This window comes from Moschus berezovskii, chromosome 13, assembly GCF_049115385.1.
Source record: "Moschus berezovskii isolate FMDL1 chromosome 13, NW_MosBer_1.0, whole genome shotgun sequence".
In the NCBI taxonomy this organism is placed as follows: Eukaryota; Metazoa; Chordata; class Mammalia; order Artiodactyla; family Moschidae; genus Moschus; species Moschus berezovskii.
The window spans coordinates 32,892,007-33,036,185 of NC_142472.1; the positions used below are offsets into that span (position 1 = coordinate 32,892,007).

Here is a 144,179-nt window from a genome sequence, read left to right on the forward strand (position 1 = left end):
ATCTATAATAATACCAAGGAATGACTAGTATAGATGCAAATCAGTTCAGCACTATTCCAGTCTGCTTTAAGAGTGAAAAATCTATTTCTTACTATTGGGAGATAATTTGCTTTAAAGTCCACACTTTATAAAGTTGTAATATAAATTGAAAAATATGATTACTCAGAAATGGCCAGAAATAAGAGAGCTATTTCACATTAATAATTTCAGGAAAATTTGCATACTTCTTAATGTTAGTAAGTTATCACCAAGATTCCATAAGGCAGAAGATAGATTAACAACATTACCGCATAGAGGAGGGCCATGGTAATACTTATGTATAAGATGCTCTCTGAAAAGAACAATACCCTCTCCAGCAAGTCTTCCAGGATTAACTCTAGGTCTTGATTTTTCTAGCATCCCATTAACATTGATATATTGGTCTAGAAAAGCTGTTATCATGGCAAAATGTCTCCATGTATGCTTTATGTATTTCTAATAGAAAAGGCAAGGTTTTGATATAAGAGAGACCAGACTTTGAACCCTGGTTTAATACTAATAATCTGCACGATATTGAATGACTGACTTTTTCCATCTGTTAACAGGGATAATAACTGTTTCAGGAGCTTGTTGTGTGCTTTTTTTTTTTTTTTAATAACATGAAAATAAGCCTGTGGCTGGTGGAGAATGGGTGTGTGTGTGTGCTCAGCTGCTCAGTCATGTCCTACTCTTTGGAATCCCATGGACTTTAGCCCATGAGGCTCCTCTGTACAGGCAAGAATCCTGGAGTGGGTTGCCATGCCCTCCTCCAGGGGATCTTCTGACCCAGGGATCAAAACCGTTATCTCCTGTGTCTCCTGTCTTAGCAGACAAATTCTTTACCACTGAGCCACCTGGAAAGCCCAAAGAGTGGATACATAAATATAAACAGTAGTTTCCTCTGTTTTCTTCTCATGCTAGGAATCAAGGTTTCTATAACTTTTATGATTTCTTCAACTTAAAGAATTCTACATACGATGGATGCTTAATAATCGCTGAGTGATGACATCAAAATATCTCAGCAAGACTGTGAATGTGCAGGTTCTAACCACGGCTACCACTCTGTAAACCAGAATTCTACACTCTGATTATAATTCTAGATACCCAAAAAGGATTAATGATCAAATGAAAAAGCAATAGATATCTATGACTTATATTGAAATAAATTTTAATGGCTCTATGAAAAAAATCTTTGAATTGGCTGTATAAGATCAAGAACTCTCCTTCCTCACTTTATATCTAAGTTAAGTAGTGCCAAGTATACAAACATATAGTAGACTAACAGTAGAATTCAATATTGATTTGTTTAAAACACATAAAAAGTAAACCTTATGGAGAGCTTTGTTGTTCAGTTGCTAAGTCGTGTCTGACTCTTTGAGACCCCATGAACACTCCAGGCTTCCCTGTCCTTCACTATCTCCCCGAGTTTGCTCACACTCAGATCCACTGAGTCAGTGATGCCATTCAACCATCTCATCCTCTGTCCATCCCCTTCTCTTGCTGTCAGTCTTGCCCAGCACCAGGGTCTTTTCCAATGAGTTGGTTCTTCACATCAGGTGGTTTAAATGGAGAGCTTTACAATGTTAATAGTTTGCCTAATCACATCATTTGGCATACAACACTTTATTTTAAAATGAGTGTAAAAAAATCAATATTCTCTCCCAGCCCTATCTGTATGCTGCCCCTACAATGTACTCATAATATTCTAACAGTAATTTCAAATAGAAATTGCATCAAAGATCCACCTACATTGATTTCATTCGGACTTGCCATGAGATTATTGTCATTATAGAAACTACATTTGCATACATTAAAATACAGCAGAAAAGGTAGCCACTATGCAGGCTAAATAGCTGCTTTTCCTAAACTTAAATATCTCAGGTGGTTCGTTTTTATTCCCTAAGCCCTAAGGGCGTTATTCTACATTAAAAATTGCCTGTATTCCAGGAAACTATTTGCAACAACTCGAGTCAACAATACCTTAGCTGATTCATGATATTGTCTCTATTTTTCTATGTCTGTTTTCCAGCTACAAGACTACCAGGGAAGTTGAATCTTTACAAGTTCATATTCTCCTGCTGTTTCCCTCTCACCTTAAGTCAGCCTCCTCTGTTGGGAAGGGCATGTGCTAATGATCCAAGTCACGAGTGAGTATATAAAAGAAAAAATGAAAAGGCTATAATCACGTTAATGAAATGAACAGGAGAGGTTTCAGGTCGAAAGTCTCCAAGGTTTTGAGTAGTGCCCTGTTATCATTCACACAACCTCTTCTATGAATACTTAGTCCTAACTAAAGGCAGTCTCCTACCTACTGCCTGGCTGAGCCAGGGCCACAAGCTTGTAGATGCTGCTCACATGAGATAGCACCAAGAGCCCTCCATGGAAATTGCTATTCATTAAATACACAGTTCTATTTTAAGCCACACCTCTGACTGCAGGCAGGTGCTTGCCTGAAGGTAGGTCATTGAGAGTCAATGCAAATGAAGGCAGTTCCCCAGCAGGGAAAAAAAAAATTAACTTAGGGAACTTTGTGGGCATAGGTCTTTCTCAAAGCAGCCACCAATGGTGCTCCTTAGGATGTAGCCCCATCACCCAAGTGTTGAGCCAAAGCCTCCAGATTGATTACTGAGAGTGAAGTTTCCCCTGGTAGACGGCTCCCATGGTGCCTTTCACTGACTCTGGGCTGCCATCACTATAAATGAAAATAGCAAGAGTTACAGTGAGAGACACAGGATACCCTGTACAGTATGGTAAGTACTTTGCTAGTCACTCTTCTACCCCAAGTAACACTCATTAGAGACTGTCAAACACAAATCACGTTAGAGAAGACGCTACCCCTAACTAACAGCATCTACGACCTTTTGAAAGTCACGTAGAATATGGAGTTGAAGGCTTGAGTCTCTGGGGAACCCATAGAGAATGCAACCTCCTTTCTCTAGTCTCAGAGGCTTCTAGCTCAGATGAAGACATTACTCTTGCTCCCAAACTCTAATTTGAAATTGGAGGCTTATAAAAAGCCACAGGGGTGGGGAAGGGATTCTCTCTGAAGATTTCTCCATTGGCTCTGGACCACTGGATCTCAAACTTGGCTGCACATTTGGAACCATATTTTCAAAAATGCTGAGACCTTGGGTGTGACCTTCATAGATTCTGGTTTACTTGGTATGGATCCCTGGGCAGACTTGCTAGACAACTCAGTTCCATAGAAAAGTTCAAGAGCTACTGCACTAGACCAGTGGTTCTTAAAGAGCAATGTGCATCTGAGTCATCTCGGGGGTCTTGTTAATCTGATTTGATTCAGAAAGTCTTGGTTGTGGCCTGAGATAATCACTTTCCTGGCCAGTCCCCAATAACTGCCAAAACTTTTGACCTGCAAACCAAGCTTTAAGTAGCAAGGCTTTAGACCCAATTGGTAATGCAGGCAATGAGACAATAAATCCCCTTCATCAACAATCTGAATCCTTACCTTTAATCACACTAGTAACCCATTCTGGTGAATGTACCATGACATGTGCAAGTGATACGTATTTACACTTGCATGTAGTTGAAAAGGTCCTGGATCACAATGGCCAACCATTAAATCTGGCACTGGGATATTATCTGACCTTGAATATCATTCTTTTCTACATCCAATTTAACATAAAAATATTTATCTTGATATCAGGCGGGTGTTTTGGTCTACTATGCCACAAATTTAGTCTGAATCTTAAAAAAAAAATGCTGCTAAGAATAGTCATACATGCAAAGGTATTAATTAGAGAGTGATAGATCCATTATAGTATCTTTTAAATTCCTAATGCTGTGTTTATATGAATGACAAATTAATAGAATTACCAAATCCATCTTATCTTTTATCCTCATTACTTTATCCCCACATCCCAAGATTGGAAGCAGCTCTTTAAATGACATCTGCCTATCAGAGTCTAATAGTCTCTCCTGTTTTAATACTAAAATACATCTAGAGTATTTTATATCCACTAAAAACAATATTTTTTAAAACATAAAAACTCACACCACCACTAAGATCTAAAAGTGACAGTTTATGCTAGTAATTGGGGCTATTTTTCTCCTAAAAGGTCCAAGGAGTTGGATTAAGAATAATAGAGGACTACCACACTTCACTTCAATAATGATAGTTTTCTATGTGCCATATGCTTGTTCTAAACACTGTGTATTTATATATCTACCTATCTAGATAGAGACAGATAGATACATTAGTGTGTGTGTGTGTGTGTGTGTGTGTGTGTGTGTGTGTGTGTGTTTACACTCATTAAGGCTCTTGAGAGTCCCTTGGACTGCAAGGAGATCCAACCAGTCCATTCTAAAGGAGGTCAGTCCTGGGTGTTCATTGGAAGGACTGATGCTAAAGCTGAAACTCCCAATACTTTGGCCACCTCATGCGACGAGTTGACTCACTGGAAAAGACTCTGATGCTGGGAGGGATTGGGGGCAGGAGGAGAAGGGGACAACAGAGAATGAGACGGCTGGATGGCATCACCGACTCGATGGACGTGAGTTTGAGTGAACTCCGGGAGTCAGTGATGGACAGGGAGGCCTGGCATGCTGCGATTTATGGGGTCGTGTAGAGTCGGACATGACTGAGCGACTGAACTGAACTGAACCCTCAAAGGAATCTTGCTGCTGCTGCTGCGAAGTCTCTTCAGCCGTTTCCGACTCTGCACGACCCCATAGATGGCAGCCTACCAGGCTCCTCCTTCCCTGGGATTCTCCAGGCAAAAACACTGGAGTGGGTTGCCATTTCCTTCTCCAGGGGATCTTCCCAACCCAGGGATCGAACCTGGGTCTCCTGCATTCCAGGCAGACTCTTTAACCTCTGAGCCACCAGGGAAGCTCCTACAAGATTTTTTTAATCCCCATTTTATACCTGGAAAAATGAGATCTAGAGAAGTTAAGTAACTTAAACAAGATCAAAGGGCTTCCCTCATAGCTCATTTGGTAAAAGAATCCTCCTGCAATGCAGGAGGCCCTGGTTCCATTCCTGGGTCGGGAAGATCAGCTGGAGAAGGGTAAAGCTACCCACTCCAGTATTCTTGGGCTTCCCTGGTGGCTCAGCTGCCTTCAGTGCGGGAGACCTGGGTTCAATCCTTGGGTTGGGAATCTCCCCTGGAGAAGGGAAAGGCTACCCACTCTAGTATTCTGGCCTAGAGAATTTCATCGACTGTATAGTCCATGGGGTCACAAAGAGTCAGACAGACGGCGTGACTTTCACCACTACCACCACAAGACCAGAGTTAAAAGTGGGAGCCAGGATTCAGATACGTATTTTCAGGATCCAGATCTCTGCTTTTACCCACTCTGTTATAATACCTTTCAAGAAAGAGAGCAAACCTCTTTAGCAGAAATGTTGGAAGCTATGCTGACCACTACTCCATGCCCACCCCTTGCTCAGTAAAGCAATTTCTGTAATTCCATAATTCTAAGGGGCTGTTCCTCCAGGCACAAGACATGATTATTGAGATATCAAAAGGCTTACCTGATTCCCCACCTTCAGTTTTTTCCAGTTCCTTTATAAAACTTCGATTCCAAGTGAATAAAAACCAGAGATTGGGGTAGAATGAATACATGTGTGGTTAAGTCCCTTCGCTGTTCACCTGAAACTGGCACAGCATTGTTCATTGGCTATACCCCAATACAAAATAAAGATTTACAGTTAAAAAAAAAAAAAGAATCAGAATTTAGCTGGCCACGGGACTTCTAAAAACAATTCATGTCAGCAGTTCCCAGGTAGACCAGGGATGAGGAGAAGGGTGGTACATGGAACCTGAAAAAGTAGCAAGGCTGGCCTGGGGGAGTCCTAATCCTAGGATGGAGATAAAAAACAAGAGTACTTGGTTTTTCCAGCTGATGGAAACAGTAGGAGCCTTTGATAACTGAGGGACTTGGCTTTCTCTGGAGCCTCTGGTCACAATAGAACTTTTAACAGTTAAAGTCTAGATTGATTTTTTTAGTCTGGATGCACTGCTGAGTACAAAATTATCAGAGAGAAACACCAAGGTAACAGCTGCTGTCAGGAAGAATTCTAAGACATGCTTAGAAAATTAAACTTTACAGTTTGAGGTCCCATTCTGATGTCAAGGTACTGAAAGTTATCAGAATTGAAGATCAGTGCTATTCCCACTGAAATCAGGAATCAGTTATTGCTAATAATAACTCACTGTGACCAAGAAATAGAAAAAAAAATTCTCGTGTTAAAAGTTTATTTTAGGAGCTAATGATAAAGATCATTCTAAATGGCAAACACTAGGCTCTTGATAATTAAAGACAGAAATAGGAGATGCTCACTGTCATTGCTATTTTTGGAAATTTTGGCTAGTGCGAAAAGACTAGATTAAGAAACAAGATGTATACACATATTGCAAAGGAAAGGAATAGGAAAGAGAAAACTGTCCTTGTTTGAAGACAACAGGATGAACACAAGGAATCTTTACAAATCAATAGAAAGACTATTGAAACTATTAAGAGATTTCAGTAAATTAATGTATTTAACAAAATAAGATTGTATTTATTTATAAGCCTTAATATACAAAAATCATTTATAAATAAATAAGAAAGTATGTTAATATCATGGGCAAAGTAAATAATCATAAACACACACAATAGAGTACATAAGAATCACCTACATAAAAACTGAACTGTAAATTTTAAAATATGAGATATCAATACCAATTTCATAAAAAATTTTTAAAGATGTTTTTAATAAATATAAAAAACATAAGATAACATTTTAAAAGATAATCTGTCCAAATTCATACAATGTACAGCACCAACAGTGAGCCCTAGGAGAAACCATGGACTTTGAGTAAAAATGATGTATTAATATATTGTCATATATTTTAGCATATGTACCACTGTGGTGCAAGATGTTTATAGGAGAAGATGTGTGGGGACAAGTGGTACATGGGAAAACTCTGCTTTTGGTCACTTTTTAGAATTGAAATATAGTAGATGGGGTCGCTAAGAGTCGGACACGACTGAGCGACTTCACTTTCACGCATTGGAGAAGAAAATGGCAACCCACTCCAGTGTTCTTGCCTGGAGAATCCCAGGGATGGGGCAGCCTGGTGGGCTGCCGTCTATGGGGTCACACAGAGTCGGACACGACTGAAGTGACTTAGCAGCAGCAGATGTTCAATATTATGTTATTTATTACAGTATTATTGAACATACTTTTATACTGTAATTATATCCTTATAGTTTATTGATTTTGTAATTGGAGTTTTGCACCTCTTGTTCCCTTTCCTTATTTATCCCCTGGCCTCTCCTGGCATCCATTTATTTGTTCTGTATATCTAGGAGTTTGTTTTCATTTTGTTTTATTTATTTATTGTTTATATCAATTCATGCCTAAAAAAGTATTTGACAAAATTCAACATCTCTTCACGATAAAAACTCTCAGGAAACTACGAGCAGAAAAGAACTTCCTTAACTTGGAAAAGACATTTACAGAAACCTGTAGCCAACGTGGTACTTCACGGTGAAAGACAGAATGAATACTTTCCCCTAAATTCAAGAAGAACACAACTTAAGCCTTCTGCCTATTTGTCAACAATGGGAATGTAATCCCTTACTACTCAAAGTGTGATCCAGGGACCAGGAGCAAGTGCAAAACCTGGGAGCATGTTGCTGCTGCTGCTGCTAAGTCACTTCAGTCGTGTCCGACTCTGTATGACCCCATAGACGGAAGCCCACCAGGCTCCCCCGTTCCTGGGATTCCCCGGGCAAGAACACTGGAGTGGGTTGCCATTTCCTTCTCCAATGTGTGAAAGTGAAAAGTGAAAGTGAAGTCGCTCAGTCGTGTCCGACCCTTAGCGACCCCACGGACTGCAGCCTACCAGGCTGCTCCATCCATAGGATTTTCTAGGCAAGAGTACTGGAGTGGCTTGCCATTGCCTGCTCTGGGGAGCATGTTAGAAGAGTAGAATTTCAGTCCAGGTCTAGGCCTACTGAACCAGAATCTGCAGTTTAACAAGGTCTCCAGGTAGCCCATATACACATTACAGTTGGAGTAGCCCTTGTGTAGGGTACAAGGCCTTGGTTTTCAGTTTCAACTCCACTACGGTATGGCTTTGGGTAAGTCAGCTAAGCTTTCTTGGTCTATGATTCCTCATTTATGAAATATATAAAATGATGTCTCCCTTGCCAGGTTGTCATAAAGATAGTGACTTCATAAAATCATGCTTCAAATTGTGCAAGAAGCCTGAGACATATCTGCCATTTCTTTTCTTATAACTATAGCTTGCTAGGATAACCAGATAAGTGCAAAGGTGTAAACAGAGAGAAAACTAACATTCCCAAAGCTGATTGGAGAAAAGCAAAAATAAGAACTGAAATCTCCTGAGTGCCAGACTATCTTTCACATACTGTGTTTGATTTTGATGGACCCTTATCACAAAGCTCATCCTCCCCCTCCCCCACAAGTTGCGCCCTGAATCACTGAGTTATAAACTCTTGGGCACAGTCATAGGTAGCACCAGTCTGTGTATACAAAAACATAGTATTGCTGTCATTTCTAAAGGCCAAAGACCTAAGTAGGACATCTCCCAATTCGATCTACCTTGTTTTTCCCAGCTTTAAAAAAGAAAGTCCCTTATTTTAATCTGGAGAGCTGTTGGTTTGCAAATTGGCCCCTGTACATAGAAGGCAAAGAGAGATTGGAGAAAGAGGGAAACCACTCCAGATGGGTGGGTGGCCATTAAAATAGGCAAGGAAACTTACTTATAAGGCTCATCTTGGGGGCTACAAGATAACTAGCTCACCACACCCAACTGCCAGCATCTTAAAAGTTCATAGAGAGGCCTTAACAGTGTTCAGTCATGGGCACAGCCCAGATGATCTCAACAACACCTTACTCTCTCAAGGTTGTGTCTCCACTATGGGAATGGCAGGCAGCATGTATATTCCAAGGACACAGGAGGAGTGAGGATTGTCTGACTGCCTGGGTTCAGCTCAAGGGTCAACTAGCAACTGTGCTGTCTTAGTAGCCTTCTCCAACAATAGCTCTGAAAGAGAAATGCAAAAATAATTAGAGTGAAAAAAGCACAATGGCAAATGGAAAAGACCCATCTTAGAACTCACTTCAGCTCTAAATAGAAATGAAAGGAACGGAAAAAGGAATCCCATCGTTCATATTGGTCAACAGAAAGAATTAATGTGGCTAAGGGTTGGAACCAAGTTTCGCACACATAATTCCAGTATTTTAGGAAACTTACAGTCATCATGTGCTTTTTCCATCTGATTTATTACCTTCCTGCTGCTGCTATTTTAACCAATGTCCCCTTTTTGTCCTTAATTAGGATGTAGGACATTTGGTCCCCTGGCATCTTTGCAAAAAGTTTCCGTGTTCTCAGTTCTTAGTCAATCATCCACACCTTTGGCCCCATCAGCCTTGCTAACTTTTGTCTTGAACACAATTTTTCCTATTGTTTTTCACGTAAACAAGATACCAGATCCATCCATTTCTCTTTGTAATTGCCTTAAATCTCCTGCATGCCTTGTCTGAGCTTCTGAAGGTGGTGTTTCTAGAAAGAGTTGTATGCTCTCATCTACCTCTCCAGCCTCATGCCCCCTTCACTACACTGGGGGATGCCCTCCTGCAGGGCTTGACAGCAAATCCTGAGCAGTTCCAGGGGCTACCACAGCTTCTGTACAGCTGGGTTGCCCTACACCAATCCCAGACCTGACCCATCAGATGCCATCCTTGGTAACAAGAGAACAATGAAGAAACTACAGTGTTTTCACAAAATTACACTTATTTCCATGGGAACATGTTCCTTGTATTCTGAGATTACATGTCTCTTCTGTTTTTTTTCTTTTGTTGGAATAGTCTAATAACAATGCCTCATTTTTTATGTGTATATATCTATTTATTTATTTCTGCTGTTTTAAATTCATTTATTTTGTTTTTTTTTTTACATTAAAGTTAGTTTAATGCTGTTGGCTTAATTAAAACAGGCATTTTTTTTAAGTTATCAACATTGAATATAAGGCAAATATACAACTTAGATTTACTAATACTACTTGTATTTACTAATCAAATAAAATACAAAATCTGTCAACAAGAAAAGTACCTTGGTATGAAAAAATTTTTGTTTTTTGTTTTTTTGTTTTAACTGAGGAGAATGGAATTGTAGCATGTATATTATCATAAGTAACCAGTCCAGGTTCGACGCATAAATTTTCCTCTGTTCATTTCTTTGCATTTGTGCTTTTTCAATAAAAATACTTTTAACTGAAAAAAAAAATAAATAAAAAGGATGAACCAGTAAATTCATTTATTTTGAGTTGGAGTATAATTGCTTTACAATACTGTGTTGGTTTCTGCCATACATCAGTATGGGCTTCCCTGTGGCTCAGATGGTAAAGAATCTGCTAGCAATGCAGGAGACCTGGATTCGATCCCTGGGTCAGGAAGATCCCCTAGAGAAAGGAATAGCAACCCACTCCAGTATTCTTGCCTGGAGAGTCCTATGGACACAGGAGCATGGCAGGCTACAGTCCATGGGATGGCAACAAGTCGGACATGACTGAACGACTAACACTTTCTTTTATTTCATACAACAACATGAATCAGCCATAGGTGTACATATGTCCCCTCCCTCTTGAACAGAGCCCTGGATTTGAGCTCCCTGAAGCATACAGCAAATTCCCACTGGCCATTGCCCCCATTTTTAAATGGTCTTGTTTTGCAAAGCTAAAATGCTGCCATACCTGTCAGGCTCTTCATCTCTGTTGCCATTTCTTGTTTACTGTCCTGTGAAATCTCAGAGTCTGGGTGTACAAACCTTAACCTCTGGGGTCTGAGTTGGATAAGAAGCCCTGTTCTGCTTTCTATTGATGAAGTAACTGTAGACAAGTTGCTAAGCCTCTCCAAACTTTTGGTTTATTCATATTACAATGGAGGAAATAGTACCTACATTGTCAGAAATAAATAATATATGCCAAGTGCATAACATAGTACCTGGCACAGAGTAACAGATCAATAGGTAGTAATTATGATTATTATTGATCAATGCAAAGAAATAGAGGAAAAAAACAGAATAGGAAAGACAAGAGATCTCTTCAACAAAATTAGAGATACTAAGGGAATATTTCATGCGAAGATGGGCTCAATAAAGGACAGAAATGGTATGGACCTAACAGAAACAGAAGATATTAAGAAGAGGTGGCAAGAATACACAGAAGAACTGCACAAAAAAGATCTTCACAACCCAGATAATCATGATAGTATGATCACTCACCTAGAGCCAGACACCCTGGAATGTGAAGTCAAGTGGGCCTTAGAAAACATCACGATGAACAAAGCTAGTGGAGGTGATGGAATTCCAGTTGAGCTATTTCAAATCCTGAAAGATGATGCTGTGAAAGTGCTGTACTCAGTATGCCAGCAAATTTGGAAAACTCAGCAGTGGCCACAGGACTGGAAAATGTCAGTTTTCATTACAATCCCAAAGAAAGGCAATGCCAAAGAATGCTCAAACTACTGTACAATTGCACTCATCTCACATGCTAGTAAAGTCATGCTCAAAATTCTCCAAGCCAGGCTTCAGCAATACGTGAACCGTGAACTTCCAGATGTTCAAGCAAGTTTTAGAAAAGGCAGAGGCACCAGAGATCAAATTGCCAACATCTGCTGGATCATGGAGAAAGCAAGAGAGTTCCAGAAAAACATCTATTTCTGCTTCATTGACTATGCCAAAGCCTTTGACTGTGTGGATCACAATAAACTGTGGGAAATTCTGAAAGAGATGGGAATATCAGACCACCTGACCTGCCTCTTGAGAAACCTGTATGCAGGTCAGGAAGCAACTGTTAGAACTGGACATGGAACAACAGACTGGTTCCAAATAGGAAAAGGAGTATATCAGGGTTGTATATTGTCACCCTGCTTATTTAACTTATATGCAGAATACATCATGAGGAACGCTGGGCTGGAAGAAGCACAAGCTGGAATCAAGATTGCCAGGAGAAATATCAATAACCTCAGATATGCAGATGACACCACCCTTATGGCAGAAAGTGAAGAGGAACTAAAAAGCCTCTTGATGAAAGTGAAAAAAGAGAGTGAAAAAGTTGGCTTGAAGCTCAACATTGAGAAAACAAAGATCATGGCATCTGGTCCCATCACTTCATGGGAAATAGATGGGGAAACAGTGGAAACAGTGTCAGATTTTATTTTGTTGGGCTCCAAAATCACTGCACATGCTGATTGCAGCCATGAAATTAAAAGACACTTACTCCTTGGAAGGAAAGTTATGACCAACCTAGATAGTATATTAAAAAGCAGAGATATTACTACTTTGCCAACAAAGGTACGTCTAGTCAAGGCTATGGTTTTTCCAGTGGTCAGGTATGGATGTGAGAGTTGTACTGTAAAGAAAGCTGATCGCCGAAGAATTGATGCTTTTGAACTGTGGTGCTGGAGAAGACGCTTGAGAGTCCCTTGGACTGCAAGGAGATCCAACCAGTCCATTCTAAAGGAGATCGGTCCTGGGTGTTCATTGGAAGGACTGATGCTAAAGCTGAAACTACAATACTTTGGCCACCTCATGCGACGAGTTGACTCACTGGAAAAGACTCTGATGCTGGGAGGGATTGGGGGCAGGAAGAAAAGGGGACGACAGAGAATGAGATGGCTGGATGGCATCACCGACTCGATAGACATGAGTTTGAGTGAACTCCAGGAGTTGGTGTTGGACAGGGAGGTCTGGCATGCTGTGATTCATGGGGTCGCGTAGAGTTGGACATGACTGAGCAACTGAACAGAACAGAACTGAATGCTTCCTTGAGGGTTATTTGGCCAAACATTTAAAATAAGTTCCCATCTGTTGTCATGGCTCCACTTTCCCTTTGGAGAGGAAGACCAATATCCCGTCAACCTCAAGATCTTGCCTTTGATTGCAGGTTAGTCCTACAGGACGGGGCTTTAGGACTGAAGTAGAGTCAATGAAGTAGAGTTAATAAAGTATGATTTTTTGTACGGTTTATGATGTTTTGGCATCTTGGGGACCATGTGGACCAGAAGAGGGCCTGCTCCTCTCAAGTTTAGCTAATTCCTAGAGATAGCAAGCAATTTGCCTGGGAGTGAGCCTCTGATATGCAAACCGACAGATCCAAAACCCATAACCTCAAACACTTCTTTTAACTAACTTTCAAACACCAAGTCAGTATTTCCTGTGTTCCAAATAAATCATGCCAGACAACTAGGGATCATCCCTATAGCCTAGGGATAGCCCACTGAAATTATTCAAACTAGCCAATCCTAAGGCGTTTACGCTGCCCTGCCTCGCCTTTCCCACAGTAACCAAAATACAGGCTTGTGGTCATGCTTTCCCTTCCCCTCTCTGCCTCCTGACTGACCCAGATGCTTCCCCATGTGGCCCTGTGTGCCGTGCCTCCTGTTTCTAGGGAACCGGAAGTATCCTTCATGGCAGGTGTCTCCTGATCTGTTGGCCTCATCACATCTGATTAAATCAAATCCAAGGGACATTTCACTGTAGTCAGCAAATCTGACCTGCCACAGATGAATTTTTTTGCCTGAATACCCCCTTAAACTTAAATATGCCAAAATGTCACCATAATGTCACCATAAGTGTAAATATATTCCTTAATGATAAACACCTCCCCCGCCCCCATTCCAAATCCACGTGATACTAGATGTGAATATCCTTGGTTTCCTGCTGGAAGGGATTGGGGGCAGGAGGGGAAGGGGATGACAGAGAATGAGATGGCTGGATGGCGTCACAGACTCGATGGAGGTGAGTTTGAGTGAACTCCGGGAGTTGGTGATGGACAGGGAGGTCTGGCGTGCTGTGATTCATGGGGTCGCAGAGAGTCGGACACGACTGAGCGACTGAACTGAACTGAAAGGTAACTTCCAAGATGTAGTATCATCCAAGTGGAAAGCTGGGGCAGGTGCAGACCCACCTCTGAATTGCAATGACAATTGCAATGACAGGGTAGCTATCCACTTCAGAGAATCTTTTGTTTGTTTTTGGCTTCACCATGTGGCTGGTGGAATCTTAGTTCCCTGACCAGGGATCAAACCCATGTCCCCTACAATGGAAGCACAGAGTCCTAACCACCAGACCACCAGGGAATTCCCCGCTTCAGAGAATTTTTGAAGGCAGGGTTTCAATTATCTAACAACTGTTCTTCCTTTTCCTGGCGTCAATAGCAATGCAGAACAAACCTACAAAGAATTAAGCAGCGTAGACACTATTTTAAATAGAAGCTAAAATGGGGCAAAAAGTGTATTTTGCTTGTTTCCTGGGAAGAAACTCATTTCTAATTAATTGCTTTTTGTACTTTGATGATGTTAAAGGTCCCTTTCAGTTCTTCAGTTATATGATTTTATGACTGTCACCATCATTTTATTTTCTCACCCTTTTGGATCCAGTTCACTGAGAGATCACCAAGGGGTATCAACTGTTTTGTTAACAGATAAAACTGAATACAATATGTATATTTGTCCCATACTAGATGCTGATTGCAGCCATGAAATTAAAAGACGCTTACTCCTTGGAAGGAAAGTTATGACCAGCCTAGATAGCATATTAAAAAGCAGAGACATTACTTTGCCAACCAAGGTCCATCTAGTCAAGGCTATGGTTTTTCCAGTGGTCATGTATGGATGTGAGAGTTGGACTGTGAAGAAAGCTGATCGCTGAAGAATTGATGCTTTTGAACTGTGGTGCTGGAGAAGACTCTTGAGAGTCCCTTGGACTGCAAGGAAATCCAACCAGTCTATTCTAAAGGAGATCAATCCTGGGTGTTCATTGGAAGGACTGATGCTAAAGCTGAAACTGCAATACTTTGGCCACCTCATGCGACGAGTTGACTCACTGGAAAAGAGTCTGATGCTGGGAGGGATTGGGGTTAGGAGGAGACGGGGACAGCAGAGAATGAGATGGCTGGATGGCATCACCGACTTGATGGACACGAGTTTGAGTGAACTCCGGGATTTGGTGATGGACAGGGAGGCCTGGCGTGCTTTGGTTCATGGGGTCGCAAATAGTCGGACACGACTAAGCGACTGAACTGAACTGAAGTAACAACTTAGTGAAAAGTTCAAAAACTTAGGGCTTCGTTTCTTCCTGTACCATAGACTCTCCTAGAAAAAGTCTTGGCCAAAATAAACGTTCTTCCTGATCACCCAATAAATTGTTCACTTCCTGAGTTTCTAATCCCCCATCCTCCACAGTCATTGAGGGTGGTAAAGGGAGCTCAGAATTTTAGTGACTCTGAATACCTGCATTCTTGATCCATTCTGGACAGTGACCAGAATCACCTGCTGGGAGACCCCACTAAAAAACTGCCTTGACAAACACTTTGCCTTTCCCTTCATTTATAACTGAGGTTGAACATGTCAATAAAGCGTTTCCAAAACCCTACACCACAACATTCTCAGAAAAGGATTTACATTCTTTTCTCCTCCCCTATCGAAAGCAAGATCATTTTTGTTACCTGAAAGAAATGAATAGGAGTAGAAAGCCATTGAAAGCAGACCTTAGCTTTTCTCTCCTGGTATGAGTTTGAAAGATGCCCGCTCTCATAGAAATACATCGTGGACAATGCAGACATGCCCTACTTTTTCCTCCTGCTGTAGCTCTTGTGATGTGGGTTAAAGGAATTTCTAAAATGGGTCCTGAAATCTTTTTGCTCCTTGCTTCTCCTGCTGTGGCTATCCTGCTGGGCTTTCCATACCTATCTTTCTTTCTTTCATTTTGTTGGTAACGAAATGAGAAACTATTGTACTTGGGCCCAATATTTTTCCCCAAACATCCATTGTTCTTGTTGGGTTCCTATGCTTATGTTGACATTTATGAAGATGAGCCTTTGTAGACTCCATTTTAAAAACTTAAGTAAAATAACTACACTAAGCAGTGCTTCTCTTGTCTCTATCTCATCAATGGCACTCACCGTTTCCCTCTGCACACACAATCACCAAATACTCTAGTAGCTCTCTTTTTCTCCTTGTAATATTTACTTTATTTTACCTCAAAACATATGCAAATAAAGATTAATTGTACCCAGACTACGTAGATCATTTTTTAATTAGCAGAGTTCACTGTACTTAGAGAATATGATGATTAAATAGGACAGCTAAATGACTAATCCATCATAAAATTTATGATTTCCTCACCCCCCCCAAAAAAATTTCAACTTAAGATGCTTTCACTCATCTGAACAATTCAGCCTGGCAGTAAGAGACAAGAAGGCAAGTAATGTGAGCTAAAGCCCCATATTTGCATTAGCATCCATCAACAGAAGAAAACATAACCTATTTTTAATTACATTCAAGGTGTTCATCCTATTAATCTGAAAATTAAATATGCAACAATGAATTCCACTGGTGAAATACTACTTTCTGGGACATTAGAAGAAGAAATAAAATCACCATGGATATAAAGCAATGTGTGGTGAACCCTTACAAAGTCTTGCATGCTGGTTTCCTGGGAAACCAAAACTCTATAGATGTACAAACTAAAATGCAGATGTGTGCCTTTCAAAGAACTAATTCCAGTTTGTATTCCTAAAGAAGCCAATTCGTTTTCTGAGTTTTCCACAAAATAACATGTCCCTCGAAATTGGAATAAAAATCTGATCTCCTACGCATGCACAATAATGTTGGAAAATTAACATGTATTCAATCAAATTTGATTTTTAAACCCATATAATATATGATCTCCATAGACTGGCAGCTAGTAAACCACTAGGTAACCTTGTTCTTTGGTATCTCACCAGGGGCTCTGCTGAATCATCGCCTTCCAGGTTGTGTGCCAACTCTGGAACAAACACAAATGTATATTTCCTTTCCAAATGCCCCACTTCTGCCAGGAACCTAGCAGATGCACCAACAAATGGTGCAAGTCTGCCTATTAAACGGGGAGCTCATTGAATTTCTATTGCATTTCTCCAGCACAAGTGCATTTGGGGCAAAGAAAGAAATTAAAATGAAGTCAGGTGTCATTCAAGAAAATTACAGTCCCACGGAGGATAGTTCTGAGTTGCAGCTTTGAGTTGCCATGCTGTGCCTTTCACAGCTGCCTACGGTTCTTGTCATTAATAATCAGTAAATAAGGTCTGCAGGTGGGCCTGGAAGGCACCCTGAGCCAAGAAGATGGTAGTTAGGGCTTCTGTCTCGAAGATGGGTGGCCAGGCTCATTTGCACAACCCAGCTTATGTTTCTACACAAAAGTGCAACCCTACTTAGCATAGCTTCAGGGAAGCTGCCACAATATAGGGAATGCTAATTACTGTAACCAACTGGCAACGATGCATCCAAAATTAAATGGCCTGTGACTGAGCAGATGAACAATTTTTATGGCCCAAAGATCAGGGAACAGGGATAGTTTGTTAAATTAACTGACAGCCTCTTTGGTCTAAGTAGGTGAGTGGAAGTCATTTGAAAGCTGTGTGTGCATGCAGCTACATACTACAATCTCTCCTGCGTAAGTACAGTTCCCCCTGCAGTTTTATGTGGGAGTATGGCTACAGTTAGTACATAAAATTCAAAAAGTTCCCCAGTTCAGTTCATAAATGACCAGCAGAAGCTATTCTGAATCCCTATGGGATTGATTTTTCACACACGAAGCTTTGATCATCTTTAAATTCACCTGAAACTAACTCAAATAATTGCATAGAGAGGTTTTTTAGGAAACCTCTAGAACCCTGCATGAAGAAAAGCTTTTAACTTCTAATTTCCAGCATGGATCATACTTAGAAACCAAGCCATTCCACTCTCATATCACAAGTTGCTGTGATTATAAGTTCATTCCCAACTGTTCATGAAAATCTAAAAGTCTCCCAGAAAAAAGAAATAATACAAAGATGACGGCATATCATCTAGAATTTCCAAAGCATTGATTTTAGCAAATACTTTTCACATCACAATTTAAGCCATTATTTCTGCCTCATCTGCTACAGGATTTCTCAGCTTCATCACCACTAACATTTTGAACTAGGTAATCATTTGGACAAACTTTGAGAGATAGTGAGGTACGAAGAGGCCTCGCATGCTGCAGTCCATGGGGTTGCAAAGAGCTGGACACAACTTAGCGACTGAACGCAATAATTGGGAAGGTAGAGGGTGGCTTTAGAAGGACTGGCCCATGCATTGTAAGATGTTTATCAGCATCCCCAACCTCTGCCACTAGATACCAGTTAGCAACACCTCCCCCAAAGATGTGACGATCAAAAATACCTCCAGGCACTGCTGTTAAATTCTGGAGAATAAAATCCTTCCCCCAGTTGAGCATCACTGGTCATCAGTCCAATAAATTGAATTATTATACCAGCCTCTGTGCGAGGTGAAGGATGGGGTTCCGGTTAGGCTGAGAAATAACCTGTGTCAAATCATTACACAGTGGTGACCTGGAGGAGGGTGTAGTTCAACAAAGAGATGGGCATGTGAACAGACCATTTCAACAATATATGATGAGGCTTGACAGAGTGTGTGGATAGGGTGTTCCGAAAATAGAGAAGTGAAGCCCTTCTGCAGGTTCCAGTGAGATTTCCTCAAGAAGAGTCTGACCTGGAGCTTGAAGAATGCATTAAGGTTGACCAAGTGAAGAAAGATGGAAGGAGTGTTCCAGAGGGCACAGCACAGGCAAAGACACAGAGGTGTGAACCAGCAGGGTATGTGTGAGGACTTCATCCATTTCTAAGCAATTCTATCCATGGATACTGCAGTTTTTAAAAGCACATTTTTAAAAAACGAAAGAACAGTGGGACGTAGGAGTGGTGTATGGTCTGTTTTTTGATGCCACAAGGAAGTTCTTTCTAATTATTAATTCAATAAATATTCATTTACTATCAACTGGGAATTCAAAAATACACATGAGACTCTTCGCCATTTAGATAACCACCATTTGGAGAGTTAGGAGAAGTACAGGTACAATTCATATATGCTTTAAATTGCAGATTAAATGACAATTCTGTGTTACTCCAGCCTCTAGAATCTCCTCTTTGTAAATTGAATTTCTCCAGGAAGTACCAAAATTGCCAGATTTCTGAGAATGGGAGAATGTGAAGAAGGTGAGGACAGACATACAGCCTAGAGGAAACTTACAATTTGCTTAAGAAGATAAAACTCATGAAAATGCAGTTTTATGTGGTTCATAGTGGTTCCCATAAATTGTGGAAAATGCCAAAGAGGTACAGACTCTTAGAGTAGCAGAAGAGACAGAAATAATGGTAGATTTCCACGGGCAGGTGAGAACTTGAGAAAGACATGGAATTTATTCTGATCTTAAATTTTCAGTGGTATTAAAATTGTAGAAAGGGAAAAACATTTTAGGCAAAGGGAAAAAATTGCAAGTACAATGAAACAGATGTTGATACATGTCTGGCACTGTGATGATAGTGAGGAAACATACCTAGATGAGCAAAGCAATGAGTTCCTGCAGAAAGGAAGAACTGAAAGGAGACAGTAGCAAGAAGTGGAGAACCTTCAAGCTAAAGAACAGGGGTGAAGGATAGGCATGAGTTTAGACGGTGCTTGGTTTTTATGCCTATCATTAAAAGATGGATCAGTTCAGTTCAGTTCAGTTCAGTCGCTCAGTCGTGTCCGACTCTCCGCGACCCCATGAATCTAGAATGATGATAATACTTGGGGGAGATACATACACAGGAGCAGGAGGAGGTGCGGGGGGAACAGTGTATATCCAATATGGGCAAAGTTCCATTGGCTTTAGATGGTCTCACGTAGTGAATGAAGGGATGTCTTATTTGCCCACAGTTTTTTTTTATTTCACGAATACCATTTCTGTTTCAGCATTGTATTAACACACCGATCACCATAAACAACTACAAGAAAGTTTGAGTTTTGTTGGAAGAAAAATTTTAAAATCATGCTTTTTAATATGTATCATACCTCTGCAAACAAATGCCAAACCTCTAGGAAATGACTTCTGCCATTCTTCTCCACTCGTGACTTCAATAAAATGACATCCACTTTTCTCAGCCCCACAGAACAGGCAGCAAATAATGCCTCCCAACCACAGAAGCCTCTGCCCCACACCCCTTAGGGACTTTGTTGCCTGCAGCCAATAGACTTAGGTACATTCCTGCCTAGAGCAGGTAATAATCAGTTAGCATCCTGCAAGTTAACTCCTTTTCTCCCAGAGGCAGGTATGGGAATCTCTTCCTATTTTCCTTACACTTTCTTTGGAAGCACATAATTTTGATTGTAAAAGACATGGATGGGATAAAAATTCTGCCTTCCTAGGATCATTTTGCTCCAACACAAAGCCTGGTATTCATGTAACATGACTGATCAAATATAAAAGAAAAGACATTTCTGCCCATGCTCTCAATGCCCTCAAATTGGGGTGTAAATGAAAATCACATGGAGACAAGCAGCCTAGAAACTCTGATTTAGTAGGCATAGGGATGGAAACAAATATCTGCTATGACTTAGCTGGTTCTGATATTTAGAAAGTTTTTAGAAGAACACGAAATACGCTTTTTACAGAATATTCCAGATGTCTTTCTGGAAATAAGGCCATTATTCTTAGTCTTGACTTGCTATCATCTCCAAAAAAACAAATATATTAGACAAAAAAAGCAATCTTGTCACCTCTGAAGTGTCTGGGTGATGATGAAAGTGTATCAGGAATAGTCAATACTGTAGTCACTCAAGGTGTCCTTCAAGGAAATCTACCAGCACAAGTCACAGGCTCAGAATCAAACCTTTCCTTCTCACAGAAATCATATTTATCAAGGGATGCAAGGAGCCCTGAGAAGCAACATGCCAAGGAATCTGCTTTCACTGAATAGAAGAGAAATTCCTTTGAAATCCTTAAGTATATTGAATGCCGGTCTTGGATGGATTTAAGATCTGTTGATAGTTCCCAGAAAACTTCCATCTCACCTGATCCTTTACTATTTGCCACAAAAACCATGGGATCACAATCAAATAGAAACAGGAATTTTTGGACTAAAGTTGGGACTGGAGTGGGCTGCCATTTCCTTCTCCAGGGGATTTTCCCAACCCAGGGATCGAACCCAGGTCTCCTGCATTGCAGACAGACGCTTTACTGTCTGAGCCACTAGGGAAGCCCACTATTTGCTACAGCCTGGCTCAAACAGCAGCCAAGGTCTGCCTCTTGCTTAGACTTGAAAGAATCAAAGAAATGGGGGGAAAGAAAGCAAGCCTTTATCAATATTAACAACTTTTGCTATTAAAAGATTAAGGAAATAAAAAGAGAAGCCACCAACTGGGAAAAAAATTATTTGCAAAGCATATATCTGACCACAGACTTGTATCCAGAATATGTAAGGGACTCTTTCAATCAGAAAAGAAAAAAAGCATCCAGATTTAAGCAGACATTTTTACCAAAGAAGACACGGGATGGCAAAGAAGTACATGAAAAGATCGTTTAGGGAAACACAAATTAATACCATAACAGACAACACTGCACACCTATTAGAGTGGCTAAACTTATAAAACCTAACTGTTGGAGAGGTTGTGGAGCAACTGGACTTCCCATGCACTGCTGGGAGGAGTGAATGATGAATGACCTTGGACAAAACTTTGCCAATATCTGAAACACACAGTCTGAAGTCTGACGATTGCAGGAAGGTTGCAATGTAGATAGTAATAGAGCATAAGACCTAAGACACTCAAAATGGAGCCTCCTGTCTCCATTTGAAACAAGGATAATTGGCTGGCATTTTTCCTGGGCAGGAGAAATAGGGTAAGTCAACCAGCAGAAAGAGGCCTGCCTTCCAATATATGTTTCAGGCCTGGCTTACGAGTCCTCTTGCCCCAGTGCTTAGCCTTGCAGATTTCATGTCACTTCTCCTGGCGCTGAGCATGCCTGTCGCTAGCAGCAGCTTGTCAGCGGGGGCTGTCAGTGGCAGCTGTTTCCCAGCTGTTTATAGCAGAGCTACATCGCTTCAGGCTGAGCTTCTGTGCTTTGTCCAGCCACCTGGTCTGATTTCTTCCATCTCACCTCTATAAATCTAATGATGATTGCTTAAGTTTTGATGCTATTGGGAATATCATAAAGGTTGATATTATCTCTAAGAGTCAAACTTACAGTTTTGTGACCCCAGAGAGGTGCTAGGGATTCCTCTTGGCCTAAGCTTGGTCATGCAGCCCAGAAGGCATTTCTGGCCCCTAACTCTGCATTTCTGAATCGATTTCAGAGCTTCCTGAACCCTTGGATTCACTCTGAAGGGCACTCTCCTGTTAAGTATTCACTTTGTTTCTCAAAGAGCATATGTCTTTTTATTCCCCAAAGGACCAGCAAGTGCCCTGATGAGAGTGAATGCTATAATCCTACAGCAAGTCATCTACTAAGACTTCCCTTAGCAAATCCGGCCATTCCTCTTAAGTCCAGACCAAGTCGTTCCTGCTCCAGAAATTCTTTCAATATTCTAGCCTGTGGAGCGTCATCTCTCTCACTCCAGGCTGCATTCAGCACATATAATATTCTGCTTTTTTATTCCACAATCCAATCCATTTTATACATTGGTTGATAGGTTGGATTCTCTGAAGAATAACTCTGATCACATACTTCCTTGCTCAGAAATTTCCATTGGCTCCCAAGAGCTTACAAAGCTAAGTCCTAAGTCCTGGGACCTTCTACCACTGGTCTCAGCCCATCCAACCAGTCTCTCTATAGCTGCCCTTCACGACTTACTTATGCGTCAGCTAAATTGAACTGTGGGTTTCTCCTCAGTGCTTTTCTATGGGGCTTCCCTGGTGGCTCAGCGGTAAAGAATCCGTCTGCAATGCAGGAGACACAGACTTGATCCCTGGGTCAGGAAGATCCCCTGGAGGAAGAAATGACAATCCACTCCAGTATTGTTGCCTGGAAAATTCCATGGACAGAGGAGCCTGGCAGGAGCCCATAGTCTATGGGGTAGCAAAAGAATTGAACACAACTTCATGACTAAACAACAACAATAGCAACATTCCCATAATTTAGTTTATGCTGTCACTCCCATCTTTCCCCTACTCCATATATCTGTATACAACAAACTCAAACGGCATCTTTCTAGGAAGTCTTCTCTTTCGTCAACTTAAATTAATCTTTCCCACCAATCAATTCCTATTGCTGCATATTTGTATCTCTCTTAAGACTCTTGCCATTTTATTCCTTTTTAGCAGTTATTTGTGTACAAGCATTCTTCCCAACTGCTGAACTACAGGTGCTTTAAGAATATGTAGGGACCGTATTCCATTTACCATTGTTTGTAGTGTCTTCAGTATAGTAAGAGGTTAAAGAACAATTCTTTCTTAGACAAGCTCAGTCTTGTCCTCCAAATGAAGATAGCTGGGCCAGAGTCTGTGCAAAGACAGGAATTTGACTGTTTGTCCCCATATTTTCTAGTTTTGTGCCCAAGGGAAAGCCACTTAGCCTCAGTTTCCACAAACGTAAAACTGAAGTGATAGCATCTTTCCAACCTGTTTGCTGGGCCATTATGCTGAGCTAATCAGATGAAGTATTTGAAAACTGCAAAACCCTCTGAGAGGCTTACAGGCTCCAAAGTCAGTATGGGGCATATGCTTTCAGAAAGTGTACATTTTTAAACATTGTATTTAACGTTTTAGATATATAGAACCATTAAAAATCAAGTTAATTTGGTGGCATCTCATCTACTACCATTAGAATGGACTGGTTGGATCTCCTTGCAGTATAAGGGACTCTCAAGAGTCTTTTCCAACACCACAGTTCAAAAGCATCGATGCTAAAGCTGAAACTGCAATACTTTGGCCACCTCATGCGACGAGTTGACTCACTGGAAAAGACTCTGATGCTGGGAAAGGTTGGGGGCGGGAGGAGAAGGGAACGACCGAGAATTAGATGGCTGGATGGCATCACCGACTCTGTGGACATGAGTTTGAGTGTACTCCGGGAGTTGGTGATGGACAGGGAGGCCTGGCGTGCTGTGATTCATGGGGTCGCGGAGAGTCGGACACGACTGAGCGACTGAACTGAACTGAACATCTACTACCTATAAGGCAAGAGAAGTTTGGAACTTTGTCCCTAAATAGTGTCAGAGACACAACTCTTAGTCTTATGTTATTTCCATTAAGGGGTTCCCTGGTGGCTCAGCTGATAAAGAATCTGCCTGCAATGTGGGAGACCTGGGTTCAGTCCCTGGGTTGGGAAGATCCCCTGGAGAAAGGAACAGCTATCCACTCCAATATTCTGTCCTGGAGAATTCCACGGACAGAGGAGCTTATGAATAGCAGGCACTCAGCAATACTTGCTGAACCAAATAGCTTCTGCAACATTTTTTTGAATTATTTACTTGGCTGTGTCAAGCCTTAGTTGTGATAGTCTGGGTCTTAGTTGTATCGTACAGGATCTTGTGGCTTGCAGACTCTCTAGTAATGGTGCACGGGCTTAGTAGTTGCAGTACGTGGGCTTAGTTGCCCCGTGGCAAGTGGGATCCTAGTTTCCTGGCCAGGAATCAAACCTGCATATCCTGCGTTGCCAGGTGGTTTCCTAACCACCAGACTCCCAGAGAACTCTCAGTTCTGTGACAAGTTGACTTAAAGTCCAAAGTCACCATAGATTGAGGTTCCCTGTGGAACTTACAAGGCTGAGAAAACAATATTGAAGCAGGGGTTAGAGTCCATGCTCTATGTCCCATAGTAACTGTCCTACCTTAAGCAGGGTTTCAAAATCTCTCTGAGCCTCTGCCAGAGTGTAATCTCTGAGAAGGCAGAGATTTTGTGTCTATTGTATTCATTGCTGTGGACCCAAACCTGGATGAGCTCCTGGTCCACAGTATGACTTCAATGTTCATTTTTTAAACAAATGAATGCACTTCAGTTTTTTCAAAAGTGAAATAGTAACAGTCTCATAGGGTTGTCCCCAGAATTAAATTAATAGAAGCACTTAAAACTCTTAACAGTGACTGGAATCCAGTAAGTGGAATCCTGTAAGCTGACCATTATTACCAGGATTCATGTTAATGTATGGCAAAACCAACCAACCTATATAATATTGTAAAATAATTAGCCTCCAATAAAAAAATAAATAAACCTCAGTAAAGCAGAAAAAAAAAATCATCCCTACTGATTGGGGCTGGGGGTGAGGAGAGGGCTTCAAAAGGATGGGTGCCCTAACCTGAATACCCAATCTCACTTACTCTGAATAGCAAATCTAGACAGAATTAGGGAGTGCATTCTGGTAAATGATGATTGCCCAGAGATGCCTCTTTCAAACCAAGCATTATCACTGAAGATCAGAACTTGGAACAAATTCAGACAAACAGAGTGAGAGAACAAAACTTGGGAACTAAGCCCTAAAGTGGAGGACGAAAAGAGCTCATTGTCAATTTTTTTTCATAAACCAATGAAACCCTTTTTTCCAACCAAATGTCTCAAAAATTTAATGTAGAAGCAGGCATATAAATAAGGCAGTAGTAGGGTGTCTTCACTTTCACACATTGGAGAAGGAAATGGCAACCCACTCCAGTGTTCTTGCCTGGAGAATCCCAGGGACAGGGGAGCCTGGTGGGCTGCTGTCTGTGGGGTCGCACAGAGTCGGACACGACTGAAGTGACTTAGCAGCAGCAGCAGCAGGGTGTCTAGGTTATAGTCTTTTTATATTAAAGGTATGTTTTACTGAGCACCACATTTGCAGCTACCACTGAAGACCAGTTATAAAATTAAATGTGCATGCTAGCACGTTTTTTTCACAAATATTCACACACAGCAAATTAAAACATAGTTAATTAACTATTTAGGTCAAATAAAAGCAACAATGTATAACATGGAAGGATAACCAATATTTAAATGATATAATAAAATATAATTAACAAGAATATCGACCTTGACATAATTTAATATACCCTTGAGGATCCCAGAGGCATCTCGGGATTCTTCAGAGTCACGGAGTCATCATAAAGAATTTCAATTATAATTGTGTAGTATTGACACTGATTATCTGAGTGTTCTGGTTATTTGAACTCACAATGAGAGATGTCAGTTACATAGGTATGTGAAGGGAGATGTGTGTGAGGTAGGGTGTGTATATAGTGTACACACAATATAAATATAGAATGTATACATTTCCTTCCTGCTTTGCTTTCTTCTTCTATAACACTGCCTCCACGTTCCCCTAAAAAGCATGGAATATTCTAATAAAACATTTTCACCAGCTTAAAAAAAGGCTTTAGGCAATAATTTAAAATTTTTCCACTTAGCACGTGCTTTGACTCCCAAAGACTTGTGATTTTGTACTTTAAAGAGTACGATGGTATTTCAGCTCTTGCACCGCTATCCAAATAATGGTAGAACTGCCAAAATAATGACATATCCCTTGAAACTTGGATAAACTTAAATTTTAACAGTATCCTGCTACCATTCAATAAGACTGGATCTTCTGGCGAAGACCTGTCCACTATCCACTGACTGCATTAGTTTCCCATATCTGTATAAACTTTCTAAAACTGAACTGTCCTAGTTCACTAATCTGGTTTTTGATCTTTTATGTATAGATTGGAAATCAAGACATAAGACTCCTTCAAGGAGAGATTTGCATATTGAAGTGTCCCAAGTTATACTCTGTTTTTCTAAAATAAATTCCTGCAACAATTTTTTAAAAACCTGATTTTCATTACATCAACTTTTCCCACAATTTATTTATGACAACATTAGTGATAAAGAACTTGCCTGCCAAGGCAGGAGATGTAAGAGACGTAGGTTGGATCCCTGGGTTGGGAAGATCCTCTGGAGGAGAAAATAGCAACCCACTCCAGTATTCTTGCCTGGAGAATTGCATGGACAGAGGAGCTTGGCAGGATACAGTCCATGGGGTCCCAAAGAGTTGGACATGACTGAAGTGACTTACTTAGCATGCACACAAACCTAGTAGTTTGGAAAGTGTTCATTCTTCCAGGCAGAGAGTACCAGTGCTGAAAACTGAGTAAATTATAAAATTCAGTCATAGCCCATATTCCACTGCTTACACCTTGTTGTGTAAGCTAGAAATTCTGTTACAATCCTTGTTACTGAAGACAAGTTCCTGAGCTCGATGAACAGTGAAGCCAAACAAACTGAGATGTTGGAGTTTGGAACAGAGAAAAGTTTATCACAGGGCCATCTGAGAAGAACGCAGGACTTATGCTCAAAAAACCCCCGAGACTCCTCTAAGGGTTTCAGGAAAGCATCTTCAAAGGCGAAATAAGGAGGGGGTGGTGTGGGGTACGTGATCAGCTCCTGGTCAATTCTCTGATTGGTTGATGGTGAGGCCACAGGCTCCCACGTGGCTCAGGGGTAAAGAATCAGCCAACCAATGCAGGAGATACTGGTTCAATCCCTGGGTTGGGAAGATCCCCTGGAGGAGAAAATGGCAACCCACTCCAGTTTTCTTGCCTGGGAAATCCCATGCACAGAGAAGCCTGGCAGACTACAGTCCCGGGGTTGCAAAGAATGGGATACGATTGATCATGCAAGCATGCATGAGGTCACAGGGTGCTGTCACAGAGGTCAATAGTGATAGTAATGACGAAATGCCAGACTGTCTGCGGGCTACGTACTCCTGATTGTCATGTAGTTGATTTCCTCCATTTGGGGGTTGTTTTTCAGCATCTGAAAAACTCCCGAAACATGCATGAGATATTTTTATCTGGGTACTTCAGAGAGGACCCACAGCAGGGGATGTGGACAGGGAAGGCCCCCCTGGGTTCTGATCGGTTGCACCCCGCTGCCCTTTTCCCCACATCCTGTTAACAAGAAGGCTCTCTCTTACAGAGAATTCCTCTGCACTCATGGTTCCCATCGTTCCGAGGGGCCTTGCTGTTCCCTATGACTGCTAGATATTCTAACTGTGCTTTCCTGGGGATGGAGAAACTTTCCTGATCCCTACACTGAAAAGACTTTCTCCTCAAGGTCCCCACAGGGGTGTGACCTCCCAATGGACTCAGAATAAATGCGCCATTATTCTGGCTATTACAGCTGTCTTATCCAACTACATTTGATCAAGTTTTAAACGTATCTTTAACCCCAGGGTGATTCAAGCTCCTAGAGGGCAGATCCCATGTCCCTTTCAATTTAATATCCTCCAAGTATAAGACATGTTTTCTGGAACACTGGACATCCTTGACAAATGATCGTCAAATGAACAGCCACTGAAACATGAGACAGAAAAACTATTTCAGCATTTAACAGCTGTGTAGTTTTGCTACCTCTCTGAACCTTGATTTTCTAGCTATAAAACAGGAAGAATGGAGGGCTGTCTATCACGGTTGTAAGGAATACATCGGACACTTTCCAGAAATGTCTGTTGGGCTGGACCACCATTCTCATTGGGTTACCTTTTGCAACTCTGTCAGAGTTACATGTCTGTGAAGGAAATGATGGTGAAAGTCAGACCTTTTCCTTTTAGTCCTCCTCAGTTTCTGCAAAATTAAAGCAATGCAATTGAGATGATATCTTATTTATTTAGAGATTGCTAAATTTGGAGGAGGGATAAGAGGAGGAGGGAATGAGAACAGGGAAAGAAAATTTCCATAAAAGCCCCTTTGGGTTGCAAATGACCTTCTTGCTTAGCAGGGCAAGGATGAGAAGATTCATTGATCAGATGACTCAAATTTTGACTTGCGGTGTTATCTCAGAATCTAAAGACTTCATCCTAGACACATTGATGATATTAAAAAGAAACATCCATCATTCAGCCTAAATTTATATATCAAGACAATAGTTCTCTCTCTAAACATTTTTAGTATAAACCACAGTTAGAACTATCACTTTGCATCACAACCCAGCACAAAATAATACCATTACCACAGGCAAAGTTTTGTGTATTTGTATTCTGCTCTCTTCTATTAAAAGTTTCTCAATGTGTTGGCTGCAACTAAGACAGATGGAGGTGAAGGTGACGGAATGGGAAAAGGGAAGAAAATCAGTATAAATTACCAAGAGGTTGCAGTCTAGAAATGGGACAAACACAAATTCCAGGTAAAATAATTCAGCAAATTCATCCTGGTTTGGGGGGAAAGAGGGTAAAGGAGATTTTTATACCTTGGTTTCCCTGCTTTTCACTCACTGATTTCATGGCCCACTAATAGGGATGAGACCCATGGATTGAAGACAAAAGCAAACCAAACTTTTACAAGTTAACACTGCCTTTAATGCCAAGAATTAAGATTATAGGATGAATCTTCTAGTTGTTTTGGTCAATGTGAAAGTAATTATACTGTATTTTATCACCATGAAGGATTGGTATATTTCATTCTAAAGGATGAACAATTGATGCCAGAGGATGAACAAATGATGCTTTCAAACTGTGGTGCTAGAGAAGACTTTTGAGAGCCCTTTGGACTGCAAGGAGATCAAACCACTCAATACTAATGGAAATAAATCTTGAATATTCATTGGAAGGAGTGGTGCTAAAGCTGAAGCTCCAATATTTTGGCTACCTGATATGAAGAGCCAGTTCATTAGAAAAGAACCTGGTGTTGGGAAAGACTGAGGGCAAGAGGAGAAGGGTAGACAGAGGATGTGATGGTTGGATGGCATCACTGACTCAATGGACATGAGTTTGAGCAAACTCCGGGAGATGGTGAAGGACAGGGAAGCCTGGCACGCTGCAGTCCATGGGGTTGCAAAGAGTTGGACATGACTTAGTAACTGAACAACAACAATACTAAAGGAACTAACTTGTTAAATTTCAATATTCAAAATACATGACAGTATTTATGATAACTATTTTGGACTTTTTTTTTCATTTTTTAATATACTGAGGAATCTTAAAAATAAATAAAAGACAAAAAGTTCAGTGGTCCAGCCTCTTGACCTCTAAAAGGCACTTCTTATACCTGTGGGTGATAAATTATCTGTCCCAAAGACCAGGCCACCCTCTGAAAGTTAAATGTGCGTCTCTGACATATCCACTTGCAGTAGGCAGAGGGCCTCAGAGGTGAATGGAAGCAGAAGTTGGCTGCAGATAATCAGTAGTAATCGGAGAAGGCAATGGCAACCCACTCCAATACTCTTGCCTGGAAAATCCCATGGACGGAGAAGCCTGGTGGGCTGCAGTCCATAGGATCGCTAAGAGTCAGACATGACTGAGCGACTTCACTTTCACTTTTCACTTTCACGCATTGGAGAAGGAAATGGCAACCCACTCCAGTGTTCTTGCCTGGAGAATCCCAGGGACGGGGGAGCCTGGTGGGCTGCTGTCTATGGGGTCGCACAGAGTCGGACATGACTGAAGCGACTTTGCAGCAGCAGCAGCAATCAGTAGTAATGGCAAATAAGTCACAAAAGGAGGACAGCAGTGCCAAGATTCCAAGGCGCAGAGACTCATACACAGCAGTATCTGTGTGTCCAACCCGGTCCAGTAAAGAGTGCCTCTGATTCCAAAGATCAGAGAAAGTTTTCAGGAGGGGGTATATAAATGTATAATTATGGCTGATTCGAGTTGTTATACAGCAGAAACCAATACAACATTGTAAAGCAATTCTCCTTCAATTAAAAAAACTTTTTTTTTTTTTAAAAAAGAGAGCTTTCTGGTGACTATCTCTCCAGGATTCCATAGCTGGGAACAAGGTCCCACCAGACTCTTCATCCTCCTGAAACAACGATCACTACATGAAAGATCCAAGTCATCGGAATGGGCTTTACCTGTGTAGTTTCATGACATTGTGTTCTTCTTCTTGTTTCAGTGTCCATGAAGTTGATTAAGGTGAGTCGGGTAAGTACAGACTGAACAGATACGTGAAAAAAAGACCACAATTTCAAAACTGTTTTGTGTATGTGATAGTTCTAAAGGGATCATAAAATTTCATGCTTTCTTTGAATGGTCATCAAACTAGCTACTAGGAATGAATCTACTGTCCCTTTGGAGGCCATGTCAAGCTTCTGAAAGTAGAGGACAGCACTCTCTAAGGGAAGGTAACGAAGACTGTGGAAGCAGTTGTTGAAGTAAGAATGACAGAAAGGCACTTTTATGCCATGATCCCCCAGCTGTTTGTGAGAAAATATCACCTATGACCTATTCTGTGAAGTGCATACGTGCTCAGTCACTTCAGTCATGTCCAACTCTTTCCGACATTATGGACCGTAGCCCTCCAGACTATGGGATTCTCCAGGCAAGAACACTGAAGTGGGTTGCCATTTCCTCCTCCAGGGGATCAAACTCACAGCTATTTGCATCCCCTGCATTGTCGGCAGATTCTTCTTCACCCACCGAGCCACCTGGGAAGCCCATTCTGTGATGTGGTTGCACCTTTCCTTCTAAATTGAATTTACATGCTGGGTAGCAGAACAGGCTGTTGCACTAGTTTACTGTGCAGCTATCCTACCCAGAGACTTGCCCTTCCAGACAGATCCTGCTGTTTAATTTGTATGACGATTTGAAAACACCCTTCTTGAGTAAGAATATATGCACACACAAACGCACACATACAATTGTTTTTTCGAATCCTGAGAACAACAGCTCAAATAAATTAACACACATTTTAAAAATGGTGATATATAAATATATAGAGAGACATAGAGCATAAAAGGGGATAGACAGCCAATTAGTAAACCATTATTTGCTGAGACCCACTGCACACTGTGTCGCATATGGATAATGCAGGATTCCTCTTGCTCAAGGGCCTCGGTTTAGTTATAAAGAGATTTTTCCAAACATGTAGAGCGCTACAGAGGTGTACATGCCTCTGCACATGGCTCAGCTGGGTGCTCTCCCTCTCAACTCCTGTAGGAATTAACTCAGTGTATAATTGACAACTTCCTGCACTTAGAAAGTAACTTTCACCAGGATAGTGCTGGTCTTGTCTTTCAGCTTTTTTAGCTTTAGCATCTGTCACTGTGCTTGATCCACTGTGCTGTGTGCTTAGTCGCTCAGTCATGTCCAATGCTTTGCAACCCCATGGACAGTAGCCTGGCAGGCTCTTCTGTTCATGGGGATTCTCCAGGCAAGAATACTGGAGTGGGTTGCCATGCCCCGCTCCAAGTGATCCACTATGGGTGTGAAGTAATAGTTGGCAGAATAAATGCATGAGGTACAAAAACTGGTGGATATAGATCATAAGTGATCAAACATCTGAAAGGCAAGAGGATTATAAGGAGGCTGAAACGACAAAAGAGGCATCACGAAAGAAGTGAGAGTTAAGACTTGGTCGTGGAGTTGGTCAGCTCCATGAATGGAGTGAGAGGAAAAAGAAAGAGAAGTCACAGATCAAAGAGTTGAGGGTGGTAATGTGGGGAAATGAAGCTATATTTTAAATAACATTTGTAATAAATGATTCCACTGCTAAAACAATGACTGGGAATGTTGAGTGTGTAAAGAGGGTGGTGACTCGGCAAGACACCAGCCAGCTGCTGAGGACTCTATGGCCAAGTGCAGGATGTATTTGTTAGAGAGGTACTTAGAGGTGGGATGCAGTTAATTGTAGGGCTTCAGTAAATAGGATGAACAGCATCCTGGCTTTGAGTTCCTATGGGAGACTCACCTTGGAAAGACTGCTCACACCTAAACTAAGGGCAAGAAGAATAGGATTGTTATCTGTCAGGCATCTTTTTGTAAAAAGTTTTTTAAAGTATTTTTTTAAATTTCTTTTTAAAAGTATTTATTTTTCAGCCATACCATATGGCATGTGGGATCTTAGTTCCCTGACTAGGGATGGAATCCATGCCCCCTGCAGTGCAAGTGAAACAGAGCAGGACCCTATAGTCCTTGCCCAACCCCCACCTCCACCCCACCGTATACTTTGCCTGCCTTTTATCTGTGGAAAACATTTAGTCAAAGAATAAATTTAATCAGAGGAATGAGAAATGCAAAAACAAAAGAAAACAGTCAAAGGAGACCAAATAATGATAATGTGGTCATTAAGCATAGTCAAGGATCTTTAAGTTCCTTCTCAAGGGCTATAGATAATATTCTGAGCCATATACTATGAACTATCTTATAGCTATTGAAAGGCCAGGTGGAAGAAGTTAACTACATGATGACCAAACCATACCCATGACATAAACTGCCACAATTCTGAGAACTGGCCTCAAAGAAATGGAAACAAACCGACCTTGGAACTGAAGATTAATTGTACCTAAAACAATCAAGATGATGCTGGTCAGACCACTGATGATCAATCTGAAGCTGTCAGAGGTGACTATATTGTTTCTGCATGTAGCCCCCTCCTTCCATCTATAAAAGCTCTTCCCCTCTAACTGTCAGTGGGGGGAGTCAGCCTTTGGACAGGCGTTCATCATCCCCCAACACCAGTTGCCCGCATCTGAAATAAAGTAAACTTTCCTTTCCACCAACCTGGACTGTTTATTGGCTTTTGAGTGGCAAGCAGTTGGACTCCACATTCTTTTGGTAACAGAAGCATGGAATCTTAACCATTGGACTGCCAGGGGAGTTCCTATGGGGCACCTTAAAGACAAACCAGCCAGGATCTTGGAGCAGGGGTCCTATTCTGCTTCTCTGGCAAGTCCTACAACCTCTCTGTCTTGTGATTCCTGTTATGATATTCCTGGAGGTAATATTTCTTACATTTATTCTTCAGTATTCAACAAACATTTGTGAAGTACCTCTTAGCCTTGCTGCTGCTGCTGCTGCTAAGTCACTTCAGTCGTGTCCGACTCTGTGCGACCCCATAGACGGCAGCCCACCAGGCTCCCCCGTCCCTGGGATTCTCCAGGCAAGAACACTGGAGTGGGTTGCCATTTCCTTCTCCAATGTGTGAAAGTAAAAAGTGAAAGTGAAGTCACTCAGTCGTGTCCGACTAGTAGTGACCCCATGGACTGCAGCCCACCAGGCTCCTCTGTCCATTGCCTTCTCCCCCTCTTAGCCTTAGGTGGAACTAAAATATTCTTTTAAAAATTACCTGATTTAAAACAACCACCCAATTTACAACATTTAAAAATATTAAAAATTATAACATGCTACATCATGATGCCACGGGCTAACCAACCATGAGAACACCCAGAAGAGAAATCACTGTCAAAACAGACATTTTTATGTTGGAATAGAAGACTTGGACTCAGTACTCCCATTTATAAAGTGACTCATTAATAGTACAGGGGCTGGCACATCACTGATAATCAATAATTTGTTGAATGAATAAATAAGGCAGGGACACTGTCTGATTTACAGCTGTCTACCCAGCTCTTACATCAGTGCCTGGCACATAAAAAATATTTAAATGTTGGTGGAATAACTACTAATTACATTTGTTTATTTATTCTGTGATCATTTATACTGTGATTACATACAAATTTGATGAGCAAATTCAGTATTAAAACCTCAAATGCTACTCAAGAGGCCAGGATTTGGTTCTAATCCAATGCAGTATAACTTTTCTATTAGAATGTAAGCTCCATGAGATGAACTTTGAATTAGCCTTCTGAAATGTTTTAAATAAAAATACATTAAATGAATGAATGCTAACTTCCAACATCTATTCTAAAAAGAAAAATGGCAAGAAGACAAGAGCAAAAAACCACTGTGGAAGAAAAACCTAAGTTCCTCTGTCTGCTGTAGTAATAAGCATCTTTCATGACACCATCTTGAGACATTTTAGCTCAGAATTTCCAGTCCTTGAGAAGATGGCACCATGCTTGACATCCACACAATTGGGCCAGCACCTTTGATTAATTTTTAATCCAACTTTTATGAGTTTTCTCAGTGTTAACCACAATCCAAGTGGGGGGTGTATAAATTTAAAACCAAGGGGGAAAAAAAGATCTTCTTCAGGAATGAAAAATAAACGTAATCTGAAATCAATATTTATGAAGTTGTGATTAATTGACTGATGACCAAATGATTACAAAACGTCTGTCTGAAACATCTACTCAAATTTATTAGCTTTGACCAAAAAAATTAAAAAACAATCTGAACTGGGTCAATGAAAGAATAATGCATTCCTAATCAATTTTTAATAGCACTTAAGATTTTATATTTTTTTAACTTGGTTTTAAATAATTTATCATAAAAATGAATCTGATTTAAACAAGGGGTAAAAGGTGTTCCATGGCTATTCGATGGTTTTCTTAGCAAAGAAATTCTATTATGACTGACTTTTTATTACTGAACTACTTTATTAATAATAATACATCTTGCAGTTACACTAAGGCATTTAGCCAAAAATCTCAAAGAGTCTAAGTGCAATCTAGGACTTAGTTTTTCTTCCACCGTTACCTGCTGATTTATTTTATCTAGGTCTTGATTTCCCCATTTGTAAAAGGAAAGGCCTGCATATAACCCCCTAAAGATCCTTCCAAGTTCTAAAAATTTATAATTCTAAGGATCTGGGGGGCTTTAGCCCATTCCAGGTGCTGTATCTGATCGAACTTCTCAGGTCACAGGATGCTTCATGAGGCTGTAAAGAAGTTGAGAAAGAAATTGAGCAGAAAGTTAATGAGCCATGTACACTTGCCTATTAACATAATAGCAATACTATTTAATGATTTGGGCCATACAATGTCTGTTTAGAATATGATTTGTCAAAAAAGAGAAATGCCTTTCATGGGGCAGAGGGAAGAATGAGTTCCTGGCCTTAAAGCATTTGCATTATTTAAAGCAAAGCCTGGGAATTGACCTGGAATCAATCTGGACCTAGAGAAAGTCCTAATCAGCCTATATTGCTAACAGTATTACTCAGATATGTGTGTGTGTGTGTGTGTGTGTTACTTATCTATGAAGCATTAGTGAGCAGAGCAGGTATGTTATGGTATGATTCTATCTGTGCTTATGCACACAGTAATGTATGAATGAACATGTAAATATATACTACAGAATGTTAATAGTGATTACCACACAGGATCGAGAGGTGAAGCATAAAGCTAGGGGAACTTCTGTTTATTATTTTATATATTTACCCATGGCATCATTTTCAAGATGATTCTCACGATGCTTATAATTAGCACAATGTAAAACAGTTTTCCATTTTGAAGTGAAAAACAGGTAAACACAATGCTTAAGGTCTCTCATAAAGTTAGTTTGCGGCTAATAAAAATATTATGGTTTGTGGACTAGTCACTCAGTACTAGATATGAGATAAATTGAATACAATCCCAGACTTCAAGAAACTGTTGTGGGGGCAAGCACATAAACAACTATAATAAAATGTAATCAAGTTAGCTTAGCACAGAAACAGCTACATGGGCAGAGCACTAGAAGAGCATTCAGAAGCTATGATGATGATAGCTAACGTGGGGAAGGCTATTGGAAATGGTCTAGGTTTAAACATTCTGGGGCTTCCCTAGTGGCTCACATGGTAAAGAATCTGCCTGCAATGTGGGAGGCCCAAGTTCAGTCTTGGGTCTTGGATTAGGAAGATTCCATGGAGAAGGGAATGGCTACCCACTCCAGTATTCTTGCCTGAAGAATTCCATTGACAGAGAAGCCTGGTGGGCTACAGTCCATGTGGTTGCAAAGAGTCGGACACAACTCAGTGACAAACACTTTCACTTTAATCATTCTACTTAAAATGCAGGTTTTTATTTTCTAAATATATTATTGTGAGAGTATTAACACCAATCATCAGGATGATTAATAAGAAATGAACTTTCCCTAGTAGCTTTGAAAAAGTCTTTTTTTGTTGTTTTAGATTATCTTCAATATATCTTCTTATTGCATAGTCTCCAGGGATCGGTGGGAGAGACAGAATATTCTCAGCCCTTAATCCCATTCAAGATTGTGGGAATGATAGGTACTAAAACACCATGATAGGTTTAAGCAAGGTGACAACAAGAACAAGGAAGAAGATAGTAAGATGGGGAAAAGGCAAACCTTGAATGACAGTAGGTAATGACCTGGATCTTTCTCATTCTTAAGCCTTAACCTACAGCCAGGAATAGGAAAGATGCATTAGCAAAACACGTGAAGCCTAGACCCCATTGAATATGACTTCAAACAGCCAGAAAATAGCCAAACCACACGACTTTTAGCCCAGGCTTTCTGGAAAAGTGGCCGTTAAACAGACAAACAATGTGACTGTTTTGCCCAGATTTCCAATTCCAAGCAAAGGGATGGTCTCCAGTTCTTAGGAAATTAAGTTACTGAGCTGTTTGGAAGAATTCTCACTGTCACTTGTGAGTCGATTTTGAACTAGAACTGGCTGGTTCAAGTGAATTGCTGGCTGCATACACACACACACACACACACACAAAAGTGGCTGTACACACACACACACAAAAGTGGCTGTACACACACACACACACACAAAAGTGGCTGTACACACACACACACACACACACGTCCTAAACTAGGAATTTGTTTAGGCTGAGATTTCTACCTTGCAGTTCAGGTGCAGAATCCCTTTCTTTTAACCATGAGATTGCTTCTTGTAATTATACTGCTCTCCCTAGCAAAAAGAGTACTAAAAATAGTTACAGTTTCGTTTCTAAATCTCCTTATTCACATATTGCATTTGTTTACATAAATCGATCACACTGGCTCTTCCTTACTTAAATTGAAATTAAACGCCAAATCTGTTATTTATGATTAAGATTCACTTAGGAACTTTTGGAGTTTTTTTGTTTTTTCCATCGGTAGGAAGTGCTAACGAATAGCCTCACATTCTTCTTCAGAGTTTAAGAGCCTAGGGGTACATTTCATTCACAGCCAGGAGCTTGAAATGAATTAAACTCTTGTGCGACTGCTGTAGGGGAGTGTGGATGGTTCACACTATTAGACGCTTTCTCACATGTGGGTGTAAAGCACAGTCCACGGCTCTGATGGTTAAGTCTCTTTCAGATAGAAACTACAGGAGAACCAACAGTGAAAGCATGTCTTCACGGAGAGCAGCGATTAATGTACCCAAAACGTTTCTGAAACAAATCACCGCGTGTCGTTTTTAAGGTGACATTACATCATTTAAGAATATAGAGAGCTGAGAGCGTAAAGTTGTTTGGAAAAATTTAAACGTAGAGACAATGTCTTTCCTCTTCGGTTTTGACTGCGCCGCGTTTGCAGACTCTCAGGTTTCATCTCTAGGCGGAAAACTCTCCCCCAACTCCCCATCTTCCGGGAAAGATCCTGGAATTTCAAATCGCCTTTCCGCATCCTTCCTCTCCTCTCGCTACCATTCAAACTTTCATTTAAACTTTCAAGATCCTCGACGCCCGTACTAACCCGCCTTCCTTCCCGTTCTCAGGAATCCTTGCAGTTCCCCAACCGAGGAAAGTTTGTTTTCGAACTAAAAAGGAAGGAGAGGAGGCAGGGACCAGACGCCCGCGACCGCGCGTTGGGAAAGCGCGATTTTCGTTTCCGTGGCCGGCGCGTCGTGGCCCTACCGGGCCGCCGTAGCCGACCTCGCACGGCCTCAGTCGCTGGGAGAAGCCGCGGTCGGCGGGACTTCCGTGTTGGCGGGATTCTGAACGCTGCCATGGCTCAGACCGTGCAGAACGTTACATTGTCGCTCACTCTGCCCATCACGTGTCACATCTGCTTGGGGAAGGTAACGGGTGATGCCTGACACGGCTCCTGATCGGGGTTGGGTGTGCAGGGGCCCTCCGGAGCCCAGGGCTGGCTGGGTGTGCGGCGGGGACGCGGCGCCAGGCGCCGGGCCAGGTGAGGACGCCGACCCCGCGTTCTCTTCTGGCCGGGGAGGCCGCGTCCCCGGCGGGCAGAGGGGACGCGTCGGGACTCACGCGGTCATCTGTGCGCCTTTCGGAGGAGGATGACAGCGGCCTGGGGTGGGGAAGTAGAGTGGCCTCAGCCGGGTGACCCCCGGCGTCGAAGGAGGCCTGGTCAGAAATGAATCCCCGCAATTCGCGCCCCCCGGTGCCACCCCGTCGCGGCTGAAATCACGTTTCCTGGGAGCCTCGCGGCGGTTCCTTCGTCCCCCTGCACGGACTGGAGTGTTTTGTTCTTGGGCCTTCGGTGCTGGCTGGAGAGGCTTTTCCATTTTCAAGATCATTTTACCTCACTCGGCCTTGAGAGTGGCCTTTGCTCTGGGTTCAAAATTTGAAAAAGTAAATAGTACGTTCCCCTGAATGACGTTTAGAATGGGAGATGTGGTCTTTAACTCCAAGAACGGATTAGCCACGAGGTAGAATACCCTCTCTTGTGATGCAAGAGGTGTCTATCGTGTTTGTAAAACCAGGTGGAGAAAGTTACGAGTTCTGAATTAGAAACGGAGTTTTGAAGGTTCTCATGCGTTTGTCTCCTCTTTCATTTCCATCTGTGCCTCCCGTTCGGTTTTTAAAAGAATGCATTGTTTTACTATGTAGGTCCAAAAGAAATTTACCCCACCCCTCACGGTGAATTGTTTATACATTTGTGGGGAATGTGTGAATGTGCTGTGTTTATGCCCCACACTGAAACTGCAGCCACCGGCCTAGCGTTAAGAAATACAGACTTCATGGAGCAAGCATTTGAGTGCCAGTCGGTATGATCGTCTAATCGTCTCTTTTAAGTCTATGTGAATTTTCGGAGTTCAGGAAGTAGTAGGAAGTCAGGCTTGGGAGAAACTGATAGCTCTTGATATGCATCAGAATGAAATGCCAAGGAAATAGCAAAGATGCTGTGAGAGGATATAGAGCTGGCTTCATCAATTCTGACTGGAGAGCTTAAGAATGCCTTTGGAGGGTGGTTATTTGAGCTTGGTGCTTGATACTACTGCCTACCTTTGTTGCTGGGAGGAGGAGGAGATGTTTCTGTTTGCTGCAGTCTGCATTTGTCTCCTGACTTGAAGTTCCCCAAGTTAACTTCTGAGTGACTTTACTCCCAACAGTCGCCTGTTAAAAGGCTGATAAAATATCCTTGGGAAATAATTTTCACTTGGTGGTAGTTCTGCACATTATATCTAGTTTCCATTAGTTAAAAGGCTGTGCTGAAGATGTCTTCTGCCTGGTTGATTTTCCATGCCTATGCTTTCTGTGTTTTAACACAAATGGTAACTAATAGAATATAGTGATTTGCAGATTACAAAATGCTTTTGTGTGCATTTTATTATTTCACTTACTACTCTCACCAGTGCTGTGAGATAGGTAGGGTTGGTTTCCCCATTTTTCAGATAAGGAAACTAAGACGTAGAGACTCCAGCATTTGAACCGCAGTTGCTAGCATTTGTGTCTTCAGTAAGTTACATCCAAAAACTCAGTTGAACTCATGCATAACAGCAGACACTTTTGGTGAATTTTTCCCTCCTATACTGGTCAGCTGTATTCTAAAATTCTAATAACAAAAGGTTAATGATTTGTAAATAGACATTTTCCTCTGTCTACTAGTACTGTATTCAGACTAAGTTCTAATCCAGGTCTTCCACTTAATTCTATACAAGTTACTTAACTTATACAGTTACTTAACTTGTCCTTAAGAGCAGTTTCCTTATCTGTGCAGTGGGAATGATAATAGTATTAGGGCTTCCCTGGTGGCTCAGACAGTAAAGAATCCACCTGCAGTGCGGGAGACCTGGGTTCAATCCCTAGGTTGGAAAGATCCCCTGGAGGAGGGCATAACAACCAGTATTCTTGCCTGGAGAATCTCCATGGACAGAGGAGCCCTTTCTGCAGTCCATGGGGTCGCAAAGAGTCAGACATGACTGAGTGACTAAGCACTTACATATATAGCGTGAATCTTGACACTTAAGAAATGTTAACCTTTGTTATGGGCACTGAGGCAAACAAACCCTCAAAAATGAGGAAACCAGCCTTTTCAGTCACTGCTTCTCCCAATTGCTTCCTGAGGCCAGTACACTCACCTGATGAAGATTTGCATTTCCAGAAGAGTAGGACCTGTTTGTTCTGGAAATTGCCACAGTACATCCAGTGATTTTTGTTGGTTCCATATTCCTGTTGCCTTTTGTGTAGTTAAAGCAAATCTGATCTGCTTGTGCTGCTTGGCCTCCCCCCACACACACCTATATTTATGGGTTACTGGAGACAGCCTTCCATCTCCCTGACACACACATTTCTGGCCACATCTGGAGTCTGCCTTCAAGTCCTTCCTGGCTAGGCCTCATCTTTTGCTGCTCTCGCCATTTGTCCCTTACAGAGTTAACAAGTCTTGATTTTTTATTTTTCAACAGAATCAGGGGCCATTATCCCTGAAGAGTTACTGTTTAAAAAAAAAAAAAAGAGCATGTTACTTAAGGAAAATAGGGATGGGAGAGACTTTGAATTTGAAGAGATAAAATAGTTGCTGCTTGGAATGGGGGTGAAGGTGAGGAAGAATGGCGGGGAGCAGTAGTCGAGATAGCCCAAATATGTATGTGGTTAATGCTTTGCCTTTTCAATACAAATGTACTTAGAATTGAAAAGTTTACACATTTTGCATTTGCCACCCCCAGCTCTACTGCAGTCTTAAAGGTGGATTATCTCTGTTTGGTGTTTAGCAACCTTGCCAATATTGTAAGTAAGAGCTCTGTGTGACCTGGAGAAGTGAAGTACACCCTGTGGGACAATTCATATATAACACTTTCTGGCCTATTCCGCTTTAATTTTTTCCCATGCCTTGGGCTAGTAGGCCAGCAAACGGAAATGATCCAGCCCAGGATATGTTAAGTGACATTTTGGTACTGCTGCCAGAATTCTACAGACTAGTTTATCTCTAGATAATTCCAGGCTTTTATCTCTTCAATTAGGATTCAAGCTGTGAAAAGAAATTGTTGCACGTATAGTTTTATTGACCGACTCTGCGTTTTGCCATGAGTGACAGCCAAATGTGGACTGCAGTTGGTTTGAATCAAAGGACAAAGGAGGTTCTCAAGAGAAGTGGCAAGCGACTAGACTTCTAATACCCTTTAACATTGATGTAGCATATCCAGTTATTTCTCACTTGAATCCAGATTCGGGCACCACCCTTTAAGATAAATATAGATAAACTAAAGTATTTGAAATTATTTGGGAAGGATTTGAAATTGAGGTTGGAATACAGATGGAACAGAATAGTGTTGGAGTGAACAGACATGATTGCGAATCATTAAATAATTAAAAGTATTTTCCTTTGGAAGGGAATCAAACTTTGTGTAGCTCTACAATATTAAGATTTATGCTTAATATAAATGGAAACTTTCTGGCTGAAATAATCAGAAATGAAATTAGTTTTCTTACAATGTGTCCAGTAGTAGGATAGACTATTTTCCACTGGGAATACTATGGGAAAGAACCCTTCTTTTCAGGGAGGACTTCTTGCTTTGCTTTCTACACATATCATTGATTTAAAAGGTTGAAAAGATAGGGCTAGAGGTAACACCTTAGCAACCTAGAGTCCTAACTCTCAGTTGACTAAATTCATCAATCACTGCTCATCAGGGGCTGTCGATTGGCCAGCGAGCCATCCTCCTCAGTACATTGAGTCCATGTTTGAGTCCTGATTGTCCCTCAGTTCCAAAGAGTGGATTTAAGAACCAGCCTTGTACATAATCATCACAAGTAGTTTGTTTTGAAAAAAAGTCATGTGGAGTATAAGTTTTGCTTTTTCTCCCTTATCTAGATTAAAATAAGCTTCAAGAATGCAGACCCTTTTAGAAAAGTATAACAATATTGTGTTTTCACATAGAGTATAATAAAAATTAATTCAAAAAAGTGTTGATATATTCTAGTAATTTTCAGGTTTGGCATATAATAGCTGGCATATAATTTACTTCACAAATAAGATTCCAGTTTATCCTTAAAGCCTTCTGCTGCTAAGTCACTTCAGTCGTGTCCGACTCTGTGCGACCCCATAGACGACAGCCCACCAGGCTCCCCCTTCCTTGGGATTCTCCAGGCAGGAACACTGGAGTGGGTTGCCATTTCCTTCTCCAAAGCATGAAAGTGAAAAGTGAAAGTGAAGTCGCTCAGTCGTGTCCGACTCTTAGCAACCCATGGACTGCAGCCTACCAGGCTCCTCCGTCCATGGGATTTTCCAGGCAGGAGTACTGGAGTGGGGTGCCATTGCCTTCTCTAGGTAGGGATAAAGGTGGGAGAGGGGAGGTGTATTATCATTCTTTCTAACCGAGACAGAAGTGGAGACCCAGATCAATAGGCATTAAGTAGCTTAGTTCTCAGGATCACACAGTTTTAAAGTTCTAGTCCTAAATTCTGGCCCAGAGCCAAAGATTTCTTGCAACATAGCAAGAGCAATCCAGGAATTTTGTTTTTAAAAATTGCCAAATTTGTAAGGTTGAGAAGGTAGGCTCTTCCTACAGTCATTTATCCCTCAGCTTTGTTCTTTAGTCTTTCTGTAATAGGTCTCCTCTAGTGAAACCCATGGAGAAGTCGATAGCACCCCACTCCAGTACTCTTGCCTGGAAAATCCCATGGGCGGAGGAGACTGGTAGGCTGCAGTCCATGGGGTCGCTAAGAGTTGGACACGACTGAGCTACTTCACTTTCACTTTTCACTTTCATGCACTGGAGAAGGAAATGGCAACCCACTCCAGTGTTCTTGCCTGGAGAATCCCAGGGACGGAGGAGCCTAGTGGGCTGCCATCTACGGGGTCGCACAGTCGGACACGACTGAAGTGACTTAGCAGTAGCAGTGAAACCCATAAAGTTTTGATATTGGTGCAAGAGAAGGGAGAAGAAAGGTTAACTCTCGTCTCTAGTAAAGGTGACTGAAGAGCGGAGAAATTTATTTTAAATGTATTTGCCAGACGAGTTGGTAAAGTTTATCTACAGCCTTTTCCCTTGCATCACCTCCATCAATATGGTATCTCTTTTCTGCAATCCCTGCTCATCCTAGTGTCTTGATTCTTTCAGGTGTATTTCCTCTATTTCTTACTCCCTGATTATTGTTTACTAAACTTGCTCTCAGGAAGAAAGAACTATTTCTTAATTGAAAGAGCACTCAATTTGCATGTTTAATGGTGGTCGAATGCTGGCTCTGCCACTTAGAACACGTATCATTATTTCTTTGAGTCTCAGTTTCCACTGGCTGCAAATTAATTTGATACTATTAACCCCATTACTTAGTTAGGGAAATTAGTGTACATTTCCCAGACCAGCAGTTCTCAATAGGATGGGAGCGCATTTTGTTCCACAAAGACATTTAGCAATGTCCAGAGACATTTCTGATTGTCTTCAGAGCGGTGCTACTCATATCTAATGGACAGAGCCTCAGGGTGCTGCTAGCTAAACATTCTATAATATATAGGACAGCCTTCTACAGCACAAAACTTTTTGTTCCAAAATGTCACTAGTGCCAAAATTGACAAGCCCTGCCCTAAACCAATGTGTAACTCCTGTTAGGGAAGTCTGGGATAGATTTTGGACTTCCCCGGTGGCTCAACCAGTGAAGAGTCTGCCTGCAGTGCAGAAGACCTGGGTTCAGTCCGTGGGTCGGGAATATCACCTGGAGGAGGGAATGGCAGCCCACTCCAGTATTCTTACCTGGAGAATTCCATGGACAGGGAGCCTCATGGACCACAGTCCATGGAGGCACAAAGAGTCAGACACAACTGAGTGGCTAAGCACAGGATGGATATTAATGGACAGCACCTTTAGGCATGACTCCTTCCAGATATTTGCTTTTTAAGAAAGGGATTTTGGCGGTAAAGTCTCTCAAAACTGAAACGTCTTCGGATAAAAGGCACTACACAGTAGAATTATATATTATTGGGCTAATATTTCTTGTACCTAGGACTGCCTCCTCAGGCTCATTCCAGTGAGAGAAGAGCCTTCTTTTCACACCTTCCTCCATCTTCTCTTCCTCCTCCTCACCAGCTGCACTGGGCATTTCCCTGGGATGTCACTTCAGCATGCTTGCTCCAGATGAGTTTGGAACTGTACATGCCATTTATCTCTGCCATTGTTGTCTTGTGTGTTTCTTTCATACGAGTGCTTGCTATGGTAATGCCACAGATCTCATTTGAGAGTAAATAGGATAAAAATCCTAATAATATAGGCAAATTATGACATTTTGTATCTTGAGAAGATCTTATTAAAGGAAATTATTTGTGTGTATGTGTTGCTGTTACATATAGCAGGATCTGAGTAGAGGAGATGGGTGGACAGGGATGGGGCCCTGGTGTCCTAACATGATGGTCACCACAGCCTGCGGCAAGGGGAGAGGCCAGAGCGTCACTCCTGGCTGTGCCTTGTGGCTCCTCCTCGGGGGGCATTTTCAGTCAAAAATAAAAGGGTGAAGCCTATACCAGAAAGGCCCTCGCCCGTCTGGAGTGGTGCTCGTCTTTACTGAGGAGATGGGTGGACAGGAGTTGAGGGAGGGCTACATTCTTTGTATTTTGTTTCTGTAGTTTATGGTCAAATAAATAACAAGTAATTTGTTCTAGTAGCTCCTTCCCATTTATCGCTTCCTGTTCTCCTAAGGAAATTTAAACCATTGCCTAGAAATCTTCATCTGATAAGTACATGGTCCAAAGAAATGAATCAGTCAACTGTTTCAAAATCCAACACAACGGTGGCGATAATACCAGGTATTGACAGTGCAAACGATTCTCCTTTGGGTGACATTGCCAGTGGCTTTCAGCTGACAGAGCCAAGTAGTCTGCCTGCGGTTGTTCTTCTGTATCATTTTGGCAAATTAAATGGAAAGGTTAAACTTTCACTTTTTCAAAATTTGGCAATGGCTGTTGACCTTTTGCTTCTTGAGATGCTTTTAGGAGCATTATCTCAGCTTTTCATTTTAATACATCAAAATTCACTTATATTAATATTAGAGTGTACATTGTATAAGTTGGTGGTGGTGGACACAAAGATGAGCAGGACAGTGCCCCTGCCCCCAGGGAGCCTAAAATCTAATAGGGAAAGCAGGATATAAACAATTTTCCAAGTCCAGTTCAGTTCAGTTCAGTCGCTCAGTCGTGTCCGACTCTCCGCGACCCCATGAATCACAGCACACCAGGCCTCCCTGTCCATCACCAACTCCTGGAGTACACTCAAACTCATGTCCACAGAGTCGGTGATGGCATCCAGCCATCTCATTCTCCGTCGTCCCCTTCTCCTCCCGCCCCCAACCTTTCCCAGCATCAGAGTCTTTTCCAGTGAGTCAACTCGTCGCATGAGGTGGCCAAAGTATTGCAGTTTCAGCTTTAGCATCAGTCCCTCCAATGAACACCCAGGATTGATCTCCTTTAGAATGGACTGGTTGGATCTCCTTGCAGTATAAGGGACTCTCAAGAGTCTTCTCCAACACCACAGTTCAGAAGCATCGATTCTTCGGCGATCAGCTTTCTTCACAGTCCAACTCTCACATCCATACATGACCACGGGAAAAACCATTGCCTTGACTAGACGGACCTTGGTTGGCAAAGTAATGTCTCTGCTTTTTAATATACTATCAAGGTTGGTCATAACTTTCCTTCCAAGGAGCAAGCGTCTTTTAATTTCATGGCTGCAGTCAGCATCTGCAGTGATTTTGGAGCCCAAAAAAATAAAGTCTGACACTGTTTCCACTGTTTTTCCATCTATTTCCCATGAAGTGATGGGACCAGATGCCATGATCTTTGTTTTCTGAATGTTGAGCTTCAAGCCAACCTTTTCACTCTCCTCTTTCACTTTCATCAAGAGGCTTTTGAGTTCCTCTTCACTTTCTGCCATAAGGGTGGTGTCATCTGCATATCTGAGGTTATTGATATTTCTCCCAGCAATCTTGATTCCAGCTTGTGCTTCTTCCAGCCCAGCGTTCCTCATGATGTACTCTGCATATAAGTTAAATAAGCAAGGTGACAATATACAACCTTGACGTACACCTTTTCCTACTTGGAACCAGTCTGTTGTTCCATGTCCAGTTCTAACTGTTGCTTCCTGACCTGCATACAGGTTTCTCAAGAGGCAGGTCAGGTGGTCTGGGATTCCCCTCTCTTTCAGAATGTTCCACAGTTTATTGTGATCCACACAGTCAAAGGCTTTGGCATAGTCAATGAAGCAGAAATAGATGTTTTTCTGGAACTCTCTTGCTTTCTCCATGATCCAGCGGATGTTGGCAATTTGATCTCTGGTGCCTCTGCCTTTTCTAAAACCTGCTTGAACATCTGGGAGTTCACGGTTTACATACTGCTGAAGCCTGGCTTGGAGAATTTTGAGCATGACTTTACTAGCGTGTGAGATGAGTGCAATTGTGCGGTAGTTTGAGCATTCTTTGGCATTGCCTTTCTTTGGGATTGGAATGAAGACTGACCTCTTCCAGTCCTGTGGCCAGCGCTGAGTTTTCCAAATCTGCTGGCATATTGAGTGCAGCACTTTCACAGCATCATCTTTCAAGACTTGAAATAGCTCAACTGGAATTCCATCACCTCCACTAGCTTTGCTAGTAGTGATGCTTTCTAAGGCCCACTTGACTTCACATTCCAAGATGTCTGGCTCTAGGTCAGTGATCACGTTATCATGACTATCTTGGTCGTGAAGATCTTTTTTGTACAGTTCTTCTGTGTATTCCTGCCACCTCTTCTTAATATCTTCTGCTTCTGTTAGGCCCATACCATTTCTGTCCTTTATTGAGCCCATCTTTGCATGAAATGTTCCCTTGGAATCTCTAATTTTCTTGAAGAGCTCTCTTGTTTTTCCTATTCTGTTGTTTTCCTCTATTTCTCTGCATTGATCACTGAGGAAGACTTTCTTATCTCTCCTTGCTATTCTTTGGAACTCTGCATTCAGATGCTTATATCTTTCCTTTTCTCCTTTGCTTTTCGCCTCTCTTCTTTTCACAGCTATTTGTAAGGCCTCCTCAGACAGCCATTTCGCTCTTCTGCATTTCTTTTCCATGGGGATGGTCTTGGTCCCTGTCTCCTGTACAATGTCACGAACCTCCGTCCAGAGTTCATCAGGCACTCTATCAATCAGATCTAGTCCCTTAAATCTATTTCTCGCTTCCACTGTATAATCATAAGGGATTTGATTGAGGTCATATCTGAATGGTCTAGTGGTTTTCCCTACTTTCTTCAATTTAAGTCTGAATTTGGCAATAAGGAGTTCATGATCTGAGCCACAGTCAGCTCCTGGTCTTGTTTTTGCTAACTGTATACAGCTTCTCCATCTTTGGTTGCAAAGAATATAATCAATCTGATTTCGGTGTTGACCAAGTCCAGTGAACATTAAATCAGTGCATAAGAAATGCCCTTATGAGAATTCAATAAGGATCCAATTAATTCTAAAAAAAAGATTAGTGAAGGCCTTACCGAAGAGGTAAACTTTGATTTTCATCTCAAAAGATGGGAAGGATTTTACTTTGATTGGGTAAGTTGCAGGCCAGCAGAACATATCAAGCTGAAAAATGAGAGCCCAGTAAATAATAGGTCTCTGTTCTTCATATTCTTTTGATGAACATCAGGTGTATATCTCTGTGGTTGAAGTATTGGGTTTGTCCAGTATTGAAATGGATCAAAGGAAATGGCCATTTAAGAAGCAGATTGCATTATTCTTTGGATGCTGTTCTCAATACTGTGAGTAGGGGAAAAAGTTGTTTTGCAGGAGAGCAGTGCTCCGTATTGCAGCTGGGTGGCTCTGGCATCAGTATGATGGACAGGAGTGAACATGTGGCAGCAAGGATGCTTGGAGGAGGTCATAGCAGTAGTTGGGGTAAGAGAAGGGGAACCTGAACTCATTGAGTTGAAGGTAGAAAAAGAAGGGATAGGTGGTAAGTAAAAGAACATTTAGTGGTAGGTTTGCCACGTTTCTTACAGGGCTTCCTTTGTAGCTCAGCTGGTAAAGAATCCATCTGCCATGCAGGAGACCTGGGTTTGATATCTGTGTTGGGAAGATCCCCTGGAGAAGGGAAAGGCTACCCACTCCAGTATCTTAGATTTTTCATCCTTTTTTCCTGGTGATACATAAGATATGGATATATCTTAAAATCCCTGGCTTTTTAGACTGATACATGATACCAGAATTTGGTGCCAGATTGGGTAGTGAAGGTGAGTAAAAAGGGTGAGTCAGAGACAGCTCTTGAGTATTCTAGACCAATGGATGAGGTGGAGATGCTATTAACTTAGACAAGAGGGAGTTCAGGAGTGGGGTGAATGTGTGCCGGCTCGGCTTGTCTTTGGGCATACTATGGTTGGGTCAGCTTTAAGATCCCTACATGGAGTTGGCTCCTGGGCATGTGAATATAGTCCTTGTCTCCCTCTCCCCACCCTTTTTTCTTTTCTTTTCCTTTTCTTTCTTTTCTCTTGAGGAATTGCTAAGTGGAAGTCTCTGTGCTTACATCTTTATATTATTAAATCTTAAACAACAGCTAAATGAAAAGTGTACTAGGTTAAACCATATATTTCAGAACAGGAAACTGATGCCATTGTTTAACTAATGGGCTAGTCCAAAGTCAAACAGCTCAATAAGTAGTAGAGCTGGAGTCTGCCCCAGGTTTCTTTTGAAGCTTAAGCTCTGCCACTTGCTGAGATCCAGTTACAGAGGCTTCTCAGGAGCTATTACTGTAGAAAGGATGTTAACATTATGTAATACATGAGATTGAAAGAAAATAGAACTTTGTCAGGTAAAATGTCCCAGGACAAAACTTTAGGGAAAGCAGCTGTACCACCTCCTGTAATTTGATTGTGAGCATCTCCCTTTCTGCTCCTCTTCTCATCACGCTGACTCCTCCAGTGTTACTTCAGCCTTTTCATGTCATCATTGCCACTCACAGACTCAACAGTGTTTGACCATCCTGCTCCATACATGACCCTAGTAAATGTACTTTCTTATCTTTCAAAATAATTGCTTTAATCTATTTTCCCCAGTTGATATTCCTCCCTGCTTCCCACTTGCAGCTGGTAACCTCACCTCCTATTTGATAGACAAAATATGAGTAGTTGGAACATGAGTTCTCTCATCTTTCTATCAACAGATCTTCCATCCTCTTTGTGTTTGTTCTTACAGCCTTGGTCTTTCTTCCCTTTTGTTAAATTGAAAGAGAGCTCCTCACTCCATATGAGCCACAATCTCCCTGCTTGTGCTTTGGATCTCATTCCCCTCCTGACTGCTTAGCAACGTTGCTATATTTGGCTCTGATCCCTCCTTGTCTTCCTCCATCAATAAGTAATATCTGCTTTTTTACTGTACCGCTCGCATCATCATTCCTTTCCGTGGCCACGTTTTGTGCTCTCTCCTTCACCGCGAAACACGGCAGACGGTCCGCCTGTAGCCTCTGCCTTCGCTTCACTTTTTCCTAGTCTTGCGCTCTCAAGTCAAGTTTCCATCCCCACTACTCACTGGAAACAGTGCTTGTCAATTACAGACCACACTGACTTCCGTGCAGTTAAATCCCGTAGTCACTTCACATTCCGTCTCTCTTCAACATTTGACATGCGTGACCACTCTTGGAAAACTTACTTGAGTGACACCATGTTCTCCTGTCCTCCAGCACAGGCCCCGCCTCCTCACTTCCCTTTGCTCCTCCTCTTCCCGTCTGTGCTGGAACGTATACTGTTCTGCCCATGCAGGGAATCTTCTCCAGTCCTATGACTTGAAACACCATCTTTTATGCCAGTGATTCTCAGACCTTGCCGTGTCCTTTTAAAAGCCAGGTTGGTGTCACGAACTTAACAGACCAAAGCAGAATTCTTGATTTCCACCACGTGTGAGGCCTTCTTTTTTGCAATGAAAGTTGCTCAGTTGTCTCTTGACTCTTTGCAACCCATGTACTGTGGCCTGCTAGGCTCCTCTGTCCATGGAATATTCCAGGCCAGCATACTGGAGTGGGTAGCTGTTCCCTTCTCTAGGGGATCGTCCCAATCCAGGGATGGAACCCAAGTCTCCCACACTGCAGGCGGATTCTTTACCAGCTGAACCACCAGGGAAGCCCAAGAATACTGGAATGGGTAGCCTATCCCTTCTCCAACATATCTTCCCTACCCAGGAATCAAACCAGAGTCTCCTGCATTACAGGTGGATTCTTTACCAGCTGAGCTACCAGGGAAGTTTTTAGTTTGGGGAGATATTTAATCTTTGTTATGAGAGCATTTACTTCAGTTCAGTTCAGTTCAGTCGCTCAGTCGTGTCCAACTCTCCGTGACCCCGTGAATCACAGCACGCCAGGCCTCCCTGTCCCTCACCAACTCTCGGAGTTCACTCAAACTCATGTCCACAGAGTCGGTGATGCCATCCAACCATCTCATTCTTTGTTGTCCCCTTCTCCTCCCGCTAAAGAGCATTTACTTAGAAAATGCCAATTAGATGTGTGCTTCTAATGAGGGAAGCCTATACGGACTGGAAGAGTGTTTTGAATCCCCTTAATATGCACAGTTTTATGTTTTGAGCATTGACTTTCATTCATTTTCAGATGAGTTAATGACTAAAAACAGAAATAAATTCACTGCCCTAAAAGCCCAAGGAGGTAACTATTAACCAGCCATCTTAATTTGGGGGTACACATCCTGCCAGGAGCCTTAAAGGAACATGGAGTATGTGCTTGTGTGTTTGTCTGTGTGCCTGTGTTTGGGGAGGCTACCGGATAGGCATAGTAGTATCTTCCTGGTACTTCCTTTGAGAATTTTTTATTCTGAAAACATTTCCTGACTTAGGGATAAGATTAAAACACCCGTGAATGTGTTGTGGTCTAGACTTCAGAAACAGATGAATTTTTAGAAAAAACTAACCTTCAGAGAGAGTTCAGGTTTGTCTGCCTCTTGAGACTCTGATCAGGAGTACCTCCCAGATGAGCATGCACTCCTTGTTGTTGGTAGGAGCACTTTGGAAGGAGTGCTGTGCTTCATGGTCTTCCTGTATTTGAAAGTCTGTCTGTCTGTCTGTGTTTTAATCAGCCCTATCAAATCAGTTGAACTCAATGAATTAGAATTGGTATTTCTCCACGAGAAAGTCTAAATCTGTGCAGAGTTATCTTCTCTGTTTAGTTTTCTTCTGTTAGTGTTCATAATCAAGGGAGCATCTGAATGTTTGGAAAGCCAAACTAAATCCAGAGAGCTCTTTGCAGGGAGACTTAAAATGACTGCCTGCCTGGCATGGATCGTTGTTACATTTGTGATTTCTTTGAGGGTTGGGACCGCTTTCAAATTAGTGAGCAAGGTACTCAGTATCCTTCTGAGGCAGACATAGAGCAGCATTGATGTTGTGAAAAGTGGTTTGTGGTGCTTTTGCCTTTCATTCTCCCTCTACTCATTCCACTTTTCCTTGATCTTCTAGTCCCTAATGCAGAAGGACTCGACAGTGCTAGTGTTTTTATTATTAGAACAAAATATTGAAAATGGCTATAACGTATTTTGAGTCCCACGGTAAAAATACCACATAAATAAAGTGAAACCCTAAGCGTTTCTGTGTCCTTTTCTATTTTTGTTTTTTCTTGTTACATTTGTGCTATTTGAAGAATATTCAGTCATTATTCCCCCCTGGCAAGTTCCCCAATATGTGGAATTTTAAATACTGTCTTAATAGCCATTACTTTATTCAGCAAACCTTTATTTAGTACCTACTGTGTACTAGGCTGTCGCTAGGTACCAGAGATTCAGAAGTGAATGAGATGAAGGAAGTTATTGCTCTTCCGGAGTTTCCATTCTAAAAGGGGAGATAAATACAAATTTATAAGAAATATGTAAACAAATGTATAAAGTCAGGTAGAAAACTAAATCAGCTTCTTTCTTCTATTTTCTCTCTGATACAACAGCTACACACAGCCAAAACAAAACACCTACCTCATTAACCCCGAGCAAGCCACCTGATCTCTTCACCTTGGTTTCCGTATTTGTAGAGTATATTCGCTGTTTATCTTTCAGGATTAGAGAGAGAGGATATGCACGGAAAACTCATTGTAAAATATAAGACAATATAAATGTAAAGTATGTACTTGATTACATTGAGTCAAAGATTTATTTATTTGATGTACGTCAGTATTTCTGTCAGCATTGTTTGCTATTTAGATTATAAACCACTCGAGTGTATGTCATGTCTTTTAGGGTTGTTTTAACTTTCGTGCCTCTGGTTTTGAGGGCATTCTTGTAAGACATCAGTGCTAAATTGTTGATCGCTATTGCTCTGTAATGTAGTGGAATGAATTGAGGGAAGGATTTCAAGCATCATATGGATGACTGGACTAAATAATCTTCAAAGAACCTTCTAGATCTGACATTTTATAATCCTTGACTAGAATAGCTGAAGAAAAATTGCCCCAGCCTTAATGGAACAAAATGCATTTTCTCTTTGGCAGTAAGTGTGATTTGGAACAAAGTAAAACCATTTCTTAATGTATCAAAAGTTTCCATCTCTATGACTGGATATCTAAGCTAGTTACTGTTACACGTGTGTAAGAAACAGTGTGGTAGCAGAAGCGGTGTTTTTATGAATACTAGATATGTCCTCTTAAAGCACCTACTGCTGTGCTCTAGAGAAGCGATTTGTTTGCTCTAAGCTAAACCTGTTGAGATTCTGATTATGACTGTTGCCCTGTACTAAAAGTAGTGTTTCTTTTTTCAAAGGTACGCCAACCTGTCATATGCATCAACAACCATGTATTTTGTTCAGTTTGTATCGACTTGTGGTTGAAGAATAATAGCCAATGTCCAGCCTGCAGAGTCCCCATCACTCCTGAAAATCCTTGCAAAGAAATTATTGGTAAGGGTCTATTGTAAAAACACATAGAAACTGATTTAAAACAGTGCTTAAATAGTGTCTGTTTGGAGGAAGACTGAAATAGACAACTTTTGGTGGTGTTATTTTGCCAGTGTCATACTGGGTGGATTGGTCATTTGACATGATCTCTATGAGCAGAGCAACTGAGGAGCATGAAGTACCGTGAGAAGTCACAGAGCCTTCCGGAACTTTGATTCTGGTAGAGGCTGTCCATGTGGATGAAGTTTTTTTTTTTTTTTTCTTAAATATTTATTTATTTGGGTGCACCAGTTCTTAACTGCAGCCAACAGCTTAAAAAGCAGACAAACAAAAAGGCCCACAGAGTTCAAACAAGCTAGTTCATCTAGGAACATGGAGAAGGGATTCATGAAGCAGTGGCCTCTAAGATTTAAGGATAGATAAATTTTCAGTTGGTAAAGGTGAGAGAGGCCATTTCTTGTAGAGGGAGCAGCATTCACTGCAGTTGGGAAACAGGAAAGTCTAGTTGGGTCTGATAGTTGAAATAAGACTGAAAAGGTAAATTAAGACTTTAGCACAGAGCATCTGGAGTGACAGACTAAATCAGGGAGTTGCTGCATGGGTGAGAAGGGTAAGGTGGGTATGATAGTTTTGAGCAGGGGAATGACATAATCCAATGTGTGTACTAGGAATATTACTCGGGTGATGATACATAGTTTGGGCTCCAGGGGAGAAACAGGACATGAATAGGTGAGACTCTTGCCCAGGTGAGGGAGAATGTGAGTCTGGATTAAGGTATGAAAAAGAACATTCAGTGCTACAGTCATGTAGGTAAAGCGGGGTGGGGGGGAACGTGGTAGGGATAAAACTTGAACTGGAAGATTCTTGGAAAATGAAACATTTAAAGAGCCTTTATAGTGTTACTTCTTTTAGATTGTTAAAATGATTTTTATTTGTTTCTGCTTTAGGAAAAATTGAAAGTGAATTGATGATAGCATGAATCATAGGGAAAAAACCTTTCATCTTTGTAATAGTCCCAACTTAGGGAAAATGGACTTACATAAAATTTTTATAATAGAAAGGAAGATATATATGCTAAAATGAAAGAAGAACCATTGGAACTTTGAAACTAAGCGATCTGAAAGGGAATCAGAGGTGGCTCCAAGGTTTCTCTCTTGGATATCTGGGTGAAGTCTTATAGAGGAATATTTCTCTGCTGTGCTGCAAACTGGAGTGTTAATCTCTCAGCCTCTACTTTTTTATCTGCACTGATCTTTACCAGGAGTCAGGTCTTTCCTTGCAGACTATGAGCTTTGTTGATTAAAATAATTTAAATGTTTTTTTCCCAGCTTCTTTTCACATCCCTTCTTTCTTCATTTGTGTCTAAGTGATAGTTCATAAGTTCTCTGAAGTAAAATGGTTCATCCATCCTTGCATTTGGATGGAGTCCCGTGAAAAAGAACATTTGTAAATGCCTTTGTTATCATGATGCTAAGAACTGCAAAGAAGGTAACCACAGAATAAGTGAAGAGCGCTCAGGAAGAATACATTTTGAATGTGTATATGTGAGTTATTGTGGGCATACAGTTAATGCTGTGATTTATAATCCATCGTAACTGGGTTGTTCGAGTCAGTGAAAAGACACATTCCTCTTTTCAGTTGTGTTACTAGTAGCTATATATATTTGAATACATTAGTTATACTAATATATATTATAATATGTGTATCATATATGTGACATATAAGATAATATATTTGATAATTATATAGATAATATTGATTTATACAACAAATAATATTTTAATTATACAGCTTATTGGTTACATATTATCTCTGATTTTATCATTAACAGTTGTCTGGTATTAAAAATTTGCAGTAGTCCAAATGAGTTAATAAAATATAGCCTTTGCCTTCATTGAGTTTAATAAGACAGGTAAGTAAACATAACATGATATTTTATTGAAGGTATTTCTGATGGTGTTCAGTTCAGTCACTCAGTCATGTCCGACTCTCTGCGACCCCATGAATCACAGCACGCCAGGCCTCCCTGTCCATCTCCAACTCCCGGAGTTCACTCAAACCCACCTCCATCGAGTCGGTGATGCCATCCAGCCATCTCATTCTCTGTCGTCCCCTTCTCCTCCTGCCCCCAATCCCTCCCAGCATCAGAGTCTTTTCCAGTGAGTCAACTCGTCGCATGAGGTGGCCAAAGTATTGGAGTTTCAGCTTTAGCATCAGTCCTTCCAATGAACACCCAGGACTGATCTCCTTTAGGATGGACTGGTTGGATCTCCTTGCAGCCCAAGGGACTTTCAAGAGTCTTCTCCAGCACCACAGTTCAAAAGCATCAATTCTTTGGCGATGAGCTTTCTTCACAGTCCAACTCTCACATCCGTACACGACCACTGGAAAAACCATAGCCTTGACTAGATGGACCTTTGTTGGCAAAATAATGTCTCTTTTTTTTAATATGCTATCTAGGTTGGTCATACCTTTCCTTCCAAGGAGTAAGCGTCTCAGTGATTTTTCTCAGAATTGAAGTACAGAAAAGGATGGCAGCACAAAGTGGATTTGAGAAAAGGGTAGGAATTAAGCTAGAGGCTACACAGAACAATAAGGAAAGGTTTCATTTTAATTTTCATTCTGCCCAAATCAGAATGAAAGGTTAGATTTTTTTTTTGTCCCTATAGGAGGAACAAGTGAAAGTGAACCTATGCTAAGCCATACAGTCAGGAAGCACCTTCGGAAAACTAGACTTGAATTACTCCACAAAGAATATGAGGTAAATACTAAGTAAAATGTTAAATGATGACAGCACTGAATTCTAGGTAAAACTGAGCTATCAGTCTGGACTTCTTAGAGTAAGTATCCAATGAAATCTTACGTTAAAGGCCAGTTTAAAAATATCTTATTTGATAAATTCTTTTTTCCTTTCCTGTTTCAAATAGGGAAACAGATGGAAACATTTCTTCTTTTTCTTGCTTTTAATTTTCCTCAACAGAAACATCATTTTTTAAGTTGCTCCCTCAAGAAGTTGGGAGATAAAGGAAACTCTCATGTAGAAGTCAGTCTTCCAACCCCATGAGGCGTTATGAATGCAAACAAGTACTATAACCTTCATTCTGTTTTTGTTTCTACCTGTAAATTCACTGCTAATTATAAGTCTGATAAGTTCTGGTAAAGAAAATATACTTAGGTCAGCTACAGACAAAGAGATTTTGGTTTGAGATATGCTATTGCTTAATTCTTTTTTTTGTTTTTTGGCATGTTTTAAAAAACATTTTTTAAATGTTTCTTGAATTTTTAAAACATGTTTTAAAAAATTATGTATATTTAAGGTTTACAACATGTTTTGATATACATGGTAAAGTGATGACTTCAGTCAAACTAATTAGCATAGCCATCTCCTCACATAGTTACTTTGTGTGTGTGTGTGTGTGTGTGTGTGTGGTGAGGGCACCTGAAATCTACTCAGCAGTGTCCGGTAGACAGTACAATATTATTACTTGTAGTCATCATGCTCTACAGTAGGTCTCTAGACTATCTCTAGCTGCAACTCTGTACCCCTTGATTCATCTCCCTATTTCTCCCACCTCCCCATTTCCCCCACCTTCCATGCTTGGTAACCACTGTTTAACTCTGCTTTTATGTGTTTGACTCTTTTAGATTCCACATATATGTGAGATCATGCAGTTGTTTTCTGCATGTGATTTGACATGCAGGTGACTTGACATGGTGATGGAATTTTTTTCTAAATTAGCTTCATGCTAAAATGGATATATATATACTTTTGAATAAACATTAAGTCCAGTTGTCATTTTATATTGACTAAATGGGGGATAATGTTGCTCTCTTCCTTTGACACAAAATATCTTTAAATTGCACTACATAAATGGAAACCAGTTCAGCTGCTTCAAAAACTTTTTGAAATAAAATCGGGCATAGATAAATGACTGAATAAATGTTCATTCATATGTGTTTTCTTGTTTATATTTATTTATTCATTAATTTATTCAAACAAGTAAAGCCCTTTTCTCTTTCATAATGCCATTTAACTCAAAACATACTGTAATTTAAAATAGTAAATAGTTCTATCTGTGTTAACTCTAAAATGTATTATTTATGTAATGAATATTTATCACACTTAGATACTAATCAAATTAATGCTTTAGGAGATTGCTGGCATGTTGAAGTTTATTTTCTGAGAACGGAATTCCTAACAATTTTAGTTTAAGCTGAAATATCCATATAGATGAATAAATGGTATCACAGAAGAGAGTTCTAGCCCCAAATGTTTCATTGCTGGATTCAAGGTGGTTCTACATGGGAAAACTAATATTTGAAATAGTCACAGCAGTAGTTAAAGAGCTAGAACGTAGAAGAGTTCAAAATTACAGGTATTATTCTGACATGGAAAGTGAAGGGACATGGTATATAGTTTTACTTCTGTATGAAGCAAAAGAGAGACATCAGCCGAAACTACAGATTTCCTTGATCAAAACTGTATTTTTAAATGCCCCTTCAGTTCAGTTCAGTCGCTCAGTCGTGTCCGACTCTTTGCGACCCCATGAACCACAGCACGCCAGGCCTCCCTGTCCATCACCAGCTCCCGGAGTTCACTCAAACTCATGTCCATCGAGTCAGTGATGCCATCCAGCCATCTCATTCTCTGTCGTCCCCTTCTCCTCCCACCCCCAATCCCTCCCAGCATCAGACTCTTTTCCAGTGAGTCAACTCGTCGCATGAGGTGGCCAAAGTATTGGAGTTTCAGTTTTAGCATCAGTCCTTCCAATGAACACCCAGGATTGATCTCCTCTAGAATGGAAGGAATTAAACATGGCTTAGAATTTTCTTCTGAGGAATCTACTTCCTTGTTGAATTCATGTGATTTTTCATATTTTCTGAATATTTAAAATGAAATCAAAGATTTGACATTTTCATTTTTTTTGAATCACGAACGATTTTTGAATTAAAAGCAATAGAGATGCCAATTTTTATCAGTCAGAATTCATTTTGAGAATTTCAGCTGTATGTGACTTGCTGTCTACAAAGTTATTCTGATGCATAAAGAATCTATGTATCTATAGGATTTTGAATGTAAATTTTAAAAACACGTTGACTTCACTCTAGCATGTGTATCTGTTTAGTGTCTGTGTCTACCTGATGGCCGTGCAATGCTTTTTCAGGATGAAATAGATTGTCTGCAGAAAGAGGTAGACGAGCTTAAGAGTAAAAACCTCAGCTTGGAGTCACAGATCAAGACTATTCTGGATCCTTTAACCTTGATGCAGGGCAACCAAAATGAAGATAAACTTCCAGTTGCAGATAATCCAAGTAAAATTGACCCAGAAACTGTCGCAGAGTGGAAGAAAAAGCTTAGAACAGCTAATGAAATCTATGAAAAAGTGAAAGATGATGTGGATAAGCTAAAAGAGGTAAGTTGTGGTTGTGTTTAAAATTCTGTAGTATGTTAAGTACCTTCAAAAGAATAAATAGCCATGCTATTTGGAGACATCCTTTAGACGATTTGGGGAGAAAGGACAAATCCCTAGATGAGCATTTATAAACAATAAGAAAACTTTTTCTCCTTAAATCTTATAGCTGCCAAGAAATATCAGGTGGTCCTATTTGTGACTGTAATTGGAGACTTTGTAGTGCCTCTGTATGAGTTTACAGCTTCTTGTGGAAGAACGACATCAGTTTAAAGGATGTGTTTCTATTTCCCCCCTTTGTGATTTGGCTTCCTTTTTTTAAAAAAGCTTATGTCAGTAACTTCCATCTATGCATAAAGACAGACCTGTCCATTTCCCTACCTATAAAATGGAAGGTTTGGACCATCTTTTTTCTAGCACTCCCTTTCTCTGATGTTTTAATATTGTAAATAGTTAAAGACTATTCCAAGAGAACTGTGAGTGATGGCTTTAGACTACTCCACGCAAAAGAATATTGTGGCTGAGAGGCAGTTTAATTTTTTCAGTTATTCTTCATCCACGCAAGAAGATAGTGAAAGCATAGGTGAAAAGGGCAAACCTCTAGGATTTTCCAATCTCGGAAAGGAGATGAAGTCCATGGCATCAGCATTAGAGGTAATGACGTGACCTAGAGCTGTGCTGGCCAGAGGGACTAGCCTTCTGTCTTGGCTTCAGGTTTATCCACAGTGGAGCCCTGTTGTGCTGAACAGTTGGGTTTGTGGGATCCAGGTTCACAGCCCCCTATTCAGCCTATCTGCATTCTCTCAAAATACTGTTACTGTGCTGAACTGCTGAATTCCACCTCCTGAAATCATTAATGCTCTACATATTTTAGAGATGTGCTGCCACATACCGGCTCCCTCATCCTCAGTGAGATTAAGTAGCAGAGAATTATCTGCAGCTTAGTGTGAGTACTAAGTCAAATTGCATACCCACGTATAAAATAAATGCCATTTGGGCTCAGAGAAGGCCAAGATGAGAGAAAGGTGGGAACATAGTGCTTTTAGAAAAAAAAGAAACTGTGGATGTAATTGCACTGAGTTTGCTACAAGTCTAGGGGAAGTGTTGTTTCTTGGTTTATAGTGGCCCCCATTACCATGTTAGTCTGAGAAGAGAAGAGGACAGGAAAAGGAAAGGTAGCTGAGAGGTCACAGTGTTTATCAGTCAGCCATGTCCGCATTAACTTTCCTTCTTGAACTATCAGTAAGTTCTGTATGGTCTCTTTTATATTATTGAATTTCATTAAAATATTTGGCAGTAAATGCTTCTTAGAACATGAAGATATGTATGAAAACTCTACTCTGAGCTTATAAGAGTGGTATAAGGAAAAAAATAAGAGTGATATAAGGGAAGTATGTAAAAGAAAAGTACATAGAATACAGTTTTTCTTTGTTCTTTTAAAGATCATGTGTTAAATTCAATACCCAAAGCTACCTTGAGACCTCACAATTATTTGGGATACTTGAAAAGCCCATTTTGGATACCTAGTGAAGGAATTAGGTAGAACTAGGCAATAAACTGGAACATAAACTAAAAAAATGGACTGCAGAGGCAAAACTTGAATGTAAAGTACAAAATAACAGCAAACTATAAAACAAATATAGGAATGCTGAAGATTCAGAATAAAGGACTACCTAGATTGAGTGAAATGGACTTTTTTCCTCATGTTTCCAAGACAAGTGAGTTTTGAACCATTATGAAGCCAGTGTTGAGATTGCAAAGTATAACAGTCAGCTGAAGTCTTTATTACTCTTTCAGGTGCAACAAATAGGCAGGACTCTCCCCTTTGTAACTTTACCCAGCCAGTTCTCCTGAACTTGAAAATACCTCTGATAATTGAGGGTTAGCCAGCCCATAAAGAGCATCTTAGAAAGCCTTGGGACTGGTGAGAGACCTTGTCAAGGGGGATGGGGAAAAGAAATCAAATGAGGTTCTAATTTAAGCTTGTCATTCATCATCAAAAAGCATTCACTAAGTACCTCTTCTTACAGTGCTGTGCTTGAGGGCTTAATTCATTGTGTGTGTGTGTGTGTGTATGAGGAAGTATATTACCTTTCCTATGTCTGCAGAAGGGCAGTAATGGTGTTTATCAGTCACTTAAAGAATTAACTCTCCACAGTCCTGGTTGGTTTGCATCCATGAAGATAAGCTGGTACTCAGAATCCAGAAGGAACCTGGATACATCTGAGAGTTAGGTTTGGTGTTCAAAAGAGTGTCCTCTGTCCTGCTTCTCTTGTCACCCTCTTGGGGCATTTGTGTGTGGATGGGCAAGTAATATAGTCAAGAATTCTAGAAACTATTGGTCAGATTTTTTAAATCTGTTTTCAGATTTTCTTAGTTTAAACCTTTTTGTTGACAGTTGTTCTGACACTTTAAATGTTAATAGTTAGACAATGAATTTCTCTTTCTAAGTTAGTGAGATTGGTTTCTAGCCTAGGGAGTTTTATTTTTTGTTGGAATTCAGAAACATAATGACTAGCAGATTTAAAAGAAGTCACTTTTAAGAAGATTGTACAATAGACACTCTACTTTTGGGGTTGCCCAGGATCAATATTGAGCCTCTAGATTTTCTAGCAATAAATATTTGTCAGGCAGCTTTTAGTTATCATGCAACTCAAAGAAGGAAATCATATTTGTGATTAAAAAAAAATCAAAAGAGAATCCATACAATTTATTAGAAAGTATCGATCCAAGAAGTTGTGAGCCAGAGCATTTGGGAAAGCCATTTTGAAGAAAGCAGGCAAGTAGTTTAACAATATTAGATATGTTATCACTAAAAACTTTTTAAATAGCAACCCAAAATCAATCTCATAGTGCAAGATACTTAACCATTAGTTTTGTGAATAATTGCATGTGGTATATTGTTACCATGCTTAGAGTATTCAGTTTTGTGAAAAAGGAAGAAAAAAAATTGACATTAGTTTAGTCCCTTAACGACTCTAAGCTAACTAACATAGCTCCGTTTATTTCCCTAGATAGAGATTTGCAAGTGCTTGGGGAATTTGGATTAAAAATGTGTGATCGTGTTCAGTTTCCCAAGTCATTCCCAATGGTGATTTTAAGTTTCTGAAGACATGTTTTAGTATTCAGTTTTCTCATACTGTTGCTCTAAAAAATACAGATGGCTCATGTCATAATTTTTACACATTTGTTTTTAACTTGTGCTTAATTATTTTCACCATTTTTTTTAAGGCAAATAAAAAATTGAAATTGGAAAATGGTGGCCTGGTGAGGGAGAATTTGCGACTGAAAGCTGAAGTTGATAACAGATCACCTCAGAAGTATGTATTTTGCTCATAGAGCAATGTTTCAGGTTTTGTCAGTGTTTTAGAATAAGCTGCTGTTACATTATGTTTTTCATTGGATTCTTTGTTGAAACATGTAAGTTTAAGTAGAATGTCTTACCTGTAAGTGTCAAGTGTATACATAGGTTATTGGTAAAATCTTAATTAATGCTATTATGTTGGAAGAAAGGATTTCCTTCTTATCCTTTTTCCTTACCTAATTATCAAGAGGTTTGTTTTATGTGACCCAAGACTGGTGAGCCTCCACTTGGTTTTACATATAACTAATGATCCTAACAAAGAATAGGGAGACTAACATGATGCTTTTTGGATATTTTTTGAAATAATCTTAATGATAGTTAAAATTCATCCATTGCTTTGTCTTTACCAGGTACAACAATTTGTGATATAGAACACTGTTATTCTCTATTTACAGATGCTAAAATGGAGGTATAGAGATCAGATTAATTTTTCTAAATCTTCACAGCTAGTAAGTGGTGGAAATAGGATTCAAACCCAGGTAGTCCGGCCCCAGAGCTGTGCTCTGTTACATTACATGAAAGCTGTTACACTACCCATTACCCTAAAAAGCCTATCTGAAATAGAATTTAAGGCTTCATTTGTTGAATTTTGTACTGATTTGAACTGTACAATTAAATGAATTGTTTTATGATGGGGATATTTTCACTCCATTCCAGAAAATACAAGATTGCAACATTTTGAACAGTTAGTTTAAAATGCTAAGAAACAGTTGAGAATTAAGACTTGAAGATTAAGAAAAGATGAGAGAGAGCACTTAAGGTTGTATTCTTCTAGGGAAAAAAACAAATGACAAGTGAAAAGAAAATGTGACCTCCATCCCTCTGAGGAGTGGCATATCAGAACTCCACACTTATGTCCTGTCCAGCCATTTTCTCCTAATGGAAAAAGACAAGAAAGGCATAAGCAAACATTGGGAATTTATCCTACCAGAGGTAGTTCTCTGCTTGTCATTTGAAAAGGAGAAAATATTGCCTTCAGTAAAACCAACTGTGGTATCAGGAAATGGTAGAAGTAAACCATAATTACTCAAAGTAGAGATAACTAACCAATTGAGAAAGAAGCATAGCTTTTACTTTTAAATAGTTCCTTCCTCTGTGCTCTCCAACCTCATTTTTCTTTTCACTTCAGATAATGTCCTACTTTGATGAATTAGTGAAATAAGCTTAGGAAGTGTTGCCGTTAATATATGGTGGTTTGAATCTCTGCTCTTCTTATTTATTGGCAGCTCGCCTTGCCAGTCATAATAATGTTTGTCCATTAGCCATTTCCCACAGCAGGCTGAATGGAACTAAAGCCATTTTGTTCGTAGCTTTTATTTCTTGAAAAGTTGCCCACCAGATTTCAGATTTAGCACTAGCTACCAGGATGTGTGTTTTTAAATATCTTTGATTCCTACCTGATAAACAACTGAAGAATCTCACCTAAAGAAACCTCACCTCTGTCTGTTCTCACTAGCAGCCACACTTCTGAATCCCTTATAACTTTGGGATTCACTGTCTTTAGCTTCCATTGCTTCCCTTCAGGGGAAGGGAACAGGTTCAGTTAAAAAAACGATTTGAACTGACCCCTGTTCCAGATCAATTTGCAGTGCATTGAGGTATTAAAAGTATGGCATTTGATTTATAGCCTTGTTTACCTCTGCATCACCAAACCCTAGTGGGAGTCAGAGAGAAGCTGACCACAGCTGAAAATACTCAAATCTGGTTCACTTGAGGAGCACTCCTATTTGTATTGCAAACAATGTGAAATTTCAAGAGTTTAAATGCAGGCAAACAGAAACCATCCATTCCATTTCATTTCCTTGATTAGGAAGTGCCTTGACCAGTTTTCTCCTCTCCTCAGTTAGCTGTCAAGGTGTACTTTTTACATTTTTACATACATGGCCTGAGTGTCTAATGTATCTTTCAGGTTGTTCAGACATAGTCTATGAATCAGGCAGAAGAGAGAGCTTTAAAATTTAGATACTAGAGAGGAGAAGGCAATGGCAAGCCACTCCAGTACTCTTGCCTAGAAAATCCCATGGACGGAGGAGCCTGGTAGGCTGCAGTCCATGGGGTCACTATGAGTCAGACATGACTAAGCAACTTCACTTTCACTTTCACACATTGGAGAAGGAAATGGCAACCCACTCCAGTGTTCTTGCCTGGAGAATCCCAGGGATGGGGGAGCCAGGTGGGCTTCCGTCTATGGGGTCACACAGAGTAGGACACGACTGAAGTGACTTAGCAGCAGCAGCAGCAGCAGCAGCAGCAGAGAGGGAAAAAAATTAGAAAGGTGTATTTGTTAGCCTGAGCTGCCATAACAAATACTATAGACAGGGTGGCTTAAACATTGGATATTTATTTGCTTATAGTTCTGGAAGCTAAAAATCCCAGGTCAAGGTTCAGCAGTTTGGGTTTCTGGCAAGGGCTCTCTTTTTGACTTGTAGACAGCCGCCTTCTCACTATGTCTTTGCCTGTCAGAGAGAGAGTGTGTACTCTGTCTCTCTTCTTCTTATGAGGACACCAGTCCTGTTGCATTAAGGCTTCCTCTTTATGGTCTCATTTAACTTGAATTACCTCCTAAAGACCCTGTCTCTAAATATAGTCATACTGAGGTTTAGGGCTTCAACAAACGGATTTGGTGGAGGGTGTGTGGGGGAATGGGAACACAGTTCAGTCCATTGCAGAAGGTGTTTCTTTTAAGGATTTGCCTGCGTGCTCTGCTGCTTAGTTGTGTCCAGCTCTCTGTGACCCCATGAACTGTAGCCCACCAGGCTCCTCTGTCTATGGGGATTCTCAGGCAAGAATACTGGAGCAGGTTGCCATTTCCTTCTATAGGGGATCTTCCTGACCTAGGGATCAAACCTGCATCTCCATGTCTCCTGCATTGGCAGGCGGGTTCTTTATCACTACGCCACCTGAGAAGCCCCCCTTTTAGGACACTCAAGCAAATATCATGCTGTTGCCCCAAAACTAGACTACAATCCAGTGTGAACAAAGGGGACTTAGACATTTACATTTATTTCAAGTAAATAGTATTGTATAAAAGTAATATATTTTATAATTTTTAAAAACAGTGGTATAATCTTTAAATGAAATCTGGATTATCATTTATCTCCTCTGCTATTGTTCATCTAGTCTTTTACCCTCCATTATATTCAATCTCAATGTGTACCTGGATATTTTTCCTTTTTCAACTTTAGCTTGGAAACCCTTTTGTGCAGTGTGGCAGCTATCCCACTAAGCATACTCTTCTGGATTTCAATAATATATGTTCTGTTCTTTTTCAAAACTTCATTGTCCTGACAGCTAAACTGGTGGTCCAGAAAAATGCCATTTTTTTCTTTGACTTGATGTAGCCATTTCCTGAATTAGTCTCTCTCTTCTAATTTGTTTTACCTGAAGAAAACCATCTGCCTGCCCTTTCAGTTTTCTCTAACATGGACTTAGAATCAGATTTGGTATTCGGAACTCAAGAGGTGGTGATAATGTCCTTTAGTTTGCAAGACTGGTATGTGAAGAAAAGCCATTCTCCCAGCCAGCCCAGAAGTACTGAAAGTTTATTTACTTGACAGTATCCTAGATGCTTTGAACTATATAAAATACTGTTTCTGACCCCTAAAGTTGGTTAGGTTCCCCTTACTATCTTGTACTTTCCCTTTTTAGCACATAATCACAATTACTAATAATTAGTGTTTTGTGTAATTATTTCGATGAATATTAAAGTTTTGTGTAATTATTCCAGTGAATTCAACCCTGAATATTCATTTGAAGGACTGAAGCTGAAGCTGCAATACTTTGGCCATCTGATGTGAAGAGCCGACTCATTAGAAAAGATCCTGATGCTGAGAAAGATTTGAGGGCAGGAGAAGAGGGTGACAGAGAATGAGATGGTTAGATAGCATCACCAACTCAATGGACATGAATCTGAGCAAACTCAAGGAGATAGTAAAGGACAGGGAAGCCTGGAGTGCTGCAGTCCATGGGGTCGCAAAGAGTCAGACATGACTTAGTGACTGAACAACAACAGCTATTACTTATTTCATATTTTTCTGAGTGAGGACTATAGTTTTATTCACTGTTATAGTCATGCATTTTATAGAGTTCTACTCCTAGTATGTATCTGTTGAGTAAATGAATTAAAACGTAGCTCCTGAGAGAATTCCCCTTCCATTTTGCCAAAGATTTAATGAAATTTAGTCATTTTTCCTGTTCTTCTTCTCCATCTCCCATTTAATGGGGGATCCCAAGAGTGTCACACCTCCACATGGTAAGAAACAGAAATGAGAAGCTGAAGGAAGATAGAACTGCATTTCGCATATTCCTGAACTGTGCCTAGAAGTGTGGATATATTTGTCCTTGATAGAGTTAGGAATTCCTTAGTGATGTTTTAGCTTCAAATATTATTAAGCTTATTAATGACTTGTAAAGCATTTGGAAGTATTATGCCCTCTCTCCAAGGTTGCTGTGTTCTGTTGTGCCATTCTTTTTGCTCTAGTCTCACTGGGTAAAGTTTGTGCCATGTTGCCACCTATTTTGAGGCTTAAACAGAGCAGCTGGCCCATGCCCTTAGCTTCTAACTTATGTTAATAGTGTAGGGTATGAAATATATATGTACATATACAAAATTTTGTATACATAGAATTCCATAGGTCATTTAAATCAAACTTGGTTATAATTGGATTAATAATGGCTTTCCATTCTGTAAATGTGTATTCGGTAATGTTATTGTATCTTTAGTGAGATCTGTGGGTTTGATAGTGTTTCCCTGCAAGCATCATTTTTACTGCCCAGCAACCCTAAGTCTTATCATTATGGACCAATTTTTACCCATGCCTCAGCAGCTTCTGGAGGAAGATGAATGCTCCAGATACTCCTGGGTGGTGATCAGTATTCTATTAGGACATGAAAAGAAGTGTTCTGAGGAGGACAGAATAGACTTCATAAATCATAAGCTGCACGTTCTTCCCTTCTTGCTGTGTTTGTGTTCCTTGAGCCATCTCATCAGCTCCCATGGCTTTAATAATCATTTTCTTAATATGTCAGCAATTACAAAATAAAATCTAAATCATTGGCCTTGCCTTTTCTCCTATATTGTAGATTCATGTTTCCACCTGTCTATTTTATACTTTCACACAAGATCCTATACCTTAAATTCACTGCAAAGCACAAGAGTTAAATAAATGCCTAATTCTGGAGACAGACTACCTGGATTCAAGTTTCCCTTCTTCTACTCTCTCCTTCCCCTACCCAATTCAATTTTCACTATACTCAAAATGGTTTTTTATGAAATGTAAATCATGCTATTAAATCTCTTATATGAAACTGTCCAGTGTTTTCCTAAAATACAATCCGGACGCTTTACCAGCTAGTCACGGTACTTGCCTATTCCATCTCATTCCCATAGCTTATCCTGCTCTAGCCATACTGGCTGCCTTCTGTTTCTCAAACATGCTAGAATTTTTCCCTCTCTTAGAATGTTCTCATCTTTATATGACTGTCTCCTATTATCAGATTCAGAGAGGCTTTTCCTCATCCTTCCGTCTAAAGCAGTCCTCTGAAGTTGTCCCCATGACCTTCCTCTTGTGGAGTTTAGAATGGAGAAGACAGAACACGAGGTCAAGCAACTAAACAAACACAGTAATTTCAGACAGTAATGAGGGCTAAGAAGACAGGTAATACTGTAACATTGGTTGTGCATTAACTGTGGGCTCAATGTTATAAGTACATCTCAAGTTTTGACTCATTTAACCTCACCCACCTACTAGATAGGTACTACTACTAGCTCCATTTCACAAGACAAACACTGAAGTACAGAAAGTTTAAATATCTTCCCCCAAACCACAATGCTAGAAGGTAGACAAAGCCAGAGTTCAGTTCTAGAGAGTCTGGCTCCAGACTCTGCTGATGATCCTATGCTGTGTTGCTTCACCACGCCGTGATTTTATCACTGCAGTTGGGGCTGAGTCAGGAAGTAGAAGGTGCAGAAGCAGAGGGCCACTTCCTTCCGAGCTTCCCCTCCCGCCCGCCCTCCCTTCATTCCTGCCCTTTCTTTACCTTTTAATGGTGGCTCTATGAGGTGAATGCTTGAAAATATTCAACTTGAAATTTAATTTACTCCACACTAATGTTTGCAAATACATTGTTAGCAATTCTTAAATATTTCAAATCAACTAGCTTGAAGTACAGAAGGCTTGTTCTCAAATAACTTCTGAGGTGACATGAAATCTGAAGCCTATATGACTTGATTCCAGCCTTTCTGCCCATCTCCTTCACTTGCAAAACCCCAGCACCTGAAAGGCACCTGATACATACTTGTTGAGTAATTAAATAAATAGATAAATAACATTCGATAAATTACTTGACCTGTTGGAGCCATTACTTTCTTTATGTAAAATGTGCATAATGTACCACTTTGAAGATGAAATAATTGCGTGTCCTTGGCACACCATGTAGCACAGAGAACGGTAGAGGTTTGCGTCTAAATAACTGGATCTGTTATCCATCCCACACGGGAGATTTCTATCCTCTCGCTTTGTTTCTGTCCTTGCTAATGGCTTTACTACTTATCTGGTTGCCCGAGATAAAAACCTCAGTCTTCCTCTCCTGCGTTTTCCACCGCTTCTTCTCATTCCACTCCTTATTGTCCAGTATATTCTATCCTATTAAATTCCTGTGTAATTCCTCTTCTTGTTCCCACTGGTTTCGATCCACATGATTTCATGCTTAGCCAATTTTAATAGCCCTCTGACTCATTGCTCTTGTCCTGTCACAGCTCTGGAGCATTTGCTGTATGTTGCCTGAATTCTAGAATATAAATTTGATCATCTCACTCTTGCTAATAACCTTGGGTGATTTCCAATTGTTCACAAATTGAAGGCCGGATTTCTTAGTATATAGTACATGAGCCCCTGTACTAATAGGACTTCAGCTTAGCCTTCTTAGCTCCTCTCCAGCCTTCCTCTTAATGTACGCAGCTGTGGCCACGATGAATTTCTCACTGGGCCTGGGTTTGCATGTGGTGCCATGTACCTTTGCTCATGTCTTTTCCTTTGCCCCTGGTCCTCTCCATTAGCCTTTCATTTTTCCTTCAGCTTGATTAATCCCTCCCCATCCTTTGAGACTGAGCCCAGTTGTCATTTTGTCTATGAGACTCTCTTAAGATTTCCTATTGTTCTTTTATTGTATTGTTTTAAGGATTATGCTGTATACTGATCAGTTCCATTAATTTTCCAACTCCTTGGAATTAAGACTTTTTTTTTTGGCCATGTCACATGACTTGCAGGATGTTAGTTCCCTGGCCAGGGATGGAACCCATGCCCCTGCAATGGAAGTGCAGAGTTCCAACCACTGGACTGCCACGGAATTCCCAAGACATTTTCTGTGTGTGTGATGAACTCAGTGTGTATCTATATAAAGTGTGTGTGTGTGTGTATTTTTCCTCTGGGACATAGCAAAAGGACATAGCATTCTCACACTCTAATGCTTTACAGTTTCCTGGAGGGAACTGACTAGGGAGTTAAGATTTGAGCTTTCTTGAAGCTTAAGATATATAGGGTTTAAGAAGGCAGAGATTCCTGGCATTCTCCAAAGGAGGAGAGCACAGGGATTTCCTGAAGTCTTCCAAACTTGTTCTAGAGATTGAGAGTTTGAAAGAGGAAAGCAGGAGCCAGTGTCAGGGCTTGTGTTTTTGAGTCTGAGTCTCCTCAGTGGAACAGGTTTTCCTGCCCTTAACTGTCTCCATGCTGACTGTGAGCTCTGCCCCTTCTAGTTCACAGGTCTAAACTCTTCCTCAACTGTGTCTCAAGACATACCACCAGTACCAAGCCTGGCTTTCAGCTTCCTCAGCAACACCTCTGCTCTTCCTGGCCTCGGCTCTTCTCTCTCCCTGACCTTTTCTGGCCTTTTTTGTTTCTCCTGATTCTGCTCTGACAAACACAATGATTCCTGGTATTTGACCCCAGCCTGATCCGCTGACTGATTCTGCTATGCCCTTTGGTTTTCCCGGAAGGGGAACTTGTAGACTGTCAGGGGAGCCTGATGATACCCTGGGGCCAGACTGTGACAGCTGGGTGTGCTCAGGCCCCTCAGCCGCCTGAGGGGCCCTTCTCTGGATATTCAGCTAATTGGGGGTGGACAGTTACTGCAGTTTTCTGTCACCTTGTCTTTATTGTATTGATAAGATATTTTAGGAGCCTGCAGTGCATGCTAATGACTAAGCGCTTAGGTTGTCAGAAAGATTACTAACTGCTTGAGAACAAGGATAATGTCCTTTTGTTTTCTTCCTCATCGCTTCTCAGCATATATTAGTCTTCAGTAACTGTCATCTGAGTAATAATTACAGAGTGGCTGGATCACAGTTTTTTGTTTTATTTTGTTTCATATTGTTCCTCACGCTGAGAGAGAGATTGATTTAACTGTAGTGACAAATGTATAGATCGTATTAGTCCAGAGATCTTTAAGTATGCTTTTTTCCCCCAACCACAGTTGTATTCTTTTATACTATTGAGATTTTATTGTTGTTAAGGTTAGTATACTTTGGGGAAGGGTATGAAATCCTTTATTCCTCTGAGGACTGTAAAAAGATATGAAATAGCATGTCTCAAGATTCTCTCCTTCCATGAAAGATTAGGATCGCCATTTATGTCATGTCAACTTCAGGGCTGCTCTTAGAGGATAGAAAATTAGGGCATTCCTGTATGGAACTGAAATACATTTATCAAATAGAATGGAATTTATTTCACAGTGAAAAGAGTAGTCCGTCTTCACAGGCAGCAAATACAGATGTGGGATGGCCCTTTCTAGAGACTTACCACAAAAGGAACTTATTCCTTTTCAATTTACATATACTGCCCAACACTTGAGTGTTAGATGTATGATTAGTTTAATAAAATAAACACACACAAAAAAGCTTTCTTTAAAGTCATGTTAGTAATATGAGCTATTATTTTTAAATTCGGTTCAGTGTTTGAAAACTTGCAGATTCAGACACTGCGTTTATTTTTTGAGAGGTGGAAGAAAAAGGAATGGCTGCAAGGGCTGACCTTTGTCTTTAGGGAGGAACTGTGGCTTTTTTTTTTTTTTTAATTCTTGCAAATATTGGAGCACATTCTGATTTGGGATAAAACTAAGATGCAGTACAGCATAGCTTATGTTTTTTATTCCTATTAGACCCCTTTGTAAGTAAGTACTATGTGATGTTTCAGTGCAGTTCAGTCGCTCAGTCATGTCCGACTCTCTGCAACCCCATGAATCACAGCACGCCAGGCCTCCCTGTCCATCATCAACTCCCAGAGTTCATGCAAACTGATGTCCATCAAGTCGGTGATGCCACCTAGCCATCTCATTCTCTTTCGTCCCCTTTTCCTCCTGCCCCCAATCCTTCCCAGCATCAGACTCTTTTCTAGTGAGTCAGCTCGTCGCATGAGGTAGCCAAAGTATTGGAGTTTCAGCTTTAGCATCAGTCCTTCCAATGAACACCCAGGAATGATCTCCTTTAGAATGGACTGGTTGGATCTCCTTGCAGTCCACGGGACTCTCAAGAGTCTTCTCCAGCACCACAGTTCAAAAGCATCAATTCTTCGGCGCTCAGCTTTCTTCACAGTCCAACTTTAGGTCCTAAAATTTTTGCATTTAAAATTTTGCTCATTTCATCGGTAGCTTTGTTTCTTTGTAGTTGAAAATGCCTGCTGATTGTGCATGAGGTAGACAAAAAGAGCATGTATGTTTTTTATACATAAGACAATTAAAGATGGAGCTTCCAGTTTATGATTCTAGTTCAGATTTAGTTTACATATCTCTGGTTAAAATAGTCACCCTTTTTGGGTTGGCATTTGCCAGGTTGATCTGTGCTACAGTTTCCTGGAAGGCCATTTTAATAAATGATCTTTGGCAGCTTGAAAATTCTCTTGAACTTATGTCTAGAACATGACAGATGTTTGATAAATGTTTATTGGCTTTGTGCAGACATATCTGAATGTCTTCCTACAGCTTGTTATTTCCTCTCCATATTTCTATTAGCAAATGTATGTATTAATAAATATTACAACAGTGTTAGACTTGGCACTCAGTAGACATGCTAGCATTTTTACTACATCATAGTATAAATAGGTGCTGATATTACTTAAGCAGGGGTCTCACGTTCAGGCATCTTGTGGTTTCATACATGGTATTTGGACTTAGACTTGGCTTCCTGCTGCTTCCTTTCTGTATAACCTGGGACAAGAGACAAGTGCTTTAAGTATCTTGTTTTTTCATCCTTAAAATAAGAAACATAGATCATGCTTCATAAAGGTGACATGACAATATATATCAAGTATATAGCAATGTACTTGACACAAGTAAACTTTAGTAAATTGTGACTGCTGCTGTTACTGTCACCATCATTGTATTTAATCGTCACTTACACTACTGTAGATTTACCTGTTACACTTTGGGTAATTTCCATATCCAGTTCACTTGTTGGGCCAGGGAATAGAAACATTACTTTGGGTCCTCAGGAGGGATGGTTTTTTTCCAGTTCTCTCTCAGTAGGCTTCATGTGGCTTAATTACTTTTTGTGGACTCAACTATTGTGACAGGACTGGCCATAGATAGTAACTTTTATGATTACCAAAGTCTCAGGAAATGTAGCATTTTCATAACTAAGTCTTTCATTTTAAACAGAGGAAACTCTCTTGAAGAAACCCTGGCAAGTCATTGGGTTCAGCAGTGGCTGAAAATGTCTAGGGCACCTCCCAAAGCTTCTCTTGTAGTTTAAAGACAGAACGCTTTCCCCAGTCCTGCCGTTACCACAGAAGGATGAGAATAGATGAGGGTCATACACAGGTCACTGGAAGCGGGTGAGAGGAAGGCCCCCACCAGCGGATACAGTCTTGAGCTGCCTTAGTGCCGGTCCTCCCTGTGCGCCTTCCCTGGAATACGCCCCGCCCATCCTCTCCGCGCATGTGCATGGCAAAGCGCATACTGGTACCTCTCCTTTCCTTCCCACTTCTAGCCAAACTCAGGTTCCGAGGAGCTCCTATTACAAGCTACTCACTTAAGTTACGTCTAATCAAAGAGAAACTCCAATACTTTGGCCACCTGATGTGAAGAAATGACTCATTGTGAAAGACCCCAGTGCTGGGAAAGATTGAAGGCAGGAGGAGAAGGGGACGACAGAGAATGAGATGGTTGGATGCCATCACCAACTCTATGAACTTGAGTTTGAGTAAGCTCCAGGAGTTGGTGATGGACAGGGAAGCCTGGTGTGCTGCAGTCCTTGGGGTCACAAAGAGTCAGACACGACTGAGTGACTGAACGGAACTGAATCAAAGACAGGCATTTGCAGACTTAAGGAATCTCCAGCTCACACACCATGCTTTAGGAGAAAATACTGAGGGAAGGGAACAATAGAAAGATTTTTCCCCCTGAAGCTCTACCTTTCCTCCATGTTTAAAGTGAAGAAGATATTTGACTGGTATCTCTGCAAGTCAGGGAATGAGAAGGTATGTAACTGCAGCTATGTAGCCAGGCAGCGCTACAATAAAATTTGCTCTATGACTGGGTCTTTTTTTCTTAGGAATGTGTAATAGTTCTTTAAAAAACAATTGTTGAGACTCACTTAAGTTTACTTGGTTTTCCCACATACCAACCATTACTGTAGTACAGGTAATCCTCACTTTCCATGTCGTGCAGAACCATAAAAATGACCATTCAACCTAAAACAATGCACAGCAATCTTAATCAGTGAGAAAAATCACATTGTTCTTTAATAATTTTATCAAAACATTGAATCTCTATAAATGTATATAAAGGTGAAAAAATAGTAAAACTGACATCTGTTTAGTACTTAATAGTTATATAGTACAATGAATTATATATAGAAGCATTGAGAATTGGAATTTCATTTCTTTATTGAAAACTTACGGACAATAATTTGAATTGTGCTTGCCTTCTTATCATAGCTTATGATAATAAAGGCAGCAATTCTTCTAACACTTCAACAAACTGTCGTATTCCTAAGTTTGCGTCAGTAAGTTTGCCTTTCCTAGTTCCTCTGGCTTACCTAGATTTTCTTAAATAGCAACAGTTTCAGCATTCCTACAGTCAGCTATTCTTCCCTATATTTCAGTTTGATTCTAACTTTACTACTTGCATCACCAGCTCAATGGACATGAGTCTGAGCAAGTTCCAGGAGTTGGTGATGGATAGGAAAGTCTGGTGTGCTGCAGTCCATGAGGTCTTAAAGAATCAGACACAACTGAGCAACTCAACTGACTGATGGACTGACTACTAGCATTAATCACTTTATGATTTCTTTGCTACATCTCATCTTTGTTGGCCAGTTTTGTGTTTTGAGTTTCCATTTCTGTAAAAATGTTAGATGTCACAGCACAACTCTGTTTTATTGTCTGTGTGTGAAGTGGGTAACGCGTGCACAGTCACTTTCAGACTTGGAGAGAAATGACCCAGTTGGTCACAGATAGGCCGGATCACAAACGCTGGCCCAGATCCAAAGATTGCTTTTACTTTGTTTCACTCTTAGCTCAGGTGCCAAGTTAGGTGCCTAACTAAAGGCACCTAACAAAGGTGGGTTAGGTACCTACCAAAGCTATATGAGGCACAGGGGCTCACTTCCCCAGAGCCCCTCTTGTTCCTCAAGAAGATGTTTCTGAAATTTGGTGGTCTTGGCAACCTACTGGGCTTGCTGCATTAATCCATTTTGTTCGGGCTACCATTGAGAACTAGAGAGACAAAGTCAATCACTCAAGTTTCATAGCTCGTTAATGGCTGCAGAGCTCTAGAGGTTCATTCTTTTCACACCTGGTTCTGGCATTTATTCTTTTACCACATTTACTTCCTCTCACCCCTTCAAACACATTCTTTTCCTCCTGTGAGATGAGCTATGAGAAAATTGGTCTTGGGACTTTTTCATAATTAGAGATGCCCTTATTCTAGTTACAATACCTCAGAGGTCAAACCAGTAGGACTTTCGTTTCTCTTACTTCTAGTAGGGACAGGAACACTCTTGTACCTATGTCGTTTTTTGGACAGGAGAGCCCTCAGCCAGAACGTGTACATCAGTTAACGCTGCAAGAGGAAAAATCCCTTAAACTTCCTAGATTCTAGCAAAACATACTTCTGATATCACATGCAGCTCCCAAACTGCTTTCTGTTTTCTCTGACACAATGAAGCCTTTGGCCATCACTGCTGCTTTGAAAATCAAAGCCTTTGGTCTCTAATGGAATGTTTATAAAAATACTCCATTTTGAAATTTGCTCAGGAAAAGGAAGTATGGTAAATGATTTTAGAAATCCCTCTAGCTTGCCTTGGCATTGATTCATTTAATGTTATGTACTCTGGAAATATCTGGATTTAGAGAATAAGGAAGTATTAATATTAAAACCCAAGTTAAATAAGCTCTTATCCTCATTGTTTTCTTTCATGGAAGTAGAGCATCAGTTATGCATCTCTAATTGTTATTTCTATATGAGCAAGTAAACTGTCTTTAGCCAAATTTAATATCAGTATCCAGGGTAAGCTAAAAATATGTCAGAAGTCGTGTGTGTTTTCATTCTCTTCCTAAGGTGAAAGTGGAAAGTTATTTTAAATGGAGTATAGAACAGCAAGCCTGTATAATAAGAACTCTACTGTGTATGTCATTCTCTGTTGCTTTCCTTGGTGTCAGTGGAAAAAAAAGGAAATAAACAGTCAGACATATGGAACATTTAGTTTACTAATACAGTGACTCATAATACATGTGAAAGATGCCCAAGGACCTTTGGATTATCCTATGATGTTGGCTCTGTCTTGATGTAAAGCATTGATGTATCTTAAAGTAAGAAAATAACATTTATTCAAGAAATATTTAATGAGAAACTACTGTGTACCAAGGATTGTTCTAGGGAGCTAACCATGATTCCTGCTTTCCTGGAGCTTATATTCTAAAGAGAAACAGAAAACAGATAAACTACGTGGATCAATTAAAATCAGTTCATTGATTTTCACTATATATATCTTCTGGTTTGCCCAACAGCCCAGGTTCCTTATTAGCATGGTAAAAAGGGCTGACTATTCAAAGTATTATGAAGTACTGAAGTAGAGCTTGGAGAATTGAGGGCAGTGACCTTTTAGAAAACAGCAGCTCCATCAGTGACTCCTCCTTGCTTGTCCCTCTCAGATGTGCTTTGTTGCTGGCCTCTGTTGTTAGTTCTCGTGCCACTTTGGCTTTCTCTCCAAAGTAATAGAAAAAATACACTTAGGCTATCATTTTGACTTCAACTCGGAACATTTGTTAACTAACTTTAAAAAAAAATAATAGTAAAAAATGAAATATAAATTCATCAAATATAGCATCATAAAATGACATTATATCTGAATTTCAGGCTAAAACCTAGAATAAGAAGCTGCTAATATTTGGGGAAATATTCCTTATTTGTCATTACTGAGTCCCCAAGGACATCCTATGGGGATAGCCGACTTACTATCTGGAAAAATTATTTGATTTTAAATCAATTAAATCAAATAATGATTTAAAATCAAGTAATTTTGATTTGATTTTTTTTCCCTTCATCTGAGGATCAGTTCAGTTGCTTAGTTATGTCCAATGCGATCCCATGGACTGCAGCATGCCAGGCTTCCCTGTCCATCACCAACTCCCGGAGCTTACTCAAACTCATGTCCATTGAGTCAGTGATGCCATCCAACCACCTCATCCTATGTCGTCCCCTTTTCCTCCCACCTTCAATCTTTCCCAGCATCAAGGTCTTTTCAAATGAGTCAGTTCTTTGCATCAGGTGGCCAAAGTATTGGAGTTTCAGCTTCAGTCCTTCCAATGAATATTCAGGACTAATTTCCTTTAGGATGGACTGGTTGAATCTCCTTGCTGTCCAAGGGACTTTCAAGAGTCTTCTCCAACACCACAGTTCAAAAGCATCAATTCTTCGTCACTCAGCTTTCTTTATAGTCCAACTCTCACATCCATACATGACTACTGGAAAAACCATAGCTTTGACTAGACAGACTTTGTTGGCAAAGTTATGTCTCTGCTTTTTAATATGCTGTCTAGGTTGGGTATAACTTTCCTTTCAAGGAGCAAGCGTCTTTTAATTTCATGGCAGCAGTGATTTTGGAACCCCCCAAAATAAAGTCTGTCACTGTTTCCATTGTTTCCCCATCTATTTGCCATGAAGTGATGGGATCGGATGGCATGATCTTAGTTTTCTGAATACTGAGTTTTAAGCCAACTTTTTCACTCTCCTCTTTCACTTTCATCAAGAGACTCTCTAGTTCTTCACTTTCTGCTATAAGTGTGGTGTCATCTACATATCTGACGTTATTGATATTTCATCTGAGGATAGTTTTATTATAAAAATTGCTTAAGAAAAAAGTTTTATCTTGGTAAGCAAATTTAAGACTGTCACTTTTGCTGTTTGCATTAACTAAACATGCTGCACAGTTTTTCCATTAAAAAATATGTGGGTTTGATTATACCAGAGTAGTTACAATCAGGAACTCACAGTTTTGTTTTGTTTTTTTAACTCTTTGACTAAGCTGAGCAGGGTCTTTGGACCCTGACCAGGGATTGAACCCACGCCTCCTGCACTGAAAGTACAGTCTTAACCACTGGACAACCAGGGAAGTCCCCAAACCCCACATATATTTTTGCTGAATGAACTTAAAGATCTTTATCCACCTTTTAAAATTCTCTTGCAGAAACTGCCACTCTGTCAAATACCACCTTTACAAACCAAAATTATTTTTCTTTGGCGAAAAAGTAAAACCACCCATCATTAATTTAACTAAATACTCTTAATTGTAAACTTGGTCTTTAAAACAAAGAGACTAGTTATTGTAGTTGCTTTTATTTTTGTTATACTCATGGCGCCTGCTTGATTTTTAGAAGTTGAAGGGAGTATGCTCTTTTTGGGAGTTCAGTTAATTGCAGGGAATAGATGAATATTCAGCAACCTGTCTTTTAAGGCCCTTTCTAACCCTGAGATTTTATGAGTCTATATTTACCTTTGCCCTTATTCTTGTCCCTTAGTCCAAGGACAGGAATCATGTTAGGGGAGAGTTGGGGAGTGAATTGGGCTTTAGTTTAGGAGGACGTGATGGGTGCTGAGTGGGAGTCATAGAACATACAGTGGTTGACTCAAAGAGGTACAGTTACTGTTGACTCCCTCTCCTTTTTTTTAATACTTAGTACATTTTAAAATTATTTTTGTAACTAGGGAAAAAAAGAAGAATATAAACCCATAGATTAAAACAAGTTTTAAAAATCACCTTCTCAAGTACCTTGCTCCAAACAGACAGTCCCTGAATTCTTCAAGATGGATCTCTATTTAAGTCATTGAAAAAATGATTAATAAAAAGCCTTTTAAAATACTTTTTTGGAGAGAAGTTATTTTTCATGAGATTAGAATATAAAACCTATGTTTATTGACTCCTATGAAGCAATTTCCTGAAAGATGGAATTTTCCTTGGTGGTCAAATCAGATAGAATTTAAGGTAGATATTTTATGTCCCTTGGAGCTGGACGGTCCTACCAATGATTTTATCATCAGCTCCAAATATACCACCAGCTATACATTTGGTGCTCAAAAACTGCTTTCTGAGCCAAACCCAGTACCCATTCTTAAGGGAATAGTGAACACAAGATAATCCCAAGTGAGAGGAGTGAATTATTGTTGTGTTCTTTTTCTCATACCTTTCAGAAAATCTGAAAATGTTTAATGTGTATTACATTGGAACCTCAAGCACTGACTTTGTATCTCAAAGTTGGAAGAAATGAGATTGATGTCCCACATGGTTGTAAAATGCCAAAAATAAGTAGAGCTGAAATGAGTTAAAGCCCAGTATTCAGGAAGGCCAAGTGAAAACTTCAGATCAAGGGTAGCTGTAATTGAAAGGGCCCAAATAAGTATTTAACACCACTCCCTGCTGGAACTGCTAAGATTTCTGAATTTCAAATTGGCATTTTATGTTTGACAAGGTGACATTGTATAAGAAATGTATTGTAAAACACTGATGTACGATAGGAAAATGATTGAATGTAAATATTTCAAGATGTGGACCACTGTTCAAATGTTATCATAAATCTTTGCCATTGTTTTAGGGTATAACTCTTCATGCATATATGAGCTGAATTGAGAGCGCCAGCTCTTGGGGAGGGAAATCATCAGCAAGTTTCTGCCTCGCTGTCAGCACTAGCGTGATTTGACCACAGAAGTATCCTATTAGGTCTTTCCTGTTATTATGATATGCTTGTAATTACATAAATGGGAAACCCTTTTTTGAAGATACTACATCTGTCCTTGCTCTTATCCTGTTCATTGAGCAGTCTGAAATGTCACTGTTACATGGAATTAGGATGGGTGGAGACAGTTTGCATTGTTAAACTTTAGAAAGAAGAAAGCTTAAACTGTAAGGTTAACTATCCTTCCATTCCTTGCAGGTTTGGAAGGTTTACAGTAGCTGCTCTGCAGTCCAAAGTAGAGCAGTATGAGCGTGAAACCAATCGTCTCAAGAAAGCGCTGGAACGAAGTGATAAATATATAGAGGAACTGGAGTCTCAAATTACACAGCTGAAGAATTCAAGTGACGAGAAGGAAGTGATGAATGCCATTTGTCAGAGAGCACTTTCTACAGACAGCAAGGGGAGCAAAGGTGCCGAGGAGGATATGGCATCCAGGAATCAAGGTGATGGTGCCAGAAAGCAGCTTGGCTCAGCCACCTCGAGTTCTCACCTGGCAAAACCTTCTGGCAGTTCTGTCAGGCAGGACGGCACCAGCAAAACAGAACCAAATTGTTCTAAGAACCAAGACCCGTATCAGAAGCGAGTGGAAACAATGCTCACTGTGACAGATACAAGTATGGATACCTATCTGGAAAGAGAGTGGGGTAATAAGCCAAGTGATTGCATGCCCTACAAAGATGAAGAGCTCTATGATCTTCCAGCTTCCTGTACTCCTTTGTCCCTTAGTTGTCTTCAGCTCAGTACTCCAGATAATAGAGAGAGCTCTGTAGTCAAAGCAGGAGGTTCTAAAAAGCAGTCAAACCATCTCAGAAAATTGATGTTTGATGATTTCTGTGATTCTCCGAATGTGTGTAATAAAGATTCTTCAGAAGATGATAGAAGTGAGAGTGAAAAGAAATCAGAGTGTTTTACTTCCCCAAAGACAGGGTTTTGGGATTGTTGTTCCACAAGCTATGCCCCCAGCTTGGACTTTGAAAGCTCAGAGGAGAACACAATAGCAAATTGTGTTGGAGAAATTTCTTCAAAATTGAGTGAGAAACCAGGTTCATGTTTATCTAAGAGGTTGAATTCTCTCCGCTCTTTTGAAATGAATCGGACAAGAACATCCAGTGAAGCATCAATGGATGCAGCTTACCTTGACAAAATCTCGGAGCTGGATTCAATGATGTCAGAGTCAGACAACAGCAAGAGCCCCTGTAATAACGGTTTTAAGTCGCTGGACTTGGATGGGTTATCAAAGTCATCTCAGTGCAGTGAATTCCTTGAGGAAACAGATAAGTTGGAAGAAAGAACTAAACCAAACCTTTCTAAAGGTTCTCTAACTACTGATCAGTTAGAAAATGGAAATGAATGGAAACCCAATTCTTTTTTTCTCCTCTCTCCCTCTGACCAAGAAATGAATGAAGATTTTTCACTCCATTCCAGTTCGAACCCAGGAACCAATGAAATCAAACCACCAAGTTGTTTGTTTCGGACTGAGTTTTCCCAGGGTGTTTTGTTAAGCAGTGCAAACCGGCTATTTGAAGATCAAAGGTTTGGGTCATCTTTGTTTAAGATGTCCTCAGAGATGCCTGGTCTTCATAACCACCTTCAGTCTCCTTGGTCTACTTCTTTTGTGCCTGAAAAAAGGAATAAAAATGTGAATCAATCAGCAAAAAGAAAAATCCAAAGCAGCCTTTCCAATGCCAGCCCATCAAAAGCAACTAAAAGTTGACAAATTAGAAAGATGTCATTTATGTTTTTGTCCTGAGAGGAATATAAGGTTTTAAAGTTACTTTTTTTTTCTCCTCATAAAAGCTCTGTACAATTTTGAATTGATAATCTTTAGTCAGGTGTCAAGTCAGAATGGTGGATTAGCCTGTACCCTGGATACTTTTGTTCAGTTTGATGAGTTTAGTCTTTCATTTTCATTTAAGGATCTTTTTGACCAGAGAAGTTAGGGAGAGGGTTCTTTTTGTGTCTGGTTTGGTTGTATTTTGTTTTCTTGAATCTTTATTTATCTGTTTGCATACAGTGACCTATTAGTAAGCCTCAGTTATCTTCAGAATTTGGATTTCTTAAATAAAAGCTTTGGTGCAGTCTATGTACTGTTCATAAGACACTTTTCTTTAAGGCTTCCTAGAGTGAAAATTATTTTTCCTGCCCCTTTTTATTTATGTATAGTGATAGTCTAACTTTTACTCAAGGCCACGATGGAGAAACAGCACTCAAACCTTAGTCCAGTACTCACTGGCTTTTTTTTTTAGGTTTTACATATATTTTTGCATTTTTAACAGTGTGTTTTGTCCAGTTTTTGTGAAAATGTGTTGCTAGTAAGGGAATACATTTTCTGTATGAAAATATTTGTTTTATGTCCAGTAGCTTTCATTCTTTTATCTTTGTGTGTGTGTGTGTGAAGTCAGAAATAAGCAAGAAGGCAGGGAATAGTTGGGTTTGGAGAAGATTAAACATGATAGCTTTTCATTATTTCAGATACACAGGTGCAAAAGCACTCATTGCCAAGTTCTTGATCCACTTATGTCCCAGGGGAGCTTTCTTTGGAGTGGTAAAGTTCTTGTTTGCATGTTACTGTTCTTTATGGAAACTCTGTATGCATGGTAGCAGTCTTGCTTGCACTGTTTTACTTACTTAAGAAAAAGAAGTTTCAGTTGGCTAAAAGATCATCTTTTATGTAGGACAAAAAAAAGAGTGTTTTTCATGAAGAGTGTTGAGAGGAGGATGAGAATAGGTGAGCTAAGCACAATTTTTAATTTAGGTTCTTAAAAGGTATATTCTAAACATGGTTGGTATGCCCATATAGGCCTTTAAAAATGGTTTGTATGTTAATGACTTGTTTATCTAATGTGCACTGAACATTTTACATTAATACTGTACTGTTTTACATTATTACTGCATGCTTTTCTATGTGAACTGAATAAAGGATGTCATAAACACTGTAATCCTTGATGTTGTCCCATGTTGAATTAGCCTACAAAGACCAGTACAACTGAGCATTTTTTATTGTATTGCTCTTATTATACAGGGTTTGGCAATTGTAGCCAGTGGTCCCAATTCTGGCATGTGCCTGTTTTTGTGAAAGGCCTGTGAGCCAAAAGTGTTTTATACATTTTTAATGGTTTTCAAAATTCCAAAGAATATTTCATAACAGGAAAATGATATGAGGTTTAAATCTCAGTATTTCTAGACAAAGTCTTGTTAGAACATAGCTACACATTTTACATTTTATCTGATAGGACTGCTTTAGCACTGGTAGAGCAGAGCTGAATAGTTACATCAGAGACTATATGGCCCACAAAGCCTAAAATGTTTACTTTTTGGCCTTTTACGGAGAAATTTGCTAACCTTTGTTATAATTGACTCAGGATTCAATGAAACCATAGAAGTATAAAAAAATCACTTTTATGAGTTGGAAAATCATGACCTCTGCTTTTAGAAGTAATAAGAATCTCCCCCCTTACACAAAAGGCTTAATGTAAAGCGTAATTTTTGTTCTATCATATTTTTTCCAATATGTATTTGTGCATGACTTTGTCTTTCTGATAATCTTTAAGTTAATGGATAAACTTTCATAGATACTGCCATTTAAATATCTTTGACAAAGTGGATATGCATTTGAAATTCTATTAAATGTATAAATCTAAAATCTTTCTGAATAGAGTAAATTTGGGGGTAGACCTCACTCTAATTCTGTCTGTAATTTTTTAATTTTTCACCATGAGTGTGTTAGTTTTTAATACAAACTGACACTATGTCATGGAAATGCAGGGTGTGTAGCCTGATTGACTAATGCCTAATGGGGGTAAGCGTGTCTCTCTTGGGCTGGAGTACTTCTCAACTGCTTCAGAAACACTGCTTCATCCTCTCCAGAACACTATCTCATGTATCATATTAAAATAACCTGACATTACTCAATTAAAGGAAATAATCTGTGCAGGATTTGATTTTAATGCCACTTCACATTTGTACTCCTAACCTCTTTACCATAATCTCAAATGTCATGACAAATATGGTAGTCTCATTTTGTTGTTGTTTAGTCGCTCAGTCATGTCCGACTCTTTTATGACCCCAAGGACTGTAGCCCACCAGGCTTCTCTGTCTGTGGGATTTTTCAAGCAAGAATACGGGAGCGGGTTGCCATTTCGTCTCCAGGGGAACTTCCTGACCCATAGATTGAACCCTAATCTCCTGCATTGACAGGCAAATTCTGTACCACTGAGCCATCAGGGAGGCCCAGTCCCATTTTAAAATATATCTATTGTATATACACACTCAAACAAAAGCTACCTATTACTGATAGCAAGTACTCTGCTAGCCTCTGTCTTGTGTAATCTTTTCAAACTCTGTGAGCCAAGAATTTTCTCCAGTTTACCAATAAGTGAATTGAGGATTAGTGATCACATAGCTAGAATGGGCTTAGAACCCTGTCCTGGAGCTGGGCCTCAGACTCCAGGGCTTATAGTCTTCATCCCTCAAGCATCAGATACATGGGAGCTCACATTTGCAGGCCAAAGGATGAATGGATTTGAAATTTCCAAGGATTCTTTTTAAAGTAGTATTTTGGAAGTATTAGCATGTTTCTTTTCAAGTAGCATTTAACTCCTGTCCGTGCCCTGGATCTAAGGCTGCTCCTAAATGGAAGCTCAGTGATGGGAATTGTGTGTGTGCCACTTTTAAGTTTATAAAGATTCACATTAACTCTGACATTTAGATGAATTTCAAAGTAGCACTAAGGCCATGTTTGAAAAAGATGTAGAAGTGGTAAAGGGAAAAGACACATCACTTCATGTCTTTATAAAAACAGTACCTTTTGACTGCTCATCTCTTTAAAATGCTATGGCTAAGTGAATGTGGCAAGATGCTAGGTATTTTTTTTTGACATGACCTTTAGTGTTTATCTTTTAATTTTTAAAATCTCCATCCCATCCAAAATTACAGGTCTTTATCCTGTTTTAATGGGTCAACTGAGACTTAAAATGGCAGACATTAAGATATATAGTCCCTTAATATAAAATCTGATGTGTTTTCTTATAAACTCATATTTACACTGGTTTGAAACCTCTAATGGTACCGCTGAACAAGGGAAGAACTTTGGTTTTGATTCTTAAGATGTTTCGGGAACTTGTTTCTATATACTTGAATGGTATTCAATTATTCAAAGTGTAATTCATGCACTAGAATTTTCCCCCGTCATTTTTGTACCTGTGAATGATATTTGTAGAAAACAGTTTCATGGAGTTTGGCCTATTAGAAGGGTTTCCTGAGGCCTCATAAGAAGGTCTCTGTTCCTATTCTAGGGAGTCCTACCAGTCTTTGCCTATCATGATGTAACCCGATCCTTTTAATAATACTTGGCAGAGAAAAAACCTTTTAAGCAATGATCTCAGAGTGCATAGTGAACATTTATTGCCTAATTCTCGGAACCCCACTCAGAGAGGAAGCATCTATTAAGCTGCAGTTTTCTTTTAAGAACCCATCTGAAGCTTAGGCTTGGTTGATCTTCAGTCTGCCATGACAGAGGCAGTCTAGGATACCTTTGATTGAAGTTCCACTTCTTGAAACTGGGTACATTCCTAGGTCTGCTTTGTCTTAACAGGGGAGTAGATCCTCTCTAATGTTAGTTGGATTAACCAAGTGTGTAGAAGTGTGTGCCTAGTGTGACACATAATTTGAGGATGTAAAGCTCCAATACCCTAGGGCAAGGATTTCACGTAGGCATATACCAAGGAGGACCTAGGTCTGACCCCCTTTAATTCTTATATAACATTGGTGAATACAAAAGTGCCTGCACCGGGGATAGCCTGGAGCATAGAGGAAACCTGGTGGCTTCCGAAATGCTATTTGTATTGGGTCTTTAAGGATAGATAAGAGTTTGATGCAGAAGAGAACATGTACTTCTGCGTGTGTATCCGCTATCCTGCAAGTGGGCGCGTATTTCTCAGACGTCTCAGAAGAGGTGTTGAAGAAACCCTAATAGGGCTCCTGATGGACAAAGGCTTCCCGATTGCTTCAGCCTGCGCTGTCAAGTTTGGCTTTGGTCCGCCTGCTCTCTCTGAGCGTCCCCTGAGACTCCAGGCTTGCCCTCGCCGCCGGAATCGGCGGCGTGCCGGCGAGACGGTGACTCCCTGGACGCTGGAAGGCTCAGGAGGTGGCAGGGCTGGGCCATCATCTGTCCATTAAGCCTAGGCTTGGCGCTCCGAGGGCCGGAAGGCGCGACCTCGCTTCACTCGCCGGGTCATCTTTGTGCTGAGGTGAGGTCTGGCCCGTCTGTCTGGGCTGCGATCCCGCTTTCTTTCCTCTGGTTCCGGCGAACCCCGCCTTCCCGGATTTTCCAAGCCAGTGACGCTCCCCCACCTCCCCCAGGCTCCCGGGACGACAGACCTGCCCGCGCCCCTCCAGCTCGAGTTTCCCGCGCTCTTGAGGGCGCTCTCAGAGGCTCCGGTTCAGGCTCCACCCAAAGAAGGGACCCGCGCTAAGATTCCTTTCATTTTATTACCACTCGGGAAACCTGGCGATTAAGACGCGAAACCAACAAAGAGTTTTCTTTCCACCTTAACCTTGCACACAATCCTTTAACAAATTAATTAATCCTAATGAATTAACACTTCATTTATTTAAACGCGCTACAGTCCATGAATTAAATTTTCATGCAGTGATTAAAGGCTGTTAAAATATGCATGATTTCGTTAAAATTTTATAATAAATCAGGGCAATGTGTTACATGACAAGGCAACTATTTCCCAGTCCCTCGCAAGGGGCTTTGATTTGTGCAGGCAGCGGGGAGGAGGGGCGGCTGACGACGGCGCGGGCGAGCGTTGGAGCCGGGTGGCAGGACCCAGCTCCGCACTTCGGCGTGCGCACTCGGCTTAGCGCTCTGCTCCGCGGCGTCGGGACCCTCCTGGGGATCCCGCTCCCGCCGGCGGAGCCGAGCCTGCGGAGTGCGACGGGCGCTCCTCTCTCCGTCCCCGGAACTGCACTCGCCGGGGGCTGGGGGTCCTTCGGTTTTCTTTAGCTCGCGCGAGCGCGCGTTCGGGTAGGAGCGCTGCGCCGGCGGCTCTCCGGGGACAGGAAGGCGACACAACTTCCATCTCGTCGCGTGGGGTCAAAGAAGCAGGTGTCTGCTGTAGAGTTGATGGGTTCGTTGCTGTTCTTAACCAGGAGACCTCGAAGCCCCTTCTCTGACCAGCGCGATCTCCCTTTTCGGAAGGGGCCAGGACGGGGGAACTCTGTTTCCCTTGGGACCTAAACCCCAGCGGCCCCGTGACCAAGCTTAGCGGTCCCACCCTTGTCACTCGGACAGCGAAACTGGTTCTGGCAACTAGCGGGCGGGGGAGGCCGGCCCCGGTCAGGACGGAGACGTGGTCATGCATCATCCTTAGGGCTTTCACAAGGTAGGTGGGTTTAAGTCCACCGAGGGGTCAGGGTGGAGGTACATATCTACAAATAGATATCTACAAATGTAACGACCAAGGGTAACAATGACCGGCAGTGAACTTTACTGCCTCATCACTCAGGTCGCAAGTGTATCAGGGAGTGGGGTGGTCCCAATGTTCCCAACGGACGTTGCCTTTGAATTAAACGGCCAGAGGAATGAAAGCAGTGGATTATCCATCGGCTTCCTCGAGAACCTCCGCCCCGGGTCCACCACGGGCCTCAATAACACACCCACGGCCTTTTGGGACCGAGCGAGACAAGCGGCATGGGTGCGGGTGGGAGAGGAGGTAGAAAAGGAAGAGACCTTCAGGAAATCCACATGCTCTCGCAACGAGAGCCTGGCTGTGGACTCGCTCCTTGAGCTGGGCTGGGCCTCGGGGGTGGCACAGGACTGGGCACCCGCCCAGGACGGCCTGGCGGGCAGAGCGGGCCGGGCGGGCCAGGAGCCCAATCCCTACCCCGCGGGAGGGCTGGGCCGGGATGCGCGAGGGGTAGAGAGGCCCAGGGTCAGAGCAGCCCAGGCTTGGCGCTCGCACCGCCGCCCGGAGGGGAAGCGAAAGTCCTGCAAGAGTCCCTCCTCTGTCCCAACCTTCGGACGGACGGTGTCCGTGGGGGAGGGGGGTCTGAAGCCCAAGTGCATTCCCTCCTCCAAGGACCGATCCCCACCCCCCAATTCTAGGCCTGCTACTTCCCTGCCGACCAGTTCAGCCTCATCGCTGAAGACAAGCTAGGAGGCCTCGGAAGCCGGCCAACTCTGGGCTCTGGCGACTTCCCCCAGCGCAGGGCGCTGGCTGCGCGGTGAATGGGCCGAGTTTCTGGGCAGGAGCCCAGAGGAAACAGGGCGCCCCGGATCTGCGAGGAGCAGAGCTCCCTCTGGGTCCGCCCGGGCTTGCAGGTTGGCCCAGCTCCCCGGGTTTAGGCAAGAACGTGGGGTCTGACCTCCTCCTCTTGTACACACACAATCTCCACTCAGTTCAGTGGACATCCCTCAGGACTGCCCCCACCCCCATCCCGGTCCCTGAATGTGGATTAATAAATCGGGTTCAACCCCAGAGTGGGGGGCGGGTGGGATGTAGGGGCAGACTGTTCCCGCGCTCCTCCGGAGAGAGAAAGGCTGCCCCGCGGTTGGCAGCTGTGGAGTGGGCGGGGCGGTCAAAGGCGGGGGGGGGGGCATTCACCCCCGGCCGTCCCTCCCTTGCGCTGCTTCTCTCCCGCGGGTCTTCACTCCCACCTACCAACGTCTGCTCCCTGAGCTGGAGAAAGAGGCTCTGCCAAAGGAAACGTGAAGTGGGGCCTGCCAAAGAAGGAGGAGAAAATTAATTAATGAGGGAAAGAAATGTGTCTCTGATCCAGATGATAGACTCCCTGTCCCTGGGGGCAGAAATTCCTTGGAAATCAATAGCTGTGCATTCATTACCTCCCTCTTGATAAAATGCAAAGCTATGAGATGGAGGAGGAGGGACTCTGTGCTGGTCATTAAACAGGGGGAAAAAAAAAAAAAACCCTGCCCAGAATTCTATGCCAGGGTTCTGACCCCATGTGGGTATCACTAGTTCAGGCTCAGGCCATCCAGTTACTGCACTCGCCAAACCTGGAAAACAAAGCAGTGACACGGATGGACTGAGCCCCAGTTGGCCACCCTTTCTTTTCACTGCCCTGGGGAAAGTAGAGAAAGGCTTGATAAGATCCAAGGAACTGCCTGCAGACCCACCACCATCTCCCACTCTCTAGCCTGGAACTGAGGCCCAGCAGGGAGGTGGCAGGTTAATTCTCCCAAGGGTCATCCCCCACCAACTCCCAGTCTTTGCACCTTGGTCTTGCCCTGGACCACAAAAAACACCCCATTCACCTGTAGCTACCCCACTCTCATAGACTGACTAGAGGGCAGCTACCTGAATTTTATACTTCATTTAATCTCCAGTGTCTTGCTGTGGCCAAGATGGGTGCTCAGCAAGTATTTGAGGAAGGAAGGTAGGGTAGAAAAGTAAATGAGGAAGGGATGAAATAAATGATTTCGGAGAAAGAGCTGTCTGGAATCAAGATATCCAGCTCTAGCTGGGGACAACAGGCCCTTCTGTTCGAATCTGCATCCCTTTTTAGGTAGAGAGGAGACCCCTTCAGTGATCTTCCCTCTGGCCTCCCTCCTCACCAACCCCCACCCCAATGACCCTGGCTTGCTCAACTCCCTTTTGTTCTCAGCCGTCCCCATCTGCCCTCTCTTCCTTCTTACACACATATGTTGTTCTATGGGGTATTTTCCTAAGTGCTAGGGTACACACAGATGTGCTCTAAATGGGCTTCCAATCCATTACTGGGAGGGGTGGGTAGTGAGTTGGTAACTGTACCCAACCCTGGAGAAAAGTGAGATACTCTGGGCAAAGATCTGCCCCCCACCCCCAACTGGGCCAGTTCACTCAAGTGAACTAGGAAGAGTCTCAAGATGGTGAACTCTTGCCCTCAGGCCAGGGACTTACAGTGGGTTAGTTGGTATCCTCTCAGAGTTGGAAGGTAAACTGAGATAGGCTTCGGGGATTCAGGCGCCACCCCCCCCCCCGCCGCCTCCCCCCCACCAACGCAGGGTCCCTGTAAACCGGTGCTATTTGAATTTCTGTTTCCCCTGCATTCTTTGGGGTCCCTAAAAGCCACTGTTTCCCTGGGGGGAGAGGGAGACAGGATCTAGGCGCTCCTCCTCTGCAGGGCCCTTACTCCACCCCACCCCCACCCCACCCCCGCACGGTTAGCTCAGGGAACCGCAGCCATAGGTGTCAGGAAGGATTAAGCTAAGCCTGCACACCCGGTGCGACGACTACCGTGGACTCACTCGCTCCCTCCAGCGATGTCCTGCTCGCAGTCCATTCCCCGTAGAGATAAAGTTGCATTTAGCAGTCCCAGGGGACCGCGTAATGGATGAAAACAAGGTTCCTTCTCACACTAGCAAGTGAGCATCCTTCTTACTCTCCTCTCGAGCTGCAAGGGGGTGGGGGAGAGAGAAAGGTAGCGAGAAAAGAAAAGAAAGAGGAAAAAAGCCCTGGTGACGCCTGTGGGCTGTTCTTGGAATGTGAGTAGTGAATGGGTCCACTAAACACGCTCGCGTTTATCCAAACAGATCCACGCGAACGCAAATTAGGCTTATAGAAATGAACCTAATCTTTGGTGGAAATACAGATCTCCTTGGTGTGAGACATACCGGAAAGATTATCTATCTGATCTCTGCCTCCCACAAGCAGCCCCTTGCCACTCTCCAGCTCTCTCGCCACAGATGCGATAACATCTGGGCTGTTATTATCACCCTGGGCAAGCTCTGAGTCCCTGGGGACTCGGGCACCTGAACTGGGTTCCCCCGGGAGCCCCTTGATCTGTCTGCTACATAAGGGCCACATAGCAAGTTGGCTAATTGATTTATTCCTCTTACGTTTTGATTTCACAATAATAAAAAAAGTAAAAATAATTAAAGGTTCGAACAGAGCTTGAGTCCGGTTCTTTTAAATTGATTTAATTTTTTAATCATGCTTTCCTATAAACTGGCTTGATTCTGTCTCCTATTGAAGAAAAAAATTGTATGTGTATATACATCTATTTATAGATAGATGCTGGAGAAGGAAATGGCAACCCACTCCAGTGTTCTTGCCTGGAGAATCCCAGGGACGGGGGAGCCTGGTGGACTGCCGTCTCTGGGGTCGCACAGAGTCGGACACGACTGAAGCGACTTAGCAGCAGTAGCAGCATAGAGAGATGCATAGAGAAAGAGGCAAACAATCCAACACGATGTAAGGGAAAATAAAGTTCTCTTTAATATGTATTCCCTTTTCTCTGAAGTGATTTCCTTTCCCTGGAGTTTCCAACATGAAGTGTGTGTGTGTGTGTGTGTGTGTGTGTGTGTGTACGCTGAAGCGAGGTAAGGATCTCAACTACACTCTGTAAACTATTTTTCCTTTTGATTACAAGAAGCCTCAGATCACCCGGAGCTCGTTTGAAATGTGGGTTTGTACACGGTTAAAGCAGACAAACAATAAGAGAAATGCAGAGTTTCATTTCAACAGCCGTTCCCTGGTAGGAAGCACAAGCTCCTTGTGGCTCCTAAGTGGCTGTCACTGTCGGTACCTGATACAGTTACATTCGCAACAACAACAACGAAGTGTGCGGAGGAAATTAAATTATATGGAAATCAATACCAGCTGACTGCTTCAAACAAATGTCTGTCACCGCGATTATTCTCCAGGAACCTATTTATAAACCATGAAAAGAAACAGGTTCTTGCAGCAAAAGACAGCACCTTCTGCATTTCTGTGTTATTTATACTGTATACAGAGGAACGCGCGGGCATAATTTAACATACAAATGCTCAGTTGTATACATTATATAACAGCTTGTTAGAAGTCCCCGAGAGGAGGTGTTTGCCCGAGTGATGCGCATATATTCAGGGCTAGCAATCTGGGTCCGGGCGTGGAGGAGGGAGGGAAACCACCGAGGGGCCAGCGAGCATCCTGTCTTTTTCCCCCCTAAAAGGTGCCTACCCTCAAACAATAGCTGGCCCTTTTGATCTTCTCCAGACCCGCGATGGGAAAGGTGAGGCGTGCAGTGCGCATGTCCGGGTAGCTACAGGTGCATCACCTGCGCTGTCCTGGCTGGTGGTCACTATAAGAGCGGCTCCCACGCGCCGGTCGCGGCCCGGCGAGCGCGCGCGCGCGCAGACGCACGGCGCCACCGAGAGGGAGAGCGCGCGTCAGACAGACGGAGACAGCTGATGCCTGTCAGCGCGGCTGGCCCGCGAGCTCTCGCGAGAGCTCCCCGGACCGGCCGCGAGAATTGGGGCTCAGGTGTAAGAGGAGTGCATCCCGTCGGCGCACGGGGCTAGAGCTCTCGGAGAAGTGGGATCGCGAGGCCGGTGCGCGGCTATCTGCGCGGTCAAAGGGAGCGCGGGGCGAGAGCGGCGGCGGCAGAAGAATCAGCGGCCCCCGGCGCTTGCGCCGCCTCCGCGCCGCCAGCCGCTGCGGCTGCAGCCTCCGAAGGGAGGCCGGGGGATCCGGCGTGCGCACTTTGCCGCGGACTTTCCGAGTGTTTGTGGATTTACATGCTAAGCCATCAAGATGATGTCCATGAACAGCAAGCAGCCTCACTTTGCCATGCACCCCACGCTCCCTGAGCACAAGTACCCGTCGCTGCACTCCAGCTCCGAGGCCATCCGGCGGGCCTGCCTGCCCACGCCGCCGGTAAGCGCCCCAAGCCCGCGGACCCGGCCCGCGCGCCCGCCCCCTTCCCGTCTCCGAGACGCTGCATGTCGGGTGCTGATGTGTGCACAGATCCCGGTGCGGGGATTCGCGGGCGGGGATTTTTAGAAGAATCCCGCTGCGAGGCAGGCTTTGTACTGTGGCGCTTAATGTCGGGTTCCCGTCGCCTCCGCCTCCGTGTCGGGCGCCGGCGAGCGGAGTGGGGAGCGCTGGGGCCAGGTCTCTCGACTTCCCTCCACTTTCTCTGTTGATTTCATGCCTTGGAAAGGCGGTCTCTGTGCGTGTTCGGGTGCGTGACACGGGTCCCCGGCTGCGAGTTACATCTTCATTTCTTCTTCTTTCCCCCTCCTTTTTCGTCTTTCACGCCCGTCCCCGGAATGTGTCCCCATGTCCCTCTCTCCTCTGCATCTGACCCCCTCTCATCACACGCCCGTCCCTTCTCATCTGACCCCCTATCTCGTTCCCAATGTGCCCCTATTCTGTCTTTCCCGGTCTCCACTATCCCCACTCCCGTTGTTATTATTTTGGTTGCTTTGTGTGTTGCCTTTGGCTCGCTGTGCTTTCTGGCTTGTGTGGTTTTGTTTCGTGTTTTTGCTTTTTTGTTTTGTTTTGTGTTGTTGTTGTGTTTTGTTTTTGTTTTTTTTTTTTTGGTTTGGTTTGTGTCGCCTGCAGCTGCAGAGCAACCTCTTCGCCAGCCTAGACGAAACGCTGCTGGCGCGGGCCGAGGCGCTGGCGGCTGTGGACATCGCCGTGTCCCAGGGCAAGAGCCACCCGTTCAAGCCGGACGCCACGTACCACACGATGAACAGCGTGCCCTGCACGTCCACGTCCACCGTGCCGCTCGCGCACCACCACCACCACCACCATCACCACCAGGCGCTCGAGCCCGGCGACCTGCTGGATCACATCTCGTCGCCCTCACTCGCGCTCATGGCCGGCGCGGGCGGCGCAAGCGCGGCGGGCGGCGGCGCCCACGACGGCCCGGGGGGCGGCGGCCCGGGGGGCGGCGGCGGCGGCGGCCCCGGAGGCGGCGGCGGCGGCCCCGGGGGCGGCGGCGGCGGCGGCCCGGGGGGCGGCGGCGGGGGCCCGGGCGGCGGGCTGCTGGGCGGCTCGGCGCACCCGCACCCGCACATGCACGGCCTGGGCCACCTGTCGCACCCGGCGGCGGCAGCCGCCATGAACATGCCGTCGGGGCTGCCGCACCCGGGGCTGGTGGCGGCGGCGGCCCACCACGGCGCGGCGGCGGCGGCGGCGGCGGCAGCGGCCGGGCAGGTGGCGGCGGCGTCGGCGGCGGCGGCCGTGGTGGGCGCGGCGGGCCTGGCCTCCATCTGCGACTCGGACACGGACCCGCGCGAGCTCGAGGCGTTCGCCGAGCGCTTCAAGCAGCGGCGAATCAAGCTGGGCGTGACGCAGGCCGACGTGGGCTCGGCGCTGGCCAACCTCAAGATCCCGGGCGTGGGCTCGCTCAGCCAGAGCACCATCTGCAGGTTCGAGTCTCTCACGCTCTCGCACAACAACATGATCGCGCTCAAGCCCATCCTGCAGGCGTGGCTGGAGGAGGCCGAGGGCGCGCAGCGCGAGAAAATGAACAAGCCCGAGCTCTTCAACGGCGGCGAGAAGAAGCGCAAGCGGACTTCCATCGCCGCGCCCGAGAAGCGCTCCCTCGAGGCCTACTTCGCCGTGCAGCCCCGGCCCTCGTCCGAGAAGATCGCCGCCATCGCCGAGAAACTGGACCTCAAAAAGAACGTGGTGCGGGTGTGGTTTTGCAACCAGAGACAGAAGCAGAAGCGGATGAAATTCTCCGCCACTTACTGAGGGGGGAGATGGGAGGGACCGGGCGGGGCAGAGCTGGGAGCCGAAGGGGCATTTCGCCGGGAGGGGGGGCCTTCCTCGAGCCTGCTTACCACCCATCACCCCCCTCCCCCGGATTTAGAGCGGCCGCTATCCTGCTTGCATTTGAGGAGTCCCTCCTCGAGCGCTCCTTCTCCAGCTCCTCTCTGCTCTCCCCGTCCTTACCCTCCCCAGCCTAAAGGACTGGGTGCCCGGTGTGTATGCGGGAGAGTAGGGTGGAGGTGAAGGGGGAGCTTTTGGGGGAGGGGGAGTGGGGGGAAGGAAAGAGGAGACTGGAGAAGGGGCTTTGAGGAGCAGGATGGTTCTGGGGGTGAGGGTGGGGGGAGACGGGGAGGGTAGGGAAATGGACTGTTTTTGACCAGAGACACTTATCAGAATCTCCTGGGGACCAAGGAACAATGTACAAAAATCCTACCAACCACCAAAAACTAGACAAATAAAACAGAACAAAAGCAAAGAAAAAAATACTTTAGAAATGTAACTCCAGAGAGCCGTATTCTGCAGCTTCATTCCACCCCCCGCCCAACCCTAAGGAAGAGAAAAAAAGAGCACCACAGTTATTACCACCGCCCCAACCTTAGGCACATGAACTGAGTCAAAGACCAAAAAAACGAAACCAAACGAACCCGAAGGTGAAATTCTGGGTAGCAAAGCTAGTTGTTCTGCCTCTGTGTTTAGTTTTCTAAGTCTTACACCCCATCCAAACCCTCTTTGATTTATTTTTTCTTTTTCAATAAGACTCCTCCGATGACTGCTCTCCATCGCCAGAAAGGAAGTGGGAGCCCAGCTGAAAGGAAGGAGCGCGGGGCGGGGAGTGGCTGCTTGTTTAGGTGAAGTCCAAGTTTTCCAGTGACCCAGCCTATATACTCCTGTGGCCTGATTGGTCGGTGAAGGTCTTTAGGGAGAGAGCTGACTAAAAAGCAGAATTTTAGAGGCTCTGAAATAAATATTTATTTAGGAAAATAAAACAATTGAAGCCAGGATTTTCTCTTATTGCTAAGATCTAGAAAACAGACCATTTCAAAATAAGCTTTTCCCTCCACTCATAAAACTTGCTTGCCCTTTCATTTATTTTTCTAAGTGGCTTAAACTACTGTTTGTTTTTTTCTCTCTATTGATTTCAAATAGGTTGATGGGGTGGCAGACAGTAGGAGAGATACTCTGACCCGTTTTCTCCACAGATCAAGACCCATCTTACTCTTCTAGGTCCCCTTTCCTTCTCTTTTGGAGAACATGAAATCATTCAAATAGTGAGAAGTTTCTGCTTTCACTTGGAGCAGGACTTGGCTGTGAGAAAATCAGCTAAATCCCAGATGAAAGAAAGACAGGTTTAAAGCCCTCCATTTATTTCAAAAGGGTCTGCATGTTGGGAGGGGGGGAAGCAGAACAACTGTTTCATTATTATTACTATCCAAAAGTAATTTATTGCTGGGGATAAATGTTGGGTAGCAAGAACTTTAATTTGCACTATCAGCCTCCCAAATAGAAAATCATGTATAGTATTTCATAGTAATAATCAAGGTACTTTATGAACTGCTGATGGATTAAAAAGAGAGAAAACAATTGAAGGTTGTTGGGTAAAATGTCTTGTTGGTGCACAAGACACCCTTGATCTTGATTGGGTGGAGATGGTTTATTACCATCCTTTAATAAAAACTAAAAAACTGAGAACAAATAAGAAACAAGACTGGAACCATGCATGATCTGAAAGGTGCAGGAAGAAACACAACTAGATCTCACTCTGGTTAGGCATTATTTATTTATTTATGTTGTATATCATTGTTTGCAGCGCAAACATTCTATGCATTTGAAACTGAGCACTAAACTGGGCTAGCTTTCTGATAGACCGTTTTGTGGATAGTGTGATTTCACAGTCGACTGCCTGTTTTCACCGAAAACACAACATTCTTGTCATATTCTTGTAATTAGGGGAAAAGGAAAAAAAGGAAGATTACTGTAAATATTTTCTTGAACGCACACACTCACACAGTGGTTACAAACTGCCAGTGTTAATCCTGAAATGCCTCACGGTTGATCTACCTGTCCATGGATGTCTGCTGAGCTTTTTCCTTGGTTATGTCTTTGCTCTATTATCTTTCCCTCCTCCCTTATCAGAACCACTTTTGTGCACCAAAATACAACAGAGAGATATGTCCCAGTACACTTACAAATAAAACAAAACTGAAAGAAGAACAGTTTTATGATTTGGGTGCATTTTTGTGTTTATACTGGGCCAAGTCCCAGTAGAGCCGGTCAACAAATGAGACTCAATTCAACCAAAAATACAGGGAAGGGGAGGATGTTTAAGTTGTGGGGGTGGGCGCGAAAAGAAGGGAAAGGATGAGAATGATGTATTTTTCTGCTGAATCAGAATTCACTTTCAGATAACTCATGTGAAAGCGGTGCTCTTGAATAAAATGAATTCTATATTAGTTGTCTGTGTTTATCAAAGTTTTTTTTTTTTCTTTCTTCTAACTGCAGAATCTCTTCAAGCACAGCCCTCACTTCAGAGTAGTGGAAGGTAATAAATAGCCAGGCACCTTCAAAATATTTGAATCAGGATTCAGGGGCAGAGGCATTTGGAGGTTTTTATATGTATTGTTCTAGCCTAAAGAAAAGGTTTCTAAGAAGATGTTGTAACTAAATAACTTTTCTTTGGAGGTTAACATAAATAAAAAACATCCACTGATCTGTCCAGCCATGGTGTCAAATGCCTCTGTTCATTTGGAACTTTAGTGTGCCACCTACTGCTCCGGAGGGATTAGAGATTCCCTATTGGTGACCTGGGACTAGATCAGATGCCAAATGTATCAAGTTCCTTAATAGCTAGGCTTATATCTTCTGAAGTCATCCCACTTTAGCCAAATCTTTTTAATTTCACTGGCAAATCTGTGAAACAAAATGCTTGATGTTAAAAAAAAATAAGAGTACATTTTAAAAGCTATGATTTTAAACAGCTGTTAATGTTTTTTTAAAAAAGCATTAGAGGTATTTTTAAAATAGGTCTCTTCCATCAAAATTGATTTGTTTCTGTTGTTATTAACTTGAAATGTCATCAAAGTTTTAAATAAAATGCATTTGTTTTTTTTTAATGTTATTTTATAGAAAAATATGACCAGATCTCATTGTTGGAAAACCAGGAATGAACAAATAAACAGATTTACAAAGGCTGTTTTTTTTTTTAGTCTGCCCCAAACGGAAATGTTGCAGACAGATATATTTGTATTATATAATGATGATCAATGTATGTAATAAGAACCTAAGCATTTGTTCTGTATTAAGTAAAATCTTTACCAAATAAAGAGAAGACAATATTATGTTAATAAAACAGGTCATGAAAATACAGGCTTTGCCGAGTTTCCTATTTTACGTAGTAGGAAACTGTGCAAAACAAGAAATGTCTCGTACACAGTGAATCTGTGTACTGTCCCAAGGAATAATACTATTCTAAGATACCTTTAACTGTCAATCCATGAAGAAACAAACAAGCAAACAAATGTCCTCCTGGAGAGAGTGCTATGGCTTGCTACTCAGTGGTAGTTAACCTTTCAAAGTTTTCTGGTTCTGAAGAGCAGAACTTCAAGCGAATTCCTGCACCAGTCGTTGAGTGGAAATAGTGGGTGGTTCTTTTAAATAATCTCAAAATAAGTTAGAGTAGGAAAATTGTGCTGTGTTTGCATTTCAGCCTCTCAGGAAATCCAGGTGAAGGTGGAGTAGGAAAGGTAAAAGTAAACATAAAATGCATCTGCTAGGTTTAAGTCATCCATTCGTTTTAAATTTCCTCTTTTACCCAATTCTAGTTCTGGGTCCCGCTCCTTGTGTCGGTCTAGGTAATGATGTCCTTAAGACGCTTCAGCTAACTTTTGAACAGATTTTTGTTTAATGCGTGTTCTGAAATTACTCTCAACTTCGATTACACTCTCATAAATAAACCGTAGGCACTCACTGCCGTGACTGTATCGAAGTTCAGTCTAATTTCTTGTGATATTAAGATGACTTTGGTCCCGTTCCTACACAAGGCTGCTCCAAAGGACAGGGTGCCCTGGGTCCAGGAGTCACCTGGCCAGCTCCTGCCCTCAACCCCCTGCCCTGTCGCCCTGGCCTTTCCTGCCTATCTTGTCCGCAGCATCCCTACCCCGTCTTTCACTAGGATGGGCTCTCATTCTCTAATCCCTGAAGTTGGAATTGTGACTTTTGACCTGGCTAAAAGCAGCGTTCCCCACCCCATTCCAATGGTCTTGGCGGCCGGCGAGGTGACAAAGGTGATGATCACAATTACTCCCTGGTGTGGGTGAGCTGATGGCTGTTCCTGCCGCTGCAGTCTTAGCCCCAGTCCTCGAGAGCTGGGTTTCAAAGGAGAACGCAAGCTTAATTGATTTTTTAAAAATAGCAGCCGAATTCTAAATCTCACGGGGCACCTCTTTCCCACCTGCGAGATAATCTTGTCGCAATAATTACGTTATTTAATATTTGATCAAACCTTTGTGCCACCGCGGTTGGCGGGGCCGGGCCGCCTCCCGCCCTCGCGGGGCGGCGGGCAAGCGGCGAGGCCCGAGCCGGGCCGGGAACGTGCGGCGGGGGCGCCCGGCAGTCCCTCTCGGGTCGGCTTGTCCTTTGAATAATTCATGGCCTGAGAGTTCTGGAAATTAATAAAATGAATGATAACAAGAAGCTAATTAAAAACTTTCGTAATTGTCTAGTCAGCTTGGTGGGAGACTGGCAGCCCTCCCTCACCAACTCCTCGAAATCCCGTGGCCCCGCAGGGCCGGGGGGCGCGGGCCCGGATGGGCCTCGAAACGCGAGCGGACAAACGCTCCTCTCGCTCCGGGAGTGATTTCAGAGGCGGCCCCGTGATGCTGCTCCCTCCCCTCCAGCGCCTACGGCTTCTCGTCCGCCTCCCCGCTGCACTTCGGAGCGGGTGGACTGGCGGGGACCTATGCAAACCTCAGGCAGAGCTGATTGTGTCAGAATTTGCAGCCCGGAGGGGACCCACTCTCCCCGGAACCAGGCAAGGTCCCCGTTCTCCCTAGAAGCACTCATTCCAGCCGGGCATTCCGCGCGGGGCATCCCAGCGCCCGAGGCGTGCGGGCCGCGGCAGGGTACGCTGGGTCTGCGCCCCTCCGCCGCCGGCCGCCACTCGGGTCCCGAGGCTTCCAGATGCCCGAGGCCGCAGCTCCTCTCGGACAGCGGGAGAGCCGCCGCCCACGGGCCCGGGCCGGGACTCAGCCAGGCCGTGTGGATGACCCGAGCAGGTCAAACGAACGAGTCTCCGGCGTCAGGCGCGCGTGCGCAGGCGTGACCGGTAGGGTGCGGACCGCTGGGATCGCCGGGCGGACCCGGCGCGCTCCGGACGTGCACCGGGCGCGCAGAGCTAGCGCATGCGCAGTGCGTGGGCAGAATCACCTCCGAGAATTGCGCTGGAGTTCAGCAGCTGGTAATTAAGCGCTCCCGGAATATTATTTCCCACCCTGTGAGTGCTTCTGAGGGCGTCCTGCGAGAATAGGGGAATGGACTAGTCTCACAGAGATTGAAAAGACTCCCCTCCCCACCGTTTGCCTAAAGTCAACAGACGTCTTAAACACCTCAAAACTTCCGAAACTGGTCGACATTTTTGTAAAAGAACGGGGAGCAATAAGGTCTCGGTCTCTGTTTTGCTGTTAGAATGCACCCAGCAAAGTCCTGCTACTAATTTGACCTTATTAGGGAATAATTTATTCCGGGCGCGGAAGAAAGGCTGGCCGCAGGGCATTCGTCCCGGAGGATTCCGTGGAGTTCTGGATTGAAACACGGAGGATGAAAATTTCGGGCCCGAGAGGTGCTGGCAAAGCTCAAGTAGAGGGACCAGTGTTCAGTTCCTGAGCCCCAGGGTTGGGGCGAGGAGCGCCTGCTTCCCCTCCCCTGCCCCCAACCCGAGTGCCCAGGAGGTCTCTTCTCTCCGATTTAGAAAAATAAGAGGAAAATGAGAAGGGAAAGTAAGGAAGCCTGGAGAGAAGTGGCGAAGGAGGGATGCAGGAGAAAGAGAGGCAGACTCCTTGCACTGATTAGGTAAATCGAATTGCAAACCAAAGTTTGGTAGCTCTGATGCCTGGCTTCAGGGCAGCATAACGCATGCAAACTTTTGTAGGCATGACCAGAATAAAACAAAGTGTTGACAATTTCCAACCTTGGAAATTCTCTTGCAAGAGTCTCCCCCCCAGCCCCGCCCCCGCCAAGTGTTGACAATAAACATTTAATGAAGGCAGGGATCTGGCTGTCTCCAGTCAGTGTCTGAATCCTTTAAGCAGACCATTAGAACGGCTTCTTCTACTTCAAACATCGCGCGCTACACTCTAACATTACATATATGTAAAAATACAAAGTGTGAGACAAATAATGTGTTTATACGGAGATCTTAAGTGGTCTGCAGTAGTTCTGATACCCCCTGTCCTTATTAACGGAAACTCATTGTAGAGTACTCGCGCTTAAAAAAAATGTTAAATACAGTTAATGCAATATTAATCGCCCTTTGGTGATATAAAATGCAATATTTTCAGGCAGCTATCGAGCTTTTCTAGAAGAAGAGCTGATGAAAAGAGTCACAGCTGAATAGTGGAGAGAAAAAGCACGGTATTTATTGCTTTTGTTTGGCTTTTGGCTACAGAGACAGGAACCTTCTAATGGGGTAAGGACATTTATTTTATCTGCAATCTATTGCTGTGAGAGCAGGGGCGGCAGATGGGGCTGGTGCGATAGACACAGTGTAATTTAGAGCAAATCCTAATAACTAATAATGATTTATGTTAATTTTGATCACTTACGCGACTTTACCAAGGCGTTGTGATGAAAGAAAGGGAGAGAAAGAGAAGCAGAATGTGACGAGGAGCTCTGAGCTACCCTGCTTAAAATGTATTTTATGAGTTAGCAATGGAAAAAACAGGCATTTAAAAAAGCAGGTAGCATGCGTTTGACTCTGGGCAGAGGTATCTCCCGGGGGCTTTCATTTCTTCTGAAAAGATACCTAAATGAGTGGAACCATGACGCCTTTGAGGGGGTGTCTCTTTCATCCCAGTTTTAAAGAAAACAGATATGGTTTCAATTGTTTCATTTGCTTATATTCAACTAAGAGGTAATGTGTGTGTGTGTGGTCGCGCGCGCGCGCGCACGTGTCTGCGTTTGTAGGGGAATCAAATGTGTGAAAGGCGTTAGTGCGCGCCGGGGTCTTCCTTCCAAAGTGTAATCAGAGCCCGAGGTTTGAAAGCAGATTTAGCGCTCTTGTAGCTTCGTCGCCACGCCTTTATGCAAAAGTGTGAAAGGCGTTAGTGCGCGCCGGGGTCTTCCTTCCAAAGTGTAATCAGAGCCCGAGGTTTGAAAGCAGATTTACACGCTCTTGTAGCTCCGTCGCCACGCCTTATGCAAAAGTTTGATTACTGAGTGATTAAACAGGTTGCCTTTTCCTAATCTTCACTTCCCGTCTGATATTTGTTTGTCTAGAATCAACTTTGGGGAAGCTTTGCCTTTTCTGCCTCCTGTCTTTCCCCTCCCTCAAGGAATCCCAGGGCTTTTAAACTTAAAAGTGCTTCCCCCCTCTCCTCATCCTCCGAGTTACGTGGCACGGGTTCAGAACCCCGGGGGCTGCCAACAGGACGCAGTTCTGCACGGGAACAGGCGATTTTCGGCTGCCACGCAGTGCGATGCAGAGGGTCGGAGCGATTTTGAAAGGGAGGGTGCGTCTTGCTCGTGGCAATTTACTTTTTCGGTTACCTTTTTGCGCGTTTCAACGCCTCGAGGCTATAGTTTGAAAGTAAAACAGCATCAAAGCACCTCCTTATTAGCTCTGTATTTGAGAAATCCAAAGATGAAACTACCTAAAAGGTTTAATAGGGCGGAACAGCATTTATTTGCCAAGCAAACAGCCAGAGTACAGTTCAAAAGGGGTACAGCGGTTTATCAGCAGGAGGCTGGAAGGAGAAGAACGTTGAGTAAAGGGAATTTCAAGCTTCAGTTACGATGTTAAAGTGAATTAATAAGCTTCAAGTGGGATGCCTGCTTTGATTTTGAGTATCATCTCCCTCGCCAAAATTTTATACATACACACATGTATACATTATGTGTATATATATATATATATGTTTACACATATATGTACATCCTAGAGGCTTCCTTCACCTTTCAGAGTTATTGTCAAAACTTTGTAACTTTAGGTCTTGTAGAGCAATAATAGTAATCTTTCCAGGAATTTGATCTGCAAATGTATTTAAAATATAATCACATCTTTTAAAACCCAAGGTTTCATCACTATCTTCCCCTTTCTTATTTCAAGGCTACGGATATAAAAATGCACTTAATTTCATCTACTAGGGGGAAAACACCAAGCTACATGATTAAAAGCTGTTCCTTTCCTTAACATTATGCCGTATTTTGTTTTCACTTTTGAATCATCTCTATCAGTAACTGTACTGTTATTGTATTGTTAGTATTCCCAGTATAAAGAGGACTTTAAACAAAATAAATCTTTAAACAAAATAAATCCAAGCAGCTGATGTTGCCTGTTTACAGATAATACTCAGGAGCTGGTGCGTGTTTGTGAGCTTGAAGCTGCGCCTCCACGTGCATATCTCTATACAAACATTTTTTTTTTACTGTATTGTACTAAGCACAATTTTTTTACTGCTGTTGAGTGTGGTGGAGTCATATCTTTCAACTGTCTTCTGGTTTTGCACCAGAGTTTCAGCACCAGAAGCAACTCCCTTAAAATTGAAGAGTGGTGCATTATTGAAACTCTCTATCAAACAGCTCTGGGGTGCAGCCTTTCTGAACACGCCGGCTCTAGATGAGGTCTGACTGTCTGACTGCACATAAGCCCCTAATATGTTAATGGCCGTAGGGGATGCCTAAGGTACTATCTCAAGCTGCTTCGAACACCATATGTCAGGCCGTTAGCCACATGGATCTATTAATCAAAAGGAGCTGGAGAGGGAGAAGAGGGTCTTGGAAAGGGAGCGAATGAAAGTAATGGGGGAGGGGGAGAGGGAAAGAGGAAGCATTTAAAACCCCCCATCATTTGTGTTTCTTATTGAAAAATGAACGAAAATAACTGAAGACTCATCCACTGCAGGTTTCCTTTCTGTCAAGTTAAAGATGGTTCATAATACCACAGGATCTTGAATAGTATCTGGTTCTATTAATATAGAAGTTAATTTTACCTGGAGGGTCCTATTTAGAGTTCCTTTATTGCAAAACTTTTATAAGCAAGACTCTTGATACAAAAAGTTGTTTTTGCTCCGTAAGTTTGTTTTGTAAATGAACTTTATTAAAAGTAGTAGGAGAGGTGGAATGAGGCAAATGAGTGTTTAGGGGATAGAAGGGGGGCCAGAGAGGGAGGTGTCTGGAGAATTTGTAATGAATATATAATTCATCAGTGTGTATCTGCACTGACAGTAGAGTTTGCTCCACCTTTAGTTCTTCTAATAGTACATGTAAACTGTTTACATTTTTATCCCTTCTTTTAAGCTGGCTTTATGATAAATGAAATTGCAGAGTCTACAGGGTGCAAAAAGTAATTCTTTTAGGAGGAGAGGAAACAGGAAAACATTTGAAACTCCCTTATTTCTCACTTCTGGTTTATTTACAATTATCTCTGCCCCTTGAATATTTTAAAATAATTTTGGTTTGATAAATACTTAGAAAGTTTGCACAGTCTTAGGTACTCAACATGGAGATGGCATACATGAAAAAGTACAGTGTCTATTAGAAAAATTTAGATTTTTTTTCCCTAAAGCAGTGAATATGTTTGTCTTGTGCCACAAACTTAGAATTTTTAGGGAAATCAAATGAAAGTACTGATTTTAAAATGTCAGAACTCTCAGAAACAGCAGTAAGAGGAAAACATAAAGGCACTTAGATTTAAAAGTTCCATTCTTTTCATGTGTTACCTAGGGATAGAGAAAATATAAAATCAGATGTTCATTTAGGTATCATTATTTTCTAAATTGATAGTCAATGATTCTGACCCATGTGAAGACTCAATTTCTGGTTTATCCATTTTAAATTTACAACCTGTAATTGATGATACAATTTAAGAAAGAATACCCTTGAATATGATTTTTAATGTTGTCATGATAGTAGGCTTATACTAAAGTATTTATAGGATAGTGAAATGACTGAAAAAATTTACTCATATTAGGTTTAAATGTCTATATCTATATTCAAGTGATTGACTATTGATATATATTGAGAACAAAGATTATTCACTCATTCCACAAATCCTCTGTCATTAACAGATTCATAACACTCTATATATTGGACGTGGAGAATAGAGAGGGAGCAAAATGTTCTTTTTTATGATTTAAAAATACATTAAAGAAGATACTTGTGAAACTGCTCAGTGATAAACAAAAATATAAATGATATCTGTTACATTATTTAGAGTATGTAAATAGAGTACTTTGTACTGTGTATTAGATTGGATATATTAATTTTTTTAACATTTTCACAAATGCACCTATTTGTGTTCATATAGAAGTAAGTCCTCAGTTATAAAGAAACGTTAACATTGTTAGGTGCCTTTAATTAAAAACACCCATTAGTTTGTTTGGTTTGCTTGAAAAATCATCTATAACTCCTTCAGTAAAAGAAAAAAAGAAGCATTTAAAGCATAGAGAATTGTCTTACAGAGAACTGCAGTCAGTCTGCAAATATGAGGGGTTCTAACGCACTGTATTTCACTCAGGAGATGATGAATACATAAAGTCAGATCATCCTGAATCTCAAGAGTAGTTGCATTCAGAGAAACACTTATTATCTTTAAATTTTGGTGCATGCCACACGAGCCTTCATTTCCTTCCCTGTAGTTAAAAGGTAGCCCATATATCTGTCGCATTGGGTTTCCAAAGACTCGTAACTTAATTCCTTCAGGCTATTCATCAGCACAGTAATTAAACTAGCAAATGGATGTAAATAAAGTGAAATTGGTTTCATGACAGATGAGGCGAAGAGGCCTCTGACATGAAACGAGGCAGGACAATAATGATTTCGGCAGCATTGGGCTACAGAAAGAACGCCAGCTGGATTTATTAGATGCTGCAAGTGATTTGCTGGAAGCGGGCAAGACATGAGCACTCTTTAATTTGACAGGAATTTTGCATCCTAAAGAGCATATTGAAATATAAATCCAGTGACAAGTTCAGGCAAACTGTAAACAGATGTATTATTGGACTGAAGGTACTATTCAGTATTAAAAAAAGGAAAAATGGAGAACTACAACCTGACCCCCACCCACCCGCCCTGTAGTAGAGCTTCAATTGCATAACTTATTACCTAGTCCTGGAGAGTGACAAAATAATTATGAAACATTCTTTTCCATTTATGAATTCTATTGCTACTTCAGGGATAGCAATTCTGTATTTCCAGGTTTATTTACTTAGGAAAACAGCTAATGCAATGGATGATTTAAAAACCAGCATGATAAAAACATCTGTAAAAAATATGTATGGGTACATGCATCCTTGGAAGGGGAATATGACAAACTGGGAGAGAAGCCCCCAGATGGGCAGCTTATTTTACAGACTGCAATTATTACTGCATTTAAATAAAATCTGGGATAAAGATCTGGTACCAGCTTATTGCCTCTAGCAGTCTGTGCTGGGATGCCCAGAAAGCAAATTTCTGGCTACAGAAAGAATTGTCTTAAGCCCTTGATGACATGAAGCTTTAAAATCAAATATAGATTTGTCCTTGCAAAATAAGCAGGTCCATAGATTAGGGGAAGTCAAACCATAGACGAAAATTGAGAAACAAGAGAAGGAGAAGGTGTAAGGAATGAGTTCTTGGCTGACTCAACAAGACTTAAATGGAAATTGAGTCACCAATTCCACTACAATAAGACAGTCACACGTAGAATAAATAAAAGGCAGATTTTCACAGTAGGAGCAGGTTAACCCCTTCTTCACGAAAAGAGGAGAAATGAACTACTTTATGCTTAAATATAGTCTCAATTATTTAAGCCCCCTTTCATGAGCAAAAGCCTTCCCTTCCCACAAGGTTCACGCAGGATTTTCAGCACCGTGGCCAGCTCCCGGGAGGCACGGGGTGGGGAAGTAGGAGGGTAGCCATTGACCCAAGAAAGGTGAAATCTAAATATTTCTGAATTCTAGGGGCGGTTTAATTATTTAGCAGTGGATTCAGATCCATGAGTGGGATACCAACGTGGCCCAAGTTCTCAAATCTTTTGGAAAGCTGTGTTTTAAAGGAAGAGATAGGGCGGGGTGGGGGGGGAGGCGAGGAGAGAAGAGTAGGTTATTAAAACTCTTAATGAAAATAAGATCTTTCAAAAAACTAAACACAGACTGCATCTCGCTATTAGAAAATAGTGGGTGACTTTCAGGCCACGAAGGAATTTATAATAAAACTCAATTGGCTTTTCCCCCAAGCCTGTCCTTTTTTTTTTTAACAGAAAAAATATGCCTAATTATTTTAAAGTTCTTTCCCAATCGTTAGGCATAAGCAAGTCCTTTAATTATAATACAGTCTGAATAGGGGGAGCATATGGAGGAGAATGTCAAGAAGAGGGTGCCAGGGCAGAGCCTCAGAAATCTGTATTCATTTCGGGCTCTTATTTGTTCAGTAATCTCTACCATCATAACTAAATCTTGAAGCACTGATGTAGTTCGAGTTGTTGTTGACTTAACGTCAAAATTCAATCACTGGGGGTTTTGCATCAGCCGGGCTACTTATTTGTCTAATAAATCCGTCATTTTGTAAGAAAAATATTTGAGCAGCCGTACTTGACCTCTTGGTATCCACAAGTCACATTTATTTCTCCCAGTTTACAAATGCAAAATCGAGATGATCATCTAATGCCTGGAGGAACTGTGTTGATTTCTGATTGGATTTTAGATGGAAATGTCTATTTTAAATACCTTGTGATTAAATTGTACATATAATAGAATCCATGCATTTTAAGCTGATTTCTGCTTGGAAATTTAACAACCCACACTGCTAGTCACACATACCGATGCCAAAAAAAAAAAAAAAAAACCCCACAAAATATCAAACTCATCTTTTCCAAACAAACACTTAAATTCAGTCTCAACTGTAAGACTTTATGAAAATCAGGGTCTTATTTTTTCTTATCTTCAAAAAGCTCTCATGTGGTTGGATTGTTTTCCCCCAGAAAAATGTTCTAATTCCTGGAGGGTTGGGCTTCATTATCTCAATTCCAGAGACAGCACACATAGGAGAATTCATGGCTGGCACTTCAATCTCAGGGCAGCAGTTTCAAGCGTACTGCTAGACTGTAGCTAGAGTCCTAGGACATCCACATCTACATTTCAGAACATTATTAGTCAAGGAAATGAATGTGATATGTTTGGTTGAATTAATTTTATCCTCCGACGTAGCAATGCATTTGAGGATTACTTTAAAATATTTTTTCCACTCCTAGCCGATCTTAGTGTCAGGCCCCTTCACAACTTGAGAATCTTTGGCAAACAGCCAAGGTCCATTGGAGAGTTTCCCTGTGTAGTGTTGGGAGAATGGATCCCATCTGTTGTGACAAAGTGCTTGACTGGAAATGGCTGTCTTCAGAATCAGACCGAAGAACTGATTTGGTCAGCTGGGGATGAGATTGGGCTAACGGAGGCCTCGGAACCCTGGAGTAACCGAACGCATGCATTTATCCATGAGGCGTGTCCTGGCGCACGCAGTCCCTCCAGCTCAGCGGGGATGAGAGGGGTGTATGTATTGCTGGCTGTGCCTTGGTTGAGAGAGGAGCAGGACCTGGTAGCTCACTCAAGTCTTGGACCCTGTTTGTTTTCGACCCCATTTACTTTCTTGCGTGTGTGTGTGTGTATTATACAATAACTGGGAGATATGTACAGAAATGTCAATCAAACTTGTTTGTATCTGAAACCGTCCTGATGGTCGACCCCATACACAAGAGAATTCAAGCCCGATGCGGCCAGTGCAGGGGGAGGGTCCCTGAGGCCCTGCAGCCTCTGCCCTGGGCTTCCCTCCCTTGGAACCCCGCGTGGGTTCCGCCTGAGTTTACTGTTAGTACTTTTCCCTCTCCTGCCCAGTTTACGCTCAGCATCCCCCGAGACTTCTCTGCGGTGGTGGCGAGAGGGGTGCTCTTCTCCAGCATCTCAGCGCTCCCCTGCCCGGGCGGCCCGCGAGCTGGATTCCCTGAGCCGGGCTCTGGCGCCCGGTCCACGCCCCGCCGCTTGCAGCCTCGGGGGTGGGTTCCGGGATGGGCCAGTCTCCGGACCTCCTGGCCCGGGACGAGTGTCCCGGATATGCTCCCGCGTCTGCTAGTTTCCCCGTGAGACCTGGAGGGGTCGCTAGTGAGCAGCGGCTTTCCTGCCTCGAGTTGGCAGTGATCCTGCGCTCGCTCCCTAAGCTTCGCGGGTGCCTGCTACTGACCAGTCCTAGGAGAAGGCAGCTGCGATCCGGGAAACTTCCTGCAGTATTCACTTCTGAGGCTTTCTCATAAACATTTAGCTTCCATTTCCAAACCTGCCCTCGGAAACATTGGTTATTTCATTTCCCCCCTCATTGGAACTTGAGACATGTAACATATTCAGAAAGACACTGGGAAGAAAACAAAAACAAAAACACCCTCAACTGTAGACCCACTCTCGGTGAGAGAGGGACAATCTACACGACACTACTCCCAGTTCCAAGGCTAGTGGAGGACAGAAGGGCTGAATTATGTCTCTGTGGTTTATGCCACTGGGTCTTGCTGGATGAAATTCCAGAATGAGGAGGGAAAGGAATCCTTCTTTTATTATGTGACGAAATTAGGCTGAATGAACTGGCAAATTCAAGATTTTTTTCTGTAGTGAAAATGTACAGATGGGGTTTTCGGAGTCGTGTCTCAATCCCTTCCTTCTTCCAACTTCCCCTCAGTTCTGAAGAAAAACGGAGGAGGAGATGCTCTAGTGGTCTGGGCGCGGTCTCGCTCCTAGCCGATTCTCTATTTTGCCTTCAGATGTGGAATTCTGAGGGAACTGTATACCTTGTGTGTGGTTACGCTAGAGAGACATGAAAAGTATCTAGGGAGGCCCAGCTCCCTGGGCTTTGTGGCTGGACAAAGTTTGGTCAGGCCTCCCTTGGCTCTCAGATACTTCTCCATCTCCTGGAATATTACAGAAGGAACTTCTACGTTTCCATGGGTTTCCTTTGGTTTCCTACAGGTAGTCACTCTATCAGAAGCTGGAATTAAGTGTAAGAAGATAGTTGTGTTCGGTGGGAAAGTTAGGAGATTTATTGTTATTGTTCAGTTTTTGTGTCCAACGCTTTGTGACCCTATGAACAGCAGCACACCAGGTTTCCCTGTCCTTCCCTATCTCCCAGAGTTTGCTCAAACTCATGTTCATTGAGTTGGTGATGCCATCCATCTGTCTCCCCCTTATCCTCCTGCCCTCAATCTTAATGAGGGAAAAATATTTCAGAAAGAGATATAGTTTTAAATGCAGGTGATCCTATCCTTGCAAATGTATTAGACATCATTTCTTAGAGAAACCTTTGGAGGATTTAAAAATACTCAAGGCTTCTACCTATTGTAGGGTTTTGATGTTAGCTTTTACCTGCATGCTGCTGCTGCTGCTGCTAAGTCACTTCAGTCGTGTCCGACTCTGTGTGACCCCATAGACGGAAGCCCACCAGGCTCCCCTGTCCCTGGGATTCTTCAGGCAAGAACACTGGAGTGGGTTGCCATTTCCTTCTCCAATGTGTGAAAGTGGAAAGTGAAAAGTGAAAGTGAAGTCTCTCAGTCATGTCCGACCCTTAGTGACCCCACAGACTGCAGCCTACCAGGCTCCTCCATTCATGGGATTTTCTAGGCAAGAGTACTGGAGTGGCTTGCCATTGCCTTCTCCGTTTACCTGCATGAAGTACTGACAAATTTGTGAACTTTTTAATGAGAACAAAACTGGAGTGAAAGGAGGCAGTACTTTGGCAGTTTGAAAATATTAATGTTAGCTTGCGGAAATAGATGTACTACACTGTAGTTATTAGCAACTTATAAAATCTTAAATCAATACAAATTAATTTAATTATGATTTGTAATTGCATTATGCATGATCAATTTGGAACACTACATTAAAGATAATTAGAGCTGGGCGCCATCACTCGTCACTCCTCTAATAGCTTAATGAAAAGGAATGTCATGTACCACCTTTGGGTTAAATCTGTAAATTAGGATAAATGCTTGTTTTCCAATAAAAATGTGGTAAAATAATTGTACTTTTAATAGACATTTTTATGACTCAATTGTGAATGTATAATGGATTTTTTGGAGGAATCGTATTATTATTTTTTTCCATGGACCTTGTTAAGTATTTATTAGGGTTGATTGAGCTGTCAGTGTTCTTTTCAGGATCAGACCTCGAGGATTTGAATGAAGACTAACTTTTATGTAAAAATATCATGCTGTCCTCGAAGCTCGTGCCAAGAGGTCACTGCAGATGGAGGTCCTAACTTAGCATAATGGGTTTAACATTTCCATGACATCATCAGGGAATCTGAAAGGAGTCTAAGGATAATCAGAGTGGTCATTCAGAAGAACAGTAAATATTTTATGAGGATATATAGAAGACAGGAAAGATGGTCAGAAAGGTGATTCTGAGCTCCTTAGAGTTCTGTGAAAGAGGCTTCTCAGTTACTCGAAGTTAAAAGAACCACTGCATATTCTTATATTAGTGAGACCCTTTCCAGATCTCAGAATAGGACTCAGATCAGGTATTAGTTTGTATATGATTATTTTTGTTCCTGAACCCTTCATATTTTGTCGAGTCACCTGTATTTATCCTTTATATGCTTGCAAACAGGAAAACATATTTTAAAACATTATTTTAGTTTGTTGATTTCCCAATATTATCTAGCTCTGCAAGCCAGGTTCTTTACTTTTAGGGACTGAGAGACTGAACTGAACTGAATTCCAGAAGTGCTTGTCAGTTAGATGAATTCAGTAAACTCTGTTCATTATTTATTTTTTGCCCTTTACTGAATATAATATTTGAATTCTTAATGTTACTACAGGTGTTTAGATGGGATTCACTTTGCTTCACCACTGAATTTCTACTTCTGCAACCAGGCAGACATTGACTAAATCTCTGTCTCTCTCCATCTAGAAAGTGAGAGAAGAAACAATTAAAAAAAAAAATCTATGAAATGCATGTTCAGGGTCTGAAATATCTCTACACTATGATCATTTTGTTTCCTGCCAGATTTTAAATGAAAGAAATAAGCTTATTTTTGAAAAGTAGACACATCCTCTTTTTTCCAGAATATTTGAAGTAAACTTGCTCCAATTTTTTGTTTTTTGTGTTTATCACACTTTATATTAATTGTATTAAATGTCTGACATTAACCATTAAAATGAGTATTTTAGGCTCAGTTTCAGAAAAACCAGCTGGAATGAGCATCGAGTCTTCATAAATTTATTTATATATTATCATAAAAATCATTTTGACACTTCTAAAAAGAAAAGAGCTTTTATCGTCCTCTGCAGATGACATAAAATGCATTAAATGTTTGGAAGGGTAGATAGAATACTTTAAATTCTAAAATTTAATCTTCTTCTTCCCAAACTTGTTTTTTTCAACATCTTAGGGATGAGTACATTCTCAGAAGCACAGGTGTTGTCATGCCATGAAGTCTTCCATGATCTTCTGACCAGGAAGAAAACTATTTGTGAATTTTGAGACACATTTTCCCTTCTTTTAGTCTCCTGACCTTCTATCATAAAGTCACGTTTGCTCTCTTGCTTTTCTACCATAGTTAAAGGCTTCTCAAGAGAAGACAGTTTATCTTTTCCACCTTTGTATTTCCCAGAATGTCTAACACAGTATTACATAAGGTAGGTAATAAAACTTCATAAATATATGAGTTAAGAAATGCAAAGTTTTTTTCCTGATTACCATACTGAACCTGTGTGTAAATAATGCAGTTTCTTGCTCTTCTTTCGTATAATTGCATGTTACCCTGGTGATTTCACACACAGTGGACAAATGGCAACACTTACCTTTTCAGGCTGAGGTTATTTTCATTTTTATATTTTATCTTAAAATTATGTTGTATCAATTAGAATTCAGTTCCACAAAGCTCATTATAATTTTGAGTGATTTAAAAGCTGTTGATATTTGAAATATTGTAATTGTCTTCATATAATTTGTGGAAACAAAATTTGTACCCTGGCCTCATATCATTGCAATTTGCTGTGGACTGTTCTCATGACTCAAAGCCTCGGTCTCTTTGCCTAAAATCCCAACATACTCTGTTATTTGTCCCTTTGGACCCAGATCTTACCTTAAAAATTTGGCACTGTATGGTTGCCAGATATTAATGTGAGGATGTCTCTGTGCGATTCTTTCTTTCTTTCCCCTTTGTGTAGTCACTGAATATTGCAAAGCAGTGATTTCCCCAAGTGGACCAGTCAAAAGTTAAATAAATCATTCCTTTATAAGATGCAAACTTTAATGCGCCAGTTAGCAAGTTTTACTTCTTGGTACAGGGACTCAGCAAATTTTACTTTCTGACACATTTTATAACCTTTCAAAGTGGTACAGTAATTACAATTGACTCAACTTCCATAGCCCTTTTGGTGCCAGCCTCTGCTCTCTATTTCTCTGAGAATGGTTTTGATTGTAGCTGAGTACTTTTTAGTGACTGGTACTGAGATTTGATCAGTGCATCAAATGTTACAATGTGATTTTCTGGGACACTGATGCCTGTTGGTTTTCAATACAGGAAACAATTTTTATTGCTTTTGACAAGGGGAAGGATGCTATAAGTGGGTAACAAACTTATATCGTTTGATTATTTCTGTTTTTAAATATAAAATCCACCTTGCATTTTAAAACACCTAAGAATTTTTATTTCTAATGACTGTTTTAACTCTAGTTCCATGCAGCAAGTTTTTCTTTGTCTACAATATATGAGAAAACACAGGGTTTCTGAGCACAGTCCTTTTCACATTAAACAAACCCCCAAAGGGAAAATGTACCAGTTTGGGGCCTGAACATTACATTTTATGAATTGAAACCACAAGGACCAAATAGTTTGTTAATCACCGTCCATATTTTTCTTCATATTTTGAGCTGTTTGCCAAACAATGGGAAGGCAAAAACTGCACACTTACACAAATCTACATTAAATGTAGAAACATTAAAAAATTAGATTAGGAAATAGATGAATATAATGACCTAACTCTCCATCACATGCTGCCAACTAAGTGTTTGAGACTGAAAAATTGCACTAATGAAGCTATTTGAAGGCTTTTGTGGACAACTGCTTCCTCTTTGAAGATTAAATGAATGATGTTGATGTGATTAATCTTAGTACAGGGAGTGATGCAGCAGCTAGAAAATACCTTGGTGATTTTCATAATTAAACTGAATCAACATTTCAAAGAAATGCCAGTGTTATCACTTGTATATTAGAATTACATTCATTAGACAGAAGAAACAAATAATTTGAGCAAACAAGATTTTCCTTTTGGTGTACTGAGATTTCTGTCATGTCTCAGAGTATCTTACTATAAATCATCATTACTGTTTAATTTTGTCTTTGCCTTTTTAGCTGTTTTTGTGTCTCTGTGTGCATGCGTACTGCGGTTAATGAGTCAAAGCAGTTTGCTGGTCTTTTAGTTGCTTTTCAACCTTTGAGTTTTATTTTTTCTTAACTTTACTTCCAAGGTAGTTGTCTGCTCACTGTGAACTTACATGGATAATATTTTAAAAACCCAGCTTCTACTAAAAGAAGACTTCTTGGAATTGCTTTGGTACCTGGCAAAGAATTGAGAAAATCATAGTTCTGGTCCACATATCTTTGATATATTTCAATCTCATGGTATAGCATTATCTTGACTCATTTATTAAAGTCATTTCTTTAAATAGTTTTTCTTTTTCATAGAAGGGTAATTCCAACAGAGTCACATTTTTTAGTGTTTTGTGGATAAATAAATGAGAAAATCATCAGCACCACTCCCACTCAACTAAACTATGGGAAATTGCATTGGGAGAGCAACCAGAAATAGTTTTACTGACTTCTTAGCACAAGTACAACTTAGGTTCAAGGGGTAAGGATTACTGTATCAATAGAGACACCTTATGTTACTTGTTCTATCACCACTTTAAATTATTTTAAAGGTTTCTGGGTAACTTTTGGTAACCCTGATATTTGCAGTGCTCTTCTAGCTGTTGCACAATATTTTCTTTCCTGAGAGTTTCATAGAAATAGAAAATACTTTCTTTAATGCAGTGGATAAAGAACTGGTCTTTCTTTTCAAGGACTCCAGTTTGAGTTCAACCTACAATGTTAAGTAATATGAGTCTTGTGCCTGGTACTATGTCACTGGTAACACTGAAAAGTACTCCGCCCCAAACTGTTTTCCTTTCATTTTGTAATGCGAACAACAGTAAAATGATCAAGTGCCTGATAGCTCTGGAACACAGGTTTAAAATAAACAGTGTGCTGAAATTGATCTAAGGTGCTGGTACATCAGTTCAGTTCGGTTGCTCAATCGTGTCCAACTCTTTGTGACCCCATGAACTGCAGCACGCCAGGCTTCCCTGTCCATCACCCACTCCCGGAGCTTGCTCAAACTCATGTCCATCGAGTCAGTGATGCCATCCAACCATCTCATCCTCTGTCGTCCCCTTCTCTTCCTGCCTTCAATCTTTCCCAGCATCTGGGTCTTTTCCAATGAGTCAGTTCTTTGCATCAGGTGGCCAAAGTTTCAGCTTCAGCATCAGTCCGTCCAATGACTATTCAGGACTATTTCTTTTAGGATGGACTGGTTTGATCTATTTGGTACACATTCCCTGTTGTAACTCCTCTACTAAACCATGACCTGATGGTCTAGAATCTGTTGGCATTCTTCACATAGTGGTTTGCTTGCACATGCTTGAGATACCAACCAGTCACCCCATGCCTGGAAGTTCCCAGTTAATCATGACAGCAGGTGAAAAATGAGATTGGCTTTCCACACTTGGGACTGTAGGATGTTCCATACAAACAGATTTTCAGCACTCTCAGGCTGCGCAGATGAAATCTGAGTAATTACTAAACCCACAGCATAATTTTCCCTCTGCTCCTCTCTGCCTTGATTATCACTGGTCACCACAACAGTCATAAGAACGAACGAAGGACCAGAGTAAGTGGAGACTCAGGATGCTGGGGTGTGAAGAGACCTCCTAGGGAAGGAGAGCCCAGAAAAGCTCTTTTTTGTGGGATATTTGCCATGAGGCAGATGGGGAAACCCAGAAAGTATGGCTGGAGGAAAAGGGAGGAAAGATGGTGCCACACATGAGGGATTTGATGTTCTGGGGAGCAGATAGTCCAGGGTAGATTCAGCATGCAGGAATGAGGGGAGAAGCAAAAAGGGAGCCAGGGCTTTGGATAAACATGCAAGGGGTAGATGCAATGATTTTCGTGACTTGGTACAGTAAATAGCCCTCAGTCAGTAAGGAGCGAGTACGGGCTGAGAAAGGCAAAGTGAAAATTACAGATGTTGTGCAGAAAGAAAGTAGAGCTGCCTCATGAGTAACTGGAAAGTTGTGTATCCTTGAGAGGAAGCTCATCCAGAGAACTCTACAAATATAATTCAGTTGACTTCTCTGCTGTCCACATTCAGAGAGCAGAGGGCGGAAAGAGATAATTGCCCAATAAATCATCCTTCTCAGGCACATTTTCTCTCCTCTGGAACACTGTAGGAAGTTGGAGACATTGAGAGGTTATGAAATTGCTCCCTGTTCTCCTTCCAATATTTTGGCCATGTTCCCGAGTAGCCTACTTCCTTCCTCTTCTTTCCTAACTTTCTGGTGACATGTTTAGACACCCCTGCCTTCTTCAGCTTCACCCTGGCTTTGCCCAGCTCATCTGTAGTGCCATCTTTCCCCCAGAGATGATTTACATGTGTTTCTATTTCTCTGCCCTTTCCTCCCTTGCTACTTTGTGCAGGCAGGACACTTTTTTTTTTTTTGCCTATCAGCTGATCTTCCTTTAGGATTGATCTTCCAAAGAGAAGGTGGCATTGAGAAAATTTCCTTCAGTCTGCTTCTCCTCCAGGCCATGCCTCAATGGCTGTAGCCGTATTTTAGCCTAAAAACAAGGTTGATTCATGTCTAGGAGACAAAGATCATAGACGGAGGCCAAATCAAAATGGACTGTCCATCAGTACTGAAAGCTCTGGTTCTTTGGATGCCATCCCATACTACCTAAAAATAGGCCTGCATTGATCCTGACCTCACAGTTGGTATTTCCCCCTCTTCAATTTTGCCTGTAGTGGAACTATTAGAGATCACTACACTTGAGTTTGAGTGAACTCCGGGAGCTGGTGATGGACAGGGAGGCCTGGCGTGCTGTGATTCATGGGGTCGCAAAGAGTCGGACACGACTGAGCGACTGAACTGAACTGACACTTGAGAGAAGCTGTGTTTGTGTTGGAATATAACAAAATACGTCTTGGAGATAATGTCTTTTAACCCAACTATAACTTCACCCTCCTAGGAATTCAGTTATCACTGAAAGTGCTGTGGATTTCCATAAACTTCCCCATTGTACGTAGCTCATCTGATTTCTCTTTGTCCCCACCCACACAGGCTGGATTGGTCTCATTACTCTTCTGTGGGCACTCCATGCTCATTCATTGTCTTGTCAGAATTCCTTGCCCTTTGCCTGCCTAGTGTCTCTTCATTTGCCATGTTCCAAGTTAGTCCGCTTTCTCTGTGAACCTCTCCAACCCCCATTTATCTTCTTTTCTGTAAATTATTATAACACTCAAGTGTTTTGAGGGTCAGTATAACATGTTGGTTAAGAGCAAAGGTTGGGGAATCAAAATGTGTGAGTTTGAATCCTGGATCTGCAATTTATGAGCTGTATAACCTTGAGAAAGTTATATAGATTCTCTGTGTTTCACTTTTTCCCATCAGTAAAGTGGAGATAATAATGTATTCTACTTCATTGGATGGTGGGAAAATTTAATGGGGTATTATAATTTGGGGACTTAGTGCATGCATATTTAGAATGATTACTTTGTGTCTGTCACAGTTTGTGTTCTGTGTTTTTTTTCAGTCATATATTACACAATAGAAACAAAGATCATCTTTTATTCTCTTTAGCCATCCCTATCAGTGCCAAGAGAAAACTAAGAGCAAAGAGGCATATAACCACCTGCTTATGGATTGATTGTGTCAATTAAATTAAAATGTCTTTTCTAATATGCCAAATGGCAAGAAAAATTCACCATGGATGTTAGTCTATGAGTTACTTATACTAACAAGAGTGTTACTGAATCTTATGAACAACCCTAAGCCCTAAACAGAAGTCAAGAGGAAAATGAGCACCTGTACCCCTTACTGATTCAGAATTTGAATTTTTGCCCACAGTCCACACTGCTGCCACCACAGGGGTGAGGCGGCACCCACTTATCTCTGACTTGTTTTTGAACCAAGAAAAGAAAGTAATTTGTAAACTTACTTTACAGGTCAACAGAATGTGTAAACTAGGACCACGAATGGGGGGTTGCAATACAAGTAGAAAAAACTCAGCTTTGGTGTTTGATAGGAATCATTTCTTTCTTTTTCTTTCATTTTTTCCCCCTAAATGTTCAAGGATTTTGTTGTCCTTAGCTTTATATTTGAATTACAAAGATTTCATGCCTTAAACTAGCCACCCTTTTCCAAAAATTTCAGCTGAGAACTAAGTTGTTACTCTCATTACAACAAAGAGGAATAAGAAGCTCTTCTTGATTATTAAGTCATCATTTTATATTTTAATAATATATTAAGATTATTTGCCATATTCCTGAACTCCATGACTCCAAACACAGGATTAGAAACATAGTGTATATGTGTAAACATTTTTTTTACTATTCTCACAACAGGTCACTTTGACTAGTCATATTTTGATATTCCAATGTTATTCTTTGGTGTGCTTTTCAGAAACAGAAAGAAATAGTCCAGGCTGAGACCTCTACATGAGTAGAGGCCCACTTCTGTAGCTGCTGCTGCTGCTGCTAATTCGCTGCAGTCGTGTCCCCATAGACGGCAGCCCACCAGGCTCCCCCGTCCCTGGGATTCTCCAGGCAAGAGCACTGGCGTGGGTTGCCATTTCCTTCTCCAATACATGAAAGTGAAAAGTGAAAGTGAAGTCACTCAGTTGTTTCCGATTCTTAGCGACCCATGGTCTGTGGCCTACCAGGCTCCTCTGTCCATGGGATTTTCCAGGCAAGAGTCCTGGAGTGGGGTGCCACTGCCTTCTCCTCACTTTTGTGGAGATAGTACCTAAACATCAGCAAACCATCCTTGGGACCACCCAAAAATGGAGGGAAGATTGAGCAAAAAGCATGAGTTGATAAAAGCGTGAAAAGTTGCATGGATCTTCTGCTGTGTGGGGACAGCTGATGTCATTTTCTTATTTTCTTCATGATAAGGATGGAGAGAGTTTAGGGGTAGCGATGATGTAGACTCTAGAAGTACAATAATCATATAGACTTGATGGATTTTTTAGAAGCCAACCACAGTCTATGGAGGTGATCCAGTCTGGAGTGAGTATTACATGTATCTGAGGCAGGGGCTAGAAGGGCAGATAGTGGGCAAAAGAGAATGTTAAGTTGGGAAAGAGATGGAAATTTGGTAACACAACTACCAGCATAATTGCCTAAGTAATTTTGTTATTTGAACTTCCCTAGTGATCCAGTGGTTAAGAGTCTGCCTGCCAATGCAGGGGACATGGGTTCAATCCCTGGTCGGGGATGATTCCACATGTGTCGGGGCAACTAAGCTCCCAAGACCCAACCACTGATCTCATGTGCTTCAACTGCTGCTGCTGCTAAGTCACTTCAGTCGTGTCCGACTCTGTGTGACCCCATAGACGGAAGCCCACCAGGCTCCCCTGTCCCTGGGATTCTCCAGGCAAGAACACTGGAGTGGGTTGCCATTTCCTTCTCCAATGTGTGAAAGTGGAAAGTGAAAAGTGAAAGTGAAGTCGCTCAGTCGAGTCCAACCCTTAGCGACCCCACAGACTGCAGCCTACCAGGCTCCTCCATCCATGGGATTTTCTAGGCAAGAGTACTGGAGTAGCTTGCCATTGCCTTCTCCGGTGCTTCAACTACTGAAACCCAAATGTCTAGATCCCATGCTCTGCAATGAGAGAAGCCGCTGTAATGAGGAGTCCATGCACTCCCACTTGCCACAATAGCACAGTCAAAAATGAATAAAATACATAAAAAAGGAAATAATTCTATTATCTGAAGACACCTGTTATGACAGTTTCCTCCTGTATTGGAGTAGTAAGAGTGCATTTAGGATACATACAGGCTGAGTTCATATAGGATTCTACATCCATGTTTCTTAGTCTCGCTGAAGAATCAAGCAATTTTAATTTCGTATGTCTGTATATGTGAAATGGGAAAAGATTAAATATGAAATAGATATTAAATGTAAATAGATACAAATATATATATAGTTGTACTGGGCTTCCCAGGTGTCTCAGTGGTGAAGAACCCACCTGCCAGTGCAGGAGATACAAGAGATGTGGGTTCAATTCTATGTTGGGAGGACCCCCTGGAGGAGGGCATGGCAACTGGCTCCAGTATTCTTGCTTGGAGAATTCCCTGGGCAGAGGAGCCAGGTGGGCTATAGTCCATGGGATCACAGAGAGTCAGACATGACTAAGCGACTGAGTGCACGCACACACACACACACACACAAACACACGTAAATCCCAGTCACTCCAGTGTGACTCATACTTTTACTGAATATGTCAATTTCCATATTTTTACATGGATATTATTTGGAAGAGGAAGACTATATAAAATTGAAATGATTTTTCTAAGCAAGTTTAACCAAACAACTGATAGAAAACAAACTTCATCTAAGAAAAGCATGTTGCTCCTTGGTGCATTGAATTCTGCTTTAAAACAATTTATTTTCCATGGACTATGCCGTGGAACCCTCAAATACCCCAACAGTTTTAATGTTATTCCATTTAAATCTAGATTTTTGACATTTGTTTAATTGTATTTCAGAGCTAATCTCATTTCTCTTTTAGACTGCACACATCAAGACACTTTTCTATTGAAAATGTTTCTAGAGGTCACATAGCAAATTCCATTTCTGCTCTTTCTCTCCTTGTTCAACCTTATTCCTTGACCTAAATACACTCACTCCTGCTGGACTCGAAGATTCAGAACATCTGTCTGCCCCTTTTGCAGGTTGCCTCTGGAGGCCCGGCCTTGCTCTTGACTGTGTATTGCTAACCACAGTAGAAGCCATGAAGTCATCTAGTTTCCTCACAGGTCCCCGATGACCTGATTGTCAGTGACAGCACATTATGCTCTTATGACCACTCACTGCTATGACACATTGAGGTTTTCTGGTATTAACTTATGGAGCCAGTGATGTTTGTGAAATTCAGTTGGGTGTGCAGTCATCTTTGGTTACAATCCTGTCTTCGGAAATGTTTTCCTCTTTAAGGTTTTTAGAATTTCAGATCCCCCCAAAATCATAATGCTTCTTATGCCTGCTTATTTACGCATTTTAGACCAGTAGTGGCCCAAACTTAGACAGATGTGGTGTCAAACACCAGAAATGCACCTCGCATGGCATTTTGTATCACCATGGAAATGCTGAGTAAATAACAATATCAGTGGAGTAGTATTCTTTAACTATGTGCTCAGTAACCTTCATCGAGTCATACTAAAATATGATGGAAACGCACCTGAAATCACTTTTCTGTAAGTGGACTTTCAGCACTTCATGATGTTATAATTTTCCTTGAATTAAAGAGCTAACTCTGATCTAGGATTCAGGTATCTTGCCTCACCAACTATTACTTCACAGATTCTCCCATTATCTGATTTCAGACAAGGACGCAAACCCTGAAGATAATGGAAATTCTTATGGTTGGAATAGGCATGATGTGGTTTGCATTGTGAAAATGAAGCTCAGGGGCCTTTAGTATAGAAAGAGGCTGTTGTCAGCTAAGAGGGACTTCATCAAAGTCAAGCCGATTACAAGTCCATGGAAGAACAAGAATTCCAAAGGGCAAAAGCACATCTGACATGGGTTTTTGAAGGTGGTCTCAAAGATACAGGGCAAAGCACAGTGTGTTTGGAAGGAAAGAGTGGAGATGTGGAAGAACAGTGTGGTACAGTGGTTCCGTGCTTTCAGGCAAGGGCAAGGGCGGGTGAAAGCTGAAGGGGCTAATCCTGCAGAGTGACAGAGTGCAAGGGCTTTTGAGATTATGGTAAATCAAGGGATAAAGAAATTAAAGAGAAAAAATGAGCTACATAAGTAGGTTTGTGAAATTAAGGATGGTTCTAAACCAGCTTGTTGAGCTCAGAGAAATGCAGTAATTCCTAGTGAAGAGGAAAATGAATAGACACTCAGGTTGGATGGATTCTTTTATTTCATTATCTGTTCTTACTTTTGTGCTGTAGGACAGGAACCTAATTCTTTCATATGCTGGCCTGTATAAAGGTGAACTGAGTCTCTACTTGTTTATATAGACAGTCTAAGGTCCAAGGAGATATTGACTGCTCAGTACTTTGGAGCTCTTTAGAAGGGCATGTAAGTGCATTTTCATTTAGTGGAGGAACTGTTCCTTGTTTCAACAAAACCAAACCAAATCCAAATAACTAAAAGATTAAAAACAATGTTCAAAGGTGTGGAATTAAACAATCAAGGTCAAAACTAAAAACCTCATGAAGGCAGAAGCTCTCTCTCTGCTGTCAACACCAAGCCCAGTGCCTGGCACACCTTACACTGTTTATGGGTTTGATGAGAAATGATTCTGAAAATGGCTTTAAAAATATTAGCATTTTTGGGGGGAGTTGGGGAGAATTGGATTCATCAAAGTCATTTAATAAGTGGAGTTAGTCATGCTGAACATATCAATTTTGTTTCATCACAGTAGAAATAAACTCATCTGTCATTGTTTTGCACTTTCTAGCATGCGCTAAGCCTGATATGCAGTGCTGTTTAAGCTGTTTGAGTGTGGGCTGGATCTAGTGATTAGCTGCTGCTGAATAGATTGTGGCAAGAGTGTTGGGATGGCTTTTCTGAGTTGAGGTTACAAGAGGATTGTGACCTCTTTCATGGTGCTCTCTTGCGCCCTCTCTAGGGTTACTTGTCCTAGGGGAACTGTACTCTCTCTGGATGTGAGTAGTTCTGTGGAGTTACCCACAAAGCATTGCAAGGAACTGAGGCCCTTAGTCCAAAGTGCATGAGGGTGTTGAGCTTGGCTCCAACAGTGCAAGGGAGCTGGAAAGCTAATCCTTCAACCCTAACTGGGACTTGGGATGGCCATAAATAACCCCAGTTGATCCCTGGATTGTAACCTCATAGAGACTTTGAATCTAAGGTCCCCAGCTAAACTCTACCTAGATCCCCAGCCCACAAAAATATGCAAAATACTAAATGTTTGTTATATTAAGAAGCTAAGTTTTGGGGTGACCTGTTATGTAGCAATAGATAATGAATACATTGTTAAATAAAAAGGAAAAAATGCTTGGGCAAAATGGTTGAAAACTAGAGGTGTTTTTCCCCTAACAGTTTCTACTAATATTTTTGATGAGGGTCCTAAAGAGACAGAGTCAGAGAGAGAGAAGTATAAGGAGAGAGAGAAGGGTGTGGGGTGGGAGAAGGAGAGGAGAGCTTGACTGTCTTTCCTTCTACTCCATCAAGGACTCTAACTTCCCTGCCTCCTGAGATAGCAGGGTTGAGGTGCTGAATTGAATGTATACTGGCTTTCAAATGTGTCTTCAAATACATAAAGGCAGTTATACAAAAATTATAAGAAATTGTAGCATTCTGAATGAATAAGAGATGGCACATGAATGCTTTCAAGAGTATTTAGAAAAACGTAAAAATACCTTAAGAAAGTGAAGCAAAGACTAAATTTACATTGTAATAAGAATTATTATACATAATTTCATTTTGTTATTTATTATTTTTACAGTAATTTGTTTATACTAATAATTGCAAATATTTGCTATTATATGTAAACTTATTTCATGGCTCTGTTTTGGAAATTTATATTGCATTTCACCTGCCTGTGTGTTTATTATATTTTCTTTCTCATCAAAGATAGGAACAACATTTTGCAGGCTTTGGTGATACCAGGGAGTTCAACTATCTTTAAAGTGATATTCTATTCATGAGGATATACTGTCTGAGAGCATATTGAATTTTATTAACCATGTCTCCTAAACTTCTGAAATTTCTTAGGATAAGGAGAAATATTTTGTTTTTTTCTTTATTCTTGCCACATATGGTAACTTTCTGAACCCTTTATTTTTATGGAATGCCATTTAAATATGAATATTTTAGAAGTTAATTGTAAAGAGCATAAATATGATAGCTGTGAAAATACACCAAAGCCAGTTTTATCTTTTTAACCAAAGACAGAATCTGAAGAAAAGCTTATTTTCTTTTTCTCCTCCTCATGATAACCAATGGGTCTTTATAATTACCCATAGTCATTGTACTATTATCTACAAACTTTGAAAAAAACTTTTTATTTTGTACTGAAGTATAGCCTATTAACAATGTGATAGTTTCAGGTGGACAGCAAAATGACTCAGCTATGCATATACGTGTATCTCTTTTCCCCCAGATTCCTCTCTCACCCAGGCATCTACAGATCTTTTTTTTTTTTCAATTTATTCAATGAAGGGTTTCCAAATTCACCTGTTCCATGAAGATCTTATGGTCAATATCATCATCCCTTAAACTGGTAGAATGATTTATAATTCACAAAGCATTTTCATGTGCATCATTCCATTGTGCCACCTAATTCCATTCCACAGTGGCCCTGAAATTAGGAGGGACATTTACTGGTATTTTATAGAGGAGTGAATTCAAGCTAAGAGAATTTAAGTGACTCTCCTAGTCAAGGGGTTAGAAAGTGGTATGCTTGAATCTATATACTAATACTCAGTTCAGATTCCACAGGTTGTTTCTATTTTACAAATTCTTGACATGTAATCACTCCAAATTTATGAATAATAATGAGTGTCAAAATGTTGAATGACTTAGATAAATGCATGAACATTCAAATGGCTCAGGTTGATTGTGAAAGGAATAACACCAGTTAAACCAGGAGTCTCTGTTTTACTCTATCTGCAGCTGTCAATTAAGTGTAGTAAAATTTTTTGTTGTTGTTCAGTTGCCAATTTGTGCCTGACTGTTTGTGACCCCATGGACTGTAGCACACCAGGCTCCTTTGTCTGCCACTATCTCCTGGAGTTTGCTCAAATTCGTGTCCGCTGAGTCGGTGATGCTATCTAATCATCTCATCTGCCACCCTCTTCTCCTCCTGCCTTTAATCTTTCCCAGCTTCAGGGTCTTTTCCAGTGTGTCAGCTCTTTGCATCAGGTGGCCAAAGTGTTGGAGCTTCAGCTTCAGTCCTTCCAATGAACATTCAAGTAAAATCAACTTACTTAACTTACTTAACAAGTGATAAGGGAAGCACCTTTGATTTCAGCTTAAAGTACATTTTGTATTAGAGGCCTTGGCACACTTGTTATCCCATACTGGAGAACATCCAGTTATAATCCAATCTACAACTTGATGATTGCTTTATCTAGAATAAGAAGTCGTTTGCACAAAGATGTGTTTGACTAACTGCTTTGAAAGATCTGGAAACTGGGTAAAGTCAGGCACCCAGTGACCCAGTGGAGACTTGGGTGTTTTCGCTGTCCTGCCTCCTCCACTTCTCCACCCTCTTCCCCTTATTAGGAATTGGATGTGTGTTTCACCTGACTGTCTGACTTTGAGACTGTGGTTTAATCTTCTAACATGGATTTCTGGGTCATAGATTATTGATCTTGATTGCTAGAGGATTCCTACTGACTGAGCAATAAAGAATTTCATTCTAATATCCACATTTTAGGTGTTCAGCAAATATTTGTTAAAAATAAATTAATAAATCCGTGCTTTCATAATTGGAAACTTTCAAAACCCAGAGAAAACGTGATTTACACTTTCCCAGGGCTAGGCCTGTTACTTTATTTAGGAGAATTTCCTTGAACGAGTTTGTTAAGTACAGGCTTGAATATCCTTCACATTTGGGGTCCTTGTGTCCTGATCAGCGGTGGAAAAACTTCTTCAGCGTGGTGACAGGGGCATGGAAGGGCTCCTAGTGGGTCTCTGGAGGAGCCATGCTTTGTGCAGAGGTAGGGGTGAATTCTGGGCTCAGAAGCACCTGGGTCAACCAACAGTTTTGATCAGTTACCCAGGAGGCAGTGATTGAGTGGGAAGCACCAAGGTTAATTTGTTGATGAAAATTATAATTCAGCATTTACATTTTCAAAGTACTTTATGATTGCTAATGAGTTGTTCTTCAAAGTGGGTCTGGGAAGAATGTCAGCATCTTTGTCCTCACTGTACAAAAGAAGAAACTGAGAGACCTTAAGTGGCTCACTCACAGTTATCCAGGCAAGTTCACTGTGGATGAGACTTGATTAAACTTTAGGAACTAGCTGTCTACACTGGGCTCAAAGTCTCCCCAGGGGTGTTGGCTCATCTTTGGGCTTTGTTATTTAAATATGGGTAGATTTTGATCTGAGATCTTCTAATGACTATCCTTACTACTGAAGTGAAGTGAAGTCACTCAGTCATGTCCGACTCTTTGCAACCCCATGGACGGTAGCCTACCAGGCTGTTCAGTCCACGGGATTTTCCAGGCAAGAATACTGGAGTGGGCTGCCATTTCCTTCTCCAGGGGATCTTCCCAACCCAGGGATTGAACCCGGGTCTCCTGCATTGCAGACAGATGCTTTACTGTCTAAGCTCACTAGAGAAGCCCCTACGACTGCTGAAGGGTGTGAAGCAAATGTGCCACTGACAGCTGAAAGAATAATTCTGGGAATGAACTACTTTGATCTGTCCAGGACTGTGACTGTAAATTCTGCTCATGAAGATTATTTCCAGGTTCTGGATCTTTGCTTTCACTTTCCAACACATCTCTCAAGAAACCTTTTCCTACAAGTCTTCTCTAAATTCATGTTCATATTAATCCCACTTTCAGATTTTTATTGACTTAAAGTAGAATATCATATACATTTTTTTTTTCTTGTTCATCCCTAATTAGTGCTTATGGGAGACCCAGACCTTCAAAAATTCTTTGAACCATGTTGTTGAGGATGTTTCTTTCTCAATAACTCTCCAAGCCATTGTACAGATGCAGATCTTAATTTTTGCACTTACAACATTTTAAAGGATGCTTTCTTTGGCACTTTCTAGGAAAATTTTCACTACTTTATCTCTCTAAAATCTTACACCATACCTGTCTAATCATTAATTCTTAGTAGTAAATACTTGTTAGTAGAACAAATTTAAGTCACTTTTTTTTTTTAACAAAAGGCTATAAGCTTTTTGCTTCTTTCCAGTAAGAAGTAATAGATATAGAGTAAGACAGAGGAAAAATAGGAGGAAGAAAAAAAGAAACTGCAATAAAGAGAAGTAGTGTCAGCATGCTGTGTACTGTCTTACATGATCTCAACATATGAGATCTCATTAATAACTGTTTTGCGGATGAAGAAATGATGAGAGAAAAGGGAGGTGGGAAAGAAATAGGGAGATACAAACTGTACTAGTCTCCCAGGTGCAAATATGTCCAACATTTGTAGTTTTAATTATAGTAAAACAAAGTTAGCTTCATGGTGAAAAAATCATCTTTTCCCCAGCCAAACCCTAGGAAGGTCAATGCCAATAAGGGAATTATCTGGAAGTTGGTTTCAAGGAGCTCAGTCTAAAACCTGTGGGTGAGCCAATATTCCATCCCCGCTCCTCAAGAGCTTCCCAGATTTTTTTAGTGTGGTTTTTAATTACTGGAGAAGGCGGTGAGGAAAGTCATCCCAATTCCTGGCCAGCACATCACCTATTTTCTATTTTTCTTTTATAATAGTCTGAACCATACAGTCTATACTGGGAACATTTATATATTGTCTCTTGGAATTTTCCAAGCAGAGGATTAGTCACAGTTCCACAGTAGAGGTACTTCAGGAGAAAAAAGTCTTTAGTAACTGAGGGGTTACACAGATCCCTCATATCAATGGAGGCTGTATATTATGAGATAACTATGATGCATTAGCCATTGTATAAGGGTATGAATCAGAGATCTAAGTTCCATGTCTGTATCTGCTGCTTACTAGCTATTTAGAGCAAGTTACTGGATTCTTTGTGCTTCAGTTTCTTCACTGTTTTATAAACACGGATGATATTACTTACATTAGAGATGTTATGAAGGCTAAAAAATAAAATATTAAAAATGATCATTGAATTAGAGAAGAGGAGGAAATAGACAAAGTCCAAGAAAATTCTTTCTTAGAGAAAAATGTCAACTAATAAGTGTGGAAGGAATGATAAAATTAGAAAATCACTTGTGTAGTCCCTAATGTAGTTGGTTCAGGTATGAGTATGATCAGTGCGTGCTAAAGCCACTGGGTGAGAGATGTTGAGGAATACGATATCCATTGTAAACCTTGGAGAGTAAGTTGACAATGGAGAAGTCAGGTGGTCACCACCTTTACCAACTGGTGAAACTTAGCACGACTCCTCAAGGAAAACCCTGACATTACAGTTGACCCTGGTTCTGCCTCCGTGGATTTAACCAACCGAGGACTGAAAATATTAAGGGAAAAAAATTCCAGAAAGGTCCCCAAAGCAAAACTTGAAATTTGCTATGTGCTAGCAACCAGTAGCAAAACATTTACATTGTATTTATAACAATTTACATAGTACTTTTGATGCTAAAGCTGAAACTCCAATACTTTGGCCACCTCATGCGAAGAGTTGACTCACTGGAAAAGACTCTGATGCTGGGAGGGATTGCGGGCAGGAGGAGAAGGGGACAACAGAGAATGAGATGGCTGGATGGCATCACCGACTCGATGGACATGAGTTTGAGTGAACTCCGGGAGTTGGTGATGGACAGGGAGGCCTGGCGTGCTGTGATTCATGGGGTCACAAAGAGTCGGACACGACTGAGCGACTGAACTGAACTACCTTATATTAGATATTATAAGCAACTAGAGATTATTTAAAGTATGTGGGAGGATATATATGTAGGGTGTAAACAAATACTATACCATTTTATATAAGGAACTTAAACATCTGTGGAGTTTGGTATACTCAGAGGTGCTGGAACCAAACCCCCCAGGATACTGAAGGATGAGTATATATGCTACTATATAATAAAATCTGAGGTACCCAGTACCATCTATGAATTATTCTGGCTAAAAATGTTTAATCTAGATCTAATCAAACCTCTAACCTAACTTCTAGTTTCAGAAATACAGGAGATGGAGGTACAAACTAAGGTGTACTATGAGAAAACAACCAAAATGTGTATAAGACAAGTGGACCTGAATGCTTAAGAAAGTTCAATAGCATGAAAACAAAGGCAAGAAAAGGGACTGATCTGGATTGAAAGATAACAAAAAGCTATCACAACTCCATGAAATATACGAAACAGCAACAAAAGTGTCAGTAGCAAATGAGCTGTAAGATGCTTTTTTTTAGTCACAGGTAGGTAATTAGGAAAATATATGTAACAACTGGATATAGGTGGTATTTATGGAATAATTTTCAATCTATAAAATTTGATAATAAAATTTTTCCTAATTATAATAATGATATTGTGTATATTTGAGAATATCTCTATATACATATATAAAGATAGAGCAAATATGAAAAATATTAACAATTGCTTTATCTAAATGGAGGTATATGAGTGTTCATTGTGTTATATTTTTCAAGTTATTATGTTTAGAATTTTTCATGTTAGAATAAATTAAAAAAAGGAAATGCATACAAGACACTCAAAAGATAAACCTAGGAAAAACATAAGCTTTTTTTCATGTATCAATAGTATCTACAAAATATCTGTAATGGCATAGGAAATTGTATGCTAATCTCTTGGTGTTGAGAAGAACAGGATAAAACTTATCCCAAAAGGAAGTAAAATTTACACAGAAAAAACAAAAAACCCAAATAGTTCAAAGACCTTTAAACAACTAGGAAATACATAAAATATTTTTCTATTCTTTCAGTGCAAATTTTGTTAGATTTACAAAGTTGTTTATCATCCTCTTGATCTGGAGAGAAATTAAGATAATGATGCTTTGGGACAAACTCAGGAATCATATATTAACAGTACCTTTCTTAATCTGAATGCACCCCCCGAATACACAGGTGTCCCCACCAAATACACCCAAATCATTTGCTTGTATTCACACTTTAATTCTGGTAGACAAATACGCCAAAAATTTCTTTCTCAATATATCAGTGAAGAAACTTAGTCTATAATAGTACATGGGTTACAAATGTGGAACTAGAATCAATTATTATTCCCTGCTCAATTGAATGGGGAAATTTTTAATGTCAGATTTATTTGGGAAAATTACTTTGGAAACAGTAATCCAATCTGTATTATTAGTAAGATGTTGTGAAATTGTTTATGCCTTTAGTTGTGAAAAGGCTGCTTGAATTTAAAAGCTATTTTCTATAATATTGTACATCAACTATATGTTGTGCTTAGTCACTCAGTCATGTTCAGCTCTTTGGGACCCCATGGAGTGTAGCCCAGTAGGCTCCTGTGTCCATGGAATTCTCCAGGCAAGAATACTGGAGTGCATTGCCATGCTCTCCTCCAGGGGATCTTCCCAACCCAGGGATCGAACCCAGTTCTCCTGAATTGCAGGTGGTTCTTTACCATCAGAGTCACCAGGGAAACCCATACATCAACTTTACCTCAGTTAAAAAAATAAATAAAAGTTACAAATTATAGTGTCAGAGTAGGCCACAAATTCTGATGTCACTCCTTTAACGTTTATGTCTTGCCTCTAAGAACTGGTGCAATTGACCATATACTTACAGCATGAAGCTAGGTTTTTGTTTTTTTTTTACTGTAAGTAAAGAAAATGAGAAACTGGGAGGATTTGCATTGCAAATATTCAGTTCAGTTCAGTTCAGTCACTCAGCCATGTCCGATTCTTTGCAACCCCATGGACTGCAGCATGCCAGGCTTCCCTGTCTATCATCAACTCCTGGAATTCACTCAAACTCATGTCCATTGAGTCGGTGATGCCACCCAACCATCTCATCCTCTGTCATCCCTTTCTCCTCCTGCCTTCAATCTTTCCCAGCATCAAGGTCTTTTCAAATGAGTCAGTTCTTCCCACCAGGTGGCCAAAGCATTGGAGTTTCAGCTTCAACATCAGTCCTTCCAATGAACACCCAGGACTGATCTCCTTTAGGATGGGCTAGTTAGACCTCCTTGCAGTCAGAGGGACTCTCAAGGAGATGTCTTCTCCAACACCACAGTTCAAAAGCATCAGTTCTTTGGTGCTCTGCTTTCTTTATAGTCCAACTCTCACATCCATACATGACTACTGGAAAAACCATAGCCTTGACCAGACAGACTTTTGTTGGCAGAGTAGTGTCTCTGCTTTTTAATATGCTATCTAGGTTGGTCATAGCTTTCCTTCCAAGGAGTAAGTGTCTTTTAATTTCATGGCTGCAGTCACCATCTGCAGTGATTTTGGAACCCCCCAAAATAGTCTGCCACTGTTTCCACTGTTTCCCCCATTTATTTGCCATGAAGTGATGGGACTGGATGCCATAATCTTAGTTTTCTGAATGTTGAGCTTCAAGCCAACTTTTTCACTCTCCTCTTTCACTTTCATCAAGAGGCTCTTTAGTTCTTCACTTTCTGCCATAAGGGTGGTGTTATCTACATATCTGAGGTTATTGATATTTCTCCTGGCAATCTTGATTCCAGCTTGTGCTTCCTCCAGCCCAGCGTTTCTCATGATGTACTCTGCATATAAGTTAAATAAGCAGGGTGAGAGTATACAGCCTTGACGTACTCCTTTTCCTATTTGGAACCAGTCTGTTGTTCCATGTCCAGTTCTAACTGTTGCTTCCTGACCTGCATAAAGATTTCTCAAGAGGCAGGTCAGGTGGTCTGGTATTCCCATCTTTTTAAGAATTTTCCACAGTTTGTCGTGATCCATACAGTCAAAGGATTTGGCATAGTCAATAAAGCAGAAGTAGATGTTTTCCTGGAACTCTCTTGTTTTTTCAATGATCCAGCGGATGTTGGCAATTTGATCTCTGGTTCCTCTGCCTTTTCTAAAACCAGCTTAAACATCTGGAAGTTCATGGTTCACGTATTGTTGAAGCCTGGCTTGGAGAATTTTGAGCATTACTTTACTAGCATGTGATATGAGTGCAATCGTGCGGTAGTTTGAACATTCTTTGGCATTGCTTTTCTTTGTAACTGGAATGAAACTGACCTTTTCCATTCCTGTGTCCACTGCTGAGTTTTCCAAATTTGCTAGCATATTGAATGCAGCACTTTCACAGCATCATCCATTAGGATTTGAAATAGCTCAACTGGAATTCCGTCACCTCCACTAGCTTTGTTCGTAGTGATGCTTCCTAAGGCCCACTTGACTTCGCATTCCAGGATGTCTGGCTCTAGGTGAGTGATTACATTATTGTGATCATCTAGGTCATGCAGATCTTTTTTGTACAGTTCTTCTGTGTATTCTTGCCATCTCTTCTTAATATCTTCTGCTTCTGTTAGGTCCAAACCATTTCTGTTCTTTATTGAGCCTATCTTTGCATGAAATGTTCCCTTGGTATTTCTGATTTTCTTGAAGAGATCTCTAGTCTTTCCCATTCTATTGTTTTCCTCTATTTCTTTGCATTGATCACTGAGGAAGGCTTTCTTATCTCTCCTTGCTATTCTTTGGAACTCTGCATTCAAATGGATGCATCTTTTCCTTTTCTCCTTTTTTTTTTTCTTTGCTTCTCAAATATTTAAGTGGAATGCTAAACATTTATTAATTTTTTGCTACTATTTATTAAAAAATTAGTGTTGACAGTATTTTAAAAATTTAATTGATAACTATAGAATTTTGCTAAATATCGATTTTACCTGTCTGTACTTTCCCCCTATTTCCTCTCCTCTATTATTTCTTGCTTTCCTTTCCATTAGTTTTGTGTAAGGCAGGGGAAAATGTGTTTTGGATATGTCTATGGAATAAGGTTTTATGTTTTCTGTATTGAATTTTTAGAATAATTGAAATGTAAATACATTAAAATAAACAACTAAACAAATATAAAATATATCTCTGTTTGCACAGATGTCTTGTGTTTTCCTTTTCTGTATTTTTATGACTCAGAAGAATAGTTTCCATTTTTCACTGGAACTTGTTGATTAATATTACTGTAATAATTCTAGAAAATCATGTCTAAGAATCAGAACTGCCCAAATCAAAAAAACTTTCAAATAATTATCATTAAAAATCCCATCCTAAAACAGTGAAGGATGACCACATTTATCTAGAGTTATCAGGTGTGAGTACCACATTGGTGAATTTTCCAGAAAAACATTTACATGGTCTGAACTTTTTAAACAGATTGTCAATTTAAATGGAATGCTTTGAAACTCTTGTGTACTGCTTTTAACAAAAAAACTTTATATACAGACTATAAGCTAGTATTTACTTGATTCAAGGTTATCATTATAAACAGGATGCCTTTAATCCTCATAACACTTGTAGTTTATAGGTTATCTTTATACAGCTTTTCCTTAGACATTCACCACAGCTTTATGGCGTAAGCAGGGTAGGTATTGATATTGCTGTTTTACAGAAGAGGAAACTGAGGCTCAGAATGGCTAAGTAACTTTCCCCCATAGTCTCTCATAAGTGACAGAACAAGAAAGCAAACTTCTAGCTTCCAGCCTGTGGCTCCTTCCCATAACAGCATTGCCCCCCTGTACTAGCGATTACACAGCAGTGTTTACAAAGATAATGAAGTGGTAACATGGACCAGTTTTCCTTTCTCTAAAAACCCTCAGACTCCTAAGGTTTTATGTTCTTGCATTTGCTTTTTATAGTTTTTACTGCACAGCACCTGGCATCTAATAAGCATTTAGCCATTGTTTCCAGGAACCTATCAGCTGTTGGTTGCAGTATACTTGGCACTAGAGACTTATCTTCTTATTAATATTCATTCATCCATTCATTCAATAAATACTTACTAAGAATGTACTATGTGCCAGGGAGCAGGACTAGATGTGGGGATAAATGCTGAACCGTCTCCAAAGACTTAATGTTTAGGAGCTTCCATCAATCACATTGTCGTTCAATTCTAGACTTCTCTTAAATGAAGCTACTTTGAGAAAGATGGCAGTGACTCTACATGTTAATTTGCTAAGGCTGCCATACCATCAAATACCACCAGACCAGGTGGTTTATACAACAGAAACTTATTTCCTCATTGTTCTAGAGGCTAAGGGTCCAAGATCCAGGTGCAGGTAGGGTTGGTTTCTTTGGAGGCCCATCTCCTGGGCTGGAACATGCTGCCTTTTTGTTGCTTCTTCATCACGGTTGCCCTCTTGGCCCTCACACCCCTGGTGCCTCTCTGCTTGTCCGAATTTCCTCTTTTATTAGAACACTGGTCATATTGGATGAGGTTGCTCATTGCGTCTCTTTGAGACCCCACGGATTGTAGTTTGCCCGACTCCTTTGTCCATGTGTTTCTTCAGGCAAGAATAGTGGAATGGGTTGCCATTCCCTTCTCCAGGAGCTATTCCGGACCCAGGGACCCAACCTGGGTCTCCCACATTGCAGGCAGACTCTTTTCCATCTGAGCCACCAGGAAAGCTCCCGTATGACCTCATCCTACCTTCGTTATCTCTGTAGAGGCCCTATCTGCAAATAAAGTCACCTTCAGAAGTACTGGGAAGTTGCAGCATATGAATTTGGGGGTGGGGACACAGTTTAGTCCCTAACACTACACTAATTACTTTCCATGGAGGGTCTATCATGTGCCAGCTCTTTCTAGGCACTTCTATTAACACAGACTCTGATAACAGCCCTGTAAGTTAGGGTGCAGTTGAAGACATGCTCAAGGTGGCAGAGTAATTTATGGAAATACAGCTCTACATGGCAGGGCCTGGATGAGAGGCTGGCCATTCTGACTTGACTTTCTTTGATGTCTATTTAATGGTGAAGAAGCCTGCTCTTATCTTGGTCTTTGTCTTTCTGAGTCCCTGGTAAGTGTTATGTTGCAGGACAGCAGTATACATTTACTGCTGTATACCGTTACATATACATTGACTTAAGTTGTCAATCTTACTTTAAAAAATATTCTGGCAGAACTCTTTTTTACCCAACCAGTAAGTATTTATTTGTGCTTATTCAGTTCAGTTCAGTTCAGTCGCTCAGTCGTGCGACTCTCCGCGACCCCATGAATCACAGCACACCAGGCCTCCCTGTCCATCACCAAATCCCGGAGTTCACTCAAACTCATGTCCACAGAGTCGGTGACGCCATCCAGCCATCTCATTCTCTGTTGTCCCCTTCTCCTCCCGCCCCCAACCTTTCCCAGCATCAGAGTCTTTTCCAGTGAGTCAACTCGTCGCATGAGGTGGCCAAAGTATTGCAGCTTCAGCTTTAGCATCACATACCAAGAAATGTGCATGGTCTTTTCTAGGCGATATCACTGCTGGTTTGCTTGTTTCCTGCACTAAGACTTGCTAAGTTGATAGGCCATCTGACTTTAGCTTTTTAATTATGGTGATGATTGAAACAGTCCTTTAAAATCCGTATTCTTATTCACATCCCTGTCATTCAGGTGAAGCAAAGCAAAGCGTTAATAAATATTTGTGGAATGAATTATAGTCATCTTAAGAGTTTCCAGTTTGTTTTACTTAGTAGCATATATATTCTTGCTATACTGTGTACGATGTATTTATGGAATTGTTGCCTTGGAATCTCAGTATGCCTTACAATGGTCACTGAAAATGTGGTTTTAAAGCCAAAAGATGGAGATTTTACTGGCGTGTGGAAAAGGGAAAATACATTGAATGGAATTAGTAAATGTTATTTGAGTGTATTCCAGGTGCCATGAATGCACTTATTTGGTAACCAGACAGTTGTGACTTAGCAAATCAGCTAAGTAAAACCTCAGTAACTGTGATGTTCAGGGAATAGTTACTTGGTTTAACCTGTGGGTTAAAAGAGAAACTCCTGTCCCCCTTAAAAAAAATCTCTGGTTTGACACTATGTTTAAAATATTTTGTATAACCTTATTGCTAATATAATAAAATGCATTTATAGTAGATACATAGTACACAAACATAGCATTTAATATTAGACTTTATTCAGGATCCTTTCTTCAGTTATTATTGAAGTATTGGTGACTTATAGTATTATGTTAGTGTCAGGTGTGCAGCATAGTGATTCAGTATTTTTGCAGATTATGCTGTTATAGATTGTACAATATTGTACAAGATAGTGGGTTTAATTTCCTGTGCTATACAGTATATCCTTGTTGCTTATCTATTTCGTATATAATGGTTTATATACATTAATCCCATCCCCCTAATTTATCACCCCCACTCCCTTTCCCCTTTGGTAACTGTAGGCTTGTTTTCTGTATCTAAACATAAATTCTTAATAAATTCCTATCTACTTACAGAATGAATGAGGTATTAACACAGTGAATTTGTACTGCTCTGAAAACACCGTGTAGATATATTTTAATTTGTTTTTTATATTAAATCCCTCTTATGGTTTGGTTTGCTCTTTCTAATATTAGCCGAGATCAGGAAAAAAATGCAGTTGATTGGATAGTCCGTTATTTGGATTTAAATGTTAATATTTAATATTAGGGGCTTCCCAGGTGGGCGCTAGTAGTAAAGAACCCACCTGCCAATGCAGGAGATGTAAGAGATGCCGGTTCTATTCCTGAGTCAGGAAGGTCCCCTGGAGGAGGGCATGCCAACCCACTCTAGTATTCTTGCCTGGAGAATCCCATGGACAGAGGAACCTGGTGGGCTATGGTCCATAGGGTTGCAAAGAGTCAGACATGACTGAAGCAACTTAGCACAAACACACACATTTAATATTAGAGGTTGGAAACATGATGGCTTGAATTACAGCTTTGCCACACTCACACTGTATGTGTGAATAAATTACCTAATTTCTCTGAACCTCCTTTTATTTATTGTTAAAATGGGGTTGAAAATGGTAGAATCAATAGTTCAGTTCAGTTCAGTTGCTCTGCTGCTGCTGCTGCTAAGTCGCTTCAGTCGTGTCTGACTCTGTGTGACGCCATAGGCAGCAGCCCACCAGGCTCCCCCATCCCTAGGATTCTCCAGGCAAGAACACCGGAGTGGGTTGCCATTTCCTTCTCCAACACATGAAAGTGAAAGTGAAGTCGCTCAGTGGTGTCCAATTCTTTGCGACCCCATGGACTGTAGCATGCCAGGTCTCCCTGTCCATCACCAACTCCCGGAGTTTACTCAAACTTATGTCCATTGAGTCAGTAATGCCATCCAAACATCTCATCCTCTGTTGGCCCCTTCTCCTCCGACCTTCAATCTTTCCCAGCGTCTTTTAAATGAGTCAGTTGGTTGCATCAGGTGGCCAAAATATTGGAGTTTCAGCTTCAGCATTAGTCCTTCCAATGAATATTCAGGACTGATTTCCTTTAGGATGGACTGGTTGGATCTCCTTGTAGTCCAAGGGACTCTCAAGAGTTTTCTCCAACACCACAGTTTAAAAGCATCAGTTCTTCGGCGCTCAGCTTTCTTTATAGTCCAACTCTCACATCCATACATGACTACTGGAAAAACCATAGCTTTGACTAGATGGACCTTTTGTTGGCAAAGTAATGTCTCTGCTTTTTAATATGCTGTCTAGGTTTGTCATAGCCTTTTTTCCAAGGAGCAAGCATCTTTTAATTTCATGGATGCAGTCACCATCTGCAGTGATTTCGGAGTCCCCAAAATAAAGTCTGTCACTGTTTCTATTGCTTCCCCATCTATTTGCCTTGAAGTGATGGGACCAAATGCCATATTTTAGTTTTCTGAATGTTGTTTTAAGCCAACTTTTTCACTCTCTTCTTTCACTTTCATCAAGAGGCTCTTTAGTTCTTCTTCACTTTCTGCCATCAGGATGGTGTCATTTGCATATCTCAGGTTATTGATAGAGTTCCCATGAAATTTAAATGAGGTAATGTAATTGAAGGTTTTACCTTCAGTTGTTGTCATCCTACCCAGTGACATTTACAGTAAAATTGAACCCGGTTTAGATAACCTGGTTCTGGTTCTTTCTCTGGTCGCTGTTGACTGGGATCCTGCCAAAGGCTGCCAGCTAGCTAGTGCTCCTTTCTCCTGGGCGAGACCCACCTGAGCTTCTCCCCCTGAAATCTCATTCTTTCTCTAGAAAAGGCAAGTCCACCCAAGAGACTTGCTTGATTTAAGCCATTCTAATAGCTCAGAAACTTGGCACATACGTGGTTTGCCTGGTGGCAGAGGGTAAAAATATGAACTCAGTTGCATTCTTACCCTAATGGTTTAATTTCATACTATGACTGTAACAGAAAAATGGGCACAGGTTTTGATAATATCTTCCTTACAATTAATTCTATGGGAGTCACAGACTTCTTTTTACATTCTCAATTTTTTTGGTGGTGCTGGTAGTCACTTAGTCATGTCCAAATCTTTGCATCCCCATGGACTGTAGTCCATCAGGCTCCCCTGTTCATGGAATTCTTTAGGCAAAAATACTGGAGTGGGTTACCATTCTCCTCTCAGGGGATCTTCATTAAATTATCCAGTTTCTCAGCAATCCTATTTTTACTTCCCCACTTGCACTGCCCTTTCCTCTCTCAAGTTCCCTCTCCAGCTAAAGAAACTTGAATTATAAATATCCAATTCATACCTATGGTAAGGGATAATCTCTTGCACTGTCTGTAAACTTACGGCTTTAAGTGATATTAACTCTAAAACAACAGACGGGTTACAAATAGGAAAAGGAGTATGTCAAGGCTGTATATTGTCACCCTGCTTATTTAACTTATATGCAGACTACATCATGAGAAACGCTGGGCTGGAGGAAGCACAAGCTGGAATCAAGATTGCTGGGAGAATTATCAATAACCTCAGATATGCAGATGATACCACCCTTAGGGCAGAAAGCGAAAAACTAAGGAGCCTCTTGATGAAAGTGAAAGAGGAGAGTGAAAAAGTTGGCTTAAAGCTCAACATTCAGAAAACTAAGATCATGGCATCTGGTCCCATCACTTCATGGCAAATAGATGGGGAAACAGTGGAAACAGTGACAGACCTTATTTTTCTGGGCTCCAAAATCACTGCAGATGGTGATTGCAGTCATGAAAGTAAAAGAAGCTTATTCCTTGGAAGGAAAGTTATGACCAACCTGAAGTGAAGTGAAGTGAAATGAAGTGAAAGTTGCTCAATCATGTCCGACTCTTTGCAACCCCCTAGACTAGTCCATGGAATTCTCCAGGCCATTGGAGTAGGTAGCCTTTCCCTTCTCCAGGGGATCTTCCCAACCCAGGGATTGAACCCAGGTCTCCTGAATTTCAGGCAGATTCTTTTCCAGCTGAGCCACAAGGGAAGCCCAAGAATACTGGAATGAGTAGCCTATCCCTTCTCCAGGGGATCTTCTGGACCCAGGAATTGAACCGGGGTCTTCTGCATTGCAGGCAGATTCTTTACCAACTGAGTTATCAGGGAAACCCAACCTAGATAGCATATTAAAAAAGAGACATTACTTTCCCAGCAAAGGTCCATCTAGTCAAGGCTATGATTTTTCCAGTGGTCATGTATGGATGTGAGAGTTGGACTATAAAGAAAGCTGAGCACCGAAGAATTGAAACTTTTGAAATGTGGTATTGGAGAAGACTCTTGAGAGTCCCTTGGACTACAAGGAGATCCAACCAGTCCATCCTAAAGGAAATCAGTCCTGAATATTCATTGGAAGGACTGATGTTGAAGCTGAAACTCCAATACTTTGGCCACCTGGTGGGAAGAACTGACTCATTTGAAAAGATCCTGATGCTGGGAAAGATTGAAGGCAGGAGGAGAAGGGGACGGCAAAGGATGAGATGGCTGGATGGCATCACTGACTCAATGGACATAAGTTTGAGTAAACTCCAGGAGTTGGTGATGGACAGGAAAGCCTGGCGTCCTGCAGTCCATGGGGTCGCAAAGAGTCGGACACGACTGAGTGACTGAGTTGAACTGAACTTATCTGAACTCTAAAACAGACTAAACCATAAATAAGAAAAAAAAAAAAAACAAAGGGGTTGAACATGTAACCCACAGCACAACTACCATCTTTTCTTGACCCATTGTTATTACACCACATCCATCAAAGCAAGGACACAGTGAAGAGGACTATCTGAGATGCCTGGCTGTCTTCGTTACTGGAAGTACGTTGTGACACTTTGGAGATCAGAGAAGCAAAATCTATTTCTTGCTTTCTAATCTCATTCTATAATATTACTGGGATCAAATTTTGTCCCACTGGAGTGTTACTTATATAACCCAGTTTCCTGACATATGTGAGGAAAGGCAATAGAGTAAGCATGACACACTCAAAAATGGATTTTGGAATAAAAAAGATGCATGTGAATACTAACACATATGTATCAGTTTCCATTTCTTTATATGTGAATTATGATTAACCAGACTGGTTGCCCCACAGGCTTGTGAGAATTAAACAAAACAATGTCTAAGCATATGAAGTCTATCCATTCATCCATCTCTCTCTATTCATCCCTCCATTTATCCATCCATCATCTCTCTGTCTCTCCATCTATCCACTCATCCATCCGTCTCTCTATTTGTCTAATTAACATTTGCGACAGTTTTCTTTCACCTGGCCTTGCATTTCTATAATTAAAATTAAAAAGTCCAGTCAGATAAATGAAGCTTCTGACCTGGAATAAGGAACAACGTCCTAACCAGAATTTCTGCCCTTCCACTATGCCTGTGCTCTGACAGCCCTGGGCATGGTTGACAAGCTTTCCTAGTTTTATTCACAGGAATTGAAAGTTTCCTGTGTTATCAAAAATCTTTCCTCCCCCACCCCAGAACCATCATCCACATGAGGCCAAAAGATGGATGTATAATTGGTTGGTACATTGCCAGATTTTCTGATGTTTACCCAGAGGGGTGAGAGTGGGGCGATATGCACGTGACCCCTGCGTGAGCTGATAACCCTGAGGGAGAGCTGTGCGAAAGCGTGAAGCTTTTAGACAAATCTGGCCCCAGGCAAAACGATGAATCTGACCGAGATTGTCCTCTGCCTGCTGACCTCTGAGCCTGGGATCCTTCCTCCTCCAGCCCTGTCTGCTCTCTCTCCCAGCTCTCACAGAGTTCCACCTGTCATCCTTGGTGGTACTCAGGAGAAGCTAAAAGTGCCTCCCTTCTTAGGTGGTATGTACTTTTATTAAATAGGCATCCAAACTGCAAGTTAAAGGACACTGAGGCTTGGAAATGAGCTCCAGGGCAGGGCAGGGAAGTCGATACTCTGGGTCTGCTTGAAGTCCAACCTTTCCATACAGAGAGGAAGGTCACGTGGTCAAAGAAGCTGGACAAAGAGGATGGCAGGTTCTTTTCACCTCCCTCCGCTAGCAGGTCATGTGGCATGGCACAGTTCAGTCTCCAGCTGGAAGTTACCTTGTGGTTCTCTCCTTTTGGGACTCAACCATCAACTTCCAAAGAGTGGAGGTGGCAGTCCAGACCCTCCTGGGCCTACAGATTCATACCTTTTTGGGGAGCACAGAAGTCTAAAAGCCGGATGATCACTGCCCATGCTACCTCTGAGTGACTCTCTGTGCAAAATGTCCATTGAGATATCTTTATTTTTTTAAAGCGGGTAACTGTTCACTCCTCCAGGGGATCTAACCCAGATCTCCTGCACTGAAGGTGGGTTCTTTACCATCTGAACCACCAGGGAAGCCCAAGAATACTGGAGCGGGTAGCCTATCCCTTCTCCAGCAGATCTTCCTGACCCAGGAACTGAACCGGGGTCTCTTGCATTGCAGGTGAATTCTTTACCAGCTGATCTACTAGGGAAGCCCTTATTTATTTTATTTTTTCACTTTTTCATTCCCCCTTGCCTTTACTTTTTTTCCCCTTATTTTCCTCTTCTTTTGTTAAAATTTTAATTGGAGGCTAATTAGTTTACAGTATTGTGGTGGTTTTTGCCATACATTCACATGAATCAACCATGGGTGTACACGTGTTCCCCATCCTGAACCTCTCTCCCCATCCCATCCCTCGGGGTCATACCAGTGCATCAGCCCTGAGCACCCTGTCTCATGCATCGAATCTGGACTGGCAATCTATTTCACATATGGTAATATACATGTTTCAATGCTATTCTCTAAAATCATCCCACCCTCGCCTTCTCCCACAGAGTCCAAAAGTCTGTTCTTTACATCTGTATCTCTTTTGCTGTCTTGCATATAGGGTCATCGTTACCATCTTCCTAAATTCCATATATATGCGTTAATATACTGTATTGGTGCGTTTCTTTCTGTCTTACTTCACTCTGTATAATAGGCTCCAGTTTCATCCACCTCATTAGAACTGGTTCAAATGTATTCTTTTTAATGGCTGAGTAATACACCATTGTGTGTATGCACCACAGCTCTGTATAATAGGCTCCAGTTTCATAGACTTCATTAGAACTGATTCAAATGCATTCTTTTTAATAGCTGAGTAATATTCCATTGTGTCTATGTACCACAGCTTTCTTATCCATTTGTCTGCTGATGGACATCTAGGTTGGGAAGCCCTTATTTAAAAAAAAAAATTTATTTATTTTTGTCTGTGCTGGCTTTTCACTAGTTGGGGCAGGGTGGGGGCTACTCTCTTAGTTGCTATGTGCTGGCTTCTCACTGTGGTGGCTTCTCTTGTTGTGCAGCATGGGCTCAAGGGTGAGTGGGCTCAGTAGTTGTGGCCCACGGGCTTAATTGCTCTGTGACATATGCGAATCTTCCGAGATCAGGGATTGAGCCATTGTCCCTTGCATTGCAAGGCAGATTCTTTAGCCCTGAGCGATCTGGGAAGCCCCTGGGCTAGCTTTAAACTTCACCCTGGATAATATTTGCCTTTTCTGCTACATCTGAAACAAATAATTTCATAAAATTCTATCAATAGAACATTTAATAGGATACAGCAAATTCCAACAAGATCATTTAAAACTTCTCACTTCTAACTCTTAAACTTTCCCTCTAACACTGGGAAGCAGGGCAAGACAGCATTTAACTTTCTACCTCTGATAAGAAGGACAAACTAAAGACCAGGAACTGTAGGTTTTATATTCCCTTCGCTGTGCCAGGTAATGACAATGTGTGGTGGTCCCTTCCCCTTAAACAAATTTGATTAAAGCAGATTATTAGTTTTTTTTAAAAAAGCCGAGTCTGGGAAAAAGGACATCTTTTTATGACAACTCACTTATGGTTTTGAAGTGTGCTGTAAATGGTAAGATCACAGTAAGTAACTTAGCTGAAGTGTAATAATTGGGTTCCAAGTGTTATGATTGATACATTTCATTGAAAATAGCACCCTGAGGTTTTTCCAAATTAAAGATGAAATCTAAATAAAACCTTAAATAACCCATGTGGAAATACTTTATTGTAGTTAATAACCAAGCAAAAATATGCTTATTTTGTCTGCAGACTCATTCCAACAGATTATATCTATTGTGGCTTCCCTTTGAAAGGCATCTCACTTGGCTTATGTAAAAATAATAGCATTCCTAACTATTAATAGCAAATAAGAGAGACATTTATGGACATTCATACATCATTTATAAATGACCCTTATGAATAAAGTGTTACAATGATTCCATTAGCATAAGTTCCACAATTACGGCCTGCATAAGAGAGACATCTTTCTTTCTTGAATGCCCATATAAAAAGTTGCCATTTACTTTACTGAAATTATATCCATAATGCTTCAATGTATTTCAATGCAGCTGAATGACTATGCACCTAAATACTAATACAGAGACATGGATGTGTCCCTGTATGTGTGGGAGACCCACGGGGCCCTTAAGAATGTACCTCATTGGGCGCCAGGCACATGGCCATGTCTACTCCTTGGGCAGTGGAGTTAAGAACAAGATCGGGCTTCCAGAGTTGGCTTGGACAAACTTGTGGGGATTAAGGCCCTTGATCTTGTTTGTTGCCTCTCTCTGGCATCTTTCGATCCAGATTCTTGGGCACTGAGTTCCCCCTTTACAAGGATTTCCAACTCTGGAGTCAGCTACTTACTCCAACTTCTGATGGAGAGGACAAACTAGGAGACCAATAGCTAGGTTTGATATCCCTCTCTAGGGGGTCTGTTCTGTTCTGTTCAGTCGCTCAGTCGTGTCCGACTCTTTGCGACCCCGTGGACTGTAGCCTACTAAGCTTCTCCGTCCATGGGATTCTCCAGGCAAGAATACTGGAGTGGGTTACTATCTCCTTCTCCAGGGGATCTTCCCGACCCAGGGATCGAACCCAGGTCTCCCGCATTGGAGGCAGACACTTTAACCTCTGAGCCACCAGGGAAGCCCTCTAGGGGGGTAGGTGCTAGGTAAAGTCAATGTGCGACCGTGGTTCTGTCCTTTTAAACAAATCTGATTAAAGCAGATTATTAGTTTAAAATTTTTTTCAAGAGTCTGAGAAAAGGCTGTCTTTCTATGGCAGCTCACCCGTAGTTTTCAAGTGTGCTGTAAATGGCCAGATCACAGTATGTCATTTAGCCAAAGTGTAGCATCTGAGTTCCAAGTGTTATGATTGATACATTTCATTGAAAATAGCATCCTGAGGTTTTTTCAAATTAAGATGAAATCTAAATAATACTCAAATCTTCCAGCTTTGGAGTAATTAAGCTAATATCTTTCCTTGATGACCTAGTGAGAGGAGCATCTTTCTGTGATGGGAACACAGAACATGAGAACTGATGGTTACCGAGCTTCTGCCTTGTGTCAGCACTCACTGTGTAACCATGATCTTGCTGACTCTGTCGATGTGCAGGTTGATGATGAACCTGTGAGGTGCATCCTGTTACACTTTTTCCCTTAGATGAGGCAACCAGAGCTCAAAGACATGACATAAACTTCTCAAGACAACACAGAGCATGGCAAAAAGGGTTTGATCCAAACCTCTGCTTGTCCTTCCATATACACCCCCTGACCCTAGGGCTCTGCCTGAGATCAGGGTACCAGGTCTCTTAAGCTCTTCCCATTAATGGTCTGGATGTAAAACTACTTGGAGCAGAGTTGTACTTTATGTAGGATGTTATTGTGAATTTTGTCTCAGAGTGCCAAGAGACGGTCTGGGCTATGAGTTGGAAAGATTGACCCAAGGACCATGCCTGCAAGGCAGTTATAATGAAGCATATTCTCCAGCTATTGATTTACCATATGCTATCATCCCTTGCCACAGTCCTT

At 41.5% G+C, this 144,179-nt stretch overlaps 2 protein-coding genes across 3 annotated transcripts; both read left to right on the plus strand.

Annotated features, from left to right (window-relative positions):
* The first annotated feature begins 38,299 nt into the window (after positions 1-38,299).
* On the plus strand, positions 38,300-82,336 carry OBI1 (ORC ubiquitin ligase 1). Of its 2 annotated transcripts, none has more exons than XM_055426526.2 (6): positions 38,300-38,421; positions 53,268-53,403; positions 56,070-56,161; positions 58,566-58,814; positions 62,043-62,131; positions 79,596-82,336. In XM_055426526.2, the coding sequence occupies exons 1-6, from the start codon at positions 38,350-38,352 to the stop codon at positions 81,109-81,111; spliced, it is 2,154 nt and encodes a 717-aa protein (XP_055282501.2). In that variant the 5' UTR covers positions 38,300-38,349; the 3' UTR covers positions 81,112-82,336. The 2 variants fall into 2 exon arrangements, with proteins under 2 accessions (XP_055282501.2, XP_055282502.2); XM_055426527.2 differs by lacking the exon at positions 38,300-38,421 and adding an exon at positions 55,861-55,961.
* A 9,337-nt stretch (positions 82,337-91,673) lies between these two features.
* Positions 91,674-94,098, plus strand: POU4F1 (POU class 4 homeobox 1). The gene is made up of 2 exons (XM_055426847.2): positions 91,674-92,038; positions 92,729-94,098. The coding sequence occupies exons 1-2, from the start codon at positions 91,916-91,918 to the stop codon at positions 93,869-93,871; spliced, it is 1,266 nt and encodes a 421-aa protein (XP_055282822.1). The 5' UTR covers positions 91,674-91,915; the 3' UTR covers positions 93,872-94,098.
* The last annotated feature ends 50,081 nt before the right edge of the window (positions 94,099-144,179 follow it).

Excerpts from the sequence above, each read along its gene's own strand:
- POU4F1 (XM_055426847.2), top strand. The coding sequence starts at position 91,916 with ATGATGTCCATGAACAGCAAGCAGCCTCACTTTGCCATGCACCCCACG. Across the intron at positions 92,039-92,728 it reads CCTGCCTGCCCACGCCGCCG|CTGCAGAGCAACCTCTTCGC; the intron begins GTAAGCGCCCCA and ends TGTCGCCTGCAG.
- OBI1 (XM_055426526.2), top strand. The coding sequence starts at position 38,350 with ATGGCTCAGACCGTGCAGAACGTTACATTGTCGCTCACTCTGCCCATC. Across the intron at positions 38,422-53,267 it reads GTCACATCTGCTTGGGGAAG|GTACGCCAACCTGTCATATG; the intron begins GTAACGGGTGAT and ends CTTTTTTCAAAG. Across the intron at positions 62,132-79,595 it reads GATAACAGATCACCTCAGAA|GTTTGGAAGGTTTACAGTAG; the intron begins GTATGTATTTTG and ends CATTCCTTGCAG.